Source organism: Quercus robur, chromosome 2 (assembly GCF_932294415.1).
Source record: "Quercus robur chromosome 2, dhQueRobu3.1, whole genome shotgun sequence".
NCBI lineage: Eukaryota > Viridiplantae > Streptophyta > Magnoliopsida > Fagales > Fagaceae > Quercus > Quercus robur.
Window position 1 is genome coordinate 25,469,806 of NC_065535.1, and position 144,179 is coordinate 25,613,984.

Consider the following 144,179-nt stretch of genomic DNA (forward strand, 5'->3'; position numbering starts at 1 on the left):
TATCCAAAAAAAATCAAAATATCATAATCTAAAACTGAACTTAAGAAATGGCTAATGTACTTTTATTTTTGCAGTTCCTAGAAAAACACTACCTTCTCTTGCAATTATGATGAAGTGAGCCATGGGGAATCAACGGAGAATTATTTCAACTCTTTGCTGCTATGTGTCACGACTGTCAAGATTTTTGGTTTAGAAAAAAAGGTTGTTCCACATAAAGGAAGTATTCATTTTAGTGGTAAGGTTTCTACTCAAGAATGCAAAGGTGCTGGAGAAGATGGTTATTAGTGAACCACGGGTTATGAAATATCAGACAGGTGATATGATATATGAAATTCTACAAGTGACTCAAAAGTTATTGAGTTTCCCTATATCCTCTCCGCATGCAATGGTTATGTTCACAAACTTCCCATATCAGAAAAATGATTTGTAGTCATTCCATCCTCTTAGACTATCCAATTCTCATAAATATACAGTAGTCATACATATTAGAGGTATGAATTTGCTTCAGCATTTGTTGTCATGTAGTTATGATTTTTTGGTGATGATATTAAGCTAGACTTTGGATATATTCATGGTTAATGTCAGTTGTTTTGTTGTTTATCAAGCTTTTGGTTTGATTCTAATCATTATGCAGTGTCGAACTTTCATTGACATTGTCAGACATTTCCAATATCCTCCCGTTCTTTTTATTGAATCGCATATTTTCCCAATATGCCTCACTTGTGCAGTGGTGTATCACTAGAACATTGAGCGGCCAAATTAATATATGCAGAGAGGAAACGGAATAGGTTCTATCTTATCTTGAATTGTGGAAAAAAAATTGTTAAATGTCTGAGGAATTCTTCATATTGTGGATGGTCTTTGTACTCACTGGAATCGGGATCAACTGCACTCCCATGATAATATTAGGGACATTTCGATTTTCAAGTTAACAGGATTCGTCACAAGTCATGGACATGTCGTCAACAATTTCCACGTTTTATGGATTACGTCTCCATTCCTGCTTCTGCTACTAGGAAATGTAGTTGTTGCTTCTGCCTTTATATGGTTCTTTCTCCCTCCTCACTCAACTAAACATGCATGTACTATCATATCATATAAATTCACATGTCTCATAAAATCTAAATATGATGGTACATGCAATACATGTATTGCATGTACCATCATAATTGCATGTATTGCATGTACCATCATATTTAGAATTTTTTTTTTTTCCCAGTTTTTAACGCATACATGATTCTGGGAGTTGGGTATGGAATAACTATTTGATTTAAGTTTTGTATTAAGAATGATGATTAAAATCATGAGCTAAAAATTGGGCTGTTATTAATGTTGTGCTTAAAGATATGGGCATTTTGTAGTTGTCAAGTCCTATAAAAAACAGGTAAAAAAGATGAAACAAACTGTTCCATTTGTGACAGTGTTTCTCCAAATGTCAATTAGGCTGTGTGAGTTCTTGGATTCATTTGTTTCCAATTGGGAAATTAGATTCCTAAGAATATGAAGCCTTTGCCTAGCCTTAGTTTTCGTTTACTGCGTCTAGTTGCCAACTGAGTTGAGGAATTAATTAGGGAAGGAAATGATTTTTTTTTTTTTAATATTTAAGCAAACAATAATAAAAGCCAAGTTTTTGTTTTTAGTTTTTATTGGAAACTAGTAGGAAACCCTGGCGATACACCAGAAAATGATTGAAAATGAAATCTAACAAATTCTTGTATTATTTTTATTTTATTTTTTATTGAATGTGATTTTTTTTTTTAAATAATATACTAATTGACAATTATGAAAGATGGAGTATCATTTAATATATAAAAAAAAATATATATATATATATATATATATATATATAATTGAATGCCGCTATCCATAACTATTTGTTTTACCTTTGGAATTTCATAGGTAACTTGAGCTTCTAAGTAAGGTCATACATTTATTTCTAACCTCATAGCATTTGAAGCTCACAATATAAGACTATAAAGAGTCTCTAAGTGCATTCACATTTGGTATTGCAAATGCTATATGTAAGAGAATTTTAGCATTAATGTACCAAACAAGCCCAGCATCAGGACTTGCAAACATCAACTATTGCAAAAAAATTTGCAATAGTGCTACAGTGCAATTCTTCCTTTAGAATTACACTATGGCACTATTCTAAAAATTAAAAAAAACTAATATTTTACTCACTTTATCAATTCCTCTCTCTCTCTCACCGGGTTTTGGGTTTTTGCTTTTATTTGGGTTTTAGGATATATATTTTTATTATATAAATATATTATTTTAATATGTTGTATTGTAAAATAAAAATTAGGATGCTGACAATATTGTAAAATAGTATGGTATAATTGATAAAGTAATTTTTTGAAATGATAAAATAGGATGAGATAAAATTTTAGGATGTGAATGCTCTTACACAAAGTGCGGTTGCTTTTGCAACATGAAGAAACTCTTTGTACTGAAGAAAGTACTTTGGTATTTCGAAAAAAAATAAAAATAAAAAGTACTTTGGTCGTGAAATCGGCCCGTTTACATCTTCACATGGTTGAAGTAATAATAATGGGCCTACTATCTCAGAGGTCCTTTTGACGCGAACCTTTAGTAGTATTGCTGCATTAGCAAAGTCAATATGGAGCAGCGGTGCCCTCTGGCCTTTGTTTGTATGGAGAACTGAGGGACCATTTAAACTGTATTTTTTTTTTTTTATATAATCCATTTAAACTGTATTAGGGGCATTGGCAACCCTCAGCTTTTGCTTCTTTTTTGGTTCCTTGGTCCGTATGTATCTGTACAAGCATACATCATACACACGTGTCTTTGCATTAAATTTAATTTCAAAGGATTCATCTGAAATTATTTGAATTAAACCTCACAAATTAGAAAGGTAGGATAACGCCAAGAGGTTTGTAGGCTTGTAGTTCAACTAGTTCGCACATTTTGATGTTTTTAAAATATTCAAAGTTCAAATCCTCCATTCCCCATTATAATAATTATCAAATTATCAACAACAAAAAAAAAATGATAAAATAACATTGCAACTTTTTTGTGATTAACATAAAAATGAACGACCAATTTAACATGATAAATCACTATTCATGAGAGAATAAAATAAGCTTTGTTGAAGCTCGAGTATCGTTTGCACGAAGAATGCCAATGCAGGAGCACACTCACTAGCAAGATATGCTATGCGGAATTTTGGGTGGGAAGTAAATCAGTAATCCACTTTTTAACATCCTAGATATTATCCCCTGTAATGCATTTAAATAAAGATTGTTCAGGTTTACCCAAAAGAAAAGAAAAAAATACTAAAAAATAGCTATTGATATAAAATATTAAAATATTCACCTTGTCACATAAATTAAACTCACAGCTTCGATAGCTTCACACAATAGAAAATTAGCAAAATTCAAAGCAGTTGAAGGTTTCATCTTGGCTGGGACTTGAGAGAATAATGAGAGACCGTTGTTTGGGTATAATATAGGACAGACCTGACATAAGTGGAAATAATTAACAAATTTAGCAAACAGGTTTTATCACATAGCTGCTTCAAACAAATAGTAAAGCCATGTTATAATAATACATCACCAGCTTTGACAAACCAGACGCAAAGAGTGTTCATTTAAAAACTCAGTTTTATGCTAAACACACCAACAGTAACATCCCCCTACACGAATATGCTAGGTAATAATTACTGCGACCAAAATTGCTGAAACACCCCAGCAATTATTAATCGTTATTAATGATTCACATTTTACTCAGACATTTTACTGAACATTTCAAAGGTGTTTAGTTCACTGTAATTTTCATTACAATAAAATCACATTACCGTAACAATAAAATTATAGTGTTTGGTTTGTTAGTTTGTACGTGCATTACATTGCGGTAATCTAAGATTACCAAAATTTTCACATTATCATAAATCATGGTAATTTGATTACCTTGTTAAATAAGGGTAATCTTACATTACCTATTTTTGAAATTGTCATTTTGCGTGCCAAAATCCCATCTTTTTTCCAAAAAATTGTAAAAATCACTGTTTTGATCATGGCAATAAGAGAAAGCTAACCATGTTGGAACTTTATCCGGATTGGATGTTAGATTACCTTGTTTTCCATGCTTAAGGTCAAAATGACCAAAACTCTCTTGTTGACTAGTTTTTGACCAAGTTGACTAGCGGTCAAACTAAGTAAAAAAAATTCACCCAGATACTGAATTTCAGGATTCATGTGAAGATTAATATTTTTAAGCATTATTTAAAAGTTTGATCAAGTTTTATTGCAATTAGCCTATATTTGACCCCCATTTTTTACCAAAAGAGATCTAATTGTTCAATCAGAATGACTTTTGGCCCATGTTGTAGATAATTTAATTCCCTCCAGTTTGACAGTTCATGGGTCCAAATCAGACTTAAAACAAGCAAGATATCAAAAAAAAAATCAAAAAAGTAATTAGATCGATTTGTTGGGAAATTACCTCAAATTCTAATTGTGAATTGGAAAGCTCATTTTGCTTTCTTTTTGAATAAGGAAAATTTAATTTCATTATTATTAGGTTTCCTTGATGTGGAAGAAAAGGTTATCCCTTAGAGTGGAAGAAAATGTTAATCCTTGCAGTGGAAGGAAAGCCTACTCATTGTCAAAGAAGTAATGTATTCTACGTCTATGAAGAAACATGAATTTAGTTTTATAAATAGACAGTGCTACAAATAATTTGATGGCTTTGCCCTAGGGGCCTTCCTAGTAGGAAGAGGGAAAAAAAATAGAATTAAGTATGAAACCAAGAGAGAAAAATGGATTATCGCTTGAGAGGTAGTGCAAGGAGAGAGATAACATGATTTGGATTTTGTTGACAACATTTTTTGTTAAGCGCACAAATCAAGGAGAATTTGTGAAACTTTGTTTGATGTCATAATGTGAAGAAATAAGAAGAAACCAAAATGAGCATAGTGAGTATATTTGAAAAGAAGAAGAAACCGTATAAAGTGAGCGCAATGAGTGTGTGAGAGCAAAGAAAAATATGAAATTTTCTTCAACCGTGAGATATACACTTGATAGAGGTATTGTAATTGATCTTCTAATAGCAGATTGATTCGAAGTTAGTCATGTGGTTTTTTTCCTTTCAAGGAGAAATAGTTTTCCATGTAAATTTATGTGTACTTATGTGTGATTGATATTTTGGCTTGGTAATTTTGGTGATAATATTTTTGGTGATTGATTAAAACTATTAGTTGATTTTCTTAATTCACAGAAGACTAGAGACATTTTTGGTTTGGTGGAGAAAGGGATAAGAACCCATGTTTGGAAGCAAAGGAGCTACGCTTGGATGAAAAGGAGCTTCCCCCGAAGTTGGCAGTGGTAATGGCAACGAACAAGAGCCACCAACAATGATAGGCATAATGGCGACAAGTAAGAGCCCTCGTCAAAGTTAGAGTCGCCATTAATGATGGGCAAATCTTAGGGTCCATTTGGCTGGAGGAGTGAAAAAGTGGGAGGATAGAAAATTGGTGAGAGGATGGAAAAGTAGGAGGATAGAAATGATTTAGTTTTCCCTCATGTTTTTGGATGGAATGGTGGAAAAACGAAAGGAGTGTAAAACTCTTTTATTTGGTTAAGGAGGAAAGTGAAAGGATAGAAATTGTAGTTTATAACATGTAAAAAATAATTTATTTGTACTCATTAAATAATATAAAAATTAACACGTCATATATATAAACTTATATTATTTTTTTTGTTACTATAGATATTATAATCTAATAAATATATATATGGACATGTTGCTGGGTGGAAACAAAAAAAACTGGGCGACAAAAAAAATCTAGAAAATAGAGAGTAACCAAAACATGGAAAAAAAAGGGTGAGATGAATTACATTTGAGCTAAGGAGAGTGAAGAGGAGATACAAACAAAACAAGACATAAAGGTGTGTAAACTATGTGGGGGAAGTGGGTAGGGGTAGGAGAGATTCTTAAGAAGCATTAAAAATTTGGGAGCAATTTTTCATTGTGTTAGGACTAGAGTTTTCACTCTTTTTTTCTCTCCAATTCGAAAAGATGAATTTCTGGTAGGCAAGGAGAGAAAATGCGTATGCCCCACCAAAAAATTTCTTTTCTTTCTCTCTTTACCAAACAACACTTAAACCATATTTTCTCTCATTTATTTTTCACCTCCCTGTTCCACCTCCAACTAAACATACCCTTAAGCTAGCTCGGTCTAAGAGAGAAAGTTGATGGTATGGGTATTAATGAGACACAATTATGTATGGCAAGTTTTATAATGGCTTAGTTTGTCATGTGATATTAAATTAAAATTTTTAAAAAGTGTACATAAAAATTAAAAACTAAAACACTAAGAAGTGTCCTTATTGCATTAAAAACCTGTACCGTTGTATGTGCGTAAGCTTTATCCAAAGTTTTATATCTAAATTACAATGTAGGATTAGACCGAAAGATCGAAGATAAATGTACGATAACCTATGCGCTTCAGCAAATTCTGATATTGTATCAAATTCTGTTAGGCACATATTTTATGTAATTGGCTAATCTTTTGACAAAATGCACTTTACTTGTAATTGGATAGATCTAGGATGGGTTTAAGATTTCAAGAAACATGTTGTTCAAGTCAAGTGTTAAAGTCATGAAGATCTGACCCAGAAACAAGTGAAGAAAAGCGGTTCATTAAAGCTCGACAGCAATCTCAACAGAAAGACTTCTATCAAGATTTAATGTTGAAACTCGACAGAAGCTTGACACAAGCTGTATCTATCGAAAATTATGAAATCAGAAATTCTAGATCTGATTTTCAGCCAATGCTTATGTATTGTGTAGGGTTTTTTTTCTCACAACCCTAGACCTATATAAAGATTTTTTTAAAGGCCGTCATGCATGCATTGTGTGACTAAAGGCAGAAATTTCTCTAATTCAACATTCTCTCTGAAAAAGTTACTGCGTTTTTACGCCAAGGGTTGTTCAAGCAATGAGGTTCCTAATCTTCATTGCTGATGAAGTAAAGAACTTTGCAGCCAACATCTTCTTCAAGTTGGTGGAGTTAGTCACATACTAGGATCCATGTATCATAACCTTAGTCATATACTAGGATTCGCGCATTGAACGGAGAGATTGCCGCTACAATACAAGTCCAATTGGATATTGGTGTAAAGGTTCAACTGTAGGTTAATATTTCAAGATAGGCCAAAGGGTTTAGTCTTATACTTGTAACCACTTGTGATTGATAATAGTGGATTCTCGAGAATGGTGACCTTAAATTTACTCGGTGGGGTTTTGCCTCAATAGTTTTCTCCATTCATAAACAAATCACCTCTGTCAAATTTATTTTCCATTAAACTTAGTTATCTAGTGATTTGTTTGTACTACCACGCTATTGCATGTAATTTGACTAATTAATTAACTTGGGTAATTAATTAATTTGCAAAGGGTCGATTCATTTTGCCCTATCAAGTGGTATCAAAGCAGACACACTCTGATTAGGTTTAATCATTGTTGTGTAATCCATTGACCCCTGTTTGCCATGGATAAAGGACAGTCTCTTATTATACCTCCTTTATTTGATGACACTAACTATGCATACTGAAAAGTACGCATAAGAGTTTTCATGCAATCTTTAGATGAGAAAGTATGGCAAGCTGTGGAGATTGGTTGGACTAAGCCAAAGGAAGCACCGACTGATTCGGATGATACAAAGATCAAAGCAACAAACTACAACAGCAACGCATTGAATGCCATTTTTAGCGTGGTTACGAATGAGGAATTTAAGAAAATATCCTTGATTGAAACTGCAAAGGAAGCATGGATCATTCTCCAGACAACCTATAAAGGAACTAAGGCTGTTAAAGATTCCAAACTTCAAAGGCTACAAGCTTTGAGGAGATTAAGATGGAGGAAGATGAGTCATTCGATGAGTTTTATGCCAAACTCAAGGACATATCGAACTCAATCTTTAATCTTAAGGAAACTATTCCCGAACCCAAGGTCATAAGAAAGGTGCTAAGGTCTTTGCTTGAAAGATTCCATGCCAAGATCATTGCCATTGAAGAATCAAAGGATATTGACTCTATTCCTTTGACAGAATTTATTGGAAACTTGCAAACCTATGAATTGGGTTTGACTAGACTTGGGAAAGGAACCAAAAGTAAGAGTATGGCACTGAAGGCCAAAAGTAATGAGACTGATGAGTCTTCAGATGATGAAGATTCCAAGATGAAGTCCTACATTACAAGGCAATTCAAGAAGTTCATGAAGAATGTCAATGTGAAAGGTTTTGATAAGAACCGTAAGCAATCCAATTCTTCACAATTCAAAAGTCAAGACAGAGGGAAGAAGGATGCTAAGGATAGCAGTCAGTATACTATTTCTTCCGGACCAAAGTGCTTTGGATGTCAAGGTTTTGGACACATGAAACAAGAATGTCCAACATATCTCAAATTGATTGGGAAAAGTAAGGTTCTTGCTGTTACCTTGAGTGATACTGAGCCTGAGACTAAGTCAAATGATAGTGATGACGAGGGAATCTTGAGTGCTTTCACTGCTACAGTAGATCCTACTGAAGGGATCGTAGAAGTAATGGATGAAAAAGAGGACTTGGTGGAATCTAAGTTTGAGAAAATGGATGAACAAGATGACATCCATACAGCCTATGCAAAATTGTACAAGGTTTTTTAAAAGCATGGGAAACTGTATAGGCTGGCCACCAAGAAGCTGAGAGATGCAGAGCTAGATCGAGAGGAGTTTTCTACCAAGGTTGATGAAGCCAATCAAACCATTGGAGCTTTGCGGTTCGAGAGCAACTTCCTTGCTGAAAGGAAAAAAAAGCTTAAGGCGAAGCTGTTACAAGTCAAAACTCAATTGGAGAGGAATTCTAGTGCAAAACTCGACGAGATGTTGAGTTTTTAGAAAGCTGCTTCTGACAAAACCGGTTTGGGGTAGGATTTCTCTTCTCCTTATATTGCCTCCTCTAGAACAATGAATCTAAAACTGAAACAGCTAGTGATAACATAAATAAAGGCAAATCTATTATAGGAGCACCCTCTAAGGTTGAAAAGAAAGAAACTAGAAACCCTAAGACTAAGGAAAACAACAAAAAGTCTGAACAAAAGAAGCCGCATTTCTATCATCACTGCGAAGTTTCAGGGCATACACATCCAAATTGCTATAAGTGGTTAGCCTCTCAAGAAAGGAATAGCATGCTCTCGTCAGGAAAACAGAATCAGTTTCCATCCTCTCTGGCTCCTCTGGGAGATCTTCTTAAGGCCATTATGTTCCTTTCGAGCCTTAATGGATTCAATTCTTCCCCCTCACCTCAGGATCAAAGGTTCACAAAAAGGAAAGGTCCTTTCTCCAATTCCAAAGTGTGGAAGGAAAAGGGCTCAAAGTAATTCAGTCACTTTTTCTCTCTCTCCCTTTATGTTCTTGCATAACTTGTTTGTTTTGCTTTATAGTTGTTTTTGAGTCAATCTAGTCTTTATGCTTTGTGTGTTTCTTTCCTTCATGTTTTTGTTTTGTTTGTTTTCAGTTTTGTTTTATTTTGTTTTACATAAAAATAAAAATCAAAAATTGAAAAATAAAAAAAAAATTACAAAAACAATGTGTGTTTGTGTATATTGGTACTTGTGTACCTTGGATGGCCATTGAAACAAAATTTCTAAACTTTGTATCTCTTGTAGTTTAGATGAGCATTTTAATGCACAACTAATCAAGTGAGCTTTGTGGCTCGTTTTGGTGATGAGTACGATTAAATAATCTTTTATACTTAATACTCATATCATTGTTTTTGATAGGAAGGACTAGAAAATCCTAAGAGAAATGCATAAATAACCATCTCACCACTAAAATCCGCCAATCATGTACAACATCTGTGTGCTTCAGCATAACAAAATTGTAATGTTTTGGCTTACATAATTGGGTATTTTCTTCTCTCTCTTATATGCTCATGTATGATATGTTCAAAAAGAAAATATGCAAAGAATATAAAAGCAAAAATAATCAAAATGCTTTTAAAAATGGTTGTAAGCATGTTTTTAAGAGATGTGGGAGTTATATGATGTACTTCAAAGGTGATAGTCCCCATCAAACAGTTATGATTGTGTGTGAGTATATTAAATTTTCTCATACCTCAAATCGTCATAATATAAGAAACTTATGCACTCTTGCTATGTTTCACACACAACACGCAAAATTCTTCGTTACTTTTGATACATGTGAAGGTACAATATAATTTGGCCATCATAAGGAATACATGTGTTAATATATGCTCACTAAACTGTCTTAACTTGTTTCTGAAATATAAAATTGGTTAGACTCATTTAGTGTGTGTGTGTGTGTGCGCTTTTGGATCTATGGATGCTATGCTTATATGTTAAGAGATGTCTTGAGAGCTTAACATGTTGATTGGATCTTTAGTTGAGTAACTTGCTTGTTGCATTCATCTTTCTATGTTTTTCCTCCTTGAAAAACTCATTTTCTTCAAGCTTGAGAGCTTCTCGACAGATTCTCTTTCTATTGAGCCTTCTTTCTCTTTTCTCGAGAGATCTCGACAGATTCTCAATCCATCGAGAATTCTGGGTATCTTCTCAATAGATTTTCAATAGCTTCTTCGATCCATTAAACCAAATTTCTGAGCATTCTGTCTGACCGATAGCTTCTCAACAAATCTTCGATCCATCGAGATCACTCGTTTGCCGTTGACAAATCTTCGACAACACCTCGATAGATTAATTTCTGTCAAGATTTAGTGCTCGACAGATTCTCAATACAAACCTCGATCCATCGAGCTTCATTTTCTATATATAGCTGAGGTGCAATTCAGATTTCACTTTCTCTCATATCTCTCGACAAAAATCTCTCTCTCTCTCTCGATCTAATCTTATCTCCCTCACTCAAATCTTCACTCCAATCAAGTTTTCGGCCTAGTTCAAGCCTCATTCTTGCGGTATGACCTCTAAATCTTCTCTTTCTCATACATTTCATGCATTTAAACCTAAGTTTTGGGGTTTTTCAAAAATTTTGGGGTTTTTGAGTTTTTCATGAAATTTTTGGGTTGGGTTTTGTGAAATTGTTGATATATGATCATGCATTGCATTCTCATTGCATTATAACAATGTTTCATGCATATTAGATGTGTGTGCTTGATTATTGTTATGAGTGCTAATAGGTTTGGATTGGGTTTTACCCATGATGTTTTTATTTTGCACGTCACATGTTCATGCATTTTTCATGCATTTTTCATGCATACGTTCTTTCTTTTCTTTCCTATTCTGAACTTGTGTCTCTATATTTCTCTCTTTCTCTCTCTCGGATAGACTGTGTTATGGCACCAAAGAAAGAAAATCCACTCTGGCTTGGAACCCTCTTCGTGGTTCTAGGTCATCCTCTTCTGATCATCTTGTTCCCTTTCATATTTAGTTCCGTGATAAGAATGCCAAGACGAACTTCTTTGAGAACTTCCAGAACCGTGGCGTTCATTCGGAACGCCAAGTCATTCTATCGTACTTCTCCAACATTACTCTACCCGAAGTCATTTAAACTCGAGGATGGGAGTCCCTCTGTGGGAAACCCGAGAAGTGTCTAGTCGTGTTTATTCAGGAGTTTTACTCCAATATGCACGGCATCGATACCTCTGTACCTCGTTTTGTTACGACATTTTGAGGTACACGTATCGTAGTTACTCCGGATCTTATATCCGAGGTACTACACGTTCCTAGGGTAGCGCATCCTGACTACCCTAGCTGTGATCGTTTACGGACTGTGTCCAGAGACAAGCTTATCTCTCACTTTTGTAAGGCTCCTTCTATATGGGGTAGTAAGCTAAACACCCCATGCTTGGGCTTTGCCAAAAGCCCGAGATTCCTTAACATGGTGATAACATTCACTCTCACTCCTTTGTCTCACTATAACTCCATCACTAAGCCTCGTGCTTATTTTCTTCTTTCCTTGATGAAGGATCTTTCCATTAACTTTCCCTTTCACCTCATTACATCTATCATAGATGTGTATCAGGATACCACTACTCGCGAAAAGCTCATCTTTCCTTCGGCTATCATGCGGATCCTTCAGCACTTTCACATTCACATTCCTCTCTCTCCTCTCTTCACCATTATAAGTGTCGTATGCACTGGTTCTGTCCAGCAGAGTGAGGCCCAGCTTCGACCGAAGCGGCCATGAGTGGAGACGACCGATCCTGCAACTTCTGTTGTTCCATCTTCCTTGGCTCCTTCTCCTTCCCCGGTTGGTGGAGAGACCCTGAAGGCCATCGTGGTGCAACCTCAACAGATGGAGGCTGACTTTGGTGGTCGTCTTGACTATCTCACAGATGAGATGTGTCAGATGAACACCCGAGTCAGTCGCATTGCCCACAAACAAGCTTGCATGATTGGCTTTGCTCCTTCACCTTCTTCTTCTCCAAAGGCCTTGGCTGATGATGCTGATAATGATGAGGATGATGCTAGCTCTTCTGGTGATAATGAGATGATGACCTCTCAATGACTTACCCTTTGTCGTTCGTGACAAAAAGGGAGAGTAGTTTTGGTTTTGAGAGTAGTCTTGTACTTAAGGGGAGAGTTAGTATAAGACATTTTTTGTTAGGGGGAGTGTGTATATCTTTTTGAGGGATGTAGTGAGGTTTACATGTACTTTTCTGTTCTTCTTTTTACATTAGCCTTTTGTATACCGATCTTGTGAACATTTATTACATACATTGTATTTTTTTTTTCCATATATATGATGATGATGTATGCTTTTCTTCACCTACCTCTACATATGTTGTTTCTTTTTTCTCTTTATACACACGTTTCTTTATGTACGCAATATTTATTTTTGTTTCACACATGATGCCTTGATGAGTTTTGTTTTAGTGTTTCAAAAAGATAAGTTGTGAAAGTCTATCTTGCCATGAACTCTCTTCTTGCAAAGTTTTTCAAGAGTTTGTAGTAGGGATAGATTTATTTTGTAATACAACAAGTGGCTATAAGTTTAGTGATTTAAGACTTCTCTCATGATTATTTGTTTTGTTATGGTTTTGTCACAAATTTCCAAAGGGAGAGATTGTTAAGGACATATTTTATGTAATTGGCTAATCTTTTGACAAAATGCACTTTACTTGTAATTGGATATGTCACATCCCAAACCCAATATCCGGATTTGTGACCATGACCGGCATGTTAATATCAAGCCTAAACCTGGTATTAACAAGAACCAACTAAACTTTTTCCAAAACTTTTACAAAAGCTTCCCTCTTTCTTAACATCTTTGTTTCTTTACTTAAAAGGTATAACTTTTCACTTGACATTCAAAGCATCTACACTGTACTCAAAGAATAGCATAATTCACCAGTTACTCAAATTCTAAATTTCACAAAATACATCTCTTAATACTTTAAGGTACACAACTTTCTTTAGATCCTAAAATACACAATACTACAAAGCTAAACATCAAATTTCCAATTTGGAATCCATACTTTTAAAACTAAAACCAACTCTTTCCAAAACTCGACTAAGACTCCCTCTGCTTCAAAATAAAACCTATTAACTGAAAAAGTGGAAGAGGTGAGCTACACAGCTAAGTAACAGTAAGATACACAAGAATTTAATAAGAATGCATGTAAATCAAATCATTTCATTTTATAAATATTCAGATAGGAGAACATCTTTTCATTCATAGTATTTTATACTATTCATAATAATAACTTATACACTCTTCATCAGAAAAATAATTGTTCTCCTTTTTCTTATCAGAATAATATTACCAAAACCTTTCGGATTGAACTTCTTTCATTTCTTACAAAGTCACCAAATGTAATATTGATTGTTTAATATCATATACATATATATATATATATATATTCTCATTACAAAATAATAATTTTAACTTAAATCAGATAATTGGTAATTTTGTCTTAAACTAGAAACATCTTAACGAATAAGAAGCTTTTCTTTATAAACTTCTTCTCGTAAAATATTATAACTTTCATAGTCATAAAACTTAACGTTTCATAAAAACAGATATCTGATAAATTTTTAACATAAACTTGTACTTTCATCATAAGCTTTATCTTTACAGAATACTAAAACTTTTTCATCATATTCTTTATTTTTAAAGCACAACAAAATTTCAAAAACTTTTATCTTTAAAGAACAGCTTTTCTTTTCATCAAAAACTTCTTCTTTTCATGAGAGCTTTTAACTTTTCACAATACATTTAAATAAAATCATTCTCTCATGATTAATAACATAATATAGTTGTTTACAAATAACATATTGGTTTGTCCATATCTGATAAGTCTGTACTTATTTGAGAGGCTTCTAGCATCACTGTGTTACGCATCTAGCATTCCCCACAACACTAGGGATTCCCAGGATCACATCATAATACATATCTTCAACCATAGGGGTCAGTTGGCATCCTCCACAAGTTAGCTGTAACCAACAAGGGCGAGTACGGCAGAGCCAGTCCCACTTTTAATGGTCAATCAGATAATATTTTTCATGAAAAGACAGTAATTTAACCCCTACTGGTTGAGTTCAAATCACCAAAGGACATAACCCGAAAACATTTTATACTTATACATCATACTGAAATTCATAGTTTACATAACATTTCATAATAAAAGCATTTCCATTATTTTCTTTAAACATCATGTTCATGAAATTAGTAATAGCATCAATATGCTTAAATTATACATAAGGTTTCAAAAGCTCACGAGCATATCTTTGTATGAAACATGATTATATGTTATATTTCTAATCAAAAACCTTTTAATGCATAATACACTTTAAAATAATCTCATGACTTACCAAATGCTCATATAACTTATCCCTTACCTAAAAGCAGAGAAAGCAAGAGCCTAAAGTCAAAGGAGCTCAGACCTAGGCTGGTAACACCTAAACCAAATATCAAAACTTAGTACTATCAATTATTTCTTATCATAAACTTACACATTTATCTCAAAACCTATATCTTAAAATCAAGAAAATCCTAATCCCACCTCAACAAGGTTCCCACAAACACAAAATACATTCATCAAATAATATGATGTACTAAATCATAGAGAAACCAACATTCTCACACTAATCTGATATCTTTAGAAAAGTCAACTTCATTTCAAAAGGTGCTTTAAGATTAGGGCAATAATGCATGCATATACATGAAATCCTCTAAGCATGGTTATGTAACCATATACATTCATATGGCGGCATATAACACGTTAAACAAGATAGCAACATGAAAAAGCAATAAAATGGTTTAGAACCACTCCTTTAGAGTACTAAACCTTGAATAAAGTTATACAAAATTAATATATGATCTAAACATACCAAAAGATAAGCATATTAATTTATAGCTCATAACATTCATCCCAACTTTAGAATTAAATTCTCAAAGTCAGAGTTATCATTTACTATTTACTGCTCATTTCAGCAATATATGCCTCATTTGTAAAATATAAATGGGCTATCTAATCACATCCAATCTTCATGCAATTTTACAGAGAAACTCCTCTACATATCTAGTAAAGACCATATCAATTTCAGAGCCAAAGTATAAAGTCATGATTTATTAAAAATCATAAAAGACAACATGCTCAAATCTGTCCTGACAGAATTTCATGCAACTTAGAAATTAAATAATTATTTTTATATTAATCCAATGGCTGTGAGACCACTTCCATTAGAACCATACGTGTCTTAGAATTCATAAGAATTACTCCTAGCATCCTAATTCACTGTATACAATTTAATACATAATTTATCATGCGTGAACACAGAATCTGTCACAGAGGCAGCTTTGAAACATTTTCTTGTAAAATCATAAAATGATTGCAAATAGTCTTATTATCATATGGGGATTTTTATACACTCATTAGATATGTTAAAAAACACTTACATATAGTCATTTAACCATTTATAACAAAATTAAATACAACAAAAATCTCAACAGTAACATCAAAAGTACTCATCCTAACTTTTTCTTACTTCCTTAATCATATATAATCATTAATTAGTAAAAACCCTAATCTACCTTCAACAAATCACCAATACAGTTTCAAAACTTCTTAAAACAGCATATATATATATATATATATATATAAACTTACAAGTTCATAATTTCCTAATTTCACAAACCATAAATTTCAACTTTTAACAATCATATTAGAGAACATAGAAGTGAAACTAAAACAAATCATTCCACCATTAAAATACCCATAATAATATGAGGTTTTTATTTACTTACCCACAAATTTTGAAACTGCAATCTTAGGGCTAATCCTTTAATTTCTTTCTTAGAATGAGATATATGATTTCAGTGAGAGTGAGAGAGAGAGAGAGAGAGCTGTTGGTAAGAAAGTGAGAGAGAAGTGCTGCTGATAAGAACAACGAAAGAAGAATAGGAGCTGAACCTTCTGGTGCAGCCAAGAAAAGATAAGGGAGAAATGGATTTTGGGTGGGGCACGTGTAATGCTAAGGGAAAAGGGTTGATGGGTCACCCTTTAAACTTTTTCAAAATTACTTTCCACCCCCCCTTATAAGCTTATATTCTATAAAGACCCAAATTATAAAATAACTTGGCATATAAACTCTTACCTTAAACACTTGATTAAACACCAACAACTATATATCCAATAATTCAACCACTTAATATAATTTTGTACATACTTAGTATATATTATAATACAAATAGCCATTAATTATTCATAATCTTGACAATTCTTATTCAAAGGCATTATAAAATAATATTTTTATTAAATACTCTTCTATTAATTATAGAAAGGAAATGGCTTAAAAATAATAATTAACTACTCAAACATATAATTTAACTATAAAGTTGGGTCGGGGTGTTACAGGGTAGATCTAGGATGGGTTTAAGACTTCAAGAAACACGTTGTTCAAGTCAAGTGTTAAAGCCATGAAGATCTTACCAAGAAACAAGTGAAGAAGAGTTGTTCATTAAAACTCGATAGCAATCTCGACAAAAAGACTTCTATCGAGATTTAATGTTGAAGCTCGACAGAAGCTCGACACAAGCTATATCTGTCGAGAATTATGAAATCAGAAATTCCAGATCTGATTTTCAGCCAATGCTTATGTATTTGTGTAGGGTTTCTTTTCTCACAACCATAGACATATATAAGGATTTTTTTAAAGGCCGTCACGCATGCATTGTATGACCAGAGGCAGAAATTGCTCTAATTCATCATTCTCTCTGAAGAAGTTATTGCGTCTTTATGCCAAGGGTTTTGTAATCAAGGAGCTTCATGATCTTCATTGTTGATGAAGTGAAAAATTTTGCAGCCAATATCTTCTTCAAGTTGGTGGAGTTAGTCACATATTGGGATCCGTGCATCATTGGTTAGTCATGTACTGGGATTTGTGCATTGAACAGAGAGATTACCGCTACAATACAAGTCCAATTAAGTATTGGGGTAAGGGTTCAACTATAGGTTAGTATTTCGGGATATGCCAAAGGGTTTGGTAAGATTCCTTATACTTGTAACCGCTTTTGATTGATAATAGTGGATTCTTAGAAGTGGTGACCTTAAATTCACCTGGTGAGGTTTTGCCTCGGTGGTTTTCCCCATTCATAAACAAATCACTTATATCAAATTTATTTTCCACTGCATTTAGTTATTTGGTGATTTGTTTGTGCTACCACGTCATTGCATGTAATTTACTAATTAATTAACTTGGGTAATTAATTAATTTACAAGGGGTCAATTCATTTTGCCCTGTCAAATTCAACTATCAATTAAGATGAGATTCTCTATTCTCTATGATTAGTGGTGAAAGGATGCCCAACTGATGTTAGACTACTCATTGCCATTTATGAGAGAAGCACTAACAAGAACTTCATCAGAAGTAAGTACTCTTTTGTTCATTATTAATTGAAATCAAACAACCATGCCTCATTCTTTTGAACTCATAACACCGACAGCAATAATAATTTATAATAACAAAGATAGGGTTGGGAATAAACTAAGGGTACGTTTGGTACACTGAATGTAGATTACATTAGGAATAGTAATCTTTATTACTGGGAATAGAAGACATTATAATGGAATAACTATTAATATTCATAAGTTTGGTTGTTACATATGGAAAGCCTGTAAAAGATGATGTATAAGGAAACTTTATATTTTTGGAAATATATTAATTTTAAAACCTGTTATATATACTAAGGAATAGCTATTACATCCATTTTAAAGAGGAATAGCTATTCTTCAATTTAAAGAATAGTTATTCCAATGTAATAACTAATCCATGTAATAAAAATATGCAACCAAATGACCGAATTGCTATTACACATGAATAACTATTCCATTACAGGAGCTATTACAGCATACCAAACGTACCCTAAACTAAGAAAATTAAACTAAAACATAATAATGTATTCGTAAATAAACTTATGAACATGATGCTTGATTTAAATATATATAATATAATATTTTTATATTTATATTTGTCTAAAACTTTACTGATATAGACTTGAAATTGGATTACATAAGTTTGTAAATAGGGGCACATTCGGTAGACTGTAATAAGCACTGTAATGTAATAGTTATTCCTATGGTTTAGCTATTCAATAGTTTGGTTAAATTTTTATTACATGGAATAGTCATTCCTTATAAATAGCTATTCTTTAAAATGAGGAATAGCTATTCCTCTCTAAAAGGGTTGTAATAGCTATTCCTTAGTAGATGTAATAATTTCTAATATTAATATATTTCCAAATAAATAAATTTTTCATATCCACCTAACAATTATGGAAATAAAAAATCATCAAAAAATAACTCATCTCTCTAAAATTTAAAATATATTATTTTCTAGGAAATATATTTGTATGAATGAGATATTTCCTAAAATAGATCATAAGTTTTATTCTAATGTTACAACTCACAACCAAACTAATAAATAGGTCTAGTTATTCCATTACAACACCTTTTATTCCTAGTAATAAAGATTATCATTCCTGTTGTAATCCACATTCAGTGTACCAAACGTACCCTAGATTCCGATAATATCAAATTATTATTTATAGTTTATTAATAATATAAATGATCTATTAGTAATAAAAATTTATAAATTTTTGAATGGGTAAAAAAAAAAAAGTTAGAAACACCCTAAATAGACTTTAAACAAAAATATACATAACTATGAAATCATCGTATGACATGACAGAAAATATTCATGATTATACAATAAATAAAGAAGACAAATGATATACATGAATGACTTGAATCATAATCATGTTGAGTGTCACTATAATAATTGTCACCACATATTTCATTACATTATACTCTCTTAACTTCATACAACTAGCTAGGAGAGAGGGTTGGAAACTCAAAAATGTGTGAGAAGCCGAAAACATTTCAGATACAACTTTATCTTCAGGGAAGCTAATTGAGAGGATATATATTCAATAAGCATGCAATAGAAATAGCAAGATTTAGGATTGAAAACGAAACGCGGCTTATCAGTAAAGCAAAAGCAGGAAGAAAAAAAAAAAAGTAGAAAAGACATAAATTGAAGCCATCTATCCCTACAAAAGCTCAAAAAGGTCAATTGAGAAAAGGCGTGATCACTCACTGATCACAGGTCTATTGTGTGTATGTATGACATGGTTTGCCTCCCTGTATTTTCCTTATTTACCACAATGGTGAATGGTGAATGGTTCACAATTTCCATCAATCTGCATGTCCCTTGTTTGTGCTGGCATCTTGTACAGCATATGGGGCCCCTTGATTCACACTTATGTGAATTTGAGTACATCACACTTGGCCCGCATTTGCAATTTGTCCTCCAACTCCCAATAGTTAATTAACTTCACTCGGCATTTTGGCAAATTCGTTTGTTCCTACATTTATGAACTACCAACCCCACACCCACTTGCCACTTCTCTCTTTCTTCTTTGAGAATTCAAGCAAAAGAAAAAAGTGAAAGGAGGAAGAGATTGAAGGCTAAAAGACCACAATTTTTTTTCTTTGATCACCCCCTTTTTTTTTTGTGCAATACAAATAAGATGCATAATTTTAAAAACTGAATTGAACCGGCCAGTCTGAAAAAAATTCTCAAAACCAGTGAAAATTTGTAACCAAAAGCAAATCTGGTTTTGCCCCCTATCCGATTTTTAAGACCATGATAAGATGTTATCATGTTATATTAAAATTAACACAATTTGTCACTATTATCACACAAAATATGAATATATAAAAGAAAGGCAATTAGGGTATTTTATATTCCTCTCCCCCTCTTTTGTCAAAAGGTCCGAACATGTATACGTTGGCTTCACCGTATACATGATGTGACCATCCATGCAAATCCTATAACAAGAGACACCAAATCGGCCACCACAGAATCCGACAAGGTTAGCAATTAATAATGAATTTTGGGGTATTCCATGTTCTATTGTAACTAACCTTGGGTTGCCTGAGTTATTACTTGTTACTTTCTCTTTTAGTAGAGAAGAGAAGAGAAGAGAAGAGATACATGACATTATGTTATCGAATGCCCTATATAATGAGGGCCCTAATCAATATATATAGGCATAAAGCAAAGGGACACATTTTCACGTTGTTGGACTTACCTAAACACCTGAAGTTCACAAGTCGGCCATTAATTTCGATATGGGCCTACACACCCTCCTAATCGCAATACACGATTCCTCCTTTTCTTCAATAATAGTATATATCTTTGCGCTACTTCCATTTTTCTATCTTCGAACACCCTTTTTGCCCTTTTTGTTTCATCGCACCTTTATGACTCAGAACACACATCCTAAAGACCCGTTCAAGGGCCTCTCAAAAAGGCTTACCTAGTCTCCAATTGAATGAACTAACTACTTGTAGTGTATTCAATTCTATACTAGCCACATGACCCTGCATTTACTTCCACATGTTTCCACATCTCCTCATTGTCTGCAATTATTATATCTATGCTTCTTATCCTTCATATACAAGCCAGCCACAGCACTATCAACGTACCGGATTTTCTATTTATATAATTAAGCATACAATCTTTTTTGTAGTTTGTACCAAACATTACATTACATCTCCTCCTAGAACTTATTATATGCTAAACAAACCCCACCTCACCTTCCCCTTTTCCCTTCTTGTTTAGCTTGTTCTTACTTCTTCATATATTAGCTACTTTGTGTTATGGGTAAAAGACATCTACGTCTAGCGTTATGGTTGCTCTTGATGCTCACAATTATGGTTAGCCAGACTCATGAAGCAAGTCATAGTCAATTTTTCAAGATTAATCCCAAGTCTCAGAACTCACCTCATAATGTTTTTGGGTACTTGCCAAGAGGAAACCCAATCCCACCTTCTGGTCCTTCAAAGCAGCACAACGACATTGGGTTACAAAGCTCTCAGCAATCACCATGAAATAACTTAGCCTTCTACAGATAAATTGATATATCCTTTATATCTTCTATTCATAAAGCTCAAATTGACTGGTAATGATTTCTTCTGTTCTTTAGCTTCATATATTGCACAAAGCTCTTACGTTTGTGGTGAGGTGGTTGGAAATAGTTTTGCCTCCAATTTTTTTTTGAAGAGGCTGATTCTGGATTCGAACCCACAAACTATCAATTTTAGTTTTGTCATATATATATTTTAAGGTGCTGTGATATCTATGTGGCGCTTTCTTCATGGTCCTTCACATGGCCTAGAATTCTTGAAGGAGGAGACAGAGAAAGAGAATTATGCAACATTAAAATTCAAAATGTTGAGGTCTATAAATCCAAACTTCTTTTGCGTGAATGAATTCTGCGTTTCTTTCTTATCAATGAGCACTTGATTCTTAATGTTATTAAAATCATTGATTACATATTTCTATGTTGTATGATTAAAATCAATGAATGTATGCAAACCTAGAAATAATTGATCTATTCTCATAAATTTTGTAGAGATGGTGTGTGAGTGTGACTTCATTTCCTATCTTTTTTCTTTCTTTTTTGATGGAAAAGGTAGAAACTTCATTTCCTATCTTTGATATGACGTGAAGATGATGTTATTAATAATTTTTGTACAGAAAGCTACACACATATTTTACCCCCTGCCTCCCCCAAACTTTAACTTTATTGCTTTTAAGTTCTAACTCTAAAAAACGCGTAACCACGTCCTTATACTCCAAAAGGACAAATTACAATGGAGATTCTCATGGAGTTCAGTGAAGAAATTAGATAAGTTAATAAGGTGTAAATTACAATAGTGTTTTCAAACGTTTAGGGTTTAAACATTTCCTCCCTTAAATAAATACTTTTATTAAATAAATTACGAGAAGAAAACTCTAAAGTATTATAACATTCAATTCAAACAAATAAGTCAATAAATAATATAAATATAAATATATAATTTTTTTCCTTAAATCTTAATACAACCCAAAAAAAAAAAAAAAAAAGGAACTCAACTTAAACATTTAGTTTTGTAACAATTTTTTTCTCGAAAAAAAAAAAGTTTGGTAATAATTTTTTATTTATTTATCTCCACAATTGTAAGAATAGATCTCCGATTGTTTCTAAATGACCCTTTTCCTCTTCCATCGTTTTCCTCCTTTTCTAATTTGTCCCAATGGCAAGAAAAGTTGGATTGTAAAAAAATCACAACAGGGGTTTTGGGTGTAGTGGATTTGTTGTTTGTTTTGGGGACCAGCTTCTTGAAAAATCTTTTTCTTTTCCTCTCTATTTACTTTGCCCATATGTTTTGAAAATTGCCAGGAGCCCAAATATTTTAAACATAGTTATCATAATTGATCCAGAAAAATATTTTTAAGTAGGTATTGTTACACAAAAAAAAAATATATATATATATATATATATATCTTCCATTATTAATATATAATCCAAAAATTACAAAATTTAGTGGGTACGTACAATTGCACCTATGGAGCATAACATTGTTTTACCATTATCATAATCACTTACATATATATCTTCCATTATTAATATATAATCCAAAATTTACAAAATTTAGTGGGTACGTACAATTGCACCTGTGGAGCATAACGTTGTTTTACCATTATCAAGTGTAATATATCACTTACATATTTCAAAATATTTGAACTATTTTGGCTCTTTTGATGTGGGGTTGGGGTCTCCTTGTTTTGTTTCTATTATTAGAGTAGTTTTGTTTCTTCCTTAATAAAATTTCCAAATCCCCCTCAAAAAAAAAAAAAAAAATTTCCAAAAATCGTGGTATTAGAATCCTCCCTACTCTAATCTTTAAAGATTTGCATTGCGCTATCGTGCTCTAAACCACATGTCATTAATTATCAAGTTGACTTTAATAACATTTCATCATGATTGAGAACTCACTAATCACATCTACGTGATATCACAAAAAGGACACTAAAATCTGAAAGTTACATGGCATTGCCAAGTTGGTTATGAAATTTTTTGTTACAACCCAAGGACACACTAACCACATTTGTGCAATACCCCATGATTGACTAGTCATAAGTAGAAAATGAAAAACTTTAATGGATACCCTAAGAATATTGATAGAGGGAATATTTTTAAAAATTTTTTATAAGAAAAGAAAAAAGTAATTATTTTTTTATGGCTTTTTATATTTCCCATCAGGGACGGAGCCAAAACTTTGAGTTAGAGGGGGCCGCTTTACTGTGAGCTGTGTGCAGCGATTTCAATCTCTGACTCTGCTACTTAACTGTTGAGATTTTTTTTTTTTTTTTCTACATGTGTAAGAACAAAATTAATTTTGTTTAGAATTTTTTAAAGGGCAGAGTTATTTATTTTAGATAAAATTAGTTAATTGAGCTTAATTTTTTTTTTTTTTAGTTTTATTGGTAATTTTTGTTGTTGAGCTTTTTTTTTTCTTCTTGTATATTTTGTTTTAGATTTTAGATCTATAAATTTTTTATGGTCACTAAAATGAGGAAAATGCTAGAGCAACAAGTTTTTTTATAAATTACTAATGTGATAAGTGGTTATTGATAAGTAAAAAATATGATGTGAGTAGTGGGCCCATAGGCAAACCAATAAGAATTTGTTACCAAAACAGTTTGTAAAAATGTTATAAAAAAGTTTATGAGTATAGCATTATTCTTAAAAGAATCAATGATATTGTTAAAAGAAAACAAAATGTAATTTTATAGAACAAAATTACTAAAATGAGTACGCATATATATATAATAATTTTTTTTTTTAAATTAGGGGGGGCCATTGCCCCCCTAGTCCAATAGTGGTTCTGTCCATGTTTCCCATGAAAATTGTGTTAAACTTTTCTAAAATAATTTATTAACAATTGTCTTAATAACACCTGTTAATTAGACCCTTAAAAAATTTTGTAATGTGTTATATAAACTAAATCAACCAAATACACGTATGATGTGAGGTATGGCATAGACATGATTAGTGTGTCCTCGAGTTCTAAAACAAAACGGTATTAATTCGAGCCAACTTGATAATTACATGTGAATCAAGATAACTACAGCATAATGCAAGTTCTAACACGTTAAGGAATTGAGTGTGAATAGATTATGGCATCCTGCCAAAGATTTAGAATGCCGAAATATTGTTTTTTTTTATAAATAATTACAACTATAATTATAACCAGTCTTTTTTATGAAATTGAGTAAATATATATGACTAGTGCATTCATTCTTTAGACTTGAACAATCTTTAGGATAAAATAGATGTATTACAATGCTAATTAATACCATATATTATGTACCAAATTTTATATTTTTTAAGGGTTAGATTTAAATTACATTTGATTTAACTTTAAGTAATATCATACCATTCTATTTTTCCATTGAATATGAATTTTGACAAATCCACTATTAAATTATATTTTAATATCATTTATACTTGCAAATTTCAAGCTGATCAAAAATCAATAATTATGTTATTATTCAAATATTAAATTTCAATTCTTTATATTTTTAAAATTATACATAAAAGATGAGTTTATAGATTAAACTGTGAATAACATCTGATTGATATGGAATTTCACATGTATGTAAAGAACAACATATAAAACATGTAAATCAATAGTAGAATTTTCAAAAAAAAAAAAATGAATTTAGAAAAAACCAATTTTAATTGGGTGATGGTACTAACATGTAATACACCAAATACCATAAGAACTCTGCCATTAATCTTTACGAAATTCCATAAGTTCTTTGCTGGGTAGTTGAGCTATTTCAACTCAGGCAATGAAATCAACGCACGAGAAATGGTCAGGCTCAGAGACAAGGCAAATGTCAAAAGGGTTGTTAATATTCGAAAGTGTGGATTTCATTGGGGGAAAATTCAATTAAGCTGCCGTCCAGTAGGTAAGATAGAGAGTCATGAATAGTCTCTTTCCAATATTGTTAGGAATATAGAACGCTCCATTCAAGTCAATACAATTCTAGGTATTAACTAACAATACTGTTTGGTTGTCGGTAGATATAGAAAAGCGAACCATATATTTGCATTTTGCATGCTCTGATACGTTTGAAACTCTAGCATTTTGAGTATTTTGGATGAAATAATCATTCTTAAATTTCAACATTTGGACCTGTAAAATGACTCCAAGTATTAATTTTTTTTTTTTTTTTAAACACTCTGGCCTAGACATATATTGCACCCAATTATGATATTTACCTTCATTACACATTCGTACAGAACTTGAGTCATCCATAATGTGCTTAGTTGACTACAAACTTGTGACCTAATGCATAGCGGTTTTGATACGTAATCATGCATATAACTATTCTTTCTTTTTTTTTCCTTTTTTTTTAAGGTAGTTATCTTATTTCTTTTGAATATATAAATGTTTAGAAATTAATAAGCCAAAAATTCACCATGGAGTAATATACATAGTCATTTTAATGCTTTGATCACGAAAGCCTTATCATTGTTTTGATACTTTTCTTTAATTACGAAAAAAAAATACATTCATTCGTCTATTTGAATATACTACTACAATATTATGCCCACCCAATTATGGATTTTATAAATCGTTTTAAGGAAAAGTGTTGAGTTATAAATGAAACTCAACTTTTACCAATAATTGCCAAATAATTTTAATGCATGTGCTTAATTTATAAACTACTTTAGCTTTCTTTCGTTGATGGTACTATATCATTGAACTAATTCTATTTCAATTGTAGCCACTTTAAATTTTAGTAAAAAGGGATCAAACATACATGCATGCATATATATATATATATATATATATATATATATATATATATATATATGGGTTGGGTTTAAGTTATACTTGATGTAACTTTAAATAATGTTACACCAACTAATAGTTTTTAATTGGATGAAACTTTTGACAAATCCATTATTAGATTACATTATTTTCGTATATTCTCCATACTTGCAAAATTTCAAGGTGATCAAAGATTAATAGTCATGTCATCAATCAATTGTTTAAATTCAAGTTTTTGTAATTTGAAATAATGCATAAAAGATTAATTTATGGATCGAAATGGTAAATTACATTTGATTGGCATGAAATTTGGCATGCATGTTAACAGGGACGGAGCTAAAACTTAGAAAAGTATAAACAAAATTTTTTTTGAAACTCCAAGTAAGCATTTATTTAAAAGAGAAATGTTATGTTCATAATATTTTCACTATATTTTTACAACAAATCGTAAGTGGTAAGTTATTATTGGTTGTTATGAGTGAGAAAAAAAGTAATTTAAGTTGTGAATTCAAATTAGAACCAATAACAACTTACCGCATGTGATTTGTTGTAAAAATGTTGTGGACGTAACACTTCTCAATTTATAAAGTTAAGCTTTTTTTTTTTTTTTTTTACTTTTTTTTTTTTGGGTGTCTTGTGTGTTGTCAAATGTGTGTGGGTGTTCACTTAGACTAGTTAGAATTGGCTTAGGAATTTTTTATTTTATTTTTTGTTTGTGTCTTGCGTGGGTTTGTTTTGGGGTGTTGTTTGGGCTTAAGTTTGTTATTGGTAAATTTTGTTGTTAAGCTTGTTAAATTTATTTCAAATTTTAGATTTTTTATAGCCTTTAAAAAGATCAATAATATTGTTGAGAGGGCAAAGTGCAAATTTATTGAAACAAATTGCTAAAATTAATACACAAACACACACACACACACATATATATATATACACTAAAAAAAAATTGAAAAAATTTAGGGGGGGCCATTGCCCCCCGTAGTCAACTAGTACCATCACTGTATGTTAAGAACATATAGAATATATAATTCAACAATGGAATTTTCAAAATATGAATTCTATAACAAGTTAATGGGTGGTGTAACATTACTTAGAGTACTAGGTGTAACTTGACAATTTTATGGATAAATAAAGTATGTTGGAGTATTTTTTGAGTTTGGCTTACCTCAGTACTTTTTAAAAATGAACTTCTTTTTATTTTAATGAGAAACTGCCACATCATCCACTAACTAAATAAAATGTGGGGATTAAAACTCACTACCACTAATTATTGTATATTTAAAACAAAATGGCATGTCTAGTTAAAAAAGTACTAGAGATAAGTTAAACTCGTACTTTTTTAAGGGAGGCAGCATATAAAAATAAGGGTTTTTTTTACTATTACTAAATTGTTGAGGACTATAAAGAAAATTTTGGAGACATTTTTTAAGGGGATCCCCTCGGTTTCCCGTGGTTCTTCCCATTGGTACCATTATTAACAATATTGTTTGTCTCAACGAAAAAATATTTTGAGGGAAAATATTCTTGAAAAAATAACTTATTTTCTAGTGATATTGTTGTAACTACTAAAATTGAAAATTATCATGAACGCATTCTTTATCATTTGATGGTGGTGGTAGTGGTGTGGCAATGGGATCTTCGTGATGACAAAGGAGGTGGTGTAGTGGTAGTGTAGCGGCAATAGAGTTGGCGGTGGATAGTATTATGGTGTCAGTGTTGATGTTGTTATTAGTGATGGCAACATCAATATTGGTAATTCTGGTAGCGGTGATGATGTTGATAGCATAAATAATTGGAAAGATTGAGGGCATAAGAAATGATGAAAAATGTTTTCTACGCCTTTTGGGTTGTTTTTGGTTGACTTTGAAGCACATTTCTTATTAATTAATATATTTTTTTGTCAAAACAAATACAGTAAAAAGTAGAAATACCAATCAATTAGTACTAAAACAAAATGGTACTTCTTTCGCTCTCACAATTATTAGTCAAGTCCAAAACTCAAGGTGATCCCAATTCCTAACTCCCTCTAGCTTATCCAATGGGGCATATGGCCAGTGGCAGCCAGCCTTTTTTTTTTTTTTTTTTTTAAAGTTTAAATCCCAGACAAATTTTCTTATTTTCTTATTATATTAAAGTGAAAACTGAAAGAAAGTTCAATCAAAAATCCAAATTTGATTTTAATTGCATTCTATTTTTATGCCAAGTGTCCTAATTGTCCTCTAATTTGATGTCAAGTGTCTTTATTTTTTAAATTGGCTTTAATTTTTTTCTAAGTGACATTTATGTCTAATTTTGTGTCAAATATTTTTAATGTAAATATTATATATATATATATATATATATATATTCAATTATAATTATTATACTTAACACTTTGAATTTGTAATACTAATAACATATTTAAAACTATTTTAAGTAACTTATAACCCATTTTGTTTAAGTCCTATTTGAAACCACTTTCAATCCATTTAAAACTAATCCAAATTTTCTTAACAAAACTTATTATTACTTCAAAAATAAAATTTCAGTGAAAATTTTACCACATCCTAAATATCGATTGTTCATATCTTATTTGAAAATATAAACATGAAATAATTTGATTACATCACAATAAAAAAATAAAGTTAAGAAATAAAAAAATATAAATTTTCTCCAAAAATAAAACAACATAGAATGAACAATTAGCATACTCCACCAAAAATATTCTTACAAGGTTTTTTTAAGAGTTGACAAAAATATGAAAATGATCATCAATAATATTCAAATTAGGTAGATATATTAAAATGTATCTAATTAGGTTTATTATTAAATGTCTCCATGTGTCTACATCGAACTACAAGCTAGGTTACATTTAGGGTCCGTTTGGTTAGGAGGATGGAAAAATGAGAGGATAGAAAATAGAAGGAGGATAGAAAAGTTTTTAGTTTCCCTCATTTGTGTTTGGTTGAGAGGGTGGAAAAGTGGAGAGATGGAAAATTTTTTGATTTGGTTGAAAATAAGGTTTGTATAAATTTACCATCATGTCCCTCTTAAATAAAACAAAAAGTAATACATTATACTTTTTTTAAAAATTTGTGTATAGATGAAAGTAGACATTTCAAAAAATAGCATAAGAAATCATCTAAAAGTGTATTCTTATTAAAATTAAAATTAAGAAAAAAAAAAAAAAAAAAAGGAAAAGAAGAAGAACCCACCACCTACAAAACCAAAGAAAGAAAAAAGAAACAAAAACAAAAACAAAATGCCAACGTTACAAAGAAAAAGTCAAAAAATATTTTTTGTCCAAATATTTTTTTCACATTTCATTCCAATTTTCTCTCCAATTTGGAGAGATTGTATTTTGAAGGGGGAGAAGAGAAAACTTGTGGGCTCCACCACTTTTCTCTCCCCCTCCCCCTCCCCCTCTTAACCAAATAGTAAAAAATGCCATTTTTCATCCTATTTTCTTCTTCCTATTTTTCATCCTCTCTGTTTTCACCCCAACTAAACATACCCTTAAGGGGGAAAATTTTCCTATTAACAAGAAAAGGTTGGATATAAATTATATTGACCACGACCAAAGGAAAGGAAACAAAGGTGACATCGCGTTGCTAAAAGGCACACAAACAAAGAAATACAAATAGCCCAAACACCTACCTACCAACAAAACTTGCTACACGAATATTATACTATACCCCACTCCTCCTAAAATTTCTTCAGAGTTGCTGAATTGAAGAGCCAAGTTTATACCAAGTCAATTTCAGCCTGTATAAGAGTAAGTATTTCGAAATGTCGAATCCTATGATCAATAATAATCTAACACACCCGTTTTATGCAGCAGAGCCAAAGGGTGCACATGATACCACCTACTGTTAGATCAGTAATTAGCTTCTATGACCATTCTATGAAACAGGCACACAAGATACTGTCTCCTATCAAATATCAATAAGAAAGTTCAATGACATAACTTTTGAGTCACAACTCTAATATGGTTGAATGTGAAAAAATGGTGATGTGTCATGGGTCCACTTGAAAGTGATAAATAATCATTACAATATACCATTTTAGAATTGTGACAAAAGTTGTGATCATAAAATAAATAGTAAATATCAATTATTCATTCAAGAAGACTAATTTTTGTCCATCTACAAATTGTAACATAGAAGATTACCCTCTTAAAAGTAGCCAAAGTGTTACCTCTTAAAGCTTGCAGCAACTATTTACGTTACTCAGAATTGAGATTGACATATTCACGTTATATTCTGATTAGACTATATTTGAAGTTCTGTTATGTACACCTATGGTAAAAAAAAAGCAAAGGAAAGAATAGTGATCCCTATTCCCTATTTGAAGCAAGAATTCAAAACCGAAATTGGCTAATTGGCCTATACAGTTACCATCCAATATAATATCAACTACAACATCCTCTTGCTTACCAGCAATTTTTTTTTCCCCAAAGGGAAGCATATTTTCATCTTGAATAAATTACAAGACATTCCTATGACGCAATTTAATGCCAAGATTAGCAAATGCTATGTAATATCTAATTATGTTTAGGATATCATTGATCCATTCGCATGATGTCATGAGTCATGTCACATTCTAGTGAAATATAAAAAATAAAAATAAAATAGATGAGTGGTTGGATTATTTTATCAATAATTATGGGATGAGGTAGGAGAAAGTATCTTCGTACATGAGTTCACACCTATGCAACTCACCAACATAGAGCAAGCACATAAGATAATTTTCAACGAAATAGGGGCTCAACAAACAAGTTTGAGTGCTGCTTGCGGCAAATTCCATATTTCCTAATTTTATTTTGTTTTTTCTTATTTTTACCTGCATTATATTGTGTAAATTTAAGAAAATTCTTAAAATCATCCAAATATATTATTTAATCAAATTACATAACTCATTAAATAGGTTAGTAAATAGGTTATGTGACTAAAAATTACGTGTGAATAGTTTTATCAGTGAGTTGAAAGAAAAAACCATTTTTATCTTGATTAACCGACATTCACCTACACAAGGCTAGATTGTTTTTAGCATGCACTTCTACTATTTCAAAACTCGCCTTTCATTCGATAAGCCCCATCATTTGCTGGTGGAAAAAGTATATTATATTTCTGATATATGTAATTTCTGATCCCACATTGTGTTTGACAGGGCACTAATATATTCAATTGGTATCCATCATTCACCATTTTAATATTTTCAGTATTTCCTCAACTTATGCTTAAATGCATTTGAAAAGTTTATATTGCCTTTTTAATCCAAATGACATGACACTGAATAATATTCCATTCATGAGAGAGAGAGAGAGAGAACACAAAATAAGGGTCCACAAAAGGGTTTTTTTTTTTCGTATTTGCATAATAAAAATTATTAAATTATCTATAGGAAACCCCAAAAGCCTTATGTATTGGGTATATCCCTTTTAAAGAGATATCAAATGCAGGAACCTGTATCAAAAAAAAATGCAGGAACCGACATGCACAATGATATAATTAGCATTAGCACACCTGTCTGAGCCTGGTGTGCTAATGCTAATTATATCATTGTGCATAACCATCACCTCTGTCAATTTCAAGAATAGCGCACAAAAGGGCTCCACCAAAACCGAACAGCTGAGGCGAGAAGATATGAGGTAAAAAAAAAAGTGGGTGGGGGAAACAAAGCATAGAACAAAAACTTTCTTTTGCCAAGATTATCTGACAATTGATGATTCTATATACACTACAATACAAGAGATATGTAAAGGCAGATACCCAGAAATTAATTGGACGGAACAAAATGATTCTAAAAAAGAAAAAATAATTTAAAAAAAAATATAGAGGAAGGGCCGAGAAGGAAGGAAAGAAGTACCAAAAAGAAAATGTGTTCACTTCAAAATCATCATAATTACCGATGCAAAATGTGTGAATGGCATTCCCTCCCTCCATCCCTCCCTCCCATTTGCTAAGTTTGGGAAGATGGTGACAGAGCTCCCTCTGATCTGCGTCCAGCATAGCCAGAAACTGATGACTTGTCTGACCCACGAACATTGTACTTCTCATACACCTTTTCACGGTTCTCCGACCACCAAGTCTCAGCTTGGTGCTCTCCAAATCTTCTTCGGCTGCAGATGCATTTACTTTATCAGATTGCAATGATAAAATTACCAAAATGGAAAATTTTACTCGACATCTCAAACGAAAGGAAATGGTAGATCTCATAACCATTATATGCACCATATTTGGGGTTGGGAGATATTAATGCAGAAGAGTCGCCAAAATAAACTCATTCTCAACCACCTAAGGGGAATAATATCGAGACTTTTTGCTAGTGACACTAAGTCTGATATTAACTTATTCTTCTAATACTTGACCACATTAATCCTAATAATAAAGCCCAAATACCTGAAGCGAACTCGTTTGAGATCTCTAGTTCCATCTCGCAGGGCCACAAGAGTTATATATACACCAGGCTCATACTGTTCTATCCGTTCTGCCTCAACTTGATTGCTGTTAACAGGCAGCGCAGAATTTTTAGATCTCATACCATTCTCGCCATCTTGGAAAGACCCAGAATCCTTGCCATCAACTGCCTCTAACACACTGCTGACACTTTGCTGAACCCCTCCACCATTTGGCAGCCTCACATCGGGATTTTCATCAGTCCCATTGGCGGTCATAAGCACCTGGTTTTGGTGGTATATGTTAGTTTCATCAGTTCCAGGCAGATCTCTAGGTGAAGGAGTTGGTCCCTGAGTTCCGTTTATTAAATCAGAGTCAATTCCTGTGGAAGTCAACAAAGAACTGCTGCTTGAATCAGATCTCAAATGGCGCTCTCCATGTGTTTCAGGATAGTGCATTCCATTTGGCTCTAGACCATTTGGTAAGTAAGCAGGCCTCATGCTCTCAGGGTCATAAACACCAGGAGGTAACCTCTCAGCCAGATCTTTAATCTGGAACACAGTGGAAGGATGGTCAATAGAAATAAGTAGTAGTTTTTCCATTTACTTAATAAATAAAAAACCCACTGAAAGGGCTTGGAGATGGGGAAGAAAAGCAGAGATGATCAGGAACATATACTCAGAAATGTTTAGGCTTGCAAAGAAACCTTGTTAACTCATTTTAAAATCCATAGCAGAAGAACAAAATGCTGTTTTAAACCATTTCATCCAAATTCCTTTTCAATTTCATGAAGAGTAATTCAAACTAAACTGAAGGGTTGGTCATGCAAGAACTGCTTTTTCTGATGGGGCGTTTGGATGGCAAGATTTTGGCACGTGGATTTGGATTTGGATTTGGGTGATTAAAATCCAACTACTTTGTTTTGATAGTTTAAAAAGGTCAAGGATTTGGATTTGGATTTGGCCAAATCTACCAAGGATTTTGGAACCTTGAAATCCTTGGATTTGAAATAACATCTAACCCCATGGAATTCTAAATCAAATCCATTGATTTAAAATCCAAATCCAAATCCAAATCCAAATCCAAATTCAAGTATCCAAACACAACCAGAAAATTCAGTTCAATATTACTATGTTACAGGAAAATTCTCTAAGAGTGCATAACGCTCTACCAAAAATACAGCTTATATTGAAGATAAACAAACAAGTATATAAACCAGAAAATAACCTGTGAAGCAAGTGCCTTTATAACTTCTTTTGCAGCCTTGGATTTAGCAGATTCCTCTGCAGCTAGTGCCATAGTTTCTTGAACCTTTTTTGCTGACTTCTGAAGCTCTAGTTCTTGAAGTTCACATCTCTGCCTTAGGCTCTCCACCTAACCAGATTCATAGTCATCAACATAGGCTATTCAAATTAATATTATACAGCTTCAACAACAGAACCCCCACACCCTGTACTCAAAAGATATATAAAATGACAGAGAAACCTGTGGAACTTAACATTACCTGCGCACGTAACTTTAGCACTTCTTGATTCAATAGTTCATTTGTTTTCTTCAAACTATCAGTGATACTTTTGGAGAAGGAAAGTCCCGATGTTGTAGGAATAGGCGTAGCAGAACGAGGGGGGCTAGGTCTCCTTGAGAAAGGAGACACAGACCTAGAACTCACTCCAGATGGCGTGAGAGCTGGTCTGGGAGCTGCTCGTCGCAGGTCAACAGCACTAGACAAAACAACATCTCTCAGCTGCAGCAAAGAAGGTGCTTGAGAGGAGCGAACTAGGGAGAATGTATCAGCCTTCTTTCCTTGCTTGGCTGCTTTGCTATCTAACTGCTTTATTAAATCCATATTAGAAGGCACCGACTTGGACAATCTTATATCAGCTTTATCTAACCTATCCCTGTTTTCACCTGACAGGCGAGGTACAGCATTCTTCCGGTTATTATCTCTAGCTTCTGACACCTTGTTCAACTTTGCATAACAAGCATCACAAACACGATATGGCTTGTTGGGATTAGGAGACAGTGCTGCTCTTAATGCTTTTCTAGAACTGCAAGAATGGCAGTGCACAAGGCCACAATTATAGCAGTTGTGCCTCTTTCTAGTAAACCCAAAAGCCTGTCTACAAGAAGAGCACTGTGACTGCTCAGCACCAGAAACCCATTTATGAAGACATATAGCTGCTGTGTAGTTTGAACCACAAGCAATATATTTTACATGTCTGTCCTTCAAAGCCTCAACCAGAGTCGGTGTTTTTTTATCTTCAACATCTCCATGGCCCAACCTCCCATTAGCACCCTTCCCCCACGTATAAACTTCATTCTTAGAAGTTAATACTGCCACATGATATGCACCACAGGCAATTTCTTCAACAGATTCACCAACAAGCTTGTCCTCCACCGAGCAAGGTAGCTTTCCATCAGAATGGGGATTCCCAAGCTGACCATAAACAGTACTGCCCATTGTAAAAACATGTCCTGATGTGGTCAAGCCAATGGTTAAACTGTGCCCACAAGCAATTTTATGAAAATTGTAATCAATGAGTGCTGGCACACATGTAGGTTTTAGCCGAGCCTCCTTGTCCCCATGACCAAGACGATTTTTATCTCCATCACCCCAAGTAAACAATTTACCAGATGAAAAACTTGCGCTAGACTGTGTCACAATAACCTCCACCACTGCAGCAGTATGCCACACCCCACATGCAACAGCAATTGTCTTCAAACCTGAGAGAGATTCTACTTCTCTTGGGTAAGAAATGCTTTCCCTATCTCCATGGCCCAAGACACCAAATGTTCCATCACCAAATGTAAAGAGCTGTCCTGTTGATGTTACCAAGGCAGTATGCCATGGACCACAAGTAACTGAAGCAACTTGAAGTCCCTCAAGAGGACCAGAGATTCTCTTGGGTATCCAATGACTGACATCAGTGCCATGTCCAAGAAGCCCAGCATTATGCGTACCATCTCCCCATGTATAAAGTTCCCCATTCATTGTAACTGCACAAGTATGGAACTCCCCACAGGCCACAAAATCAACAGTGGTAGCTGTCAAAGATTCAACTAGACGAGGTTGACTAACATCATTTCCAACACCATGGCCAAGCCGTCCTCCAGACTCTTCACCCCATGTAAAAAGTTCACCTTGCCTTGTGACCAGGGCCACATGCCTGACCCCACAGGCTATATAATGTACATCCAAAACTACATTGGACTCTAGTGGCCTGGGGAGAAGCACATCTGCCCTTGGAGTCAAATAACTAGCATTTCTGTCAGCCCCAACCTTGACAACATTATCACAAATAACTTCACCCCATATATACACGTCGCCTAAAGCATCACAATCATCCGGTGCAGAGCCATGACTAGAAGTGCTGGGGGCACTAGAAACACTAACTCGAAAAGCATCCGAACCAGACCCTTTTACTTGCATATTTGTCTCGTCTGATGCATGTGATCTTTCAGAACGCACAGAATTGTCAGGCAGAAAGCTCTTAGGAGAAGTGTTAGTGTTCAAAGTGGCAGAAATCTCAGGTGAGCTAATATCTCGAGAAGCACTAAGTGAACTGTCGCTTGCACTATTTGATGTCAAGTCTCCACTGTCCTGAAAACAATTCAGCAAAAGACATGATATGTAGCTGACCATATAACAGAAAAATTCATATATTATGTTAAGCAACTTAATCGTATCAATAATCATTTGTGTTTGTGATATGAGAAAACACACTACCTAAGCCTTTTAAAAGTTAAGAACCAAGGCAAATCAATCAATATCAATATATATATATATATATATATATATAAGCGGAGACCTCGTGTGGGAGAGTATTAAGTTCTATAAATAAAAAAATAAAAATAAAAAGAATAATTAGGTTTTTAAATTAGAAAATTAATTAAATATTTTCCAATTTACACAAATACTATTACAATATGTTCATATTCTAAATTATATTAATCTTAGAAATTTATATTTTCCCATTTTCTAATGACATGTAAATAAATAAAAGCTTATTCCTCAAATATTATAATACTTAGTGTCCGTTTGGGAACAGCTTATTTAACTGAAACTGAAAACTTTTTGCTTAAAGTACAGTAGATAAAGCTAAAAGATAGCTCAAATAGTACAGTGGGACCCATGAATAGTACCAAAAAATGCAATGAGACTCATGAATAGTACCAAAAATAAGCTAAATGGTAAAAAAAGCTAGTTTTTTAAGTCAATGCCAAACGCACACTTAATAAGTATTATAAATTGGTTGTATAAATAATTACTTAAGCCAAGTGGTAGTTTATCATGGTATTAGAGCGGCTGATCTTGAGTTCAAACCATGTCTCCACTCTACCTTCCATTAACAAGTTAATAATCTCACATGTTTGGCCCCACTTATTAAGGGGGGTCTAGACCAACATATGAGGAGGAGTATTAGAATAATGGTTGAATAATTAAAATCATTCTTTCCTAATAGCTTAAACTTTTGGGATAAGTAAAAGTTTATCATGAAAAACAAAAGCTTGAAATATGTTTTATAGGTCCCAAGACAAAAACTCCCAGATTATTATCCTTCGAAACTACATACCACTAACTATAAAAACAACAGTCTTTGCCCTTACAGAGAAAGAGGGGAAACTCTTAATTAAAAAGGGCTGAGCAAGAAGTTGTTTAATCTAAAGATTAATTCACAGGAATAATGCTCTCACATTTTAACATTGCCCCAATGCAATGGCATACTCTTTATGTTTATGGGATCATACTGCAAAAGGATGGACAAAGTAAATGAAAAACTTAAACATAAGGAGTTCCCAACTAGAAAGACTTACATCAAGGTAGAGGCCTCCATCAGTCCGTCCATCAATTTTGGAGCGCCCACCTTGACCAGAGGATATTAATGTTTTGAGGCCAGCAATCCACACGTCTGCCTCAACTTTATCTTTGCAAATCTGGAAAATGCAACGTATAATAATCGAACTTAAAGTAAAATAGAAGATTTACAGAATTACAATGTAATTTTTGAGTGAACTTCGAAATTTCATCACTGACCAGATCAAGGGACCGCTTTCCGTTGTTATATATAAGAGAAAAGGATAAATAGTCCTTTTCAGGACGCAGATACCGTTGAAAAACAGCCTGGAAGTGAATTAGGAAAACAAATTAGAAGATTTTTATTTAGAAGATTTAAATACTAAAAACTTAGAAGTTTTTTTTTTCTAAGCAAACTTAGAAGTTAATCATGTAGCATATGGTAGATAGCATAATTAAGCATAAGAGTAATATGAAATGGAAACACAGATATCTCACTGTTCTTTGTCCAGGAATAATTCTTGAGACACAAGCTAACTTCAAACTTCTTTCTCCACTACTTGAAATCCAAATTAAAGATGATTCATCCTGACATTTTTAGATGTAACAGTAAGTAGAAAATAAAAGGAATTTAAACAAGCGGAAAAGCTGTGTGTTTCACATGAGCACAATAAGATCACAGATCATGAGATTTGAAAAGCCAACAAAGAAGCAATTAATTCAAATACATACGCTACATGATGAGATTTACATTCATCAGAACAATAAACACAGAGTAATATACATCTCCACTACTTGAGCCACAAGTATTAACAACACTTAAAACTCAGGGCATTATCTATTATCTCATATAATGAAGAGGCATATTTTTAGTTAATCCAACCTGCATCTGATATTAAAGTAAGAATAAAGACATGTCCTTTTAGGACCTATGAGTTTGACCATATTTTGCCCCAACAAACCTAAAATTGCAGTAAACAACACACTCACAAATATTTGTATAAAGCTGAAATATGGCATAGAAAATTGGGAACTGCCCATATGGTACCCTCTGAATTTTTCATCCAATTTATGGCTGGGAAACCAGAAATTTTTTCATATTTTCCAACCGCCCACACACATAGCTAATATAACCTTGTGACCAAACACAACCAACTTAGATAAGACTCTACAAGTGATGATCTGCAAACTGTCACAAACAAGACACTGTATGATAAAAGAAAGTAGTCCCTAGTGGCAACTGAAACAGCTTGATTTTAAGTACAGAATTTTTTTTTTATAAGTACAGAATTACTAACTTCAACTTTGTTAACAAAAGAATTATGTGATAGTTCCGTTAAACCAGCTGTTGAATTATCATAACTATGAGGAATTCAAATCTCCAAGAACCTTATATGAACATAACCAGTGTAACCAAAGGCGAGCCGAGCACTAGCCTAGGGCCCAGGCAAGGCAAGGCGCCTTTAGTGAGGCGCTTGCCTTTAGAGCCTAGGCAAGCAGGGCAATCGCCTTTTTCCATTAAAAAGGCGCTAAGGTGAGAGCCTCAGGTTTTTTTTTTTTTTTTAATTAATAGAAGGTTGTTGTAAAACCTATCATTAGATTATTAATTTTAAAGAAGCATGTTATAAAACCTATTGTTAGATAAATTAATTTACAAGAGTTTGTTGTAAAACTTGTTGTTAGATTAATTAATTTCTAGTAGAAGCTTGTTGTAAAACCTATTGTTAGAATAACTGATAGAGCCTAAGCCATCTTAATCCTATTTTGAAATCATTTGATAGACCTAATTTTTCATGCAACACATTTAAAAACACTTTATGATAATATTTCAACGCACTAGATACATATGATTTAAGTTGTATATGTATAATAAATATATTTAGAATTTGGAGCCTCACTTTACTTGGGCTAGTGCCTTTTTGTCACCTCACGCCTTGGGCAATACAAGGCCTTGGTGCCTTAAGGTTTCCTTTCGCTTTTGACTACCATGACCATAACATCAAGTTATAGAGGGCTAGGAAGCAATAGATTATTGGACACTTATATAGTGAGCCATACCATCTACTCTATGGAAAACTTTGAATCAACGTTCTTGTTATTGAGTCAAATTATACTTGTCTACCTCTGATTGTATTTCAAATGATTTATCTACTTGTAAAGTTTGAAGTTGAGTTCACATGGAGGTTCAAGAGTTCAACCAGTTTCCATGCTTTTAATTAATGTATTTTACAAAAAATTACAGCTGAAGGTATTGTTAACTAATCCTCACTAGCATTGTCTTGTCTTGGAAGAAAAGGTCATTCTCTAAAAAAAAAACCACTACTATTTCTAATTATCAAAAAAAGACCCACTACTATTTCTAAGAAACTAGTAACTAATCATATTCACTACTACCCTAGTAGACCAAGAACTGGGGCACTCGATCTGAGATGTGACACACTCAGTTTCAAAGGCTATGACAAGTTCTTCTTACAATGAGCTCTAGTGAACTCTCCAATTATACTTAAATTTTTAACACTGATAGATGCACAGTTCATACCATTTCATATAAAGATTTTTCAGACCAAATCTCACAGAAAAAGCTCATCATGCCAGTCAAAATTGTACAGCCTCTTTTGTTGACTGAGTAATAGTGACATAATGCCATCAATTTTGACCCTTGCACGCATTTAGATGTGATCAAATTTAAGCTAAAAATTCATCAATTTTGACTGAGTCTTCTAGTGACACCCTATATAAGGATATGGAGCACACAGTGTTACTTGTTCACCGTCATCCATTTAGAGGGAGAGCTTATGAGAAGGAAAATGAGGGAGCAGGCAACAACTTTTTATTGTATAGCTAAAACATAACTTAGATACTTGTCTGTATAAAATATCCTGCGATACATATCACAGTTCCAGCTCTATCGTTAAATATGAGACAGACAATGAGGGTGCAGGTAACAACTTTTTGTTATTTAGCTAAAACATAGCTTAAATACTTGTCCGTATAAAATATCCTATGATACATATCACAGTTACAGCTCTATTGTTAATATTTCCAAAGTGAAGATCCAACAACATCGTCTTTATTAACAAAATTATATAAATTTACTTGAATTATTTTGGACAAATAATGATATTAATTGACTTGATGTTACATCAATTTAGTTGTTTTTTTGGTCAACATCTGAGCACTTTCAAAGTTAGAACAATTTTCTAACCACCAAAATCTTAAAGCGGAGGCTAGAGAAATGAACTTACATTTGACAATCTAAATGGACAAAACTTAGGCTTTCCCTTACGACCATATTTAAGCAGTTGAGCACCCTTCTTCAAAGCAATCAATGCCTGCATGAGGTAAAAGCATACTCAAAACAGTGCAAAAGAAACCTTTGGCATGCAAACTTTGTACACTGAAAATTTTAGGAACAGAGGAATATACAGTGTCTTTCTAAATAATATTAGTAACCACAGATTCTATGAAGTTTCATAGGGAACATAAATCAAAGTACTACCCAATAATTTAAGTTTTTATAGAAACATAAATATAAGTGCACAAATTAGAAAATATGAGCCTGAGGAACATCAAACTTTCTGTTTTCTTTTTTATCTTCTATGCAGCAAGGGATCAACAACATTTGCATCGGCTTGGCAAGTTCTCTTCTTGTTTAAGTTAAATTGAATGCATCAGGAGGGATAATAAGAGCATGGTAAATATTTTGATTTATCATTCAAGCCTTTGAAGGGGGGGAAATAACAATAGTCTTCTCACAATGTGGGACAGTATAATTCCAAACACAAACTCTGCCACTTTTACAGTGAACATTATTTGGAATGGAGTAGTTGCTAGATATCTTCACATGAAGGTTCCTGAGAGACAAATCTTATAACTCACTCTTCCTGAGAATTGAGAAAGGCAGGCAATGATAGAAAAGGGTACTGGTTTTACGATATACCCTGAACAGCTACATTTTATAAAATAATCCCCTGCACTATTCATTTCTACATAATGCAGGTAAAAAGTAACAACTCAACTTCACAACATAAATTTTTATTTAAATTAGAAAATTCTAAACGAGAATTATCTATGAGCGTAAAACAGCATATGCTGCTAACAATCAGCAAAAATATTATTGCAAGCAGCAACAAACTATAATCAAAACAACCTTTGGTTCACAACAAGATCCTTAACATTTTTACTAAAAAGAAATTTTCTGCTTAAATATGCTAGGATAAGCTTGAAAATTGTTTCATCATCTCTGAATTCAGCCTTATGCCACCTTTAATATATCTCAATCCACAAATGATAAATATGAGCCATCCATGCCAGCTCAACCACAGTATCAGAGAAACTTTTACAATTGAGATAATTCACTGCCCATTTTATTTCGGTATCCCAGCTTGCAAGTCTTTTAGCAATAGAACAAAGTGTGAGCAATCTTACCCATATTCAATATGAAAAACTGCATTGATAAAAAAGATGGTCCCTTGATTCCATACATCTTCTACTGACCAGTACAACTCCGGCTAAATTATCTAACCTTCGTAGAAAACTTAGGATATGTTTGGTACACTATAATAGAGCCTATAATGAAATGCTTGTTTATGTGGAATGACTATTCAATCTTTTGGTTGGATATTTAGTACATGGAATAATTATTCATTAGGAATAGCTATAAATTAAAACATATAATAACTTTAGAAATTATTATAGTTCCTAAACTACAAACTATATCCATGTGCATAATAATTATAAAATTATTATGATTCCAAAAAATACATATTTTTCATTTTAATCCTATTTCACAACCATAAATATTAATAGGAATATTTATTCCATTACATCACATTTTATTCCCAGTAATAATTAGATTCAGTGTACCAAATGTGCCCTTATTTTGAAACGCCAACCATGCAATAAACCCATGCTTAGGAAACATCCATATCTAGTTTCCACCAATTCACTCCTAAGGTGAATTTGATAGTGATAAATTACCACTTTTGGGACATTTGGTACTTTATCATGATATTAGAGTAGGTAGTTATTAGTTCGAACTTTGTTTCGAGTTGCCTCCCATTTAAAATTTAAAAATTCCACATGTTGATCTCCACTTATTAAGGAGGACTATGGGCTCACTCCTCATTTCCAAACCGGTTAAGCTTTTGTGACTATCAGTAATTTATCAAATAGCATATACCACATACTGTTTCCAAATTCTAGCTTTACCAATTGAGGTCCTTTCTGGGTGTACAGTTTTCTCTAATATTTGCTAGTTCCTTAAAAAAGAAACCCACTTATATGTGTCCACAATTCCAATATTACAAAAATAAATGAATTAAATAGGCAAAGGTACGAAATTCTGTAAAGACAAAATTGGTCTGCGGTTGCATGCCACAACACTATTATTTGCAAACAAAAATTAGCACTAAATCATAAAATTAAATAAAATGCGCAGTTTGGTTATAACAAGTAGGCAATGGGTTTTTTTTTTTTTTTTTTTTTCAAAGATTATTACATTTTTTGAATCTTAAAATTTTCATTAAGCCTCCGAAAAACTCTACCTAATCTTTCTATCTCATCCCGAAAAATATGGGAATTTAAAGCAAAGCAAAAAAAAAAAATTAAAAACGAAAACAATAAATAAATTTTTTTTTTTTTTTTTAAAAAAAAAAGAAACAGAGAGAGGACCTGGTCGATGTCACGGTGTGCATTCCCGTAGCTAACAAGATCGGCCATTCCATGTGAGAGAATTACGAAAATGCCACCACCACCCTCTCCGATCGCAGTATGGAGCTCCGGTCATCATAGAGAACCCCTGCCTTTTCTTCCGTATAATACCATCAACTCTCCCCACACCTCTGCTCACGCAGATCCAACCCCTTCCTTTCCTTTCCTTTCCTTTCACTCTCTTCCTTCCTCCATTGACATTGACATTCCCTCTTCCCCTTACTCTAAACCACTACTTCAAACTTCAACTTCTTCACCTCTCTTTGCTTCCACTGCTCTCAAGCAATTTTTCACTATCACCGCTTTCTCAAATTCCGCCGGAAAAAACTCGGAGGAAAACCGGACGAACCGGACAGAAGAGACACAGTAGAGAGGGAAAAAAAAAAAAGAGAAAGAGAAATCTCTGAAAAAGAGAAAGAGAGAAGCGAGAGAGAAAATCGAGGAGTCTGTAAAAGTACAAAGAGTCAAAGATGAGGAAAAAAATTTTAAAAAGAAAAAACCAAAAAAGAAAAGAATAATAAAAATACGAATAAAGCGTGAAAACGCCTGAGATTGAAAAGATATATATGAGAGGACATTTTTTTATTTATTTTTTTATACTAAAATATAAATTAAAAAAATATATTACTATTTATTATTAATTAACATTAACGCAAATTAAATTGGAGATTGCTAGTAATAATACTCATTTTTAGAGGAGGTATGCACGTTGCCTTTTGAGAATTACTAGCTATTTTCAAAAAAAAAAAAAGAGAATTACTAGCTACCATTCCAGCCAATTGCAACCGTCCACGTGTATGTATACTATTATATTTATATTGTTTTATTCTTGTTTCATGTAACATATAAGTTTTTTTTTTTTGTTTTTTCATGTAACATATAAGTTAATCAATATTCTTAGATTGTTATTGGAATTACTAAAAGTTTTATTTATTTAAAATATATATATATAAATGGTATCTCTAGAGCATAACGCTTTGGCTCTTCCCAATTTTAGTTACAATCTATATCAAACATTAGTCATACATATAATCTAATGTGAATAGTCCAATATTATTTTATTTTATATTCTTTGTCACAATTGGTATTTACACGTTAACTAAAGTCTGTAGCAAAATAACAAATATAAAGGCATGATCTATGTATTAATTACAAACTATATGATTTCTTAATGATCAAATTTTCAATAAAAAAATGCAAATTACAATATAAATAAATATAATTTGTTTGATAGTCATCTTGGCTCAAATAAATATAATTTGTTTGATAGTCATCTTGGCTCTTTCGATTGTTGCAAGGGAAAAGTAAAAAGGTAAATTTAATTTAGTTACAGTGAACAATTGTTGTCTTGTTGAACAATAGTATTAATACGTGAGTTGTTACCGTTTACCAACGGCATGTCACAAAGTCACGAGTCCCAACTAGTTGAATTTAAAGCGTGTTAATTCTCCAAAAAAAAAAAGGAATATGACTAATTCTAGTAAATGACGAAAATGGGGCTCGTATAAGGATCAGTTGACGTGCGTTGCGAGGAGAAGCGGTGGGTGTCTACTTGGAATTTTTCGCAAACCCAAAGCGACTTTGAATTTTGATTGCTCTATGTTGTTTCAAGGTAAGCTAATGAATATGACTAATTCTAGAAGACACGCTCAATTATCAATTTAATCACTTCTTAATTTGTGCGATCACGAGCGATTGATATTTTCTATCCATATGAATATATTATTTTCCATCGACTACTCTTTATAAGTGACAAAAAGTGATGTTAATAATGAATTTAAATAAGAACTATAATTATGAGTGATGGATATTTTATGTCCATATGAATTTATTATTTTTCATCAATTACTCTATAAATGTGTTCGTAAGTGGCAAAAAATGATGTTAGTAATGAGTTTAAATAAGAATCAATAATAATTTTTCGTTTAAATTTTGTTGTGAAATTATTGTAAAATTGTTGTGGCGCATACCACTATTAAAAAAAAGTGGTAGTGGTTTTGGGTAATTGGAGTGGAGTGGAAAACAGATATTGTGCCGGTTGTGACGCTAAGTGAGAATCAGATTTTGAAGCCAACCGAGGAGAATGTAGGACTTGGGTGAAACCAGTGCGCGACTCTTCTCAAATTAGGCAGCTTTATAAATATATATTGTAGCATAAAATCTAGGGATATCAGTCCGAATCCGAACTATTATTTCGGTTGATCTACATGTCTTATATTGGAATCCTATCCTATTCTTTTGGGCCTTTGGCATCACCAACCAACTCCCCCATCTTTTAGAAGTTATTTCTGTTTGCATGTGCCTACTTGTTTGGAACTTTGTACAAGTTTGACACTTTGATTTGGGATAGACAATAAATCAAAGTTGGTAACGATTTGGACTAAGTCTTATATTGATATTTTCATTGACCTACATAAAAATGAGAGAATCCTACCCAAAAGAAACTGGAAAGATAAGGTGCAAATCATGCATCCATTATAAGTCATTTTGTTTTCTTTCATTTTCGTTGCATAAAAAAAGAAGTTATGTTTCTTCCATTGTTAGGCTTAAAAAATACATACATCATAGCATATTATAAATTTCTAAGCAAGTTCTCTGAAAAACCAGTATGCCACTTGTCAACAAATTCCAAGTTATGCTACAGCCACAAATTGTTGATGTGGCAAATTCTTACTGGTCTATTACTAACATCATTTTTTTACTTACCAATAACCACTCACCATATCAGTAATTTGTAAAATAATTTGTGACTTTGACATTTTCCATAATGAAATGGTTATTAATGTATAATAACTATTCGGGTAATTAGTTTACATCTTTAATAGTTACTCTTTTCTAAAATTGTTGTAATAGTTATTCTTTAATATTTGTAACAGTTTTTAAAATTAATATATTTCAAAAAAATACAAACTTTCTATATGCACCATTTTTTTTACAAAATTTTCATATATAACAACCAAACTTATGAATAGGAATATTGATTCCATTACATATTTTATTCCTAATAATAAAATATTTCTATTCTTAATGTAATCTACATTCAGTGCACTAAACATGCCCAAAATCTCGTACATGTATGAGACAAACTTTGGAGGGAAAAAAAAAAAAAAAAACAAGCGACAAAAAAAAACCGAAAACAAAATTAGTTTCTTTTGAGAATCTCATCTTGGTCTAGGATAAATGACATCCCATGAACATTTTGAAAGCAAAACTAGTGAAATTTTAAAATTAAAAGATCACTAAATAAAAGCAGTTTCTTAAAATATAATATTTTGTTAGAATTATGGTTAAATAATTAAAATCATTATTTTCTAATAATTTAAACTTTTAGAACAATCGATAATTTATCATGGTATTAGAACATGAGATCCTGAGTTCAATCCATGTCTTTACTCTACCTCCCATTTAATAATATTAGAAATTATATATGTTGGGTCCACTTATTAAAGGGGAGTCTAAGTCTACACGTGAGAGAGTCTGTTAAAATTATGATTAAATAATTAAATTCATCATTTTCAAATAAATTAAATATTTTGAAAATCGGTAATTTAGTAGATTTCAAGTACAATTAATTAATATGTTCTATATGAAAAACAAGCATATATAATATATTAAATCGAAGCATTGTGAAAATCCAAAATTGAATCAAAATTTTTTTTTTCTAATTGTAATCTATTTTTGCATCAACCGTCTTAATTTCCTTGATTTTGGTGCTAAGTAAATGATTTATAATACTCAATGTGAAAGTCAATATGAACACCCCACTCACTAAAGTAAAAACACCTCTACTATTGATTTTTTTGTTTATATATGTAACTTGTTTTACAAGTAACTAATATCCACTTAAAATAAACGAATGGTCAAGATCAAAATACAATTGAATTAAGGTTTAGATTTAGATGGATATCGTACCCAAAAAATAAAAGGGTACAATGACCTCCTATTGTAAGGAAAATTATTAAGTACTCCCAGAGTACCATAAATGTGTACTCCCCCCTCTCATATGAATGGTGAGTCTCACCTGAATGGTGAGTCTCACCATAAATTTAATTAGCTAGACAACCATTTATGTGAGATGAGTGAGTACACATTTATAATACTTAGGGAGTACACAATAATTTCTCCTATTGTAACTATTATTAAATATTTATCCACCGAATGTTCCAGCATTTTATAAAAACTTCTCATACTCGTGAAAAACAAGTGAAACTTCCATCATAATATATTTCATTATTTAAAAAATTAGTTCAAAATTATAGATGTAGAAAAAGACCGGTGCTAAAAGTAGTATTAAGTGAGACAAATGAAAAATTACCGTAATAATAAAAAGAAACATGGGTAAGTAATGATAAGTAAATTTGATCGACAAGGGAACAGAAGATTAACAAAAGGGACAAAACCCGCGGATTCATGACTTGTTCTGGAGTCATATCAGAGAGCTTCTTTAAAATGGAGGAGGGTGACATTTATCTATGTACTACTAATTAATTAGGATTAAAGAATGTGATAATTACTTTGCTTTTGTCAAGCCACTTTGAAATAACCATATTAACCCTCAAAATCTAGTAATTTCCCCCCGCCTTTCTTTTTGTTATTTTTATTTGGTAGGTGAACGACCAGGTTTGGTTGATTATGTCTGCGTTTCGATGATGTATTGTAGGACCCATGGTTCGATAAGCTCATATCTATGTCGAATTGCAAGGATATATCGATGTGATTATTCAATCCAAGACTATCTCAATTCTCAAACGCCAATTCCTTAGACTCTTTTTTTTTTTTTTTTTTCTTTTTTTTAACTATCATTTTGACTTTAACTGTATCATATTGAATTTTCAAAACGAGAACATACGCAAATGCAATTAGCTAATCTAGTGAGGTTGGTCAACTCTTTTTATGATGCTTATTTTGTTGATAGTTCATTAGTTACAATGAACAATGATGAAATTTGAACTCTAAATATCTTCATTAAAAATGCTAAAATGTGGCAATGAACTCATTTTATGAAGTATGATGCTGTTCCTAATAAAATAAAAAACTCATTTTATGATGCTTTAGAAAGTCTAAATTGTATGCTGATGGAACATGGGTTAAAGGTCTTGTCCTAAACGTGGCCATATCTTGGATCATTCTTACAAAGTTATAAGCCATTTTGTTAATGATATCATGCTCAATTTAAGTCAATGTCTAAACCAATCTTATTGGGTGTGTAAGAAAAGTATCCTACTTGTGCAAGTTAAGTAACCATAGTTTAGTGTATGATTAGTCTAGAGTTTAGTCTCTTATGAATACCCCATTTTAGGTTCTTTGTAAGTTGTAACCTATAATTTGATATTGTGAAAAGGTAACTCCTTCGTAAACATAGGTCATTGCGTCAAATCACGTAATCTTTGGATTTCAATTGTTGTGGTAATTAGAATTCAAAATAGTAATATTAGAAACATGACTCATTATTTGCAGTTAAATGATTGACAAATTCGCATTTATTGTTTCCCCTTGATTTAACTTACTTGATCACTTATTGCAGGCACTTAGTCGCAAAACCTTAGCAAGTCTCAGACTCTCAGTTGAATACATGAAGGTAATAGGTGTGCAAATAGATTGGCTATTGCAGGAACAATCAACAAGAGGGATAAGTACTTTTTGATACTTGTTCGGCTCTTTTGTTTAAATGTTTTTTGTTGGCATACATTAGACAACGCCCACTCATGTAAGATACTTGTATGCGAAGAGCATTCACATTCAAGTTTGTAAAAATATACCTATTTTATACTCTAAAACACTACTTTATCAATTGTACCAACTCATTTAATAACAAATCCAACATTCAAATTCTTATTTTTACATACAACTTAATAAAAATAATATAAATTACTCAATAAAATAAATACAAAACTACTCATCTCTCTCTCCTCTGAAACTAAGTCGCCACCACCATCACCATCACCACCAACCAAAACTGAAACTATTGCCAACAAACAAAGCAACCACCACAATCAAAAACCACCACCAAAATCACAAATCCATCGGAATTCGCCACAAACCCAAAACAACAAACTCATCCACCACCCACCACAAACTCATTTAAACAAATCACAACCATCGTGACCCAAATTGGAACAACCACATACCCAAACCACAACCATTTCCTCTGGTCCAATGACTAGTCCTCTGCCTAGCCGCCATCTACACCTCTCTCTCTCTCTCTCTCTCTCTCTCTCTCTCTCTCTCTCTCTCTCTCTCTCTCTCTCTCTCTCTCTCTCTCTCTCTCTCTCTCTCTCAAACCAGCAGCAACCACCAAATCCAACAAGCCCACCACTGCCACTTGAACCCTAACCAAAGTTCAAATCGCCACCACCACCGAAACAACCACCGATCTAGCCAAACATCAATCCAAAGCCACCAAACCACACCTAAACACCCACTGATCCACTCAAACATCAATCCAAAGTCACCAAACTGCCACCCAAACACCCACCAATCCAACCAAACTTCAATCCAAAGCAACCAAACCACCACCCAAACACCCACTATCCCACCCAAAATCGAGAGAGAGAGAGAGAGAGAGTTTCAAAGGAATAATAATAATAATAATAATAGCATAAAATTTAAGCCCTTTTCATTTCTGTTTTGCTAAGGAATTGCAACCTTCTCTTTTAAATTTTAATTTTTAACTCCTTTGAGAGAGTTTCAAAGGAATAATAATAATAATAATAATAGCATAAAATTTAAGCCCTTTTCATTTTTGTTTTGCTAAGGAATTGCAACCTTCTCTTTTAAATTTTAATTTTTAACTCCTTTAAGTTGTTATGCGTAAGCTATAACATTTTTTTTTTTTTTTGGCATTATTTGATAGTTACAATGGAGCAAAAAGGAATTGAATTTTAGATATCTCCTTTGGAAACACTAAGAAATGCAAATCAGTTAAACTACAAGGCTCTTGGCAACATAAAATACAAACTTAAGAGAGAGAGAGTTTCAAAGGAATAATAATAATAATAATAATAATAATAGCATAAAATTTAAGCCCTTTTCATTTCCGTTTTGCTAAGGAATTGCAACCTTCTCTTTTAAGTTTTAATTTTTAACTCCTTTAAGTTATGCGTAAGCTATAACATATTTTTTTTTTTTTTTTTTTTGTATTATTTGATAGTTACAATGGAGCAAAAAGGAATTGAATTTTAGATATCTCCTTTGGAAACACTAAGAAATGCAAATCAGTTGAACTACAAGGCTCTTGGCAACATAAAATACAAACTTAAGTGCATCAGACCAATTAATAATTGGCTAATATTGGATTATAATATTTTCATTGGATTTTTCACTTATGGCAATCCTCAATTCCTCACGAAATTGTATTGCAGTGAGAGATTTAAAGATAAGAATTCATTTCAATGTAGTTTATAGTACATTGAATTATTTTTTCTCCTAAATTTATCAAATTCTTTTAATGTATGCTAAAGCATTCTCAAATCGATTCGCAAAAAAAAAAAAAAAAAGCATTCTCAAATTTATTGCAGCATAATCACAAATTCCTATTTCAGTATTTCATCTGACTAACAGAGGATTTACAACAAATACACTGAATTCCGAAGCCATGTCAATCAGGATGCTATATTTCTGTTCGCACTCCATCCTACCTTGTAATATTCAAAGCAATTGGAAAACAATCACCCTAAAGTCATGGTACTATAAATTAATATTCAGTTAGTGACCTAAAAGCAATTTACATGACCCACCCAACAACTTATACTTTCTTAATTGAGTGAAAGTAGGGAAAAATAAAATGATATTAGAGAGAGAGTTTGTTGCTTCCCTGAACATTTTCTTATAAGCCTCAAGTTAGGGCAAAAGGCTATAGTAAAAGAATTTATAATGTTTCCAATCACACCAAAGCATAAATCTTTGCTGCATCAGCATGAGGGTACCCGCGATGCTGGATTTGGTTTTTTGCTGCTTTTTTCTCGATGATTTTTATTTTTTATTTTTAAATTCTTTTTCATTGGATTGCGACTGGATTGGTTGTTGGTCTATATTGATATATTTTCATGTAAATAAAAAATTTTACTAGTTAAGTTAACCGAAACTAAGTGAAAGAGTGTAATTAAAGTATGTGTGTGTTTAGCAATTAGTTTGTTTCTCAAATAATTAATAAATAAATAAATAAATGAAATTCATTCTTCTTTCACGTTGAAAATATATACAAAAACATGTTTTGAAAATTAATTTTTTTACTGGAAGTGTCAAAATACTATTTTGACTCCTATATTTTAGGGTCATTGTTAATTTGATTTTTACATTTTTGTAGCAATCAATTTGGTTCTCGTTATTTTCAACTTGCACCCAATTTGATCTCTAATGTCAAATCACAGCTTTTCTTCCATTTTCTTACACTTTCTTGACAACCAAACACAAAAACACAAATCAAATTTAAAATCTTCAACTCCGGTGGACACACATATCAACTCGGCAACCAAAACAAACCCAAATTTAGACCTAGAATGATTGCAAATTAAAAGTAACAAGACCAAATAATTGCAAATTGAAAATAATAAGTACCATTTTGACAATTAACAAAATATAGGAACCAAAATGACCACAATTTGAAAATAATAAGAACCAAATTGATTACCAAAATATAACGACTGAATTGAAGTGGCCCCAAAATGCAAGGACCAAAAAGAGTATTTTCACCTTATTTTTAAAACCAATTTTTAACTATTTTGAAAATATATTCTAAAAATGATGAATCAACGTACCCAAAACTTTCTTAATATTTCAAGTTGGTATTTTTTATCATAAACAGCACACCACTCACATAGGTGTGAGCAGGGTATGCGAATGTGAGTGGGATCCCCATGAAACAAAATAAAAATTCCTACTTTTTTTTTTTTTTGGTAGAAAAAATTCCTACTTTTCATGGGTTCTAAGTTCTAACTTTCTGTACAGGTATAGCTAACTTTAATAAGTTGATTCATGTAAATTATGTATCTCCCACAAATAAAGAGGGAACAGGTGAAGTTATAACCAAAAAAGAAGAAGGACAAAGTATTAATGTAAGAGTGTTTGTAAGGGTATTTTGGTTGTTGATCCCAAAAGGTCCATGGTTAAAGAATATTCATTGAAATGCATATGGGACTTGGTAGTTAATAATTGGTGGTACTAAATAATAAAACAATTATTACAACAACAACCTGATAACCACCTTGAAAGCCGCCAAGTTGGTATGTGGAAAAGTATAGAAAATCTTGATGGAAGATTATGGCCCAAAAAAAAAAAAAGAAAAAAAAAAAAACTTTATGGAAGAGAAATGAAGCATCAAATGATGAGAAAGATGGTACCAAAATAAAATGATGAGGAAGAGAGAGACAGACTAGTGGAGGGTTCCAAAGGCTAACTTTGCGTACAAGAAGCCAAAATTTTAAGGCGAGGGCCCCGTGATTCGACATAATTACACAACCAATACAGCTTGGTCGGCCTCTTGCTCTAGAGTCTAGACATGGGGGCCATTTTCATTTTAGGTCCCTTGGGCGGGTTAGAAATTTTTATATGGGGCGCCACTACATTAATGTACAGTCTAGACAAGCTCCACACGTATGCAAATATGAGTGTGTGAGAAACATACAAGCTTAATTTTCTAATATTATAGTAAATTATAATTTATAAATACATTACTTACAAAATTATTAACTTTTTGTAGACCCGACTCAGCAAATAAGATACCACCATGGTAATGCCCAAGTAAGAAAGTTATTCTGGTCACCCCTACCTATTCTTTTTTATGATTAAAAAATAAAAAGATAATAAGAACTTATCATCTATATATATATATAAAACCGAAGCTTTTGAAGCTTCCACAATTTTCCACGTCAGCACGCATTAAAAAAATAATAATAAAACAAAAAACAATAAAACCAAAACCAAAAACAAAAACGTCAAAAACCCATTCCCTACCCGACTCTGCCTTTTCTTTCCATGCTTTCCCTTTCACGAATACTCTGCCATCAGCTCCTCCTCAATAACACCCACGGCAAGCCAATCAGACCCACGGCAATTCAACACCCAACCCATCCAGCCTACCTTTCCCGATCCTCTGCCTCTCCCTCTCCACGGCAAGACCCAACAGACACCTTCTTCAGACCACCGATTTGCCACAAACTTCTTCAGACCATCGATTTCGTGGCTTTCCTACACCCAACCCATCCGGCCTACCTTTCCCGATCCACAAACTGACCACCGATTTGCCACAAACTTCTTCAGACCATCGATTTCGTGGCTTTCCTATTGTCTTTAATTAGGTTTTTTTTGTCAATTTAAGGATTTCGTCTTTAATTAGGTTTTTTTTTTTTGTCAATTTAGGGATTTCAATTCCTAACCCCTTTTTCTCTCTATTCTTTTTTGTTGAATTGAGGGAAACACTCATAGAAATTAAAATTCTACAGGTTTTGTAAGAAAGTGGAGATGTATTGAAGAGCCTCCCAACCTTCAAAATCTGACAACAATCCGGTTTTGCTTTACCTTCAGGTTTTGTTTTATTTTGCTATCTAGGTTTTTTAGCACATCTGTATTCGTTTGCTTTATTTCTAACTATTTTAGTGTTCTCTCAATTTGAATTGTAACGTTTGCCTCTGTGATTTTAGTGTAGTTATTATATCAAAGAATGGAGATTGGAGAGCCAAATCTGAATCCCAGCGCTAAAATCAAAGAATCTGCAATTGAAGCCAGCCTTCTTTGAAGAGCAAATTCTAAACCCGAGGTAAGAATTTCAATTGAAAGACTATCTACATATTATTATTTTCAACAATCGTACTTATTTTAGGATAAGTGCTCCGCATATTAGGCCAAGAGCAGCAGCTTTTGTACTTAGGTTTTTTTGAGATTAGCGTGGACTTATGCCTATGTCTTAGCTGTAAAGGATTAGGAGTTAAAGTTTTAATTTTGGAAGCTAATAACCTGTTGTTGATGATTTGATGCTTGTGTTTGTCCTTTCTTCCTTATGATTCTAAGAGTTTGTTTGGCTAATTTACTTTGTTCAAACACAATCTGTATTTTGTAAGTTTCACTCAAGCCATAAATTCAACGTTTTTGTTTCTTTTGCAGGAAAAAAAAAGTTTACATCATTGGTATTGAAATTTTTTTTTTTTTTTTCATCCAACTTAAAATTCATTTAAAAATATGTAATATGCCATTTGATTTTGCATAATGATAGAGGCATTCATTAAGGCTTGCTATTTGTTAAGTCTCTCTCAACCCTCTCTCTGAATCTCTTCCTCAAATTTATAATATCTAATACCATGCCCATCTTGCATAATCATATATAACTGAGTTATATAACTTATATTTTAGACCAAGTTACAATTTCAACAACAAATACTGACATAGGAATTTTATTTGTAGCCTTTTTGTAATTTTCTGTGGCTGAATTCTTTTAAAATAGAGTTCCGAACATGTTTATATCTATAATTATTTATACCTATGAATTGATTTTCTCATGCTCAACCTTTACCACTCCGATGCAAAGAATTATTGTAGTTCTTAGCCAGTATTGATCATATCATTTGAGTTTTGCATTTGCCTTTGTCTCTGTTTTTCTGCTTGCAATATCCCAGCTAAATATGGACATTTTTGTTTCTCTATATTACTGTAGTTCTTAGCATGCATGGATCATTCTTAATCATTTAATGCTTTCATAATTTTCTGCACATTTTGTGTTAGCATCATTAGAGATGCTTTGGTGAGAAAGCATATAAAGTCTTTGGAGGTTATTTTCCTTACTTTGAAAAGAACAATGTTAGTCGAAGATGCATATCAGTTTTTTGATGAATTTATTGCAAGAGAATGGGTGCTCAATGGCACTAAATTAAGTGATCACATTATTTTTTATGGATATGACTACCATCCTTTCACTTCTTTCTTTTCGCATGTGTGTGTGTGAATCATGTTGACAAAATTGTAAACCATGATATTACTAAGAATAATATCCTCCTAGCATGTAGTTGAATCAAAATAAATTAGAGCTTTTTTTCTTTTCATTCTTTCAATTATTGTAAACAAATGTAGGAAATGCGGGTTATTTAAAAAGAGAATTTGTGATTTTGATTATATAACAAAAAGCTTTGAGTTCTGCTTTTGAATCTTTTTTTTTTTTTTTTTAATTCATGCAATTATTGATGCTCGGTTGAATTGTAACTCTATTTAGAATTTTACACATTAATTTTGTTTCAGATTTGTTCACTTCATAGAAATAACATTATCTTATGCTGATTTTGTTTGATGATGTGCAATGTTATAAGATGTCAAAATCCAAGAAAGTCTAAGGTGTTTTTATTTTTCTTTTTCTTTTTTCTGCATAGTAAGAGCACACAACTACGAAAGGCAAAACCTACTCATATGCATTTTAATGAGCAAGACGCTATAGTTGTAAAATGAAATTATAAGATTTTATCAGCTTAATTATAAGATGTAAGGTGAGTTAGGTTGCTTAGATTTTGTGTAAATGTAATATTTACTAGAAATCACTTTTGACGTGTAGGTTTAAAGGAAAGAAATGAGATTTTAGAAGGAGAAAGCTTGGGTCAAAATTGTCTAATTGCAGTTGCTATTGGCTTATGTGTAAATTAAATGTCTAGAAAAAAGATAGATGTGGCAATAGTGTTTATTGAAATTCTTGACGCATTGAATGTTTAGGAGCACGATCTCCAAAAATACAGTAGAGCGAAAATTAGATTCGTGTAGTGAGGTTGATTTACAATTAATATGAAGTTGTATGTTTTTATTGTTGCAAAATTAAATTTGGATTCTGGCTTTGAGCCAAGCTAGGTAAACATACAAGCAGTTGCAATTCTTTGTAGATAGGGTTTTTTTTTTTTTTTTTTTTTTTTTTTTTTTTTTTTTTTTAATGGAAAAATCAACCTCTTCTCAATTCCTTTAGCCTTTTCTTTTACTGTGAGGTTGATTAATTATTTTTTTATTTAACTATCCCGTGCATCGCACGGGTTAGCGACTAGTTTATTTTAACTCTAAGGCAAGATCCATCTATCATTTGTCAACAAGCTATCTATTATTTTGAAGATTACAAGAGCAATGCTCAAAAAACCCAACCCTCTACGACTGAGATATCACATCAGTCATGAGTTAGGACTTCTAATACAAGGGCACGTATGATATACAGAATAGTGATTACGTTAGATATAGTAATTTTTATTACTAAGAATAAAAGATATTATAATAATGAAATAATTATTCTTATTCATAAACTTCGTAGTTAGGTATGAAAAGTTTGTAAAAAGATGATGCATCTGAAGAGTTCGTATCTTTTTAAAATATATATATTAATTATAGAAATTGTTATATATATTAAGGATTGTCTATTACAACCATTTTAAAAATGAATAATTAATCTTGAATTTAAGGAATAACTATTTCTAATATAATAATAACGCAATCAAACAACTAAAAAGTTATTACAAAAGAATAACTATTTTATTATAGGATCTATTATAGTTTACTAAATGTGCCCTAAGTTCAAGTTGCAACGAATCTCTTAGTAATTTTGATACTAGAGTTATTATTATTATTCATCAGAGCATGCAAAACGCATAAAAAATTATAGTGGCCATCAAAATATGATACTTTCTTAAATATACATACATTTTGGTCCCTTTTAATACATCAAGGTACAAATTTTCATATGAGGCTATTACACCAAAAGATACCTTTAAAGATACGAAATAGCTCAAGATGTTTCCATACCAAGATGATAGTCTATGAACACCAAAAGATCCACTAGCTAGGAATTACTTTGCTCCACATTAGCCTTACACTCCTTCCTTTACCTAGTTTGGAATGTAATGAGAAGGGGTGAGTTTTCACTACTCTTTATTTATATATATATATATATATATAAAAAAAAAAAGGATGAATAAATAGAAAAGAGAGCAAAGGAATCACCCAACCCATCTCAATCTTCTGGGTGAAAAACCTAAGGGGGAAGAGAAGAGATAAAAATGGAACCATCCCAATTACAAAGTGTAGCCCAACGGGCCAAGTTGTGGGAAATGAAATTTACATCTCTAGAAACAAAAGAAAAATCCCAATAAAAGAGAGAACAGAGAGCAACTTTAACATTTGAGAGAAAAGATGTAAGGAACCAAGGAGGAGTCGAGTTAATGTTTTGAAAGGCCGCGACAACTCCTTTAGAATCACCTTCAAAGAGAACATATGAGTGCTTGTGGTAGATTGCAAGTTTGATGGCTTGAAAATCAGGTTGTGTTTCTCCAAGAGTTGGATCAGAAGGAGGAAAGAGATTTAAATGAGCAAATAAGACTTTTTCAAATTCATTTCTCCCAATAGCTGCAATGATGGTGGCATGAGGTCTAATAGTAACATCAAAATTTATTTTAATCCAACCGGGTTGAGGAGGAAATGAGCTTTATGATAGTATAGAGTAACAAACATATTTTGGACTACAAGACAATTCAAAACAAGTCAAGATTGAGATGAAGCGCATGAGTGTGAGAGCATGTTCACAATTGAGTACTGCATTCGCATTGGGCAAGGTAAATGGTATATGTTGAGGAATTTTAGCATTAAAGCAAAAAAAACAAGCCAACATCCAATCTTGTATCTGTCTTGTATCCTAAAAAAAATTTAGACTTGTGCTACAGTACCATCACAAATTTGTGATGGTACTATAGCACAATTGTAAAAAGAAATAATATTTTTTTATTCATTCATTCTCCTCCCACTCTCTATCTCACGTCTTAATCTCTGTCTCTCTCTCCGTGTCTCATTTCTAGCTTTTATTTATGTTTTGAAATATGTTATTTTATTGTATAGATATATTAGTTTAATGTGTTATATTGTAAAATAAAAATTAAGATGTTGGGTGTATTGTAAAATGGTATAGTATAATTGATAAAATAGTTTTTTGAGATGATAAAATAGAATAAGATAGAATTTCCAGATGGGAATGCTCTGAAGTACAAACATCAACAAGCTGAAAAATTATAAAATGGTTACTGAAGAAGTAATAACATTAGCGCGGGAAATGGGATGCAGGAAGGTGGTACTAAAAGGTGATGCACTCTACAAGTTCCCATTTTCGAACCTGTGTGAGAAAGATATAAACACAAAAAAAAATGCTGGGGATGAATGCAGAAATATAAGTGGAAATGAATGAAAAATAAGGGGGCATTATTAGTTAAAAAGTATTCTACTAAAATCTTGTGTCCAGAGCTATTTTTTTCCTTTTCCCATCTTTACTTTTTCTTTTCAGCTTTTCTTTTCTGCTCAAAGCATCCTGACATTCACATATATATGAACAATTACGAATTTAGAACATTGCCAACTCCTGAAGAACTCATTCCCATTTCCCATATATTCTAACTAATTATGAACTAGCAGTGACACTTTATAAACAAAAAGAGAGAGAGAGAGAGTGGTGAGGGCCCAAATTGGTATGAGATCAACCTGAAAGGCTGAAACAACTACAGCTTCTTCCTTGCTGTAAACAGGAGCTTTCAATTTTCAAAAGCGAAAAGAAGAAAACAAAAAATGGAATCAATTTATTGAAACTCGTGGTAATTAGCTTGAACCAAAACTAAAACTACTCTTAATTACAGTTCCTTTTACAAATCTATTCCATCATCTTCAGTACTTCAACATGGGCAAAACATATTCGTTTCCCGAATTTCTAGAAGGATGTTACATCAACGTGAACTTTGGGGGACCCCAAGTTTTCTGTGTCTGCATCATTGCTTACGATGTGTTCCACCTTTTTGTTGGGTTTGGTCATTGGACTGGAGCGTGTGATTTTCATGTACTTCACAAACTCAAAGAGCAATACGACTTCCACTTGGTTTTGGTCATAGATTTTTATCATCATGGAAGATTTTAGGACTTCTTTATCACATTATGATATTTGAATAAGTAAAGCTTCTTTGCCAATTACATTCTAAATCTTCTAGAAAAGGAAAAAAAGAGAGTACATTCTAATTAGCTGAACGAGAATGTTATATAGACGTTAAAATTTGGCACGTGACGCACGTCATACATTCTGTTATCTAAGCTTTTTTTACAAATTGATTTTATTGTCTAGGCATTAATAAGAAATAGTCAAAATAATATTTTTTATATTGTTAATGTGATACTAATGAAACTTATTGTTACTTCAATTTGCAAGTTTTTCTCAATAAAATTAGTAATAGTTTTTGCAATAAAATTAGCAATACTATAAATTAGTTTGAAATTTGCTAACGACTGATTAACTTAATGAAATTCTCAGTCCCCTTGAGTCTCAGTTCTCACAGAGGGTTGGGTATTGGCTAACCCCACACCTGACTTGTGGTATGGTAAAATATATTTAATATATTATTTCTATACTTTTCAAATCTTAATATATACTTTACATTGAGCATGACAAGGGTGTTGCAAAATAAATTCGTCACACAAGGAAATGAAGCTAACGGTTCCTACGGGCCCGTCAGCTTCATGTGCATATACAGAGAAGCGACGGCAAAATTCTCGAACGGAGTAGGTGACCGACGGATGTGAAGAGGTCGATGGTGTTAAAGAGATCGACGGGTCCAGCTTGGCTTAACTTGACCCCACAGATATTTATGTAAGGAAATATCTAATATCTCACGATCAAACCTAATCAAAGGAATCCCTACAAAGAAAGGACCCTGCAAAGTACGTGTATTAATGAGGATCTTCCCTACAAGGAAAGATTTTTTCCTCCAAGAAACGAATGTCAGTTCTACACTACTATAAAAACCTTGAAACTCTCACAAATCAAGGTACGCATAATTTACCTTAGCTCTGACATTCTAGAATTGTAAAAGTTCTCTAACTTAACCTTCGGAGGGTATTTGGCCGGTACCACACCGGTGCTCTCTGTAGGGTCTTCTTTGTTTCTATTTCATAGGTTTTGTCTAGAGCACGTGAGGACTACGCAACTCATTGACCATTTTTGGCATCATCAGAGCACATTTCACCTCTCTTAGTTATAAAAAGAAAAAAAAATATTGTAATTTTTGTGCCATTGTAGGTATCCAATTTTGCAATCATCAAAACTAATGCAAGGGAAAAATTGTCAATTTATGACAAAAGAAAAATCATAATTTTAACCAATGGATGAGTAAGTGATTAATTTAAAATGAAATCATAAGTTTTAACAATTAAAACAACACCTCAAGTGCTTAAATTAGATAATTGGATCTCAAGATCAAGCCACATCAATATTTTAACTAGTAATACCTATTCTTGTCGTTAGAGTTAAAATAAATGTTATTATGAGTGATTAGTTATGATTGATTCTCCAAATAATTAATTACATGTGGTAATCTCATTGGTTGCGTATGCTAAGAAATGCACCTCAACATGCGTGGTATAATTCTATTGTATAATTATGTATTTTTTGGATAATTAATTAATTAGTTTAAAAAATAATATTGTTAATTAAAAATTGGAGATGAGGGGTTAAGGAGGCATTGCGATGATGTTGAGGTTAAATGTTGACTTCTAAAAAGAATAAATTATAAGATAACTACTCTAAAAGTAGAGTTCATTTTTTAAAATTAATCATATAGAACTATGGTACATTGCTTTGTTAAAACATTTACAATGTATATATATATATATATATTATAAATAATGTATAATTTTATTCTTAAATTAATCTCTTTGAATAATATTTAAATGGTTATAATAAATTAATAAAAAAAATCAAATATTCGTATTCCAACTATTTTTAGTTTCATTTGATTTAGGATCACTATAATCACATCACATTCGTTTATTGCTCTTAGAATATTATTATTAGAATTCACTATAAACCAAAGTCTGTGTTGTAAGCCTTAAAAAAAAAAAGAAAAAAAAAGTTAAAATCAATTATCTTTTATATTTAAAACAATTTAAAGAATTCCATATATATTCTATATTCTTATTTTGAGATTTTTTTAACATACAAGAAATTTATATAAGTGTGGGTTCCAATTAGCTCAATTGGTAAAGTCTCTGATTGTTATATAAGAGATCTAGGGTTCAATCTCCGCCTACACCAAAAACTGATTGCTTTCTTGGTCTGATGATTACTTTATCATCAGGAGCGGACGCCATAGGTTGAAACTCTATAAAAAAAAAAATTATAAGTCAATTGTTTTTATGCAAATCACATCTCCTATGTTCAATAGTTTATAAACTATGTGAAATATTTTATAAAACACATTATTTAACAATTTGCAAACAATAAAAGTGGTGGTTAAATCAATCCCAAATCATAGAGGTATGTTGAGGTCCAAAATTTCACAAAAAACCCATTCTATGAAAAGTAAAAAAGACCCAATTTGTGCAGCAAGAAGAATCAACATCAAGACCCTATGTATGTTCAGATTTCCAGCAAAAAATGCCATTAAAAAATCCAGCAAAATCCAGTAAAAGAATTGGGCCGGGATACCCAGAGGCTGCCAGAAGCTCGGGATCCTCGGGATGTGCAGCACAACGTGGGATTGAAACAACTCAAGAGGGGTACCATGAAATACAAGAAACGAAGAACAAATATGTCCTACTCAAACACCCAGTGATGCAGCAAAGAACCAAAGAGCTTGGAGAGTGACAATTCATGAAAAAAGGCTAGTACCTCGGGGAACCCAGAATGAAGAACTATAAGGGGAAGTGGCTGGGAAAACCTTCAACCCAGCAGAAATGGATTCTGCCCACTTGGGAAAAATGACATCAAGGAAAGACAACCAACAACTGAGTCTGAAAAGTGAGAAACCTTGAAAGAAGAGAGATTGAAGGTTAGTTGCCCAAGGACGCCCCGGAATGGAAAGTCAGCAAGTGACTTTTAGAGAAATAGCACTAAAAGATGAAAACTATCAGAAATAAGGAAAGAACTAGCCATTAAAGTGGCTGCCATAACAGTGGCTTTGGTACCCAGGGAGCCCAGGGGGAAGAATCAACGGTATCCTGAACTTTAAAATGACACTATAAAAGGGGAAGACAACCAACATTGAAAAGGGGATTTCAGAAATAGGGAATCAGAACAAGAATCGTTGAGAAAACTTTGTCAAAAACTCAAAGAAAGCAGAAAACAGAGCCCAGTATCCTAGAAACAGCCACTATAGAACATACTTGGATTCAAAGAGATTCAAATTTTGCAAGTCTTAGAGGCTTAGATAGCCATCTAATTCTGTAATTTTTGAGCTTATTTGGACCTTGTAACATGTCTTAGTGAGCACATTGTAATCCACAATTAATAAAAATAATGAAATATCTCATATTGATTTGAGGATTTCTAACAATTACTTCGAGTATTTCTTTAATATATTATCTTCCTTTACTGCTTCTTGCTGCTCAATACATATATTCTTGCTTGTTAGTTTTTCCTTTTACATAGCCAAAAGCTGAGTCCTTTTACCGAGGTCCTCACTTCAACTTGGGCCTTGGACACACTTAGCCTCCAAAGAAATATATGCCAAAACATACACACATCAAATATTTCTCTCTCCCACAAAAATCCTTCTCACCTAACCATCTTGGAAGGTAATGCCCAAAAAAAGCCACTCGAACTTGAGTTCCAAATCCCACAAGTCTTGTGCAAAAGCACTAAGCCTGTGAGAATTGGGGCCAAGATCCTCGTGGCTAAATCATTCTCATGAAAGTCATTTACATATATGTGTATGTATTAAAATATATATCCTAATCTAAGAAACTAACAATTATTTGAAGATATGTGTATTGTATAGTTGTTCTTGTGTAGGATCTATAGAGGTAAAGGGAAAAGACAAAACTCCATTGCATAACAAGCATAGAGAAAGATTGTATAGTGCAGAGAATCAATATTCTAGGTTCTTACAGGCCTAATACGCCCTGGGATCCCACGACAGTATGCCCGGGGTACCAAGTGAAGGAATTCTTTTAAATGTTTATACAATAAAATATAAGCCTTAAATATTCTATTTCAATCTCTTTCTCATTGTGAATATTATGAATACTTATTTTACTTATTAAATGGTCATTTTATGACACTAAAACACTTATAATGGTATTTTATTGCTTAGGAGGAATCGCATTTTTGCCTTGAGAAGATTTATGTGATTTGCGCATAACTTGATTCGTAATCAGCCCCCATTTAGCTGCGGTGAATCAAGCCCAGTCCACCAAACTACAACTATTTGGCCCAGGATCCTTGGGCCTGTGTGCTAAAGAAAAAAAGCACTCTCACAAGGTATTATCAACAAATTGAAAACTAATTTTCATAATAAGAAATGAATATAATTTCATCAAAGAAAAAAAGAAGAAAGAAATGAATATAGTTTGGGGAGGTATTATTACTTCAAACTGTATATTGACCTCTCTCTCTCTCTCTCTCTCTCTCTCTCTCTCTCTCTCTCTCTCTCTCTCTCTCTCTCTCTCTCTCTCTCTCTCTCTCTCATTTAATAGGAATATGGATATTGTCTATAGATAAAGGCATTGAAAAAAATTGTGAGGGGCCAAATTCTAATTTTTCTTAAGAATTGCATATAAATAAATCTAAATAAGAGTAACAAATAAAAGTTTTTCAAAATAACTTGTGAGGCAATGGCCATAAGTGTTAGGAGCATTATGTGTTGCTGATGATGGGCATGAGGAATGAGGGTGCTTGGGTAACATTGGGCCAATCACTTGGCTTCATGTTTTCTCAACACACTCATGGCTCCTTATGCCTGGCTAGTGATGCTCCTAAGAGCTCTTTGAGAGGGACTAGCCCAGTCTCCCTACTTGAGTTGGATCGATGAGCAGTGATGAGGGGCAGCATGTGGAGGCACCTTACTCCACATGATGCTCCAAGGCTATGGCAGAGGAGGGCTACAATGGGCAGAGATGGTTTTGATGATGGGCAGCAGCAAGTGGTGCTAACCCTATGTGGTGGTGCATGGCATTGGTGGTTTAGTTATTGGTTCCTTATGTGTGGGCTTGGTGGCTTGAGTGCAAGGTAGAGCTGGGCTGCTGTGATGATTACAAGGCATTAGGCTAGTGTGGGTTGGCTGAATGCATGGATAAGTGCTAGTGGGCTGATGGCAATTACTTTGTGTGCTGCATGTGGGCATGTTGTGTGGGTTGTAGTGCTGATAGGAGACCTTGAGCATGGGTCAAGCCTCTCCAAAACGTGTGGGAACATGGTGTGTGGGCTGCTGGAGGATGGGCAAAGGCCCTATGGTCTGCTGAGACATGAGCTATGCATGTGCAACATGTGCAGTGGTGGCTACTAAGCAATTACTAAGCAATTAATAACTTTCCTGATGATCAAACCTGCTATGTAGGGGCTGGAAATGTGGAGAGCAAGCCAAGACAGCATCAGTTAAAGGTGTCCTAAGTCAGACCACAAGTGGCAGATTATCCAAGACCCAAACAGTTACTAGGCAGTAACTGCCATAGCAGTTAATTTTGTGTATTTAACTCTAAGGCTGTTGGGGGTGTCAACAGCAGAGTGTATTTAGCCTTAGGAAAGTTCTGTGTAATTCTCTAGGCTTGTAAAAGGATTTCCTTTGTACTTGAGATTAAGTAATAAAGGTTGGGGGTGGGTTTCCTGTAAATATTGTGTGTGCAGTGTGCTTAAACGTCCCTAGATAATTTGTTCTAAGTGTTATTGCAATGTGTGTATGGTGTTGGCTAAGACTAAATCAGGGACTTAGGGTCATCATAGGCAGAAAATTTGAGTGAAAAATTGACCCTATGACAATTGGCATCAGAGCCTGGCTACAATGTCTTCGGACACCAAGGCAAGGGTGACTATCTTGGAAAACATACTTGGAGTTCCTACAGAGGGAGAATAACTTTCTGTGTGTGACAGATTGGATGCATTGTCTGCAAAAACTACTATGATACGGAATGAGATTTCTGATCAAAGGGATGTTGTGTTGATTCATGTTGAAGAGTTGGTTGTTGCACTGGATTCTCAAGGCAATGCAGCAAGAGAGACCCAAAGCCAACTTGAGACATAAATTATCTTGATAAAAAGGGCAATGTGTGGCCTGCCTAGGGAGGGGGAAGTGGCCACCAAAGTGAAGGTGCCTGAACTAAAGTCCTTTAATGGTGCTATGAGTGCCAAGGATTTGGAGAATTTCCTTTGGGACAGGGAGCAGTTTTTCAAGGCTGCTAGGGTGTTTGATCAAGAGATGGTAACCAATACTAGCATGTATCTTTCAGGGGATGCCAAATTATGGTGGAGGACCCATATGGAAGATGATGCACATGCTGATAGAGGGAAGATTGACTCATGGGAAGCCTTAAAGAAAGAGTTGAAGGACCAGTTCTTGCCTACCAACACTGCATGGGTTGCAAGAGACTCTTTAAAGAAATTGAAGCAAACTAGTACAGTGAGAGAATATGTCAAGACGTTCAGTTCTTTGATGCTGGATATCAAGAACATGCCAGAGGAAGATTAGCTGTTCAATTTCATGTCTGACTTGTAACCTTAGGCACAGTTGGAGTTAAAGAGGTAGGTAGTGCGTGATTTGCCCTCTGCGATGTTTGCTGCAGATGCCTTAGTGGACTACAAGTTCAATAAGCCTAGTGGGGATGATGAAAAACGTAAGTCCAAGAACAAAGGCAAAGACAAGCAGAAAAAAGATGGCAAGAAAAACAAGAATAAGCAGAAGAAAAATTGGAGTAACAAGAGCAAAGGAGATAGTTCTACCCTTCAACAAAGCAAAGAACAATCCAAGTTGAATGTAGGCTACTTCATATGTAATGGTCTTCATCGAGCAAGAGACTGCCCAAAACGTAAGAAGCTTAATGTAATGGTTGCTGAAGATGAGAAGAGGCAGTCTAATGAAGAAGTTCCCAGCAGGGTGAACCCCTTACAATTGCTGAATGCCCTTAGTGCAGGAGGTAATTCTAAGGGGTTGTCTTATGTGCAAGTGGAGATGAATGGGAATGGGGTTGAAGCAATGCTTGATACTGGTGCTACCCACAATTTTGTTGATGAAAGTATGGTCAAATAGCTTGAATTGAAAGTGAGCAAGTGTCCAAGTAAGATCAAGGTAGTAAACTCTAAAGCAAAATCCGTTTCGGGAATTGGTTTTGGCGTGAGGTTCAAGGTTGGCAAGTGGAGAGGAAAGGTGAATTTCCTGATTATGAAGTTGGATGACTCTGTTGTAATTCTGGGCGATGAATTCTTTGTGGCTGCCAAGGCGGCCTTACTGCCATTCAAAGGTGTGATGCTGATTTTCGATGAGAAGCAGCCATGCTATGTTCTTGCGAAGTGTAAAGCAGGAAATAGCAAGACTAGCAAGGGGAAAGAGCCAATGGTGTCAGCCATGCAAGTTGAGCATGGGCTGAAGAAGAGGGAGATGATTTACATGGCTGCAATGATTGAAGTCAAGCAGGATAAGTTTGTTGAAGTTCCAGATGCTGTTGCTGGACTATTGGAGGAGTTTGTTGATGTGATGCCTCCAAAATTGCCTAAGACCCTTCCACCAAGGCGTGCTGTTGATCACAAGATAGAGTTGGTTCCTAGTTCAAAGCCTCCTTCGAAGGCCCCCTACAGAATGTCCCCTATGGAGTTGGCTGAGACGAGAAAGTAATTGACTGAATAGCTTAATGCAGGCTACATTCAGCCCTCTAAAGCCCCTTACAGTGCCCCTGTTCTGTTCCAAAAGAAGCAGGATGAATCATTGCATATGTGTGTGGACTATAGAGCCTTGAACAAAGTAACGGTGAAGAACAAGTACCCAGTTCCTTTGATTCAAGATTTGTTTGACAGACTGTGCAAAGCCAGTTACTTCACCAAGTTGGACTTGAGATCAGGATATTGGCAAGTGAGGATTGCTGAAGGGGATGAACCAAAGGCAACTTGTGTAACTTGGTATGGTTCTTTTGAATTTTTAGTTATGCCTTTTGGTTTAACAAATGCTCCTGCTACATTCTGCAATTTGATGAATGATGTATTCTATGAGTTTGTAAACCATTTTGTTGTGGTTTACTTTGATGACATATTGGTATATAGTGAGTCCTTAGAGGATCACTTGGAACACCTTAGGAAGATGTTGTCCAAATTAAAGGAACATCAATTGTATGTCAAGAAAGAGAAGTGTGAGTTTGCCCAACAAGAGATTTTGTTTCTAGGGCATAAGGTCAGCAAAGGTCTTATGATGATGGATGAGAGGAAGGTGCAGGCTATCCTTGATTGGCCTCCACCAAGTAAGGTTGCTGAGTTGCGATCTTTCCTTGGGTTGGCTAGCTATTATAGGAAATTTATTCAAGGGTATTCCAGGAAGGTTGCTCCTCTTACAGATTTGCTGAAAAATGACAAGAAATGGTGTGGACAGATGCATGTCAAGAAGCTTTTAAGAAGCTTAAAACTGCTGTGTCGAGTGAGCTGGTGCTGCGTCTGCCAGATTTTGAGTTGCCATTTGAAGTCCATACTGATGCTTCTAACGAATCAATTAGTGGAGTGCTGGTGCAAGAGAAACATCCAGTTGCCAACAAAAGTAGGAAGCTGAATGATGCAGAACAAAAATGTTCAGCATATGAGAAGGAAATGATTGTTGTAGTTCATTGTTTGCTGACTTGGAGGGTGTATCTGCTAGGTCCTAAATTTGTGGTGAGGACCGATAATGTAGCCAATATCTTCTTCAACACACAGAAGAAGCTGTCTCCTAAGCAAGCTAGGTGGCAAGAATTGCTGCAAGAGTATGATTTTGTGTGGGAACGCAGGCATAATCAAGTAGTAGATGCACTTAGCCACAAACAAGTGCAAGAGTATGTTACTGCCTTGACCAGAGTTGAGTAAGATTTTGTGGAAAGGATCAAGGAAAGTTCTAAGCTTGATGCCACTTACTAGAAGTTGGTGCAAGATGTGACTGCAGGCCTAGTGTGTCGCTACTGGCTTAAAGATGGGTTGCTATATGCAAAGGGTGGTAAGCTGTTTGTTCCTAGTAGGAAGATTTGTAGAGAGTTGTTGAAAGAGACTTATGATCCACAATGGGCAAGACATTCGGGTAAGGAAAGAATGTATGCTTTACTGTTCCATTCTTATTATTGGCCTAAGATGGAGTTAGACACTGAGTTGTATGTAAAGACTTGTTTAGTTTGTCAACAAGATAAGGGTTTAACTCAAAGGGAAGCTGGTTTGCTACAACCTCTTCCTATACTGGAAAGTCCATGGATTTTTGTTTCAATGGATTTCATTACTGGTATGCCTAAAGTGAAGGGAATGGGTTCAGTTTTTGTAGTAGTTGATCGATTTTCAAAGTATGCAGTGTTTATGGCTACACCAAGTACTTGCACAGCAGAGTTAGCTGCTAATTTGTTTTACAAAAATGTGGTGAAGTACTTTGGTTTGCCTGAAGATATTGTGAGTGATAGAGACTTTTGTTTCACTGGTCGGTTTTGGACAAATTTGTTTGGGTTGCTGGGTTCACAGTTGAAGTTTTCTACTGCTAATCATCCACAAATAGATGGTCAGACTGAGAGGATCAATGTTGTGTTAGAAGATTACTTAAGGCATTATGTGACTGCAAGTCAGAAAAACTGGTTGGACTAGTTGGATTCAGCGCAATTTGCTTACAATTTGCACAAGTCTTCTTCAACGGGAATAAGTCCAGTCGAGTTGGCAATGGGGTAGCAGCTCCTAACACCTCATGAGATTGTAAAGTAGCATCCAGGGTGCAGGTGTCCTGCAACATATAGATTTGCTATTGCTAAATAAGAGCTGATGCAGGAAGCACAAAACAGTTTGTTGAAAGCATAGCAAAGAATGAAAAAGTATGCTGATAAAGGGAGGAGGCCTCTTGAGTTCTAGGTTGGGGACAAAGAGTTGTTAAAACTAACTCCACAGATTTGGAGAAAGTTTAGAAGTGAGAGTATGCACAAAGGGTTAATTCCAAAGTATGATGGTCCTTTTCGAAATTGTGAAGAGATTTGGTGCTATTGATTACAAGTTGAAATTGCCTGAAAGGTTGCAGAGTCACCCCACAGTTCATGTGACCTTTTTAAAGCCTTATCATGGGGATGAGCAAGACCCTGTAAGGAATGAGGCAAGGCGTGCCCCACCTATTGTTATAGTACAATTTGATCGAGAAGTGGACAAAATTCTTGACAAGAAGGTAACAGGTTATCGAAAGGGTGGAAATATGATAACTTATTATTTAGTGAAGTGGAAAGGGGTAGCTAAAATAGAAGAAAGTTGGGAGAAGGCATTAACTTTATGGCAGTTTGAAAAAGAAGTGAAGGTATTTGAAGATACATTATCAATGAGGATGCCGACTTCTTCTGGTGGGGGTGGTTTGTTAGGAGTATTATGTGTTGCTAATGATGGCATGAGGAGTGAGGGTACTTGGGTAACATTGGGTCAATCACTTGGTTTTATGTTTTCTTAACACACTCATGACTACTTATGCCTGGCTAGTGATGCTCTTAAGGGCTTTTTGAGGGGGACCAGCCCAGTCTCCTTACTCGAGTTGGATCGATGAGCAATGATGAGGGGCAGCATGTGGAAGCACCTTACTCCACATGATGCCCCAAGGCCATGGCAGAGGAGGGTTACAGTGGGCAGAGACGGTTTTGATGATGGGCAGCAGCAGGTGGTGCTGGCCTTATATGGTGATGCATGGCATTGGTGGCTTAGTTGTTGGTTCCTTGTGTGTGGGCTTGGTGGCTTGAGTGCAAGGCAATGCTGGGCTGTTGTGATGATTAAATACTATATGCAAGGCATTGGGCTAGTGTGGGCTGGCTGAATGCATGGACAAGTGCTAGTAGGCTGATGATAGTTACTTTGTGTGCTTCATGTGGGCATGTTGTGTGGGCTGTAGTGTTGATGGGAGACCTTGAGCATAGGCCAAGTCTCTCCAAAACGTGTGAGAACATGGTGTGTGGGCTGTTGGAAGATGGGCAGAGGCCCCATGGTCTGCTGAGACATGGGCTGTGCATGTGCAGCATGTGCAGTGGCGGTTACTAAGCAGTCACCAAGCAGTTCCTGATTTTCCTGATGATCAGACCTACTGTGTAGGGGCTGGAAACTTGGAGAGCAAGCCAAGACAGCATCAGTTGAAGGTGTCCTAAGTCAGACCACAAGTGGCAGATTGTCCAAGACCCAGACAGTTACTAGGTAGTAACTGCCATAACAGTTAATTTTGTGTATTTAACCCTAAGACTGTTGGAGGTGTCAACAGCAGAGTGTATTTGGCCTTAGGAAAGTTTTGTGTAATTCTCTAGGCTTGTAAAAGGGTTTCCTTTGTACTTAAGATTAAGTAATAAAGGTTGGGGGTGAGTTTCCTGTAAATATTGTATGTGCTGTATGCTTAAACGTTTCTAGATAATTTGTTCTAAGTTTTATTGCAGTGTATGTATGGTGTTGGCTGGGACTAAGTCAAGGACTTATGGCCATCACAAGCAGAAAATTTGAGTAAAAAATTGACCTTGTGACAACAAGTCATTTGACTTTGTTATTGTAAATCTTCTTACCCTAATTATTGATGTATCAAAAAAAAAAAAAAAAAAAAAAAAAAAAAAGAAAGAAGGGGGTTACGTATACCTAACTGTTATCCAATCAGTTTTGATGATATATATAATAAAAAAAAAAGGGGAAAAAATCAATGTCACATGCTTCCCTCAAAACGACATCGTTCTAGTAGTTATTATCCACCACAAGTCAACAACCCAACCTCCAATTTCATTTTTCATTGATTCGAAATCCCTCAGCCTCAGGTGTAAAAAAGAAGCAGAACAATTCACTGATTCAGAATTTGATAATGGATACCAGAATATCCACGACCACCTCCAATGACTATCCAAACCCACACCCAGATTTCACTTCTCTCTTCACCAACCTCACCACCACACTCATCTCTCACCCCAAACCCAAAACCCACCATCTCTCTTTCGCATCCATTTCCTTAAAACCCACAGCAAGACCCCCAAAACCCCAAACCCAAATCCTCAAAACCCTCTCCGTCCTCGAACGCGCCTTCATAGGCGCAGCCGGTGGAGGCATTGCTGGCGCCTTCACCTACGTATGTCTTCACCCACTCGACACAATCAAAACCAAACTCCAAACCAAAGGCGCTTCTGACGTTTACGCAAACACCTTCGATGCAGTCATCAAAACCTTCCAATCCAAAGGCATTTTGGGATTCTACAGCGGCGTTTCCGCTGTAATTGTTGGTTCAACCGCTTCTTCGGCGGTTTATTTCGGTACTTGTGAGTTTGGGAAGTCGTTGTTGTCGAAATTCGACAACTTCCCTACGGTTCTCATTCCCCCAACTGCTGGGGCAATGGGAAATATCTTGTCTTCAGCGATTATGGTCCCTAAAGAGTTGATCACGCAGCGAATGCAAGCTGGCGCGGTGAAAGGGCGGTCGTGGCAAGTTTTGTTGAGTATTTTGGAGAAGGATGGTGTGTTGGGTTTGTACGCAGGTTACTCTGCCACATTGTTGAGGAATTTGCCTGCTGGGGTTTTGAGTTATTCGTCTTTCGAGTACTTGAAAGCTGCGGTGTTGAGGAACACCAATAAGCCTTATTTGGAGCCTATTCAGAGTGTGTGTTGTGGTGCATTGGCTGGTGCTATATCTGCTTCGATCACTACGCCGCTTGATGTGGTGAAGACTAGATTGATGACTCAGGTTCATGGGGAGGCTGTGAATAAAGTTGCAGCAGTTGCGTATAGTGGGGTGGTTGCCACTGTGAAGCAGATATTGAAGGAGGAAGGGTGGGTTGGGTTCACTAGAGGAATGGGGCCAAGGGTTGTTCACAGTGCGTGTTTTTCGGCATTGGGGTACTTTGCCTTCGAGACTGCTAGGCTTGCAGTGTTGCAGCAGTATCTCAAAAGGAAGGAGAAGGAATTCTCTGTTGCTTAATTTTATTGGGTTCTGTCAATGTTCATTGTCAAGTGACATCTCATAAAATTGGAACCACACAGACAAGATTAACATAGCATTGGCCCCTAATGTCCCATATCGATGTGTCAATTGCCTCCTAATAAGTTTATGGTGATGTCTCTTTACCTTTGAATTCCTTTTTTTACAAAATTTTATCTTAGAAAGTTTATTAATAGCTGATCTTTACTTGTGCATTTTGTATTCATTTCACATAAAATGGCACTTCAATAGTTTTCTGATTCCTTCTTACGGTCCCAATTTTTTGTATTCTTATTTTAGACTTAGATACAGTGTTGGTCCCTAATGATTAGCATGAGTGATTTTAGTCCCTATTAAATTTTAAAGCGATCTCTTTTATTCCCTTAAGATGACATGGCTCGACTGAAAAAATGGCATGCCATTACTTCATAAGGACTAACAGCCAATAATTTTGTGTTTGTTTTTAGGGACAAAAAGTGATCAATTTAAGTTTGTTAGGGACTAAAAGTGATCGCCTCAAACTTCAATGACTAAAATCACTCATGAGCTAAACTTTAGGAACTAACAGGACATTTTGGCCATTATTTTATTTTAATGCTATTAGTTGCTAGTAGACACTAGACAGCAAGGTTCATGTGACGAAATACAAAGAAATTTCTATGCCGCAGTAGCATGGAAAATAAGTGGTTATACACATTGAATTTCTATCACCATAGATCCTATAATGTATCTCAATAAACTATGATTCCTAGTTGGAGGCATGTTAGTTTGACTAATTAAAACAAATTTAACTTGTCAAAGGAATGACAGAAAAAAATTGATGTTTGTTTACATAATATATGGTAAACCCGATGTTACCTAATTCTGGTTTGATCCATCTCCTGTGGTTGGTTCTTATTCTCCTCTAACAGCTAATTTTAGTGGAAGCTACAACTGATTGTTTCCTTTATCTGTAATTGTATCTGCTATGATGACTAGGATTCCAGAGGTGGGGGGATCTTGGCAAAGGGATTTCTATTTCTATGTAGTTTAGAGGAGTAACAGCTTTTTCTTTGAAGATATTTTGCACCTACATTATGGAGATCTTTAGGTTATATGTAGTTTGGGATTCACTACTGGAAAATGATTTTGTGTAGCTTGGAGATTGGATTGTGTACGTTCCTTTACCACATTAAAATCTTCCCATAAAACTATTTGGGGATGATATGTGCTCTACGTAATGATATCTTGTACTGGTAATGTCTTTAAGAGTTGGATATATATTGAACTAGAGATTCTTTTTTATCCTTTGTTCTAATAGAATATATGTGATGATTGAATTGAGAAGCTGTACTCACTACACACTCTAGTTTGATGTGAATTTACATTTAAAGAGTAGAATAGTCATTGAATTTGTTTCTGGCCCTTGAAAATGTGTAATTTCTAGGAGTTCCATGGTTCATATACAATAAAGGTGTATGGTTTATACGTGCTTGTCTTGTAGAAGATTCTGCTCTTTCAAGAGAGGGACAATAAGTACCTCTTTACTCTCCAGAAACAAGAAAACTCATTGTGATTTGTACCTTCTTTGTGTATTGCAAGCATTCTGCTTATTTTTGTAAGAAAGCATACAACCTAGAGAATGAGTACTATGGGTTCTTTTCCTATGGAAAGTAAGGTCAGGTGCTCTACTTATGTTGGTAATAAAGAATAATATTGTTTAAATAGAAAGGATTTCTTAGTATGAGAACAGAAAAGAGTTATTTTGGGAATAAAATCTCTCTCTCTTAACAATTGTTTGAGAGCTTTGTATCGTATATATAGTCATTTCATTTGATCTGCATAACAGAAAGATTACAGAAGAATATTTGAAATACATTCAAGATTTTTTTCTGATAGGAGATTTATCCTAATTTTTAATATGAGATTGAGTTCTATCTTGAGTCGAAGAGATGAGAAGAAGATTTTTCTATATCTGTAACAGGCTTGGTTTGGGAATTGAAGTCTGTATTAACCAGCTGGTACAAAACTGCAGATATAGTTTTGTTTATTTCTCATTCTTCTAATTATCATATTTTTCACTTTTGAGGGAGGGGGATGGTGTTAGGCATGTGTACAGCTTTGTAGTAAATAATGAACACCATAGTGTTTTTGACAGAAGATCTGAAATTACTGCACACTTATTCAGTATGGAGTTTAAATATGAGGTGATGTCAATCCAGAGCACACAACTACCTGCAGCTCTAATACTTGTTCCGCATTTATTTTTAATTGTTATGATAACATTTTCTATAATATCATGCTACATTGTTCATCATGTAGCATGATATGTTTATTTCTGGAGTGATGGTCTAGGCATTCTTTGTGTGAGCAATATGAATGACTTGTGGATGTGATATCTGTTAGGTAAACTTATTTGTATGGCTTGGGAAGTGTTAAGGACTGGGACTTCATACTCGCATGACTTGTTCTGATATTTCGTGCATGAAAAGCTCAATATGGTTTACCCAAAAAAAAAGGTTCAAATTGGATGTAATTTTTTCCGGATATTACCTGGCTTTATGAGGTCAAGAAGAAATTGTTTTCATTTTTTGATCAAATCAAACAAAATTAAAGAATTATCCTGAAACGATCCATAGTATGAGTACAAGATTCAATTCCTTCTGGTGAAAAATCATTCTGCTGCTTTAAGACTGCTAGAAAGAGATAACAATGGAGACCATATACAACCAATGGTAGATTTCTGCAAGTGGCCAAATTTCTTACAAAAAGGAATGTCAATCTAGAAGGTGGCACGTACATTACGAAAGCAATAAAGGGTTCCGAATGACAGATTTGGGGGACATTAGGGCTCGGTTAGAGTTAACAGAAATCAATAAAAATTCAATATTTGACTGTCAATTCACGAAATTCTTCGATTGGATTGGATGCTCATTCAACATGGATGAGCTTCGAGCACTGAAGTTTTGGGCCTCCAAGTGCAACGCTTTAATAAAACATGATTTTATAGGTTTTCTTGGACCAAAATAAAAAACTGAATTTTCTTCCAAAGTTAGTACCAACAAAATATGATATCAATAATGTTAATTCTCACACCCGAGAAATTATACCGTTTTCATGGTGGACTACGTCACTTGTCTACCATTCCACTAAAAAATTCCCACTTGTTTAAAATTACTAAGTCAGTAATCAGTTTCTGTTTAAAAATTTTTTTTCTGACTTAGCAATTTTAAACAGGTGGGAATCTTTTATTGGGATGGTAGATCACATCACTCATCTACCAGGAAAACTTTATAATTTCTCCCCTCTCCCAACCCCTTTTTTTAAGTGAAAGCTAATGCCTAGTTGCCTACGACATAACACAATGCTTAAGTGGGAGAACTCATTTGTCAATGGGCATTAATTAACAAAAGGCTTTTGTTAATGAGTGCTATTATGTACCTGCTAAGAGGCTTGAAAAATGTTCCGTCTATATTAAGAAATAATAAAAACTAATAAAAATATGTACTTTAAATTAAAAAGTGGCTCGACTTTCTATAAAAAGTCAATATGTCTCTTATATCACTCTTACACACCCAATATTATCATCGGTCATTAAGTTGGGTTTCATCCCTTATAATGTATCCCTTGTGCTCTAAATACCTTTTCTGTACACCATTTTCATAATTTATTAAGGTGTAAATTAATATTTTATTTTTAAGTATGTTACTGCAATGATAGATTGTTTAGCAATAGTCCGGTAATCCCATATAAAAGTGACGAAAAAAAAAAGGGTTATGAAATTATGTGCCTAAGTATACTTTATTTGCTTAGCTACCAGCTAGAACTTAGAACCAAATAAACTGACTTCCCCCATTAGAATAAGTGAATAACCATCAAAATCTCTCTCTTAACTTGATCAGGACCATCCAAAAACTATGATTGACTTAACTGTCTATACCAATCAGAGGGTATTATCTATGCCTATGGCCTCCCCAATCACTTTTTCTTTCTTTCTTGATTTACCTATTCGGTATGTTTTCCCTCCCAATTCTCTCGTTCTGCCTCAGAAATGTAAACAAATTGTTGAACTTCCAAGAGTTGCAACACTGACTGACTGACTGCCTCTCAATCAAATATGCAATATCAAGTTAACAAACAGGCAAGAAAATCTAACTCCCTCAGTATTTCTCTGCTTTATTCTCTGTTTCTCTCGTTAGTAATCTCTACCCAGAATTCAACAACACCTTCTTGTTTACTACACCAGAATGCGTTCGTCTTCTCTTTTACTCTTCTGGGTCCATTTCTTTCTCTTCTTTAACTTCAATTTTCTCTCACTTTCTACCCCTTTCTTGCCTACCAAGAATGTCACTCTCTTTGGCGATGCCTACTTCAGAAACAATGCCATTAGTCTCACCCAAGAAATCAGTTGTCTCTCTTCTTCTTCTTCTTCTTCTGATACTCATATTGGTGTTGGAAGAGCTTTCTATGTGTACCCAATTCGCTTTCTTGATTCAGAAACCAACGCAACCGCTTCTTTCTCATGCCACTTCTCCTTCTCCATCATGCCTTCTCCATTCTGTCCCTCTGGAGATGGGATTGCCTTTCTGATAACAGACAATGCCAAATCTTTCAGTCCCTCTCGCGGCTATATGGGTCTTCCAGAGACAGAGCAGGACTCAGATGAGCAAGACTCTTTTTTTGCAGTGGAGTTCGATACAAGTTATGATCCTTCACTTGGTGACATGAATGGAAATCATGTTGGTATCGATGTCAACACCATTATCTCTCTCAGCTCGGTTGATGTGGTTTCGAGGGGGATTGATTTGAAAAGTGGGAGGCAGATTACAGCTTGGATTGAGTACAGAGATGACATGAAAATGATCCGGGTGTGGCTCGACTACTCACAGATTAGGCCTCCAAGTCCTATTCTTGTTACACAGATTGACCTCTCCAACCAATTCAAGGAGTTCATGCATGTTGGATTCTCTGCTTCTAATGGCCAGGGCTCTTCAATTCATGTTGTTGATCATTGGCAATTCAAAACTTTCGGGTTTCTCCCCTCAGTGATTCCAATGGATGCAGTTGAAGAGGGGGACTGTTTCATGTGCTTTACAGAGGAACCAAGCATGGTAAGTGAAAGCAGCCTTATTGATGATCATGCAAGAAGAAAGAAGCTAGAAGAGCTAGCCTTTGGATTGGGAGGATTAGCTGCATTTGTTGTCTCCCTAGTTGCAATTGTCGCTGTCATCTGTTTCTTCTCTATAAAGAGGAGGAGAAATAATATCAGAAGCAAAGAAGGTCTAACTTGTAGAGTCCAAACGAATAGATTACCAGCAAAGTTGTCACTTGCTGAGATAAAAGCAGCTACAATGGGGTTTAATCGAAACAGAATTGTTGGGGAAGGGGCATCGGCTAAGGTTTATAAAGGATCCCTTCCATCCGGGGGAGAGGTGGCTGTTAAAAGGTTTGAGAGGGCCAATGGGATTGAATCTGTACGCAATCCTTTCACCAATGAATTTGCAACAATGGTGGGTTGCTTAAGGCACAAGAATTTGGTTCAGCTTCAAGGATGGTGCTGTGAGGGAAGTGAACTTCTCCTCGTTTATGAGTACTTACCCCATGGAAGCCTCAACAAAGTTTTGCACAATCATTCGAGTTCAATGATTATCCTTTCTTGGCAGCAAAGACTTAACATAGTTCTGGGTGTTGCATCTGCTCTGACTTATCTTCATGAGGAATGTGAGAGGCAAATTATTCATAGAGATGTCAAGTCTTGCAACATAATGCTTGATGCAGATTTCAATGCCAAACTTGGAGATTTTGGTTTAGCAGAAGTCTATGAGCATAGTTCTAATACAAGGGATGCAACTATGCCTGCAGGTACTATGGGATATCTCGCTCCTGAGTATGTCTATTCTGGGGTCCTGACTAAGAAAATTGATGTTTACAGCTTTGGTGTTGTGGTGTTAGAGGTGGCAACAGGAAGAAAGCCTGTTGATGATGATGGAGCACTGGTTGTTGATTGGGTTTGGAACATGTGGGAAAAAGGGAAACTAATTGAGGCTGCTGATCCGAGGTTGATGAAGAAGTTTAATGTGGTGGAGATGGAGAGAATGCTAATGGTGGGACTTTCCTGTGTGCACCCAGACCATGAGAAGAGGCCACCAGTGAAGGAAGTTGCAAGGATTCTTAGAGGTGAAGCACCACTTCCATTGTTACCAGCGTGTAAACCAAGAATTAGGATTAGACCTGTTTTTCCTGAGGATGCTTCAGCTGGAGATCGTCCCAGCCTTGATGATCTACCATGGATGACCCCTAGGAGCCATTTTAGCTAGGACTAGCTTATAAAAATGCCATGTGACCAAAAATTTAAGCGTATGATTTTGTTGTTGGTACATACAAGCTTGGAGCTTGTTTTAATCCTGAGGAATTCTTTAGTCAGTACATTCCAGATTTGAGTCAATGGCTCATTAGATATTTTTTAGAAAACCCATTTGGATTATTGTGTATGCTTAGATATCAAAGAGAACTGAAAGCTATCTCTATTGTGTTCTTATTATGATTTTTTATGACCCCATTTCCTTTCTTTTCTTTTCTTTTCTTTGTGATTATCGTGATAGGTTTAGCTTACTTCGCATTTGTAAAACTTCCTTCCGTATTCTTTGTTGATTTCTCTGTTTTCAGCAACTAGTCCATCGTAGGTGGTGACTTTGTGATTTCAGATGCTTTGGAGAAGATGGGACGAAGTTCCTATTTACATGTAGCATCCAAGTAGCCTAAGGGATTTAGCAATTGTAGGCTGAAGTTAAATTTGTTGTCACAAGACCTAAAAGCTGAATGTCTCAGGTGATCTAATTCATTCGTGGTATTTTTGTGATCGCCTCAGATTTTTAGAACAATTGGTCTGCACATGATTGCATATAATTAAATAAATTGTAGAGCAGACTGCCTTATGCAGATTACATACTTTTAAAAAGTTTGTAGGTGAAGGTCATACTTCATAAAAACATCAGAATTGAAGTTAAATTGTTGTCACAAAACCTAAAAGCTGATTGTCTTTGGTAATATAATTCATTAATGGTACTTTTGTGATCATCTTGGATTTTGAGAACAATTGGTCTGCACAAACTTGCATATCAATTTGAAGAGCAGACTGCGTTAAACAGATTATACACTGTTGGCATGTTATTCACTTATTTGATCAATAAAATTTTGATTGCTTGTGCAGTTGCGTTTCAAAATTCCAGTCGAGTTTTCAAAGTATGCTATTACTTGAAGTCTTGAGCAGCTATTCACCTTCTACAGCAGCATCAATGAGCTTCTGCAGCATAAAATATTTCCTTTGTGCTAATCTGAGTGTTATTCAACCTCCCCACTATTGATATGCTACAGTATACGATTGCCTCAGACTCAACTTTCTTGATAGAGCTCTCTTACTCCCTCAGGAACTCTTGCACCTTGAAGTAAGCACGTGCGGTATCTTGCAGCAGAAACCAATGCTGTAGAATCAATAATTTTAACTTGGGGAAATCTCAACTTTTCAATAAACCTCATTCAAGACTCAAGGTGTGGTGTTTCCTTTGACATTTAATCAATTGGGAGAAATAAATGCCATTCAGTTAGGCGGAGGCTTCTACATTATCAAAATCATTTATGCTCCATTTTGATAGGCTTCCCATAATTGATTTCTTATTAAGACAGTTCTGTCCTAGAAAAAATAATAGGCAGTAGGAACAATGTTAGTCCCATGTATATGCTGATCATACACACAAGGTGTTCCTTTTTTTTTCTAGAGATTTGTACTTGCACTCTCTTTTCATATTGACTTACGCGCACATATAAAGTATTCTCATTAATTTTCAGCATAAACAACATGAATATGTAGTAGGATACCTTAGTTCTAACTTCTGAGTCTTATAAATTGTAAGATTATGGCTGCATTGACTCCTAGTTCGTGGGTTATCTATAGCTGTCTATGACACCTTGCAGTATGTGCTGCCCTCAAATATAGCCATGGTGTTTCTGGACTTCATTTCTTTGGTTGCTGTTTAGTAGATGATTTTTAAGCCGGGCCTGACTCAGGCCTGTTCCCTAATTGCACTGATTATGTTATTATATACTATATAGCATATTTAGCACATGTAAAATCCTTGATTGAGCTAAAATCATGGGTAATTAATGTGTTCTTGATTTTTGTCTCAACGATGGATAAAGCCAGGATTTAAACTATGGGGGTCAAATTATAAACATTTTGTTTTATTGAAATTCAAACTAGAATATATTTAATGTTAACAAATTATTGACAAAAGAGAAGTACAAAATAATTGTTTCGTAATACATTACAACTTATTCTAAAAAAAGGGAAATCCAGGTTATTTTAAATCACAAAATGATCTATGATTTTTTTTTTTTTTGAGAGAGTTTTAATTTATGGCATTTGTAAGGACACGATTTGTAACGACCCGTAACAGTGTTGGGTTCGCACGTAAAAAGGCCCAAACAATATCATTTGTAGAGCGTGGGTTTGAAAGGCTAGGCCTCAGTCACAAGACGGTGGTTTTCCGTGGTGGTCATACATAATTAAAGAGTGTTCGCCCTAGGAGTCTTTCTCCTGAAGGCGGGTTGGGAGGCTCTGGTTTTTGGCCATTTTTCCCAGCCCCTGCTTTGGATTGCTTACTTTTCCTTTTATACTAGCATGTGTTCCTTATCTTTCGTCCACGTGTAGGATCGACTTTTCCAAGACTGATACTTGTCCCATCAGCCCATATCCAGAGTGGTTGGGGGTGGTTGTAAAAGCTGGAGAGTATGACTCTGTCAGGTGCAGAGTATTGAATGGCAGTAAGGGCAGCTTTCCCTGGTCGTTTATACTTTCCAGCGTATCTTTCTCTATTGACCTATATATTTTGTACTTGTATTACCGAGCCTAGGCTATAACCTTCCTCGGCTCGGGCCTTGGGCCCCAGTGAATAAATGGGCCAGGGCCACAAATTATTGGGCCCCACAGCATTTGTTCCTAATAATAGCTCTTTATTATCAGAGCAGGACATCAATCAATTTTTGGTATAGGCGAGGATTGAACCTCAGATTTCTTATACAACCATTAGAGACTTTATCAATTAAGCTAATTGGAACCCACAATCTATGATTTATTATGTACTAAAGTTTGTAGCTATATCCATTTTAATGGCCAAATCAAAAATAAAAATCTCCAAATTAATCAATTACAGGATTTGATCCTAATTGAGTAATTATGTTGATTCAATTACAATTCGAATACACATACATATAGTATTATATACATACTCAAACGTTTCAACATTTTCTTATCTTAAAATTCTATTGAGCCAAAAATTACGAAGAATATATAGGTGAGTGTGGGGAAGAGCAAACAAAAACAAGAAAAAAAATGGTATATATTTATATAGAAAATGTTACAGCTATTACCAAAAATAAAATAAATATAAAAACGTTAGAAATTAACATAGAAATCATTGTAATTAACGCCATTTCAATACATAATAAATAAATATTTTAATTACTTTTTTGTAATTGATGAGTGGTGACCCATCAATTTGTAATAGTTACTAACATCGCTCTATGTATATATAAATAGTGGCCATGCACAATCAAAACATATTTTCATTAGAACAAAGTTTGGTTACAACTCTCACTAAAAAAAAAAAACATAATTACATATTTTGAAAATCTAATCGTTAAATTACATGTTTTTTATATTTTAAAACACATGTCAAATTTCATACCAGTCGAATATTATTTACTATTCGATCCATAAACTTATTTTTTATGTAAAATTTTAGACTACAAATAATTGAAATTTTAATATTTTATTGATGATATAACTATTGATCTTTGCTCATTTGAAAATTTTGCAATTATGCAGGATATAATTGAAAATTTAATCCAATTGTGGATTTATCAAAATTCATATCTAATAAAAAAAATATTAAATGGAGTTATAACTACTCCTATTAACTACAACCAAGTTTGTAGCCAAACTTGTCCTTAGTCTTCACCTAGTTTCATCCCTAGTCTAATCAAAGGTCTCCATAGGTCAAATGTACAATCTATATATTTGGGCATTCCTTTATAGCTTACTGTATAAACAATACTGAGATTTGGGTTTGTGAGAGTGTCTTCAAACTATTGTTGGAGATCAACTACAAGAGATGAATTTGGGTTTGCCTTGTGTAGCGATGTGGTGAGATTGTAGCTGTTGGAGGAGCTAGCCCAAGCGAGATCATAGTCGTTGGAGAAGAATTTATTTTGAGTGGTGGTAATGGATTTGAGTTTGTTTGTGTTCTATGGGGGTGAATATGGTTTAAGTGGTGGTGTTGGACTATTGGGTTGCTGGTAATTGAAGTTTGGTGGTAGTGGTGAATCAAACTATGGCATCGGCACGTTTGATATGCTGTAATGGTTATTACAATGTAATTGGAATTAGTATTACAATGAATGTAAGAAGTTGTGTAATAATGATTCTTATTCATAGTGTTTGGTGAAGATACTAGAATAGAATCCTAAAATATCATATTTTAGTCACATTTTTCTAAAATATCCTTTCTTTTTGTGGGGGGTTTTCTAGGCATTTTATTATGTATATATGATTATTATGTTGTTCAGAATTAATATATTAGTACTTCAATGAAATTTGTTTGAAGATAAGTTAAAGCAAATGAATTAAAAATTCTTTTTTCTAATGAATTAAATATATACTATTAGGAACCTAAAGGTTCTTAATAGGGATGAGTATGAATTGTAGGGAAATTGATTTAATTTGAGGTAGTCACCCTCTATATAGAAATAGATAGATTAAGAAAGAGAGAGAGAGAGAGAGAGATGCACTAATGCACTAAAAAATTGGTTATTCTTCAATTGATATCTAATGTTGAATTACAATCATGTATTTATAGAGATTAGCTCTAATGTCATTTGCCCACATGGCTCAAGATAATTGGCGAGTTAATTCAACATGTACTCTATGAATTAAGTCATGTGTTAAATAAGCTACATGTGCTCAAATCCTAAGGGGTTGTTTGGATCCCAAAAATCTATAACTCCTCACTCATTACTCAAATATCATCACTTTTCACTCATTTCCCATCACTCAAAATATCCCAAAAATCACCTACCCTTGTTTGGCACCTTTAACCCAGTCATGGTTTTCAATTACAAAAACCCCAAAGCGAGGGCCCCACTATCTGACCTACCATTGATAACTGTGGTAGGTGTTTTGTTTAATTGGGTCATTAGAGCCATTGGTAGCACAGTGTTGGCACATGGAGTTTGAAAACTGAGGTGACATTGTCTGACCGTGGGCCCCAATACTTGCTAAAAATTACACAAAATGCCATCGTTACTCATGTCTCTGTTTTCAGAAACTCCAAAAACTTGATTCCAAATTCACTCTCATCACTCAAAATCTAGAGAATTGAGTGATGGATATATCACTGAGTTAGGACATCCAAACAAGCATTGGCATGTGGGGTCCATTGATTTTGGGTTATGGGTGATGGGTGATGGAAATCAAGAAATCCAAACAACCCCTAACTAACTCATCCTAATCCTAATCTCAACCAACTAACTAACTATCTAACTAAAGGGATTACAACAATTATTTCATATTCCTAATATATATATAGTATACAATTTCACACAATTATAAAATAGAAAACTATTGAATATGATTTCTCATTTTCAAAAATATAATACTACAATTAAAAAAAAAAAAAAAAAAAAAAGCCATCAAGCATTATTTCAGTGGGGTCTTTTTAGATCATTATGTTATCTTGGAATAAAGAACTAACTTCATTGTGCGGTGGTGGTAAAACAAAAGGATTAAAGGAGAATAAACAAGAAAAACTAACATAGGGGATAAATGAAGAAAACAACAATGTTCGTGCCTTTGCTTTCCTATCTCACTTAAAGGTGGTGGACAAGTGACGTGGTCCACCATTTCACCAAAAAACTCACACCTGTTTAAAATTTCTGAGATAGAAATTTTTTTTAACAGAAACTGATTACTGACTCAGCAATTTTAAACAAGTGGAAGTCTTTTAGTGGAATGGTGGACAAGTAACGTGGTAGACAAGTAACGTGGTCTACCAGATGACTATATAATTTCTCCACTTAAGGGTGAGTTTGGTTAATTTTTTGATATTATTCATTTTGAAAAATTTGTGATTTTAAAAAGTATGATATAAAATTGGATTTTTATTTATTTATTCTTTATTTTATAAATTTAAATATTTGATAAAAGCCGTTAAAAAATGTTTTTTTGAAAAAACTAAATGTTTAGCTGAAACTTATGAAATTGAGGTGTAAATTACTATAATGGACAAAACATATATATATAAGATGGTTTCACCTTCTTATCAATAATAATAATTTTATTAAAAAAATTAATCATAAGGATAATTGTTTTTTATACTAATAATGATAATTCGTATTTCAATAATTGGTTTTTTTTTATTACTATTAATGAATAGTATACATTATTATAAAAGTGGTTCTAAGACTATAAATTATTTCACGACTTTTTTATTACAACTCTGACGTGACAGATTATGATTGGTTATCTATCACTTACACATAGACTTACTATATTTTTTTATCGCTCACACTTTGTCGCATCACAGTTAGTGGTGGAGCTAGAATTTTTTTTTTTAGGGGTGCCAAGCTATATATATAATTAAATTCAAAGAATAACACACACACACACACATACATACATATATATATATATATATATATATTATTGCTTATACATGAAATGTTTAATTTTGATTTAACATATGATATTTTCTTACGTAAACAAAAATATTTACATAAAATAAATATTTATATTTTTGTAAAAAAAAAAGGGTAAGCCTTGACATGTCTAAAAATATTCAAGTAAATTTAATAAAAATAAAATATAATTCAATCATGTGTGGTATACATTAAATACACTTTAATTTAATGAGCTATGTATGACATAAGAGTAATTAGAGGGAATGAAAAATACATTAGTCAACAATATAAAAGCATTACATGTTTTTTGGTAAAAATCTAGGGGACCATTAATGAAATTTATGTCCAAAATTATTTATTTTTACCAAAAATACAAGAGGGAGAAAGGATTTTTGAAAATCCAAGATCCCCTCCCTCCAACCCTTATCATAATTGTAGCAAAAAGTTGTGAAATAATTTGCGTTCTGGTTTTTTTTTTTTTTTTTTTTTTTTTTTTTTTTTTTTTTTAATTATAAATGATTATCATGTATATTTTATAAATACTAGTGTGGGGGTCCTATTTTTCAAAAAATGAATGCAACCACACATTCTCTATTCACCCATCGCCACATATTACCATGAGCATCTACAACACACTTTTCTCTATAAAAGGGAGAGAAAGCATTTGGAAAAGGGGCTAGTTTGCTCTCACTCTCTCTCCCTATCTTTCTCTCTTTGATTCTCCAAAGGATCTTACCAGTTCAGGGACACTTTTGGGGAATCCTCTTAGGGACACCCCACACTTACCCGAGAAACCATTTTAAGTGCTCTGTTACTCTCCCGAGGAACCCTCACAGGTATTCTCAAGGAACCCTTTCAGGTGCTCCACACTCTTCCAAAGAGCCCTCTTAGGGACACTCTTGAGGAACTATCTCAGGTGTTCCATTACTCTTTCGAGGAACTATCTCATGGACACTCTCGAGGAACCATCTCAAGTACTCCACTACTCTCTTGAGGAACTACCTCAAGTACTTCACTGCTCTTCCAAGGAACCCTCTTAGGGACACTTTCAAGGAACCCTCTCAGAGACACTCTCGTGTAACCATCCTGGGTTCCTTTACTCTCTCGAGGAACTGTCTCAGGTGTTCCATTACTCTTCCAAGGAACCATCTCATGTATATACTCTTCCGAGGAACCCTTTCAGGTACTCTTTGACCCTTTCGAGCATCTTCTCCCAAGGATGCTCACCCCAAACTCTTGTGGTATCTAGCTTTAGCAAAGCTTCTTTCGATTAACAAATCTATTGTAGGAAAGTCAATTGAATCATATTTGGACCCAATGCAATTAGTGTGTGTGTATTATAATTAATAAACAAAAAATACTTAGCTTTCTCCATTTGGAGTGAGAAGTGAGAACTTTTGAGAATTCTCTCTCTGTCAAAGGAGAGCATTCAAGTGCGAGAGAGGCAAAGATGCCAACAAGGTTTTAGGTAGCAATAGTGAGGTGGCAAGATTAAGAAGAATCCGACAAGGTTGAGGTGCAAGACCAGTTCGACTAGGTTAAAGTCAGTGAGATTTAGACAATTCCGACAAAGCATGAGGTGTGGCGAGTCCAACAAGGTGAGTTTGGTCACCAGCAACACTGATTTTCTAAGAATGGGTTGTATTCTGAGTATGAGTTGTGTTGTGTTGATTTTCTAAGGATGGGTTGTGTTGTGTTCTTAGGGAAAAAGGGTAAAATTATATAAAGTTTCCAACGGTAGCCATTGGGTTTTTGTTGCATTTTTGCATTGTTCCTTTGAGAGTCAAATGCAAAATTGTGATTTTTTGTTGTGAAATGATAGAAATAGATAAAACAAAGTAAGAAGAAAACAAGAAATATATATTGATAAACTCTTGTATTCAAGTGGTCATCCACAATTCTTTTGATATCTCTTAGATGTGTACAATAACAGTAAAGCAATCCCACATATATATATAGGACCTTAGAATGCTTGTAGAGTTTATGGGATAAGGTTGTAATAATGAGTATAATTATGGATATACATCTCCCCTATAGGCTTTACACATCCCAAATAACTTTTTCATTGCCCAAACGTTACACATTCCAATTAGACTTTATTTCTAACAATTTTTCACATTTTTAGGTCAAAAAAGCATCCAAAATCCTTACCAAACGCAAAAAATTATGAAAATGCACCTATGTTTTTTTTTTCTCCTTAAAAGCCAAATCAAACTTGCACTTAGTTGCCCACATCTATCTCTCTTCCACCTCTATTTATAACTAGAGGTTCAATTGAATTGGAAATAGTTTAAGTATGAAACTTCCTTGCTCAAAGATAATGGCAAACATTTATTGCCAATGGAATCATCCATTTCAACTACAAAGAGAAATCCAATTTTTGGCTTGTATGTCGGAAGTGGTTGTTCCTTACCTTTTGACAATGCATGCAAGTCAACAGTAACGTTAGTGTTAGTTTACTTGTCTTTATAAGTTTAACTTTTAGTTGTTATGTACAATTTTTTTTTTTAATTTTACTTTTTTATTATACAAGAATATTTTAGCATGTTTTCAAAAAAAAAAAAAAATTAAGCAAAAAGTTGACTAGTGATGTCAAGGGCCCATTTGATAGTAGCTTTCAAGTACTGTTTGTTCAAAATGATGTAAAAATTGTGATTTAAAAAATGTTGTAAAAATACGTATTTAACTTTAAACTTTAAAGTACTCATAATGCAAAAAAATATGTTTGGTATCATGTTTCAATCAACATATTTTAAAATGTGAAAAAATATAATTGTGCGTTTAGTATGGTATGTATTTTTTTTTCAAAGTGGTAACTTTATGATATGTACAATTAGTGGAGGTGAAGAGAGAGATGAAGAAATCTGAAAATGAAGAGAGAAGGAATGTGAAAGAGAAGGGAGAAAAAGAAAGAAAAAGATAAGGTGTGTACTTGAGAGAGAGAGAGAGAGAGTTATGTTAAGTCTTATCAAGTGGGTCCCACACTTTTCTAAATATTTACAAAAGTGCTTTTGAGCAATGTTATTTTAAAATTGAAAACCAGCAGGAGGAGTTCTCTAAATTTGGTATTCAAATATCCTAAAATGAGAAACGTAACTCAAACATTCAATCATTTACCAAACGCGTTGTTTGTATTGGAGCTTACAATTGTTTGAACTACCTTACCAAACAGGCTACCAACCACTCAAGCAATTCTAAAAAAAAAAAAAGTCAATTTTCAAAATATGTTTTCTGTGAAACCAACCAGATAAACAAAGAAACAAACTCTTGGGAAGCTTTTTAAGTTTTGAAAAAAAAAAACAAAACAAAAAACATTCTTTAAAGATAGTTTTCCACATTTTTTAGTGTTTGGTAGCACAAAAAAAACCTGGTCATTATAGAAAATTATCTTTGATCAACGGAAAATCCTAATAAAAATAAGGTTTATTTTCTATAGGTTGTTTTCCAAAAAATTTTTTGGAAAACAATCTCTCTCACACACGTTGCATCTCCTATAAATATTATCTTCGTTTATAGCCGTGGGAAACATAATTTTTTGGCACCTTCTCTCTCTCATGGTAAGTTTTCTCACTTTTTCTCTCTTCACTTCGCTTTTTCTCTCCTCACACCCTCATTGTCACTAACTCTGATTTCTCATCTTCCCATAGATCTCTCTCTCTAACTGTCTATCTTCTCTCTTTTCTCCATGTTTCTCTTCCCCTCTGTAACACAATTCTCTGATTAGATTTTTTTTTTCCTTCATTGATCGATCAATAGCTCCGATTTGCAAAGGAGAACAAATTTGTAGCGGTAATTATTTCATTATTCTCTACCAAAATCCCAACTCTTTGCTTTGAATTTCAAGCTCGATTTTCTTTTTTCTCTAAGAAATTTTCTATTTGATAGATTTCAGGCAGAAGTTACTTCTTTTTCGTACATAAAGTGCAAAAAAATAAAAAATAAAAAGAAGAAAGAATTAATGAAGTAAAAGATGAAAATTTCAAACATAGTACCTAAATTGCTCTAAATTGCTTTTATATGGGACAATCTTTACTCTGAACTAATAATATTGTTATATAATAAATGATAATTGTTTAGGAGAATTGCATTTGTTGGCAAATATTTTTTTTTTGTTGGCAGATACTATGTAGTGATGATATATTATACAATACATTATGTAAATACATAATTTAGAGTAATATTGAAGACTTGTGGTTGACCATAATAGACAATTAGTATACCAACAAAAAGAGTAGACAATTAATAATTATTGTTATTTATACTTATTGATATGTGTGTGTGTACGTACGTTACTGTCTATATATATAAGCAAGACGAGTGGTAGAGATTATGAAAATTTGACAAGTAATTAATTTTGATTGTATCTATTATCAAAATTTTAGTATGAAAACTAAATTCATTCTTAGTTTTTTATTTATAATGATTATATTAGTTTATATAATATACATGTTTTAAATTATACAAGAAGTATTTTAAAATAATTGCATACCAAATACCAAAAAACATTCTCAAACTCGTTTTCAAGATCGTTACTAAACATTGAAAAATGATACAATTTTCTAAAAAAAGCTTTTTGAAAAATGAACAGTTTTTCCAAAAACATTAATGCCTGCAACATACAGCAATATACTTCACTTAAACAAAATAAAAAGAAGTTAATTAAACCCTGTAGTTTGGCGGCAATGACATGAATAAAATCCCACGCTCAGTCCTTACGCGCCTCCACGCTCCCGTAAAATACTCGAACAGCAGTCCAACTCAGATCCATCACTATCCATTTTCAAGTATCCCCGGCCCCTATGGATTCGGCCCCCTACGCGCCTCAACTCCCATATCTCTAGTAGTGTAATTTTCTTTATTTCTCTCTCTTAGGGTTTCTGTTCTGTCCTCTGAGAGATTTCGACATATGGTGAAGCATCTATTTCCGCGACCTTAAAAATATCTCTTCCCATCGCTCTGTCGCTGCTGCTTAGCTTTGTCACTTTCCCGAGAATATTCCCGGATTTTATGGTGGTCCCTTCTCATTCTCTCCACTATGGTTAGTTACTTAGTGTTTATTTATTTATTTATTTTTTATAACGTCTGATTTGATTTTTCCCTTTCTTTCTTTTTGTTTTGTAATGGGTTTATTAGAAATAATTAACATTGATAGTTTGTTATGTTTGGCAGTTTCAGATTCTATGCCTTTACATGTGTTGTATGTGCAGCAGAAAACATGTGCCATTCTCAAAGCAAATATTTTTCTTTTTTTATTTTCTTAAGCATGTCCTGTACTTGTTCTCAGTATTGCATAAGAAACTTACTTTACCTGCAAACCTTCTTTATCTTGTGTTTTTATATTTGGGGCTTTGTGGCAGAGCTTCAACATAGGCATGTCAATTAGAGAACTTTTGCTGCATCGTTATCGTCACTAGTCTCTATGAAGTCATTAATGTTGTATATATAGGTTGTAATAATGATATTTGAGTTTGGAGAATATTGTTTTATAAAGTTTATAAAATGAAAATTCAAGTTCTGGAATTTTCTAAGTGAAATTCAAAATTCAGTATTTTCGATCAATTGAAGTCTTTCCTCGATCGATCGAATTGATGAGTAAAATTTTTCTGGAGTATCGATGCTGGATTCCTGTTCGGTCGATCGAAAAGAGCATTCGATCGATAAAAAGGAACTCTCGATTGATCGAGACTCGTAAAATTGAATTTTCCGTAGAATTTTCGGTAACTATTTGAACGTTTGAAAATGTTTCAAGTATTGTAAATGGTTTTATGAAATATTTTAACTCTCCATACGTGCCTTTTGGTGAAATATAACCCCTATAGGTATAAATAGAGGTTTATGTTCACTTAAAAAAAAAATCATCTCCCCAAAATAGTAAGTTACAAAGAAACATAAGAAATCTTGTAGTCATTCTTCAGAATTGCTATCTGTAGAACCCAACAATTTGGTTGTATCCTAAGGACAAGTTTGTGATAACCCTTTAGCAACAATAGTGTAGGGGCAAATATTGTCTAAGAAAAACGATATTGTGCCTTTAAGTTATCTATTTTCTGTTTGTCTTTTGTATAAACAGTGTTCTTCTATCATTACTTTGTGTAATATCCCCTACAATTAATGCAACTTTTGCTGGTGCATCTATGAAATATGGATTTTGATTTTTTTGTTCTCTCTAAATTTCAGACTTGGTGTCCATTTGGCTTGAGATTATAAGTTTTTTTTTTTTTTTTTTGGTTAACTTTTAGTTTTTATGTATAATTTTTTATAACTTCACTTTTTCTCATTTTTCTGAAGTATTAAGTATACTTTACCACACTTTCAGCAAACAATTTTCAGCAAAAAGCTAGATAAGATGTTCCAATACAGACACTTGTTATGTCTTTGTTTGCTTGAAATTTTTCATTGAAGGAAAACATCAAACTCATGTTCTCATTGATTAAAAAAAAAAAAAAAAAAACACATGAGTTTAGTGCAAACCTTTTGGTTTCACAAAAAAAAAAAACCTAAAAGGACCTTGTACAGTGGAATTCAATAACCAAGCTGCTTCCCAAGTCTGCTTCAAGACCCTGCAATGATCTCCATGTGCCTCCTTTGCTTGTTGATATGCAGAAACTGCAATGCAGTTTGTCTATAGTCCCATGCCAAGTCCTAGGGTTTGGTGATAGAACCCAAGGGCAAGAGAGATCCTAAGGATGAGAGAGAGGATGACGACTAGGGTTTTTTTTTTTTTAGTGAATAGATGTGTGCCTCACTGTCTCGTTGTTAGTGTGTTGGTGTTTTTCCAGAATAGTACTCTTGAATACTGCAACCTAAAACCCTAGGACTAGGTTTCTCCTAAATTGGTTGCCCACATGAGCTTGTCCAAAGCCCAAATGCCAACATCCTCCCACTCGCCCGTAATAGGCAGGCCACTCTAAGCAGAATTATCTCTTATTTGCTTCCATCCACTTTTCCTATGCGTACAAGGGGAAATGGTCCTCGACTAGCCTAACCTGCAGCTTGGGACACTACAGCGAAGCTCCATCAAATCTAGCATAGTGTAACCCTTAAAGAAACTGTCTTGTTCTGCCCTAGAGATATCTGATCACATCAAATTGAGTGTCCTCAAATCCCTCATGTCTTATGAAAAACTCAGAACCACACTCAAAACCACCAAAAATCACTTTGTCATGTACCCCACAATCATGTCCTAGACTCCTCAATCAAGTGAGACCAAAAATTTATCTAACTGGGACGAAGGCGAATTGTGATTATTCAACCAAGTAAAAGAACCTCCTTTCAAAAGCAAATCCAGCATAGCTTGTTTTAATATAAATGCAGAAAAATCTTAAACCTTACGTTGTTTTTGGTCCCCCTTCCTTTCACTTGGTAAACGGAAAATGTTAATACTCTCCCTATTGCACTAGGGTATGCTCCACCAACTATAAATTCATGTTTGCTCCTCCTAGAGCTACCTTCTAGTTGCATTTATTAACTCCTAAGTAAGCCCATTCAAAGCCATCTTTTGTGCTTAAAAATTTACAAGAAATAGAATACTCAGCTACTACCTCTTCAACAATTTTAACAACCTTTTTGTCCCACCTTAACAGATACCATCAGATCGAAAGGATCAAAAGTCTATTTAGGTCTAGGTTAAATTAGGATAAGTGTTATGAGTTTGTGAGTTAGGGTTGATAGGGTTTCAATCTAGGGTTTCAGGTATAAGTGGATCTGATAATGGTGGATCTGTTTGAGGGAGTCCAACCTCCAAGAAAGGAGAAAACATTGAATTTGGGAGAGAGAGAATAAGAGAGAGCACAAAATGCTTCACTAAGTCTTACATGGGAGCTTATATACATTGCCAAACTCAATTGCGATTGGTTGGGCATTTCTAGCATGTGCCAAAGATGTGTAATTATATTTTAACATGTGTTAAATGAGCCCATAGACTACCTATATAAAAAAGAGAGCCCATAAACTGACTTTTACAGAGTAGGATTATCTACTAATTCATGTATGTGCTAGAATTATCTCTCTAATTAAATTTTACAAATGTGCTCAATTAAATTTAACACTTGAATTAGCTTTAATCTGAGCTCTAACTTGACCACTCAAGGTGCTGACATGTGCATGCTAGCTGGATGAAGTTTCCCTTGAAAAATGGGCCCCATTGAGCAAGCCAGTGCTGATTTCGACACTTATGATGCAAAAGGAATTGTCAATCGGCAGTTGCACTCTAGGGTGTCCCCACCAACTTGTTTTGGCACAATTCCCTTTCCTTTAGAACACCATGCCCACGAGGTGAGGGAACCTTTGCTGCATCTGGTGGAGAACTTCCCAAGTAGCTTCTTTTTGGAGGCCTTGCCACTTGACACATACTATGGTGATAGATCGATTCCGCAACTTCTTACTCCTTTGTTGCAAATCTCTCTTGGGTTTTGGGGAAAACTCACCATCTTGATCAATAGGAGGTAAATGGGTGAAGGGGCAATGTTTTTCCCAAGCTTGCGCTTGCATACTTCGGTGTAGGATGAATATGAGAATCTTGAGGCAGTTCCAATTTGTAAGCCCATCCTTTGGATGATTTTGAAAGGTCCAAAGAATCGAGCAGATAACTTCAAATGGTTGCAAAGGCCCATAGATTTTTGGATGTACGATTGCAACTCAAAAGGTCTGAATCCCCTAATTCAAATTCCTTCTCAGTTCGCTCCTTGTAGGCTTGGGACTTCATCTTCTTTTGAGCTACTGTGAGATTATGCTTTAAGGTAGCGAAGATTTGATTTTGAGTTTTCAAATGATCCTCCTGCTCTTTTACCTTTTTAGTGCCCAAAATATAGTCCATGAGCCTTGGGGGTGGAACCTTATACAATGCTTTGAATGGTGTCATCTTTGTGGTGGTGGGGTAATAGGTGTTGTACCAATATGTGGCTAAGGGCAGCCACTCCAACCATATTTTTGGTCTTTCACAAGCATAAGGTCATAAGTAATGCATAAGACTTTTATTCACGATTTTTCTTTGGCCATTCATATGTGGGTTGTAGGTGGTTGACATGGCCAATTGGGTTCCTTGGAGTTCAGACTACTCACTCCAAAAATTTCTGGTGAAGACTTGTATTTCTGATTAAAGCGTAGAGAGAAATCTCTAATAATTTCTCACTTCGCTCTTCTTGAGGGGCAACCACTCTCTTCGTAACTTCCTACGTAAAACTCTCATCTTTCTCCTTTAAAGTGGATTGAACATCCATCAAGAAGAGTTTGCGTGTTTTACCTTCATGCTCGACATGCCATTTGTTGTCCCAATTATAGCATATCCCCTTCCATTGTATCTCCTCCATTTGCACTTGAGAGATTCTTTGCAAGGGCATCTTCGTTTTCGGGTCCACCTTGATGTCATTCTTGGTAGGTTCTCCAAGAATGGAAGGCCTTCTGATTTCTTGTGTGGCTTTAAATCTTTTCTTGATGGCCAACATGTACTTCTCTTGAATTTTTTGAGACCAAATGTGGCATTGAGATGAATGGGGGTTCAACATCCTTACCAGAAGTCAAATTTCATCTTGCAAGCTAGTTAGAAGTAACTTAGCTTGTGTCTCCTTGAAAGACCCTTGATGCTGTTGGAGAGAGCTTTGAATTGAGCTTTCTAATGTGGCAATGTCAAGGTTTGCTTTAATTGTGCAAGTGCCTCCACTGGGTCGTCATGGGCTGTTGTCCTAAAACGAAAGTGTAAGGCTCTAATGAAAGCTTCCCAAGTTGCAAATAATCTGGACTCCTCCCCATCTTGATACCAATTTTAGTGCCTCCTCTTCCATGTGGAAGGAAGCTATTTGGACCTATTGATGGTTTGAAGTGTTGTCAAACTTGAAAAATTGATTTGCTCTGTTGATCTAACATGAGGGGTCTTTGCCTTTGAATCTTGGAAAGTCTACCTAAATCGGTTTTGGGAAACCAAGTGCATATTCCTCTTGGGAAGCAGCAAGTACCTCTGGTCTTTGTACTCCTTGATCCCTCATGAGGGTTGCCAAGGACTCCTTGATGTAATCTAGGTCAGACAATGAAACATGGCATTTAAAAATCCAATGGTCTTAAAAAAAATCCCCACGTAATCACACAATCAAATAAATGCCACATTTCTCATATCTGACTAAAATTGGGGGGAATCGAAGGATTTTTAAATGGGAGGGGATCTTATCTCTTGATCTAAATATTAGGATGTTCCTTTGGCAAGGAACTTGATTTTAGGTTTGCTTATATTTCACAAGGGAATAAATTCAGGTTGTAATGATGCAGTCATTGGAGTGGGTTTGGGGCATTGGAATGTATATGTACATATTTAAAATTTGTTACTTATCCATAGATGTATAATGATTATTTCATAGATATATGATAAGCATGCTCCAATTGCTGTGTATTTTTGTTGTTGCAGGTGACTATTTGTCAAAAGTGTGGTGACAGAGGCTTCTCTGTGGCATTGATCTACTGTGACAGATGTTCGGTTTATGCTCAACATCGGTATGATTTATTTGCAGTGTCTCTGTGTGTGTTGGTTTGCATTTTTGGCCATGTGTGCGCGTTCATGAGTACACCTAGATACAATTGTTCAAAAAAATAAAAATAAATAAGAGTATGGCAGTATACTAGCATATTTAGTGCCTGTTTGGTATAGCTTATTTTTCAGGTTTGAAAAAGGGATTGTTTGAAAAAGTTGTACCTAAAGAAAGTGAAGTTTAAAAAAGCTGTACTTGTTTCTCAAAAAAAAAACTGCACTTTAAAAAGTCTGGTCTGGAAATGTGTTACCAAATGAGCACTTAAGACTATCAGACAAAATGGCTGATGCTGATTGTTTGACTTGTTTCAAATGCTTTGAAAAGTTTATTTGCGTGAAATTTTTAAGTTAAAAGGAACAAATTATTTCGTATTATGGTTGTAATTTTCTACTCAAATTGGGCTGTTGTGACTCTTGCCTTTTTTTTTTCCCTCAGCTATTGCTTGGATGTGCTGCCTGCAACTTTTGATGAATATGTTATTGGTTTTGTGCGGATTGTGAACCAAAGATTCAAAAGCTGTCTACTATCATCAATAACAATGCTCTCCCATCTGGAATAAGTCATTCTGTAAATTTGAAAAATGTGCAAGCGACCCAATCTAGAATAAGATTACAGAAGAATCTCGAAAGATTGAAGAAAAAGGTTAAAAAGACAAAGAATAAGAAGAAAAGAAAGGACATCACTGGCTCTGTGGCTAAAATGGGTAAACAAATATGTAAAAAAAGCCCTTCCCTTCAACTCAATAAGATGCATTCTGGTGATATCTTTGAAAAAGACAAGAAGCTTGGACAGGAGTTGCGAGTGATAGTGACAGATGGTGCCAATTACAATTATGAAGTCGAACTGGGACTGCATCTGAAAGATGGGCCCAACTTGGTTGAAGAGGCTGTATCTGTTGCTCTTCGATGCAATGAGACACTTGAGAATTGTGAAGGTCAGAAGGTTGGACAAGAGTTGGGACTGCATCTGAAAGATGGGACCAACTTGGTTGAAGAGGCCCTATCTTGTCACCCTTCTCTTCAATGCAATGAGATGCTTAAGAATTGTGAAGAAGGTCAGAAGGCTGGACAAGAGTTGGGGCTGCATCTGAAAGATGGGACCAACTTGCTTGAAGAGGCAATATCTGTTAACCCTTCTCTTCGATGCAGTGAGAAGCTTGAGAATTGTGAAGAAGGTCAGAAGGTTGGACAAGAGCTGGGACTGCATCTGAAAGATGAGAGCATCTTGGTCGAAGAGGCCGTATCTGTTAATCCTTCTCTTCGATGCAATGAGAAGCTTGAGAGTTGTGAAGATCAGAAGGTTGGACAAGAGTCGGGACTTCAGCTGAAAGATGAGACCAACTTGGTTGAAGAGGCTGTATCTGTTAACCCTTCTCTTCGATGCAATGAGACACTTGAGAATTGTGAAGAAGGTCAGAAGGTTGGACAAGAATTGGGACTACATCTGAAAGATGGGACCAACTTGGTTGAAGAGGCTGTATCTGTTAACCCTTCTCCTCGCTGCAATCAGAGGCTTGAGAACTGTGAAGAAGGTCAGAAGCCTGGACACAAATTCATTGTGGATCTGAAAGATGAGACCAAGTTTGTTAAAGAGGCTGAATATGTTAAAACCTCTCAAATAGCTACTACCAGTAACCCTTCCAATACCTTAGAACAAAAATGTTACATTACTGCACAGCCTATCATTGATCCTATCTGGAGGTACTCCTTCCCCCCATGAATTTAAAGTTGCTCATCTGATGCAGCATTTAAACTTGTGCATTACTTTATCCTTTCGACAGGGGAAGTTTATGTATCCGCAACAGAAGTTCTGGAGCTGTTGGCCTTGGAGCTCATTTGTCTTGCTTGGCATGCTATAAAGTGTGCGAGGAGGCAAAACTAATGCCGGAGTTGCTATATGCTGAACTGTTTCGTAGGTCAGATGTGTGGCCAAAAGGTTTTGAGAAGCAGGGCCCATCCGACCAGAGTATTGCTCTTTATTTCTTTCCAAAGAATGAAAGGTGATGGTTTCAATAATGTTTCATGAGCTTCCTCTCACTTTAGGTTCTTCTAAATGTTAATGTTACATTGTTACAGTGATGGAAAGGCTTTTGGGAGCCTGGTGGATAGCATGATTAGCCAAGACCTTGCCATGAGATCCATGGTGCAAAATGCAGAACTTTTGGTTTTCGCTTCTACCGTACTTCCTGCGCAATATAGGAGTGAGCCCACTTGTCTTTATTTGCTTAAAAAGCTATCTCGACCCTTTTATTAAACATCAATTTATCTCATTTTTCTGCAGAAAGTTAAACTATTTCTTGAATTATTTTATTTGCAGCATTTCAGTCGAAGTTTTATTTGTGGGGGGTGTTTAGGAGAAAGCAAGTGTCACATGTAACAAATACATTTGTCCCTGAAGTGGAGAAAACCCGTACAAATGCCTTAACCTGGGATAGGCGGCCGAGTTCTACAAGTCTTTTAAGTAGCAGTGATAGCCATGGTTCTGATTCACTGTATTCTTTTTGTGCTTCAGTGTTTTGATTTCGTTCATTAGAATCTGTATAGTTTTTGTTTCTCTCTGTCTCTCCCTGCAACAGGGCCATGATATGGAGTAGAAATTTGAATTTGCATTCTAGAGATAAATCCATGGAGTGTCCTAATCCTTTGGGCAGCAACTTTCAGACACGAAAAGAGAGAGAGAAGAGGGGGGAGGGAGGGTGTTGAACTAGCTCTAAATATAAATAGAAGAATCCCGAATTAGCAACTATCCACAAGTGTCAATTCATTCAAGGCAAGAGAGCAACAATTGTTTTGTTTTCACATGTTAGTTAAAATAGGTTATTGGGAATAGGCTTTCATCTCTACATGCGTTTTTTATAGCAAATAAAGAATCTATAGTTGATGGTCAAGGTAGTGTAATTAATACTTGAGCGAATATTATTAAATGTGCTAACCTTGGTATGGAAGTTACTCATGAATGTAACGCTCATAATTTACCTCTAGACTTGGCTTTACAATAAATAAGAAAGGAGCAATAATTATTTTCTTTTTTTAATTGGTTAATTCTCCAAAACTCAAATAACTGGGGAGATTAAATTTAGATCAATTTTCCTGAATAATTCAGAATAATAGGTTTTTTTTTTTAATAAAAAAAAAATCCAACTTAGGTTGGAACCTTAGTTAAACTTTCAGTTAACTTTTAAGTTGCTTTCTCTCCCTCTACTCATGTCTATGATGAATTGTGAATATACAAGTCATTACTTATTATCATTTAAAAGGACTAGTGTTATCAACCCCAAGAGTTAGTTGTATTATCACAGTTAACTAAAGACGATTGAACTGAAATTTTTTCTCTTTAGAAATCTACCCCAAGGTATTCACTATTCAATGGACAATGGGGCTCATTATGTATTAGATACAGTTCAGACATAGTCTTTTTTATTGGTAAAAATAGCATTTTTAATCCTAAGAAAGAAACGCATTTGTCCTTATAAAGTAAAAATCAGCAGCAGTTCTATAGCAGATGTCTCCATTTCACCTCGTTCACTAATTGTAATAGACTGTAGATACTTTAGAATCCAGACTGATTCTCTCAAATATCAATTCCTGGAAAACAGAATTCAACAGTAAATTATCAAAATTTGATTCCTTGATAGACAGGTTAGAGAGTTGCTTGCCACAAAAGTTCCATTAAATTTTAATATCCAATGGAAAATTCAATTCCCAAACAAAGTAAGAGGAAAATATGTCCTGAATAAAGTAATTCATTAAAGTGTCGTGAATACAAATGAAAAGAATCTGCTGAGAATAATTCTCTCCTTTTTTGGGCCCAGAAATTCTCCATTATTGTTATAACAGTCCAAAATTCATAAGAGGGAAAAAGAATCTCATTGTTCATTTTTGGAACTTCTTTTCCAGTGAATAGTATCGCCAGCCAAACCTTCTAAACCAAGATAGAATAGCACCAAGATGTATTATCTGGTTAAACCTTAAACATAGGTTTACTGTAGTTAATACTTTTTTAAACAGATAACCTACAGGGGAAAGAGTTAACAAACGGCCTGAGTTCTTGGATAACTGTACTGCATGACTGGTACACACCAATAACGAAAGACGCCTAGCATAAAGTACTCACCTGAAATGTCTTGTTACCAGATGGCTAAGCTGATGAAATCCCAAAACGACTTTGAAGATTATTAATTGCTTTCTCACAGGATTCTGAAAGCTCAGCGATTGATGTTTTGCATGCTGAAAAATTCAAATAAAAACAAAGAATGCATCCAAAAGGAATCAGATAATGGTTTATAAACTGCTGACACAAATTCAAATGGTAGCCCAAGTTAGTATTCACATTATCATTATGCTTCGTATTTATGACTTTTAACACACCTAAAGTCATACAGTAATGCTGTCTTGTAGTAATTTTCTCATTAATGTCAGTTTGAATAAGAAGAATAATGCATGTCTTCAATCTCATCCAAAAATACATGGTAATTGGTAACGATATAGGATGATGTATCCAAAAGTCCATCTAGAGTCCATAAAAAAGAGTTCTATTTGCAGTTAACACATGCACAAGTACATGAACATGTGCAAACTTGCATATCCTCATGCATAGTTCCAGATTAAATATTACATATATAAAAGTATATATAATGACATGTTATTTAAAATTCTAATTGATGTGACACAGTATACATTGTTATATAGAAGAAATACAATCTATCCATGAAATACACTCATCTCCATTTCACTAGGATCCTAATTCTCATAAGGATATATGATCATTAGATCCAACCTCCAAGTTTGGAATACGCTAATCATAAATAGGATGTAAATGGGTCATAAACTGTTGTGCAGTTTCTCTGCTCAAGTGCATCAGCCATGACCACTATTATTCGTAACTCATAAAGTATCACAAAGCAATATCCAGATGTCATTAACGACAATAAGGCATATGCAATTCACAAGTTCTTTTCCTTCAAAGTATCATTAAATCTAGATACATAACTTTTTTCTCGACTACTGAGTTGATAGGTTATGATATAATAAGAGTGATGCCAGTGGCGATCCCATGTGAAAGTTGATGTTACACTAATCACAATCTACCATCCCACATGTTGTGAAATTTCTTATGTTTGTAGCATTGTTGTAAAACCAAGATATAGAAACATACCACGAGATGCACTGGCTTGTGCATCTGCCTTGAACTCTGCATACGAAGCCTGAAAAATACTATCATTAGCTTACACACTTTGTGGAATTACTTAAGCACACAAGAAAAACTCAACTTGTGTTTGTGACAAAGGAAACGTTTACCTGCATTGCTTCCCGACTTTCGCTAATCCGTTCAGACATTTTCTTGTATTCCTTCTCTGCTTCATCCATCGCTTGTTGGCATGCTTGGGTCTGTATCTATTAAATTTAAAATTAAAAAAGAGAGAGAGAGAGAGAACCAAATAATTAGCCAAGAAAAACCTTGCTAACACAGCAGTTTACACAAAGGAGAATAGAAATACTCTTCAACTATTAGTGAAAGCGGTTCATGAAAACCTGTGGAAGCTTGAGAAACGGTAAAAGCATAAGATACAAATCGAACAATACAAATTTCAAAAAAACTAAACCTTAGTCAAACCATAATTACACTTAAAATTTTGTTGAATCACTCATAATTTGAGATGATTCGTTTGCTATAAGCAAAAATTGAAGAACAATATTGAAGTTACTGAAGCCTGTCTAGGCTATTAGCACTGTCTTCTAAAGTAGTTGAGAAACTCTAATGGAATCTTCTAATTCAAATCTCTCTCTCTCTCTCATGCCAAAGAAATTAGAGATTTGATTAGCATAACTAGAGGATTTGAAAATAGAATTTCGGCAAACAAAGTCAAATTTCGTATGAGATTATTTTGAACAGAACAGATCGACAATCAACAGGTGAAAGAAACAGGTAAGTATAAAAATCAGAAATCATCGAATATCCAAAACTTTTTCTTCAATTTTATTTATTTATTTATTTATTATATATACAGGAATCTGTTTGGCAGATGAGAAAGCGAAAGAAAAGAAGAGAAGAAAGAATTGATTCGGACCTTGAAGCGCTTGTGGAGGCGAGAGTGGGAAGCCTGGAGATCCTTGATGATCTCAGAGTGTGAGTGTTCGATGTGGCGCTTGAGATGGTCGAGGCGCGAAGAGGCGAGGTCTTTGAGATCGGAGATGGTGCCTAGGGTTTTCACTGCGGCGATAGTAGGTTGCGACTTGTCGGCATTCTTGTTCTTTGAGGTGGAGACCGTACTCTTCTTCTTCTTGTCGCTGATGATGGTGAACAATGGCGATTTCGGAGACTCGTTTAGAGAAGAAGAAGGAAAATCCGCCATTTCTGTTGGCGTTTCCAGAAGTGAGGACTTGCGGTTCACTTTCTTCTTCATATCTCTCTCTCTCTCTCTTCAAAATTTTGGAGCAGAGTTTGTATGTTTGGAATTCAGTGAATGAAGAGTGAGTGTGAGTTTGAGCGGGTAATTTTTATTTTCAAATTGGAAAAATGCTAAGCTAGAGTCTGTTATTCGGTGGGTTTCTCACATTGGTCGGTTTGGGTCCATGGATTGGCTTTAGATATTTTATACCTTTTGTAAAAATAAATTGGGTTTTTAATTTTTATGGACTATCTAAGATTCTAAGTTATTTCTTCAATTCTCATCGTATGACTAAATTATATTTTAAATTTTGTAAAATCATCAAAAAATTGTTAGCAGCTCAACCTCTATCAATTTTAATAAGGGTTTCCAATAATGAATAGTTATGAAGCGGGGTTGCTATGTGTGGACCCATCCTAGTCTTGAGCCTAATAGTATGTCATAAGCCCTTTTAGACAAATTCATAGACCAGGGCATAGAAAGGAATTGTCACATGGTTATAGATCTAAAAACCACTTGAATCACATTTGCAAAGGAATTAGTTTGTTCTAAATCTAGAATTAAGGTATGTTATTAGAAAGGTATTAGGAACCTAGCATCACCCAACCATGTAGTTGGCATTCACTTTTATTATTGAACTATATCTAGATGGGCCTCACTAAGGAAGCCTACCTAAAAACACACAAAACTTTATCCTTAAAACCCTACTTGCAAAAGATAGCAATTCACTAATTTGTGATTAATATTATTTAATATTTTGATACGACGGACACGTTTCTTAATTGTTGCATATTGCTCATTTATTTAATATTGTTTTGTAAGATTTATATAGTAAAATTTATAATCTCTTTAGTATTACTGTCAAGTATCCATCTCTCTTCCTTCTCAAAAAAAAAAAAAAAAAAAAGAAGGTATCCATCTCTCTTGCTGAGTTTCTAAAGACATGAACTAAATAAATAAATAAAGAGCTAAACTATATCTGGAATTCAAGTGCCAAGGTTCAGAAATCTTCACGGCATCGTATTTATGGCCCAAGGAACGAGATTTATGCTGGCAAGAATGGTGGGTTTATAAGCTTATTTTGCGTTTTAAGTACTAGGGCTCTTTGAATTGCAAGGTGTTTTACATCATCCTTACCCAAAGCATTAGGCAAACACTCTTTCCATGGATCTCTTAAACATAGTGAAGAGTCTTTTGGAGATTAGTCCCTCGTACCAAGTTACGTGCTTAATAAAAGCTTGTTGGATCAAATTTTTATCCAACTTCGTTCCAGACTGGCCTTGTCCACATCTTGATACATGTTGATTGAGTTATGAATAAGTTCTTTTGGTTGTGAGGCATATGCTATTGATGGCTCCTAACTAACTTTTGGTTGCTTATTTCATGAAATTTAATGTTTTTCAGGAGAAGCAGCCCCAGAGACAATGACCATAATAAGGGGAGGGAAAGAGTAGCCGTGAATCTAATGTGAAAAAAATTTTGTTGGCCATAATAATAGCATAAGAGCAATGTAGCATTGTTAATTGGATAAGGGAAATATTAGGCTTGTAAGTTGTAATTGATCAACCTTCGTTTCGTCAATTTAGTTGATCAGATTTGGTTGGTGATGTATGAAGAATTAGGATCCGTTTTGATTGAACTTATTTTTGCTGAAACTGAAAACTGAAAACATTGTAACAAAATAATTTTAAAATATGTGAATAGTACCGTAGACCTATTTTTAATTTTTTTTTTTTAATAAAGTGACTGTGAGTCTCATGAACAATACGTGAACAAATCTGCTACAGTGCTGCTATAGTTGTGAACAGTAAATTGTCTCCCTAAAACACGTGAAAGAAAAAAAATAAATAAATAACGCAGACGCCCAATCCAAACCCAAACCGCACCTCTGTGTAGTCTGACCCCATGACATGTGTTTGGTGCCTTTGGACCTAGGTTTAATAATGGTTTGTTTTGTGCAAGTCTGTGTACTCAGGGTGGCCAACCAATTTGGAGGCCTAAGGCAATATATTTAAATGGGTCTTTTTGTTATCACTTAAATAATATTTAACTAATATTTAATATTATAATTTCTTTATAACAAAAATCTACTCCTTTTATTTTGTAATATGCTCTTTTTCTTGGAAAAATGCAAAAGTTATAACAAATTTTACTAAAAAAAACTTTCAAATGATGTAGAAATGAATACAATTAGTAACACTTCAAGAAGACAATAAACGAGTATTTGAATGAATGGTGTTAAGAATATTATAAATTTTATAACATGAGACTTACAAAAATGTATCATTAATCACAAAAAATAATTCAAGAATGCATTTAATAGGTTATTGACGTCTACATATTATATTAATTGTCACATTAATTTGTAAACTTTTCAAGTAAAATTAATAATACTTCTAGCATTTTCCTATCTAAATTATTTCTTTCGATTAGTGACACATATATTTATAAGGGAAAATGCTAGAGATACAAATTCTTTTACAAAAAACTTTTACAAATTGATGATGTGATGAATAATTATAAATAAATAAAAAAGTGATGTTATCGGTGGACCCAGATGAGAACAAGTAAGAAGTTGACCACAACAGCAATTTGTAAAAATGTTGTAAAATAGTTTGTAAAACTATAGCATTGCTTTATTTATAAGACCCATGTATCTAAAGTTGTATTATCTCTAGTATTACTCAATACTTTGAAACTTCTTAAAAGTAGAAGAAAATTATAAAACTAAATTTTTTTTTCCTATATCTCTAAATTTTTTTTTTTTTTAGATATATCAAATTTTGCCTCAAAATTTGGGACCTTTCTCTGGTAGGGGTAGGGGGCCTAGGCCTAAGACCGCCCTGTGTACTGATATGCATTATTAACAGTTTAGACCGCCCTGTGTACTGATATGCATTATTAAGAGTTTAAATTATGTTCGGATATAGTGTAAAACTCACAGATTACACCCTCCAATGGGAGAACGCCAAAACATCAATTTATTAAAAAAAAATCATTACAACTTCTCTCACCCACACTCCCTTTCACAGACCACCGGCAACTGCAACTGTTGCCACACTGCCACTCCGTTCTCTCCTAAGTCCTAAACCTTAAAGCACCGCCTGTGCACATCTCATTAAAAAAAATTGACATCACTTATGATGTCAAGTACTTAGGAAAATATTACTCTCTTTAATTAAACATCCAATCATATAATCAGCGTGACCGAAATATCCAGATAATGTCCACATTTGTTTCCTTCTTCTTCATTTATATATATATATATATATATATATATTTTTTTTTTTTTTTTTGGCGTGGATATCTTTCACAAACACAATTCTCAGTTCAGGATTGTGGTGGGAGATGAGACGAAGTCAGTTAACAGAGCAGGGAAATTAAAGCAGATGTGATCTTGTTGAGTTGGTTTCATTTTTTATGAATCTGTATTGTTTCAGCCACTTGTAAATTGCTAGAACCATCTAGAAGTTCTCGATCTTTGTGCAATGATAGCTTCTCACTAATGCGTTTTATATGATCAACTAGGAGGTATGCTTCGAAAATAGTGTTAAAAATATATAAGGAGAGGTTTACCAAAAAATTGAGATTATTCTAGAAATGGGATTTCAAATTTTCAAGAGCAAAATCTTCATTCCTAGGGTCCTAGGAAGTTAAACCCTTCTTTTATTTTTTTATTTATTTTTTATAAATAATCTGAAAAGCTTTATTGAAAGAAACTCAAAGCAAAGAAGCAAACATCTCAGGAGCTACATCCTGCCTAATGATATCAACAAAAATAGAAGGCCCTATACATGGATCTATCTCACCTACATGGGAATTATGTAAGGACAAGACTGCCGAAACATGGGCTGCTTGGTTTGTCAGCTCTATTAACCCAGCAAAAGGAGCACTCTGAAAAGCAATTAGAGACAGAGACAACCTCTTCTAAGTAGTTCTTGATCCTCCAAGGTCTATCTCTAGACCGCAGGGAGATAGCATCAAACATGTTTTAGAGTCACCTTCCAACACAGCCTTAGGAAATTCATTCTCCATTGCCAATTGAACAGCCCACAACAGGGCTTCGGCTTCAGCTTGGAGAGGGATGATGGTATTAATCTTTTTAGAGCCAGCTAAAACCACCATCCCTCTCCAATCTCTCAACACAACAGAAATGGAAGAGAAATTAATCCCAATAGCTGCATCACAATTAAACTTAAACCAATCCCATCTAGGAGCAGAACCTTAAACATGAGTCTGCGGACACACATATCAAACAAGTCTATTATAGATCATTGATTTGATATTTTTTCTTGCAAGACCCAAGGGGCCAACCCCAAAAGGTTGAATGCTCTGTTGAATTATGCAAGCATGATTGGGGGCTAAGGAAATTTGACCCTGTCTGAACCTCTGGCAATCTACATTGATTACAATGCAACCCTCTTTTATTTATTGTTGTTATTCATGTTATTTTCCTATTTCCAAATTGACTCAAGGTTTAACTTGGTGTAATAGTGCAGAAGATCAAACAAAACTAAACCTCAAAACTGTCTAAAATAAAAATCTTAAGATTGAATACACAGCCCCAAGACAACTACAATGAATAGCATTAGCAAAGCAAAGATGCTTCCCCAACATGAAATAACTTATTTTAAAGATTACTAAAATCACAATCCTTCATTCCAACATTGTGTCATTAATGAAAGTCGGGAATTAATTAAAAAAGAAACTGTGTTGAAATCTACTAAAACCAAATTTATGTCTTCCTTGTACATTCACTAACGTCTCAACTTTCAATCCTCCCTCCCACCAATCATCAGATGATAAACAGCTAGTAACTGCAAATAGCTACGTGCAAAAAGAATGCAAATGAGTAAATTAGATAACATTACTACCTTGCATTCCAGTTGTCAACAAATATTGTGCCAACTTGATAATTGTGGCATGTGGTACTTGTCACGCAGCTTAGCACCATCACAGTGGAATATTTCCCATGCATATTTATAAATCAGAACGCATTAATCTATTAAGGCATCATTGCTGGCTTGATTACTACCATGAAGATCTGGGAGGTCAGAACTAACGGAGAACTTGATCCATCTCTCTCTCCACATACTTGAGACAGGGCTGCATCACAAGGCCAATTTCCACATCTCTCTCTCTCCACATACTTACAAGAAATACCTTGAGTGTAGAAAGAGCCAACACAATGCAGATCAATATGGTTGGCGGAATACACATAAGAATGGCTCCAATTGTTCCCACGGGTATCTTGTAAGGCCGAGATGCAAATGGATGTTTTACTCGTAACCATACAAATGCTAGGAATTCCAAAATCATTCCGAAACAGTACAAGAAATTTTTCTGCTGCTACAATCTCTTGGAAGCTCAGCCATGACAGCAAGAGCTCACCAATGGCTGAGAATAGAATCCCTATTAGAGGAGTTTCATAACGAGACTTCTTGCCAAAGAACTCATGTAGCATCCCTCGTTCCGCCATGCCCAAAAGTTGGAAAGAGTCACTGCTCATCTCAACTACATACATCCCCATATTCGACATTGCTGAAGCACCTTGGATCCACCATCTCAACCAAACTCCCCCAATAATTTTAGCAATATCCGAGAAATACCTAACGGTCCACAACTCACGGTTGACTGGAACAGCACCAGTACCAATTAAAAGAGGGAAGAAATTCCAAGAACTACCAATATCAAAGCATAAAGTAGAGCCTTTGGAAAGTGTTCTCTTTGGGTTGTCCACCTCACCAGCAAGGGTGCTTTATTGCGTCCCAATAATTTAGATTCCAAAATAAAGTGTTTAAATACAAATTCCAATCCACATTATGTCGATTTACCTCTAACCATCTAGAAGGCTCCAGCTTTGGAATTGCCACAAGCCCCATAACTATGAAAGGAAGAATTGAGAAAATTCCTAAAAGAACAGCAACCCATCCAACAATGGTCAATCCCCTATAGTTCATGTAAGTGAGGATAACAGTCAAAGCTAACACGGCTAGGATTCTCGATAAACCACCACCTAAAGCTGGGATTGCCGACTTTAAATAATCAAGAAACAAAACTAGGTAGAGCGCGTTATCAATAACCCCACTTAGCCATTTCATCCAACCTTGCTGAAACCCCCAATAAGGACCTAATGCAGTCGAAACCCAAACCACATAACCACCATTCTCGGGGAACATGGTACCCATCTCAGCAGTTATTAATGCCTCAGGAACACTCCATATGAAGGGGAAAACCAAGAAGGGCTAAAAGAGGACCAGCAGCACCCACAATATCCTCAATCCCAAATGGCCCCCCAGAAACCTCATAGAAGATGAGGAACACAAGAGGCAAAATTGAAACTTTTTTGAACTTATCTACCCTAGGAAGAGGTACTGCACCGACACATATTCATCACCACTATAGTCTCCCATTGCAATAGATGCTTGCCTATTTGATGTATTCCTCAATTTCTGCATGCATCATCATGTTCTCAATAAATTAAACATTGGGATTTCTCTCTGATATAAGAATTTTCTTTTTATTTAAAAATTGTTCCCTACTCCATATAAAAAATAACGCTAATCCGAGAGCTTTTGCAGTTGATTTTAAGCCAATCAACTAGAGGCACTCCATAAAAGATATTCGATGACATAGGAAGCATCAAGGAGTTCCAAAAACACTTGGCTTTGGGGCAATCTCTTAAAGCATGGACAATGGTCTCTTAAAACTCTGTGTGTGTGTTTTAAATAAAAAGAAAATTCTTATATCAGAGAGAAATCCCAATGTTTAATTTATTAAGAACATGATGATGCATGTAGAAATTGAGGAATACATCAAATAGGCAAACATCTATTGCAATGGGAGACTATAGTGGTGATGAATATGTGTCAGTTGGTGCAGTACCTCTTCCTAGGGTAGAAGTTCAAAAAAGTTTCAATTCTACCTCTTGTGTTCCTCATCTTCTATGAGGTTTCTGGGGGGCCATTTGGGATTGAGGATACTGTGGGTGCTACTGGTCCTCTTTTAGCCTTTATCGGCTTCTTGGTTTTCCCCTTCATATGGAGTGTTCCTGAGGCATTAATAACTGCTGAGATGGGTACCATGTTCCCCGAGAATGGTGGTTATGTGGTTTGGGTTTCGGCTGCATTAGGTCCTTATTGGGGGTTTCAGCAAGGTTGGATGAAATGGCTAAGTGGGGTTATTGATAACGCGCTCTACCCAGTTTTGTTTCTTGATTATTTAAAGTCGGCAAGCCCAACTTTAGGTGGTGGTTTACCGAGAATCCTAGCCGTGTTAGCTTTGACTGTTATCCTCACTTACATGAACTATAGGGGATTGACCATTGTTGGATGGGTTGCTGTTCTTTTAGGAATTTTCTCAATTCTTCCTTTCATAGTTATGGGGCTTGTGGCAATTCCAAAGCTGGAGCCTTCTAGATGGTTAGAGGTAAATCGACATAATGTGGATTGGAATTTGTATTTAAACACTTTATTTTGGAATCTAAATTATTGGGACGCAATAAAGCACCCTTGCTGGTGAGGTGGACAACCCAAAGAGAACACTTCCAAAGGCTCTGCTTTATGCTTTGATATTGGTAGTTCTTGGATATTTCTTCCCTCTTTTAATTGGTACTGGTGCTGTTCCAGTCAACCGTGAGTTGTGGACCGTTAGGTATTTCTCGGATATTGCTAAAATTATAGGGGGAGTTTGGTTGAGATGGTGGATCCAAGGTGCTTCAGCAATGTCGAATATGGGGATGTATGTAGCTGAGATGAGCAGTGACTCTTTCCAACTTTTGGGTATGGCGGAACGAGGGATGCTACATGAGTTCTTTGGCAAGAGGTCTTGTTATGGAACTCCTCTAATAGGGTTTCTATTCTCAGCCATTGGTGAGCTCTTGCTGTCATGGCTGAGCTTCCAAGAGATTGTAGCAGCAGAAAAATTTCTTGTACTGTTTCGGAATGATTTTGGAATTCCTAGCATTTGTATGGTTACGAGTAAAACATCCATTTGCATCTCGGCCTTACAAGATACCCGTGGGAACAATTGGAGCCATTCTTATGTGTATTCCACCAACCATATTGATCTGCATTGTGTTGGCTCTTTCTACACTCAAGGTATTTCTTGTAAGTATGTGGAGAGAGAGATGTGGAAATTGGCCTATAAAACATCTATTTGATGGTTGTGCTAGACATGGTTCAACATATTTTATAAAGGTGTACCTGTAAAACATATTTAACAATTTTTTTTTAAACCTAGAAGCAGACAGGTTTTCATACAAAGAGATTCCAAGTTTATATAGATTCTAAGCTAACCTTCAAATAATGAAGACACCACATCATTTTTTCTACCCACTTAGTTCTTAATTTGTACCTTTGTGGTTCTCTTTGTTTATTTCTTTGTTTTTTATTTTTGGCAACTGAGTTTTTGTCATTAAGTAGGACATATAGAATATGGGTAGATTGTGGTGATTATTTTAAAAATTTATTGTCAAATAATCCTTAATCCAAAATCAAATTATTCACTTAAAATAATAAAAACTTTCTTACCCGTAGCTATGTTAATTTTTTTCACTCGTGTTAGTTAGCCAAGATTGACATAAGCAACAATAAAGAAAACACAATGAGACCAACCAATCCTTGAGAACCAAACAACACTGATTACTTAGCATATAACAGGGGGAAAAAATGAACGCAAGCTAAGTATATGCAAGTGCTTTTATAATCTTTTCCAAATTTAACTGTTTCTAATCCCCAAGAAAATACAGAACAAACAAATATGATTAATAGATTGCCAAGTCGGAAATAAAATTTATAAATTTTCTTTCAAGCATTTATCAAGCACTATGGATTCAAACACTTTAATAGACTCCTGGGGATCTTTGCAATGCGAATCCTACAAAAATTTGGCCTCAATTGACGTTTTGAAGGTCAGCCAATCCATACAGGTACATGGGTCTGTGCTTCAATTGCACAGGCGTGGAGAAGCTTTTTCTTAAAAAAAAATTTATTAAGCTTCTTCCTCATTGATCATTCTAAACAAAACCAGATTACTTATCAAATTGTCTTTTACTTAAGGTCTATAGTACGAAATTTAACAAATTTTCTTAATCACATCCCCATGTAACATATTTATATCACTTACCCAAAGACCAAGTCATAAATTACAGAAACGGTGTTGGTCAGTAAAAATCTCAACCAGCAAACAATTCAAATATTAAAAAATATAAATAAAAATAAAAATAAATAAATAAATAAAAATAAAAAAACCAGCATCTAGTCTGATTATCAAAAACACATTACCAAACAACATCAAAGAATGAATAAACAGAGTAATGGTATTTTGTACCTCTTTGATACAGAAGAAGGGTTTGATAAATTAGGGGCCGATGGTTTTCCTCCTTGGGTTTAGTCCTGCCAACTGCAACGGTTAAAGTTGAAGTTTCAATCTCCCTGAGTCTGAGTACCCTCAAACATTGTAAACCACAAACTTAGCACCCCAAGTAAAATAAAAGATAAAAATGAAAGATAGAAATAGAGAGGGAGAGAGAGTCAGCAATATTTATTTACATGCAGACATTGATGAAGGAGTTGTTGTCCATGAGCTTGTAGAGGAAGAGTCGATCCATCAATATATAGCCAATCAACCTTTAACACTTTTTTTGGCTGTAATTGAGGGAAGAGAAAGGAAAAGAAATGAGTAAATGCAAAAGAAGGGAAGAGAAATTTATATATTGATGAAAAGGGCAGCTGAAAGAGTTAAATTTTTGCTGGAAGAACTGAAGAGTTAAGAGAGAAAGAAGTGAACTGTTTTTTGCTGAAAGGAATTAAGTTCTGAACTTAAATGCTGCAAAGAACTTATATAGAGTGCCCCATGGCAGGACCTCATGCACTCCCGCATAAGGTAGGCTTATATATATATATATATATTGATGATTATTTAAGGGTAATATTTAAACAAATTGCATAACTTATTGATAGAAGTAGTATATATATATATATATATATATTTTTTTTTTTTTTGAGAAACAAAGTTGTATATTTATATGGTTACTCTAGTCCTAGCAACAATCTAAATTTACATGAGTTTAAATAATTTAATGTGGGTGATTTTTAGAGTTAGACGCGCAAAATTTAACCAAACTTTAGCAATGTTTATATCTTAAACATTATTATTTTATTCAACCCCAATTATTTTAGTCTCACAAAACATAGAGAAAGAATAAAAACAAAAAAGAATAGGGATAGAATAAAAAAAAATTTAAATAAAGTGGTAACTGGTTAGGAGAATAAAATATTCAATATAGAGTATATTGATAAAGTAGTTATATAAAATAGATAAAATAGTTTTTTTTTTTTTTTGGCATTTATGAATGCGAATGCTGAATACATACATGAGATGTCTCACTAAGATAAAAGAGATCAAAACAACAAACATATAAAATTTAACCAAACTTTAGCAATGTTTACATCTTAAACATTATTATTTTATTTCACCTCAATTGTTTTGATCTCACAAAATATAAAGAAAGAATTAAAAAAAAAAAGAAAAAAGAAGAGAATAGAGATAGAATAAATTTTTTATTATAAATAAAGTGGTAACTGGTAAGAGAATAAAATATTAAATGTAGGGTATATTAATAAAATAGTTATGCAAAATAGATAAAATAGATTTTTTTTTTTTTTTTTTTGGCATTTATGAATGTGAATACAGAATAACTATTTGAGATGCCTCATACTTGTGACTTGTCAGATAAAAGAGATCAAAATAACAAAACAAACAAAAGTGTAAAATTTGGAGTTCCAAAATGGAGCAATTTTTAGATGTCCCACTCCCACACTTGTGAGATGAAGAGATATAAAAACAACACACTAAAATGTGAAAATGGGTGCTCCCAAAATTAAAATAGACAAAAACGTATCTACCATTAGGGGCGTACACAGATTGGTTCGGTTGGTTTTGGAGAGGTTTTTTGCACCATGCCTATAGGGTGCGGTTTCACCCTATGCTTGACCGCACCTCACTTTTGCAAGGTAAGAACCGGTCTACACAAGGTGCGGTTAAGCTTGGCAGCTCGATGCGGTTTGTTCGGTTATATGGGCTGGACTTTATAAAATTACTATTCTAAGTAACCTTTAACTAAAACACAGAGTCATACACTAATTTTAATAACATATTAGTAACAAAAACCAACACACAGCTTACTCAGTGCTAAAATCACAACAAGATAATCAACTAAAACCATAATAGCATGATATAATAAGCTAAAATCAAAACAGTATAGTCAATCAATAGCATGATATAATAAACTAAAATCACAATAGTATAATCAATCAATAGGATGATCAACAAATAAATCTACAATCTTTGAACCCTTCAAACAAAATCAAACTGCATAGAAAAAAAAAATCAAACATTAGTGAACTCAAAAAAATATTATAAATAGTATTAGAAAATACCCAGGAACTCTTTAAGCCTTTGAGATTTAGTCCTTTACTAGGCTGAAGCTGAATCTCTTAAATTACCCCTGAAATTACAAGAAAATAACGCAAAAAAAAAAAAACAAAAATTAGAATCAACAAGAAACATTCAGTGAATTCAAAATAAAACCAAAAAAATTAGGGGTTAGAGTTACCAAAGACAGAACTATATAGTAGCAGAGCCACGGTGGAGAACGGAGATGATAAGGAGACTGACTGAGAGGAAATTCTTTCTTTGTGAGAGAGAGACTGAGAATCAGAGACGAGTCTTGATGAGAGTGTGAGACTGAGAGCTTGTGTTCTTAAAGCGTAGAAGGTTAGGTCATAGGTGGGACTGGGAGCCTAAGACTGAGAATTTGAGAGGGAAAAACTACTGTTTGCTCGGCGGGATTAGGGTGTGGAAAAAAATTATGTGACTGAGGGCAAAAGATTAGAGAAAAATGGTTAGATGGGAGCCTGGCCCTGTTTGGTTTTCTCATCACTCATTTCTCACTTCTCATTACCCAATTCTCTTAACTCAAACTCAATTTTCATAACTCATTTCTCTAACTCTATTTTTTCACCCACTCAAACTAAAACTTGTTTGGCTTCATATCTTGACCTCTATAACTCGAAATTTTGCACAAAGTGGTGAGACCCATTTACTGTGTTGGGTCAGAACGGTAGTTGCCTACCCGCGTTGTCTCTTCTCTTTCATTTCTTACTTTCTTTCTTTCCATTTCCATATGGATTTTCCAGAAAAACTCAAACTCACCATCAAAACAAAGAAACCCACCAACAATGTCTGAAATAAATAAATAAAACAAAGAAACCCAAAAAAAAGCTCCTGCCTCCTCCCACAATTTGTACCAACTCCATCAAACCCACTTCCTCACAAACACTAAAAGCTTAGAGCATACATAAACCCCAGTGCCTCACATGTCACCTGAGACATACACACCATCCTGTATAGAACATACATAAACTCCACACGCACAAACCCATTTCTGTACATTTGTGGATGTACCCCAAAACCCAAAACAAAAACATTTTCTTTAGAAACCCCAAACCCAAATCAAATTCCATTTTGAAACAAACACCAAAACCCAGAACAAAAAAAATTTCTTTAGAAATACCAAACCCAAATTAAACTCCATTTTTCAATCACCAAACCCAAATCAAACAACAAACCAAAATCAAGCCCAGATTTTGATCTTTTCTTTCGGCCCACCGCTGGTGAGTGGTGGCGATGATGAGCAGGTGTGAGCAGCTTTGGAGGGCCGGTGTGCAGCTGTGGTGTGCTTTTGAAGAGAAGAAAAAAAAAAATGAGAATGGAGAGTTCGAAAAAAAAAAAAAAAAGATGAGAATGAAGAGCACGGTAACAGAGGAGAGAGGAGAAAATATCCGTTGGGGAGAGTAATGGCCAATCTGACATGATGTGGGTCCCATGTTTGCTTATAATTACAAAAATACCACCCTAAAGAATAGTCTCACACTTTGGACCCATGACACTGCATTATTTGGATCCATATCCCGTGCATTACCTCAAATACCAGCCAAGCAATTAATCCAATGGCTTAAACCTTTGACACCTCACCAAATAACAAAAAGACTATTTTACCCTTAAAAAATTTCACAGCTCGCCCACTGTTTCTGGTAAAAGTCTGAGAAACCAGACAGAAAATCAAAATTTTATTTTTTCTATCTGTCTCTTCCCTGCGCAGCTGCCGTCTCTGTCTCTCTTTCAACCCATTCTCTGCCTCTCCTTCAATCCATTGTCACAGCAGCCCCAGCTCATACCCAAACACTGAAACTTAGCATTTGAAACCAAACCCCCAAACACTCACACTCCCTCTTTCTCGTATGTGAAGCTGTCCCAAGTCCCAACTCTCATGTAGTGAAGGTCCATCCCCAACATAGAAGAAGATCGAGCAAGACAAGAACAGAACACAGAAAGACAGAAGTCAGAAGAACAACCTCAAATTCCTCTGCTTCTTTCCACCATGCACGCTTCATTCTCGATCTAGGACTCGCCCTTTCCACAAGGTGAGTTCATCAACTCAAATACCAGTTTTTGTTTTCTTCTTCTTCTTTGAATGGCATACTCTTTATTCTTTTCCTTAATGAGCTGCCTTTCTAATCTTGCCCAAGATATGTATTAGTTATTTCTTATACCCAAAAGAAAATCACCATTTTTTTTTTTTTTGGCTAAATTTCCCTATCCATTGGAATATTTAGGCAAAACATAATTTGAGTTGAAAAAAGTTACTTTTTGATACCAGGGTTTATTGTAACTATCCACCATAAACTATAGGATTATTTGTAATGTCCATCCTAAACTATAAATTTTTGTGATCAATATATATTCAATACCCAGATTAGAGATCAGTTTACCAGTCAAAATTAGTGTTGAATTTACCAAATTAGTGGGCTGGTTTATGTGATAGTGTGCTCTAACGTATCAAAATTAATTTGTAATGTCCACCCAAGTGGGCCTTTACTAAATTTTGCATTTTAATACTGATATTAGATATTGGGGTGGGCAATGCAAGTTAATCTTGAATTAAGGTGTTGTTGATATTGCAAAAACAATAGTGGGTTAGGGTGGAAATTGTAAATGAGTCAATGACCATGTAGGTTAGTGTCAATACTCAATAGCTACATTGAACCCTTAATACCAGAATTGCTTAGCTTCCAATTAGCCCTGAAATGACCCCCTTTAAGTCTTATAAGATTTTTAGACGATTTTAGTAATTCTGTTTGTCCCACCAGTAGAGGTCTACTCATGATTGAAACCTTATTTTGTCATATAATTCAGGTAATTGAAAAATGGATTGTTGTTTCTTTTTTTAATTTTGCATATTTTCAATAATAACTAAATCAAAATCTTATCATTTATGACTTTATTCTCTCTCAAAGATCAATGAATACAAATCATCCTTAATAACTTTACTGATGTCTTTTACATTCTAATTTGAAGTATCACTTCGGTCTTTAGGATTCCATGGTCGATTGAGTTCTCAACTTAGGTTCATTATTTGTGCATTCCAATTGTTTGATAAATTGTCCTAACGATTATGTGATATGTGCTTTCTGTTCAATCTGGTGGGGTTGTTGCTGGTAGATGCCGGAGTCTACGCTAATCCTTGTCTCTGATCCAATTTGGCTTTAAATGGCTTTGTTTTGTATTATTAGTCTTGTTGTTATGTAAGCTAGCAATCTTTGTTAGGTTGTCCTTGATGGACTGTGAGTTTCAAGGTAGCTTTACTCTGCTAGATGTAATATGTTTGTTCATCAGTAAAATATCTGAATAACCAAAACAATTCTTGTAAACATACTCTTTTGTGCCATTTGGATGAATTATACACAAAAATTTCTAGATAGAAAATGGTAATAGGCAGTAGAAGAACCTTGTCAAGTGAAATTTCTGATAAAATGTTACCAAAAGACTTAATTTTTCCAAATGAAGAACCTTGCCTATGTGTATGGCTAAAGGAATAGAATATTAAAACTGTGAAAACCACTTAATACACTAGCATACTGGCTTCCCATATATACGCACACACTCAATAAAACATTAGTTATGTAAGGTGGAATGAAGATATGTGAGTAGAGACTATGAAGTTAACCCTGGTATTTTTTACGCCTTTGACTAACGATCAATTGAGATTTGATTAAACAATCTTATTTGGTTATGTAAAACTTTTCAGGTTTGGCAGAAATACACTAGAGGTTTTAGCTATAATTTAAATGCACATTAGGATAATTTAGTACATCTAATACTAAGCTTGCTATATGATTTATTGATGTTTTACATTTTTTTTTCTTGATTATTTCTTTCAAAAATATTAGAAATGATTCATTAATTATTTCTTTCAAATATTTCATTTGTTTTTTGTTTTTTTTTTACATTTGTGTTATGTGTAATTGCTTTCTTGTAGATGTCCTGTACAAGTAATGCATTAGGTCAGGAAGGACATTTGCAAGTGTTGCATTTGCAAGCTCCGGCCACAAAAATTGATGGTGCAAGAGATCCTCGACTCAAAGAAGTGTTGCAAGTGGAGAGAATAGGTGGCCCACAATATCGAGCAATTTTTTTAGTTTAGAATCATGTTTTTTAAACTTTGGCTAAGTGCTCTAATGATTGTTCATATGCCAATTAGTTTGGCAATGATGTACTAGTGATTTGTGTGAGATGTATTCATGAGCAGATTATGATCCTCATTTTGTTATTAAAAAAAATAAAAAATTCAGCACCTATGTGCAATTTATACAAATTATAATTCTCGTTTTATCATTAAAGAAACATGTGCGCCTATGTGTAATTTATTTTTGTAAATTTGTGTTTTGTTAACATCAATGAAAAAAAATAAAAAATTCTACGCAGTAAATAGCTTCTCAAAAAAAGAAAAAAGAAATAGTTTGTGGACAAATGATCACAAACAAGGTCCGCATTGCATATCCTTCAATTCATATGCAAATTTGAGTTAGTTTTTTTATATATAAACATAATTATATTACAAACAAGTAGTCATTACATATATGAAAACTATAACATATCCTTGCACCTCTCATAATATATTTAACACTTAATTATCATCACATAATTGTTACATCATTGACATTGAACACTTAACTGAGCAAGATACAATTTTGAGTACACTTTGTGCATTTGAACATATAAACCATAGGCACAATTGTTGTCTTCGCTCTAATTGGCATTTCTTCCAGTTTGATGTTTCCCCTAGTACAATTCAAACATTTGAACATATAACCATCATATTAAGTACATTGGCTGGCATTTCTCCTCAAGTCCAAGGTCTTTTCCATCTTTCTTTGCAACTCCAATTATTTTAGAGTATATTGAAGTCTTACATTTCCAATCGGATGTCAAGGTTGCAAGTTGCAACTTACAACTTGTAACACATTTTTGATCCCTTACATCTGTTTGAGAAAATTAAAAAAGAAATTAGATAAAACTAGATGTGAAGGCCATAAAGTCATTAGAAATACAATGAGAGAAGTCATTAGCAGGCATGTAGATTTCATTCAATTTTTCATCAGGTCTAACATTTTAACCCCATTTTACTATTTTACTATTTTAACCCCATTTTTAAGTTTTAGGTAAGGGTATTTTTGACTATAAAAAAAGTAATAACTAACTTTCTTTTGTCAATTTACTATTTTAACCACATTTTTAAATTGTTAGTTAATTAATTTAAAAGTATTTTTTATAGTAAAATAAACAATAACTAACTTTCTAAATCCTCTTAATATATACAGATATAAAAAAGAAAATTTTTAGTTACACTGAAAGTTTTATTACAATAATATTTTGTATTAACAAGTAATGAATGTTAGGATGATGCTTAATGTGCTAACAATAAAATAATTTAGTAAAAATTAGGTAGGTAGAATAAAATAAATTCAAATCTATTAAAATAACTTGATAGTATTTAAAGGTTTATTACAAAAATGTTAATAGTATGATAGCCTATTTATGACAACCACGAAGGAATTTGAAAATGAAAAAATAAATAAATAAAAGCATCAATTTAATAAGGCAATTGAATTTCTTTTTATATATTTTTTCAAATACAAATAAATTTGAAAAAAGAGAGCCCTGAAGTCTTTGATATGAAATGAACAATCACTTGTCAAACATTTCTCTCTCTCTCTCTAGAATTTTGTCTCTACAAATTTCACAACACCGAAAAGTAATAATTTCATTTGAATTTCCAGAAGCTCCACTGAAAAAAGGAAAAAGAAAAGAAGACTGACTAAAGCAACTTAAAGCATGTAGGGATGGAAGAGAAAAAAATAAAAGAAAATTTGGAACAAATCTTTCCTTCATTTTGGACAAAAATACCCCATTGCAACGTTCTTTTCTTTCTTTTTGGTTTAGTCATCTTCTCTCCCTTTGTCTTTTGCCCTTTTTTTTTTTTTCACATTCGTCTTCTTCTTTCTTACTAATTTTTTTGTTTTTTGTTTTGGTTCATCCTTTTTTTTTTTCTTATCTATTTTGGGTTCTTGTTCTTTTTCTTTGATTCATTTTTTTTAATACAAACTTCATTTTTCATCTTCTCTCCTTTTTGTCTTTTGTCCTTTTTTTTTTTTCTCATTCATCTTCTTCTTTCTTATTAATTTTTTTTGTTTTTTGTTTTGGTTCATCTTTTTGTTATGTCTTTTCAAATTTTTAATCCAAATAGGTTTTTTTTTTTTTTTTTTTTCCTTATCTATTTTGGGTTCTTGCTCTTTTCCTTTGATTCGTTTTTTAATACAAACTTCATTTTTCATCCTCCTATTTTTTTTATCAATCAAGCAAAAGAGTTTTCCATCACTCACTTTTCTATAACTTAATATATCAACAAAAAAAGTTGAATCTTATAAATGGCGTCCTAAGGACACATATTAAAGAATACTAAATTCTTAATTATGAGATGTAATACAAATTTTTTGGAAAAGAAAATATAGCTTTTTTAATCTTGTGTTTTTTTTAGATATTTACCTATAGATTGAATTTATCTTTATTTTTTGGAAAAAAAATATAGTTTTTTTAAATCTTGTGTTTTTATTAGATATTTACCTATAGATTGATTTTTATCTTTTATACAATTTTTGAGTGAGAATGAGAGTAACTTGGGAAAGATGAATATGAGTTGAACAACCTATTAGTTTCACGTTTTGGCTATAATAATTGATTGGTATGTCAAACTTTTTCAATATAAGAAAATTTTGAGAGAAGAGAACTGTCGCATCGTGAGCTGTCAGTCAATATCAAAATCAATTAATGATAAGGAAGATACGCCCAAATCTTTTATGACATTCGACATCGCATCTTGCGGGCCTATTTTTAAAATGGTTGTAGGGAGTCAAATTGTAATCCCCCAACAATCACTCCCTCACAATGACACTCTCACAATGACACTCCCGCAACTCAAACCCTTGACATTGGCTTTAATACCATTTGTCGAATTGGGAGCTATACCACTACACCTCAAAATTAATTAGTGATGAGAAAGACACCCAAATCTTGTATGGCATTCGACATCGCGCCTCACAAGTTTGTTTTTAGAGTAATTGTAGGAAATCGAATTATGATCCTCCAACAAAAACATATTAATATCTCAACCCAATAATAGATACGCAAAAAGATGAAAAATGAAGTGGGAATCTATCTGAACCAAAGGAAATTAAACATTGAAAATGATCATGTTAATGTTGAGGAAGCTAGCTGGCTTGTACTAGACCAAATAAGAAAAATAAGTTGTAGTGAGGGAAGAAGACTAGGGATCCTGAGGGAAGAAGACTAGGGACCCTGAGGCTAATTAAAATAGTACGAAAGGAACTCCTACAGAAACTAAGGTTATGGTCTACTCACGCGTGGGCTGCAGGCAATCCACAAACTCGGAGGGCTAAATGTTGAGGTCTAAAAAGTCACAATGTTGTACCAAGGCCCAAAATGGCATAGAGAATTGAACTCCATAAAAATAAGATACTTGAGCTTGCAATAAAGAAAAAGATAGTAGGCCCAAATCCATTAAGGGTTTTAAGGAGGAACCTAAACCCACTAATGGGTAACCCTTAGAACTCATGAAACGAAGGGAAGAAGAAAAGCCCAGCCCGCCAAGATCAGAAAATCGCTAGGAAGCCTAGCGATAAGAACTGGTTTAGGATACCTGGGGACTGCCAGGAGCTCAGGATCCTCGGGACGTGTAGCAAAGCCAGGGTTGGATTACGACAGTTTAAAGGGGTTACCAAGAAACAGGAGGAACGAGAATAAATATGTCCCTATCAGCCACCCAATGATGCAGAAAGGAATCAGAAGGCTTGGGATCCAACAATTCATAAACAAGGGGTTAATACCTCGGGGAACCCAGAAAGAAGAACCATGAAGGGAAATGGTTGGGAAACTTTTAACCTGGTAGGAAAGAATCATCTCACTTGGGAAAAATGACAAAGGGAAAGGCAACCAAAGGCTGAGTCTAAAAAAGTAAGGTTTTAGAAGTCTTGAAGGAAAAAGGACCAAGGGTCAACTCTTTAAGGACACCCCAGAACGGAAAGTCAGCAAGAGATTTTTGGGAAAGAAACACCTAAAGAAGAAAATTATGAGAAATGAGGAAGGGACCAGCCATCAATGTTACTGGCACAACATTGGTTCTGGTACCCAGGGGAGCAAATGGGGGGAATCAGTGGTACCCCGAGAACCCTAAGTTGACACTATAAAAAGGGGAAGCAGCCAACAATGAAGGGCATTCAACAATAGTGAATTAAAGTAAAATCATTGAGAAAACTCTTTCATAATTCAAAAAAATAGAGAAAAGAAAGAGAAATACCAATCGGTATCCTCAAATAGCCACTAGAGAACACGTTTGGATTCAATGGAATTCAAATTTTGCAAGTCTTAAAGGCCTAAAGTGCCATCTAAGTCTATAATTTTGAACTTATTTGGACCTTGTAACACGTCCTAGTAAGCATAATGTATTACACAATTAAGAAAGTAATGGAATATTTCACATTGTCTTAAGGACCCCTAACGTTTTATTTTGTGTCTTTCTTTACCACATTGCCCCTTTACTATTTCTTGATGTTCAATGCATATATTTCTTGTTTGCTAGCATGTGTGTTGTAGGATTTGTGTTATGTGCATCGTCTGGTTTGTAATTAGCCCATTTAGTTGCGGTGAACCAAGCCCAATCCCTTAAAATAACAAGTAAAAGGCCCAGGGTCCTCGTTTCTACTTGGGCCTAGGCACCATCCTAAAAGGACCCACACAACAATATACATAGATATTTTATATCCTTTCTTACAGTAACTAAGTGAAAATTGCTCCAAGCCAGGTTTGGAGCTAAGTTGGTTTAATCAACAAGGCTATATTTTTTTCCCTTTTGGTTGTAAATTTTAGAATTGCAACTAAGGTTGTGTTTGGTTCGCGTAAAAGCATTTCTGGAAAATATTCCATTTTCCGAAAATGCTATTTTCCGGAAAGGAAAACGTTTTCATGTGTTTGGCTGTCACAAAATTCGTTTTACGGAAAATTAATTTCGGTGTTTGGTTCATTCAAACATTTTTACAAAAAATGCATCAAATCCGGCAAAAGAAACAAAATGCAACAAAAGAAAATGAATCAATTCCACAATCATTCACAAAAGAAACAAAACCCAGCAAAAAAATTCATCAAATCCGGTCAAATTGAGATTGCGCGGCGAAGGAGAAGATGAGATCGCGTGGTGAAGGCGACATCGAGCAGAGGTGAGGTCGGTGCGATCGTCCGACGAGCGGCGCAATCGACGATCGCGATCGCGCCGCTCGTCGATTGACGAGCGCGCTCGTCGGACGCGCACCGCTTGTCGATCGCGCCGCTCGTTGATCGATGAGCGGCGCGATCGTCTGACGAGCGCGCTCGTCGATCGCAATTGTCGATCGCGCCGCTCGTCGGCGCGGTGCGATCGTCGGACGAGTGGCGCGATCGTCGGCTTTCTCTTCTCTCTCTCTCTCTCTCTCTTTTTCTGAAAATGATTTGAAGTGAAAATGAGGGTGGAAAATTATTTCCGGGTCAAAGGTGAAAATATTGGTCAACCGGAAGTCATTTTCCGGAAAATATCATTTTCCGTGACAGCCAAACATGCGGGTTTGGGGGAAAATGATTTCCTGAAATCATTTTCCCCCAAAATAAATGCACCCTAAACTATAGTAATGGACAGAAAAATATCCAAGCCCACGGCCAAATGGATTACTTTCATTTATTTATATATTTATTTTTTAAAGCCACATCCCTTCGTGTCTACTATCTAGTGTCAAATTTAAAAGCGTCAGGGTCTTTGTTTTTAATTTTCAAATTTCTTGTTGAGGACCAAAATTTCACAAGAAAACCCATTTCATGAAAAGTAAGGAAAGACCATAGGCCTTAACAAAAGAAGACCCAATTCATGAAGTTAAGAAGGACCATGAAGGCCCAAAATCCCAAAAAGAAGGAAAAAGAAAGGAATAATAATAATAATAATAATAATGATAATAATAAAGAAAAGAGAAGATGATCTCGGTTAGGCTAGAGGAAGGATCCAGGTCAGGCTAGAGGATATGCAGCAAGAAAAAGGATCCCAATTAGACCAAAGGATATGCAGCAAGATGTATGTTCATATTTCCAACAAAAGCTATTAAAAAATCCAGCAAAACCAGATATTATCTTTGTAACCCATGGTCCAAACTCATGGGATTCCGAGTGGATAGTAAGGGAGAAATGGTTCGGTTGGTAGGGGAGTGATTTCTGGTGAAAGGAGGATCTCAAGGGTTTCCCTTGGTTCATATATTTGCTTGGAATATATGAACCAATAGAAAACTCAGTTCCCCCATGTGCATGACACCTCCCCACAATTTCCTCTCAATTGTCATTTTCAACTAAAGTTGTCATCAAGTACATTAAGCAACCCACTCACTGTTTTGACTTTTCAAGAAGGAATCTTTCATTTATAGCTAAAGTCAAATGCCCCTTTTGAGTTATAATTGTCTAAATAAGCTAAACTTCTGCCCAATGCACCTTTTCAGGTTCCAGAGGACATGGTTTTACCCAGCAAACTTGGGACGTCCTCACTTGGGGTACCAGACCATGTCCACTATAAAAGGAACACTAAGGCATAGCAGCAGGGGGGAGAAAAATGGGGATTTAGAGGGATAGTTTAGAGGTTCAAAAAATATATTCTTAGTACTTTAATAGCCCAACAAGGAAGAGAAAGAAAGAAACAAAATAAGAGAGCCAAGGTGAAGGAATTTGTCCCATATCCTTGAGATCATTCAAAATATTACTTAGCCTCCAAAAAAACATATGCCAAAGCATGCACACATTAGATATCACTTTCTCCCACAAAAATCCTCCTCACTTAACTATCTTGGAAGGCAATGCCCAAGCAAAAACACTTGGACTTGAGTTCCAAATTCCACAAATCTTGTGCAAAAGTACCAAGTCTGTGAGAATTGGGGCTAGGATCCTCGTGACTGAATCATTCTCATGAAATTCATATACATATATGTATATGTATGAAAATGTATATCCTAATCTAAGAAACTAACAATTATTATATATGTATTGTATAGTGTGTTCTTATGCAGGACCTATAGAGATAAAGAGAAATGACAAAACTCTATTACATAATAAGCACGGAGAAAGATCGTATAGTTCAAAGAATCAACATTCTGAGTTCTTACAAGCCTAGTACCCCTAGAGACCACGACATCACGTTCGGGGTACCATGATATTATGCTCGAGGTACCAAGTGAATGAATTCTTTTAAATGTTTACACAATAAAAGATAAGCCTCAAATACTCTATTTCAATCTCCTTCTTATTGTAAATATTATGAATACTTATTTTACTTATTTCGTAAGAGTAAATGGTCATTTTATGACACTAAAAAACTTATAATGGTATTTTATTGCTTAGGAGGAATCGCATTTTTGCCTTGAGGAGATTTATGTGACTTGCGCACAACTTGGTTCGTAACCAGCCCCCATTTAACTGCGATGAACCAAGCCCAGTCCACCAAACAACAAGTAAAGAGCTCAGGATCCTTGTTTCTACTTGGGCCTAGGTACTATTCAAAAAAAGACCCTCACAGTTCTTTTCTTTAAATTAAGGTGTTTATATCAACTTCTATTAAGAATTGAGTATTTTAAGTTTTTCATTCTAATTTTTTTAATTAAAATTTTTAATTAATGATTGAAAAATATTTTCTCAAGTTTTTTATAATTTTTTTTTAAAAAAAAGTTGATAAAAATAACTTAAGTGAATTGTAAGGACACGATTCGTAACGAACCGTAACAGTGTTGGGTTCGCACGAAAAAAGGCCCAACCAATATCATTTGTAGAGCGTGGGTTTGAAAGGTTAGGCCTCAGTCACCAGACGGTGGGTTTCTCGTGGTGTTCATACATGATTAAGTCGTTTTCGCCCTAGGAGTCTTTCTCCTGGAGGCGGGCTGAGAGGCTCTGGTTTTTGGCCATTTTTCCCAGCCCCTTGTCTGGATTGCTTACTTTTACTTTTATACTAGCCTGTGTTCATTATCCTTCGTCCACGTGTAGGATCGACATTCCAAGACTGATACTTGTCCCATCAGCTCATACCCAGAGTGGTTGGGAGTGGTTGTAAAAGCTGGAGAGTATGGCTCTGTCAGGTGCAGAGTATTGAATGGCAGTAAGGGCAGCTTTCCCTGGTCGTTATACTTCCCAGCGTACCCTTTTCTATTGACGCAGATATTTTAGATTTTTTTCCAAGCTGTTTCTATGTCGTTTTTGTCCTTCCTTCCTATGAGACCTCGGACATACCGAGGACTGAATTGTCCTCGGTTGTGTCCCAAGGCTATTTTGTACTTGTATTACCGATCCTAGGCTATAGCCCTTCTCGGCTCGGGCCTTAGACCCTAATGAATAAATGGGCCAGGGCCACAAACTATTGGGCCCCATAATAGCCCCTCAAAATCCTGCTGTCCGACCTCTTGGTTGGAGATGAGGATTTTGGTAACGCCAAGCCTTTATTATGGCTCGTCTAACTCTGTCTTTCATTAATGCTGGTGTCTCTTCATCTACCCAGGAAACATACCAGACTACAAGACATTCCTATGAATTCATTCACAATGCGTCCCCGCCGTTTGATTATTCGAAACACGCCTTTAATGACTTCCATTTACGAGACTATTTAAATTCGACGGTTTGTTGACGATGTGGGGAAGTGGAACCGGTACATTCTCGTTTACAGATTTTCTCGGAAATTTGGACAGATTAAATACCCTCCGTTTTGCCCTTCCTATAAGAAGAAAAGCAGGAGGCTATTTCTCTTGTACAGAGACCCTTTTCATCCTTCTGAAATCTGAAACCCTTAGCCTCCTTCAGAGTTTACTTTACTCGCTAGTTACACCTTACATTGTGATACGTTCGAAATAGGAGTAAGTAATGAAGGAACCATACCCCTCCCAGAAACATCATATTCTTATGAAGCTCAAAATGGCTCGGTCAGGGCAGGGATGGCGGAGACTCAAGATCCTTCTTATCTTCCTTTCAGCCAAAATCCGAAGCAGGGGCTCGTCACGCCAAACTTTCGGCGCGACTGAGCTGGGGTCACCCATTATCAGTACCAGCCGCTCTCTCATGAGCATAGCTAACATGGCACCAGCGTGTTAGGAGTCAGGACTGACGCAGGGACTAAGTGCCCCTGCTTCTTCCTCTCTTCGTTCACTGGTGCCTCCTTTTGCCTCTCTTTCTTCTTCTTTCCACCACCAGATCCATCCTGGTACTTTTCCTTCTTCCTCTTCTTCTCCTCCTTCTTTCTCTTCCTCTCCTCCTTCTTCTTCTGAAGAAGGTCATCCTCTCAATATGAGCGCTACTGGGGCAGAGTTTGGAAGGATTTCGGAGACGAGTTTAAAAAGACATCTGACTGTTTATTTGTCATATTGTTGTTTGTTTGGTTTTTTTTTTTTTTTTTTTTTTTTTTTTTTTTTTTTTTGTAATCCATCTTCTGTATAGGCTTGTTTAAGCCCTTCTTTGTACGTTGTAATACCTCTTTATATTAATAAAAGTCGTTATTACTTTATTTCACATGTTCTATCTCTTTATTTCTGAAATGGTTACATCGTGAATAGACATACTATTTTGTAAATTCTTTTTATTTTTACACCTTGACCGACGTCTAAGACTGAAATCTCAGTTAATAAAAAGATCTTATTCTGTGTTTATTGAAACTACCCGACTTAATAATACTGAATCGAACAAATGATACTTAGGGCTGAAACCCATATTAAAAAGAAAAAGATAGGATATTATGATGAGCTTATTGGGGCGGTCTGGCACAATACTGCCGACCTGAGAGCACAATACTTAGGGCCGAAATCCCTTATCAAGGAAAAAGGCACTATTATGAACTTACAAGTGCTGTTCGGCACAATAATACCGACTTGAACAAATGATACTTAGGATCAAAACTCTTGCTAAGGAAAAGATATTATCATGAATTTAATAGAGTTGTCTGGCACAATAATGCTGACCTGAGAAAACAACACTTACCCCAAAATAGCCGAGATGACAACTGAATGCTCGGTACGGTGTTGGAGGTAATCATCCGAAGACATATAACCCAAAAATGTACAGCCCCTCCAGGTTGCTGAGTAATAGGATGTTTCACCATCTTCCTAACAACTTTCATAGCTTTAACCTTTTTCTGGTATTTGAGCCGAGGATTGAGCAACTTAAAATTTTTATTTAGTAGCCGACCTTTCCATAGGTTTGAGTCCGAGGACCAAGCAATACCTTAGTTCTGTCAAAAACTCGATTTTGATAAGTAGTTGGTTTCCCTATAGGTTTGAGTCTGAGGACCATGCAATACCTTGGTTCTGTCCAAAACTTGATTTTGATAAGTAGTTGGTTTCCCCATAGGTTTGAGTCCGAGGACCGTGCAATACCTTGGTTCTGTCCAAAACTTGATTTTGATAAGTAGTTGGTTTCCCCATAGGTTTGAGTCCGAGGACCATGTAATACCTTGGTTCTGTCCAAAACTTGATTTTGATAAGTAGTTGGTTTCCCCATAGGTTTGAGTCCGAAAACCATGCAATACCTTGGTTCTGTCCAAAACTTGATAGATATTGATAAGTAGTTGGTTTCCCCATAGGTTTGAGTCCGAGGACCATGCAATACCTTGATTCTGTCCAAAACTTGATTTTGATAAGTAGTTGGTTTCCCCATAGGTTTGAGTCCGAGGACCATGCAATACATTGGTTCTGTCCAAAACTTGATTTTGATAAGTAGTTGGTTTCCCCATAGGTTTGAGTTCGAGGACCATGCAATACCTTGGTTCTGTCCAAAACTTGATTTTGATAAGTAATTGGTTTCCCTATAGGCTTGAGTCCGAGGACCATGCAATACCTTGGTTCTGTCCAAAACTCAGTTTTCTCATCTAAGTAGTTGGTTTCCCCATAGGTTTGAGTCCGAGGACCATGCAATACCTTGGTTCTGTCCAAAACTCAGTTTTCTCATCTAAGTAGTTGGTTTCCCCATAGGTTTGAGTCCTAGGACCATGCAATACCTTGGTTCTGTCCAAAACTCAGTTTTCTCATCTAAGTAGTTGGTTTCCCCATAGATTTGAGTCCGAGGACCATGCAATACCTTGGTTCTGTCCAAAACTCAGTTTTCTCATCTAAGTAGTTGGTTTCCCCATAGGTTTGAGTTCGAGGACCATGCAATACCTTGGTTCTGTCCAAAACTCAGTTTTTGGCATGGGGCCTTGGCTTTAGGGGAATTAGCTCCCCGGCCAAGCCCCTAGAACCATCCATGCGATTGACGTTACAAAGCGTAGCCCCTAGTCAAGAATCATAGCCCCTAGTGGAACTTTACGCTAGAACACTATAACCGGCTGTTAGAAATGACAAGGGAACTGTCTCGACCTATCGCCTATGCCAAGACACAAGCCTTTCCCACAGACGGCGCCAATTGTAAGGACACGATTCGTAACGAATCGTAACAGTGTTGGGTTCGCACGTAAAAAGGCCCAAACAATATCATTTGTAGAGCGTGGGTTTGAAAGGCTAGGCTTCAGTCACCAGACGGTGGGTTTCTCGTGGTGTTCGTGCATGATTAAGTCATTTTCGCCCTAAGAGTCTTTCTCCTGGAGGCGGGCTGGGAGGCTCTGGTTTTTGGCCATTTTTCCCAGCCCCTTGTCTGGATTGCTTACTTTTACTTTTATACTAGCATGTGTTCATTATCCTTCCTCCACGTGTAGGATCGGCATTCCAAGACTGATACTTGTCCCATCAGCCCATACCCAGAGTGGTCGGGGGTGGTTGTAAAAGCTGGAGAGTATGGCTCTATCAGGTGCAGAGTATTGAATGGCAGTAAGGGCAGCTTTCCCTGATCGTTATACTTCCCAGCGTACCCTTTTCTATTGACGCAGATATTTTAGATTTTTTTCCAAGCTATTTCTATGTCATTTTTGTCCTTCCTTCCTGTGAGACCTCGGACATGCCAAGGATTGAATTGTCCTCGGCTGTGTCCCAAGGCTATTTTGTACTTGTATTACCGATCCTGAGCTATAACCCTTCTCGGCTCGGGCCTTAGACCCCAATGAATAAATGGGCCAGGGCCACAAACTATTGGGCCCCACATGGATAAATTTAAAACTTAAAGGATTGAAAAGAATAAATGCAAAATTAAAGAGATAAAATAAATTTTGTTAAAATTTAAAGAGTATGTTTTACATTTTAACCAAAGATCTTCAAAACTTAATCGAGTCAAAGAGTTTTTAAAGTTTAACTATCACTTTTTAGTGTTTTAAAATTTTTAAAGTTTAAATGAAAATATTTAGAATTTAAATTCATCATCTTCTATTTTAACATTTTCTTAGGAAAAAAAAACAAAAAACAACAACAACAACTACTACTTCAATCATATTTCTCACTTTTACCACCCCATTTTTAAATAAAAATGAATATTAATAAATATCATCATCATTCGTCGTAGGCCGCATGGGGCCACATATCACCACACGAATTGTAAACAAAGAACGGTTGAAAACAGACGGTGGAGACTTTAGAATAGCATCCACCAACCCTACCCAACTTCTCTCGCATTTTCTGATCATTTCTCTATTTGGCGTTTGACTTAAAACTCAAACACTTCTCACACGCACTAAAACCTAAACCTTGGTGAAATATAGAACTTCAGATCTATCTCTTGGATTTAGTGGCAAATACAGTGATGGCAGCATATATAGATCAAGGGAAGAGAGGTGTTATTTTTAAAACAATTAACAAAACAAAAACAAAAATCTTCTATGAACAGAAAACCCAAAGGAAAGAATGACACATAATTACACAGAATAAAATAGAGAGAGAGAGAGAGAGAGAGATGGAATGCATACCTAATTATCAATATTATTATTATGTGTCAATTCACAAGTGTCAATTCATTCAAGGCAAGAGAGCAACAATTGTTTTGTTTTCACACGTTAGCTAAAATAGGTTGTTGGGAATAGGCTTTCATCTTTATATGCGTTTGTTATAGACTTATAGCAAATAAAGAATTTGTAGTTGATGGTCAAGGTAGTGTAATTAATACTTGAGAGAATATTATTAAATGTGCTAACCTTGGTATGGGAGTTACTCATGAATGTAATGCTCATAATTTACCTTTAGACTTGGCTTTACAATAAATAAGAAAGGAGCAATAATTATCTTCTTGTATCAATTGGTTAATTCTCCAAAACTCAAATAACTGGGGAGATGAAATTTAGATAAATTTGCCTGAATAATTCAGAATAATAGATTTTTTTTAATAAAAAAATCAAACTTAGGTAGGAACCTTACTTAAACTTTCCGTTAACTTTTAAGTTGCTTCTCTCTCTCTCTCTCTCTCTCTCTCTCTCATGTCTGCGATGAATTGTGAATATACAAGTTATTACTCATTATCATTTAAAAGGACTAGTATTATCACCCCTAAGAGTTAGTTGTATTATAATAGTCAACTAAAGACGATTGAACTGAAATTTTTTCTCTTTAGAAATCTGAGCCCATGGTATTCACTATTCAATGGACAATAGGGCTCACTATGTAGGTGAAATCGGCCATTTACCATTTTTCACAGAAATTATTAGCAACATACCACTATTTGCAAAATAAGTAGCAATATACCACTTTTTTTGAAACTCGAGTTCAGGAAACTCGAGTTTATTGTGTAAATCAAGTTTCATAAAAAAACTTGTGCTAACGTGGTAAATGCTCTCTTTTGTATTTCTATGGTACTCGAGCTTACCTTGTATGGAACTCGAGTTTCCCAAGCTCGAGTTCCTAATTCCTTCTTCTTTTTTCTTTTCTTTTTTTTTTCTTCGATAAACAACAAATAAACATAAACATAAAAATAACTAATTTTTTTCATTTATTTCTCATAAAAATTGTGAACAATTTTTTAAATCTGTTTCTCATAAAAATTATTCACTATTTTCTGCATAAATTATTTCTAACATTCTGCATAAAAATATTTATGTTTAACATTATTTAAAAAATTGTTCACTATTTTTTTGCATAAATTATTCTCTATTTACTGCATATGTTTGTGCGCTCAAATGAAAAAAATTACTTATTTTTATGTTAAATTTATTTGTTGATTATCGAGGGGGAAAAAAAAAAAGAATAAGGAACTCGAGCTTGTCAAACTCGAGTACCATAAAAGTACAAAAGAGAGCATTTACCACATTAGCACAAGTTTTTTTTTTTTTTTTTTTTTAATGAAACTCGAGTATTTAAAACTCGATTTACACAACAAATTCAAGTTTCATGAACTTGAGTTTCAAAAAGTTGTATATTGCTACTTATTTTGCAAACAATGGTATGTTGCTAATAATTTCTGCCAAAAGTGATAAATGGCCAATTTGGCCTCATTATGTATCAGATACAGTTCAGAAATAGCCTTTTTTATTGGTAAAAATAGCATTTTTAATCCTATTAAGAAAGAAACGCATTTGTCCTCATGAAGTAAAAATCAACAGCGGTTCTATAGCAGATGTCTCCATTTCACCTCATTCGCTAATTGTAATAGACTGTAGATCCTCTAGAATCTAGATTGATTCTCTCAAATATCAATTCCTGGAAAACAGAATTCAACAGTAAATTATCAAAATTTGATTCCTTGTTAGACAGGTAAGAGAGTTGCTTGCCACAAAAGTTCCATTAAATTTTAATATCCAATGGAAAATTCAATTCCCACACAAAGTATGAGGAATTTATGTCCTGAATAAAGTAATTCATTAAAGTGTCGTGAATACAAATGAACAAAATCTGCTGAGAATAATTCTCTCCTTTTTTTTGGCCCAGAAATTCTCCATTAATGTTATAACAGTCCAAAATTCATAAGAGGGAAAAAGAATGTCATTTTTCATTTTTGGAATTTCTTTTCCAGTGAATAGTATCGTCAGCCAAAACTTCTAAACCAAGATAGAATAGCACCAAGATGTATTATCTACAGGGAGATGTATTAAACCTTAAACATAGGTTTACTGTAGTTAATAATTTTTTAAACAGATAACCTACAGGGGAAAGAGTTAATAAAAGGCCTGAGTTCTTGGATAACTGTACTGCATGACTGGTACACACCAATAATGAAAGACGCCAAGCATAAAGTACTCAACTGAACTGTCTTGTTACCAGATGGCTAAGCTGATGGAATCCCAAAACGACTTTGAAGATTATTAATTGCTTTCTCACAGTATTCTGAAAGCTCAGTGATTGATGTTTTGCATGCTGAAAAATTCAAATATAAACAAAGAATGCATCCAAAAGGAATCAGATAATAGTTTATAAACTGCTGACACAAATTCAAATGGCAGCCCAAGTTAGCATTCACATTATCATTATGCCTCATATTTATGACTTTAACATACCTAAAGTATAGTAATGCTGTCTTGTAGTAATTTTCTCATTACTGTCAGTTTGAATCAGAAGAATAATGCATGTCTTCAATCTCATCCAAAAATACATGGTAATTGGTAACGATATAGGATGATGTATCCAAAAGTCCATCCAGAGTCTATAAAAAAGAGTTCTATTTGCAGTTAACACATGCACAAGTACATGAACATGTGCAAACTTGCATATCCTCATGCATAGTTCCGGATTAAATATTACATATATAAAAGTGTATATAATGACATGTTATTTAAAATTCTAATTGATGTGACGCTGTATACATTGTTATATAGAAGAAATACAATCTATCCACGAAATACACTCATATCCACCAAATACACTCATCTCCATTTCACTAGGATCCTAATTCTCATAGGGATATATGATCATTAGATCCAACCTCCAAGTTTGGAATACGCTAATCATAAATAGGATGTAAATGGGTCATAAACTGTTGTGCAGTTTCTCTGCTCCAGTGCATCAGCCATGACCACTATTATTCGTGACTTGTATAGCATCACAAAGCAATATCCAGTTGTCATTAACGACAATAAGGCATATGCAATTCACAAGTTCTTTTCCTTCAAAGTATCAATAAATCTAGATACATAACTTTTTTCTCGACTACTGAGTTGATAGGTTGTGGTATAATAAGAGTGATGCCAGTGGCAATCCCATGTGAAAGTTGATGTTACACTGATCACAATCTACCATACCACGTGTTGTGAAATTTCTTATGTTTGTAGCATTGTTGTAAAACTGAGATGTAGAAACATACCACGAGATGCGCTGGCTTGTGCATCTGCCTTGAACTCTGCATATGAAGCCTGAAAAATACTATCATTAGCTTACACACTTTGTGGAATTACTAAAGCACACAAGAAAAACTCAACTTGTGTTTGTGACAAAGGAAACGTTTACCTGCATTGCTTCCCGACTTTGGCTGATCCGTTCAGACATTTTCTTGTATTCCTTCTCTGCTTCATCCATCGCTTGTTGGCATGCTTGAGTCTGAATCTATTAAATTAGAAGAAAAAAAAAAAAAAAAAAAAAAAAGAGAGAGAGAGAGAGAGAACCAAATAATTAGCCAAGAAAAACCTTGCTAACACAGCAGTTTACACAAAGGAGAATAGAAATACTCTTCAACTATTAGTGAAAGCGGTTCATGAAAACCTGTGGAAGCTTGAGAAACGGTAAAAGCATAAGATACAAATCGAACAATACGAATTTCAAAAAAACTAAACCTTAGTCAAACCATAATTACACTTAAAATTTTGTTGAATCACTCATAATTTGAGATGATTCGTTTGCTGTAAGCAAAAATTGAAGAACAATATTGAAGTTACTGAAGCCTGTCTAGGCTATTAGCACTGTCTTCTAAAGTAGTTGAGAAACTCTAATGGAATCTTCTAATTCAAATCTCTCTCTCTCTCTCTCTCTCTCTCATGCCAAAGAAATTAGAGATTTGATTAGCATAACTATAGGATTTGAAAATAGAATTTCGGCAAACAAAGTCAAATTTGTATGAGATTATTTTGAACAGAACAGATCGACAATCAATAGGTGAAAGAAACAGGTAAGTATAAAAATCAGAAATCATCGAATATCCAAAACTTTTTCTTCAATTTTTTTTATTTATTTTTTTTATATATATACAGGAATCTGTTTGGCAGATGAGAAAGCGAAAGAAAAGAAGAGAAGAAAGAATTGATTCGGACCTTGAAGCGCTTGTGGAGGCGAGAGTGGGAAGCCTGGAGATCCTTGATGATCTCAGAGTGAGAGTGTTCGATGTGGCGCTTGAGATGGTCGAGGCGCGAAGAGGCGAGGTCTTTGAGATCGGAGATGGTGCCTAGGGTTTTCACAGCGGCGATAGTAGGCTGCGACTTGTCGGCATTCTTGTTCTTTGAGGTGGAGACCGTACTCTTCTTCTTCTTCTTGTCGCTGATGATGGTGAACAATGGCGATTTCGGAGACTCGTTTGGAGAAGGAAAATCCGCCATTTCTGTTGGCGTTTCCAGAAGTGAGGACTTGCGGTTCACTTTCTTCTTCATATCTCTCTCTCTCTCTCTTCAAAATTTTGGAGCAGAGTTTGTATGTTTGGAATTCAGTGAATGAAGAGTGAGTGTGAGTTTGAGCGGGTAATTTTTATTTTCAAATTGGAAAAATGTTAGCATCCAAAATCTCATCCCACCCTATTTTACTATCTTAAAAAGTTACTTTATCAATTATTACGTACCATTTTTCAATTCACCCATCATCCTAAAACTCTATTTTTTTCCCAAATTATTTTAATATTCTTTTTTTACTTTTTTTTTTTTCTCTCTCTCTCTCTTTTCCTTTTCCTCTCTCTGGCACAAGAACAGTTAAGAAAAAAAAAAAAAAACAACCAGCAAGGCCACCACCGTTAAACCACCGTCAAACCAAAACCAAATTAAACCCACAAAGATGTTGTACAAGCCAAAGAAGAATCAAACCGCCGCCAACAAAGGCGGTAACAGGTTGTTGATTAGCATAACCATGTTAAGGAGTGCCGGTCCGATCCGATTTGTGGTGAGTGAGGATGAGCTTGTCGCTGCGGTCATTGACACCACCCTCAAATCCTACACCCGTAAGGGTCGGCTTCCAGTTCTCAGATCCAATCTCAATGATTTTTTCCTCTACTGCCCAAATGTTGGACCTGAAGGTAAATCTCTTTTTTCCAAACCCATCTGATATTCATTGATTTTCGATTTATTGTTGTTGTTTGTTTGTTTCCTAAGATCAAAAATCGAAAACCCATTTCAGTTTTGATCAACACAAAAACCCACAAATCCATAGCAACCCCATTAGAATCCATAACAAACCCATCGGAATCCATAGCAAACTGATCTGAGATAGAGAGGAAGGAAGTGCTGAGATTGTATGGGTTTCGGGTTTAAAGAGGAGAGAGTAGAACGAAGTAGAGAGAAAGTGAAATGAAATGAGAGAGAGAGGAGAGAGAAGAAGCATCAGACAAATAAAAAACTAATTTTTATTATACAATACTAGCAAGATTGTAAATTTTTTTTGCAATGGTATGATTTTGCAACTTTGGTTGTTGGGGGTTTTCAAGGCTTAGATGCTAAATACTAGTGGCATATGACATTTGCAAGTCCCATTGCTGATGCTCAAGAGCATCAGCATCCGAAAATGCTGTCTCATCCCATCTTACCATTCTAAAAAGCTACTTTATCAATTATACCATACTATTTTACAACACACCTAACATCCCAAAATTCTATTTTTTCCCATTTTATTTAAATATTCTATTTTACTCTTTTTTTACTATTTCTCTCTCTCTCTCTCTCTCTCTCTCTCTCTCTTCCTTTTTGTTTATCTCCCTCAACCTCTGGCACAAGAACAGATAAGGAAAAAAAAAAAAAAAAGCAAGGTCTCTCTGGGTCTAAAACATCACCACCATCGTAACCCCCACGGCAAAACCACACCATAAGCCCCACAGGAAAACCACCACATCAGCCACCTGCGGATCTAAACAAACCCAATTAGCACCCACAGCATGCCACGGAAAGATTAGCTCCATTGCGAAGGCTCTGCACGCCACTGAGAGATTGGCTCGTGTCGCTCCAAGCACCGGCAATTTATAAGAACTCAACGGCAGCGACGGACCGAAATCCACGTTTGGTTTTTGGACCTTGCATCGGAGACTCGACACAGGAGATTTCCACACAGACGCTGTGCTCACCATCCCGATTTTCTTGGCTGAGTTTGTATCTGAGAAAGTGTGAGCTCCAATTTGGCGTGAGCTCCAATCTAGTGCATGATGCTCAATGCCATGTAGTCTCTGAGAAAGTGTGATAGAGCAGAAGGAGAAAGAGAGGAAAGAGAGTGAGAGACAAAGAGAGATGAGAGAGAAAAGTACGAATAAAATATTAATATTATTTTTGACATAGTGCTACAGTGCCATCTTACATGTAAGATGGCACTATAGCATTATGCCAAAAAAATTTGCACTTTCTCACTGTTAGCCTTCCAGTTGCTGAGCATATTTTGAGCCTAAATGCCAAATGCTGCTTACATTTGACATTTCCAAGGCCGGTTGGAAATGCTCTAAGAGCATTCCTTGGCAATTGTAAATGGTATATGTACAGAAAATTTAGCATAAAGGTACAAAAAGGGTCCAACAGCCGGATTTGTAAAATCTTATATTTGCAAATTTTTTTACAATTGTGCTACAGTACCATTCTAAATATAGGATGGCACTGTAACACTTTAGTAAAAATTATAATATTTTTTAATTGATAAAGTGGAAGAGAGATGGGGGAGAAGAAAGAGAGAGAGAGAGTTGTATTGAAATATATTATATTATTTTTGTGGGTAATATATATTATTTTAATGAGTAGAATAGAAAAATAAAAGTTGAGATGTTGGTTGTGTTGTAAAATGGTATGGTATAATTGATAAAATAACTTTTTGGGATGGTAAAATAGAATATGATGGAAGTTGCGGATGCGGATGCAAATGCTCTAAGCTAGAGTCTATTATTCGGTGGGTTTCTCATATAGGTCAGTTTGGGTCCATGGATTGGCTTTAAATATTTTATTCCTTGTAAAAGCAATTTGAGTTTTTAATTTTTAAGGACTATTTAAGTTATTTCTTCTCTCTTCTCTGTCTCTCTCTCAAATAAAAAGTTATTTCTTTAATTCTCATTGTATTACTAAATTATATTTTAAATTTTGCAAATTCATCAAAAAATTGTTAGTGGCTCAACCTCTATCGGTTTTAAAAAGGGTTTCCAATAATGAATAGTTTATGAAGCGAGATCAGGTTGTTATGTGTGGACCCATCCTATGCATGAGCCTAATAGTATGTCATAAGCCCTTTTAGATGAACTTGCGGGCCAAGGCAGAGAAAGGAATTGTTGCATGGTTATAGATCTAGAAACCCCTTGAATCTCATTTGCAAAGGAATTAGTTTGTTCTAAATCTAGAATTAGTTTGCATTGTAATAAGTGTTTGTTGCAATAGTTTTGAGTTTAATGCAATTAAAAATTTTGTTGCAACAAGTGTTTGTTGCAATAGTTTTGAGTTTATTGCAATAACCTATTGATCATTGTGGCATGAGGATTCCTGTAAAATATGGAAAGTCAGAACTAACGGAGAACGTGATCTATCATTTTTTTTCTCCATATACTTAAGACATGGTTGCATCACAAGTCCAATCATCACAATGTAAATACTTACAAGTACTACCTTGCGTGTAGAAAAAGCCAACACAATGCATATATAGTAGGATGTTTTACTCGTAAACATACAAATGTTACGAGCTCCAAAATTATTCCAAAACAGTACAAGAAATTCTCTACTGCTACAATCTATTGAAAACTCAGAACAAAAGGTTATTGAAACAGTGTTTTTTTTTTTTTTTTTTTTTTTTTTTTTTTTTGCAATAATCTATTGCCACAAACGTTATTGCAATAGTGTGCAACGAAAATTTTCATTGTAATAGGTGTTTGTTGCAATAGTTTTGAGTTTATTGCAATAACCTATTGTTCATTGTGGCATGAGAATTCCTGTAAAATATGGGAAGTTAGAACTAATGGAGAATGTGATCTATCATTTTTTTTCTCCATGTACTTTAGACATGGCTGCATCACAAGTCCAATCATCACAATGTAAATACTTACAAGTAATACCTTGCGTGTAGAAAAAGCCAACACAATGCATATCTAGTGGGATGTTTTACTCATAAACATACAAATGTTACAAACTCCAAAATTGTTCCAAAACAATATAAGAAATTCTCTGCTGCTACAATATATTGAAAGCTTAGAACAACAAGAGCACCCTAGAAGCTGAGATTAAAATCCCCGATAGAAGAGTTCCATAACGATACCTCTTGCGAAAGAATTTAGGTAGCATCCCTCATTCCACCATACCCAAATTTTGGAAAGAATCACTTCTTATCTCAGCTAGAAACATCCCCATATTCTACATTCTTGATGTGCCATGGATCCACAATCTCAACGAATCTCCCTGAAGAATTTTAGGGATATTTGAGTAATAACCCTTAATTCACAACTCATAGTTCACTAGAACATAACCAGTACCAATCAAATTATAAGAAATACCTAAGAACTACCAATATCAAAGTATAAAAGCAAAGCCTTTAGAAGAGTTCTCTTTGAGTTGCCCACTTCACTAGTATGTGTGCTTATTGAGTCCTAATAATTTAGATTTCAAAATAAATTTTTCAGATTCAAATTCCAATCCACATTATGTAAATTCACCCTAACCATCTGGAAGGCTCCAACTTTAGATATACCACAATTCCCATAACTACAGAAGGAAGAAGTAAGGAAGTTCATAAAAGAACAAGTCATCCCATAATAGTTATTTCCCTATAGTTTATGTAAGTAAGAACAATAGTCAAATCTAATAGGGCTAAGTTTCTTGGTAAACCATCACCTAAAGTCAGGAATATCGACTTCAAATAATCAAGAAAAGAGGTAGAAATGAAACCTTTCTTAAATTTATCTACCCTAGGGATAGGTACTTCACCAACTGACACATTTTCATCACCACTAGAGTCTCCCATTGCACCAGATGCTTGCCTATTTGTTGTGCTCCTCAATATTTGCATGCATCATCATGTTCTCACCACAATAAATAGCTTTTTTTGCAATAAACTCAAAACTATTATAATAAACACTTATTGCAACAACAAAAAAAAAAATTTATTACACACTCATGCAATTTCCTCTTAGTGTTGCTTTTTGTTACAATAACCTATTGCCATAAACTTTATTGCAATAGTTTGCAATGAAATATTTTCGTTGTAATAAGATTTTATTGCAATAATTTTGAAGTTATTGCAATAAAAAAATTCGTTGTAATAAACTTTTTTTTTTCTTTTAATAGTTTGATCATGCAAATTGCATGAGTTTAGGTGGTGTAACATGAATTTGGATGTTGTTGTGGAGACCTACAGTTGTTCTAAGCTTGTATATGAAGCAATTAGATTGAAAAAATAATTGCAAAATAAGGCCTACTTATTTTGTAATCTAATGCAACTGTTTTTTGTCAATTATATTGCAATCTCATGACAATAGGTCATTGTTTCATGATAATTATTGCAATATATTTCAAAAAAAATAACAAAAAAAATTTGGGTCAAGTTATTGCAATGATATTTTTGTTGTAATTGTTTATTGCTTCTTATTTTTCATAGTAATAGTTTGCAAAATAATTGTTATTAAGTTATTGTAATGATATTTTCATTGTAATAGGCTATTACTTTAAGATTTCCATTGTAATAAAATGTAAAAATAATTGGTATTCATTTATTGCTGCAATTTCTTCATTTTAAGTTATTGCAACAATTTTCCTATGAATATCTGTCAATTGGAGTAGTATTAAGAAAATTTTAGTTCTGTCTTTTATGTTCCTCATATTCTATGATGTTTTGGGATGCTCATTTGGGTCGAGTACACTGTTGGTCCTCTTTTAACCCTTCTCGACTTCTTGGTCTTCCCATTCATATGGAGTGTTTTTGAAGCATTAATAATTGCTAAGATAAATACTATATTCCCTGAGAATGGTGGTTATCTGATTTGGGTTTCCACTGCATTAGGTCATTATTGGGGTTTCAACAAGGTTGGATGAAATGGCTAAATAGAGTTATTGATAAGTCTACCCCTTTTCTATTTCTTGATTATTTGAATTTAGCATAGGTAATGGTTTATCGAGAATCCTAGTCATGTTAACATTAACTATAGTCATCACTTACATGAACTAGGGGATTAACCATTGTGAAATATTTTATCAATTATTTATAATCTATTGCAATAAGATTTGTGCAGTAATAGCTTATTATTACAAGATATTTAAAGCAGTAAATAATTAATTGCAACAACATATATATTATTGTATCAAAATTTCGTTCAAATATTTGGAGTGAATTGATAAAGTAAGAACAACAGTCAAATCTAATAGGGCTAAGTTTCTTGGTAAACCATCACCTAAAGTCAGGAATATCGACTTCAAATAATCAAGAAAAGAGGTAGAATTGAAACTTTCTTAAATTTATCTACCCTAGGAAGAGGTATTTCATCAACTGACACATTTTCATCACTACTAGAGTCTCCCATTGCACTAGATGCTTGCTTATTTTATTGTGCTCCTTAATATTTGCATGCATCATCATGTTCTCACAACAATAAATAGCTTTTTGCAATAAACTCAAAACTATTATAATAAACACTTATTGCAACAAAAAAAAAAAAAATTATTACAAACTCATGCAATTTCCTCTTAGTGTTGCTTTTTGTTACAATAATCTATTGCCATAAACTTTATTGCAATAGTTTGCAACGAAGTATTTTCGTTGCAATAAGTTTTTATTGCAATAATTTTGAATTTATTGTAATAAAAAAATTTGTTGTAATAAACTTTTTTTTTTCCTTTTAATAGTTCAATGATCGAACTTCGATCATGCAAATTGCATGAGTTTAGGTGGTGTAACATGAATTTGAGTATTGGTGTGGAGACCTACAGTTGTTCTAAGCTTGAATATGAAGCAATTAAATTGAAAAATAATTGCAAAATAAAGCCTACTTATTTTGTAATCTAATGCAACTATTTTTTTTCAATTATATTGCAATCTCATGGCAATAGGTCATTGCTTCATGATACTTATTGCAATATATTTCAAAAAAAGTAACAAAAAAAAATTTGGGTCAAGTTATTGCAATGATATTTTTGTTGTAATTGTTTATTGCTTCTTATTTTTCATGGTAATAGTTTGCAAAATAATTGTTATTAAGTTATTGTAATGATATTTTCATTGTAATAGGCTATTACTTTAAGATTTTCATTGTAATAAAATGTAAAAATAATTGGTATTCATTTATTACTACAATTTCTTCATTTTAAGTTATTGAAACAATTTTCCTATGAATATGTGTTAGTTGGAGCAGTATTAAGATAATTTTAGTTCTATCTTTTGTGTTCCTCATATTCTATGATGTTTTGGGGTGTTCATTTGGGTCAAGTACACTGTTGGTCCCCTTTTAGTTATTCTTGACTTCTTGGTCTTCTCATTCATATGGAGTGTTCTTGAAGCATTAATAATTGCTAAGATGAATACTATATTACTTGAAAATGGTGGTTATGTGATTTGGGTTTCAACTGCATCGGGTCCTTATTGGGGGTTTCAACAAGGTTGGATGAAATGGCTAGATGGAGTTATTGATAACGTGTCTACCCCTGTTCTATTTCTTGATTATTTGAATTTGGCTTAGGTAGTGGTTGATCGAGAATCCTAGTCGTGTTAGCATTGACTATAGTCATCACTTACATGAACTATAGGTGATTAACCACTTTGAAATATTTTGTCAATTATTTACAATATATTATAATAAGATTTGTGGAGTAATTGCTTATTATTACAAGATATTTAAAGCTGTAAATAATTTATTGCAACAACATATATATTATTGTATCAAAATTTCATTAAAATATTTGGATTTTATTTCAACAAAAATTTTTGTTGCACAAAACTATTACCTCAAAATTTATTACAACAACTTGCATCAACTATTGCAATTGTGGTTACACGATTTTCCTGGCCCAACTCGTGTTGATTAGGCCCTGGCCCAAAGCGCAACCCACAATAATTATTTGTAGAGGATGGGTCAAAGAACTTGGCCTCAGTGAACTTGTTCGGTCTTATGCATGGGCAGTATGGTTTGCAAAAGGAAAATAGAAAAACACCAGGATGGATCTTTTTCAAGTCTGATTTTATTTCTTTTTTTGTTTCTGATACAGTTCTCTCCCGTCCCCTTCTTTGAGGGACTCCACTACATTATATATTTTTCTTCTTTTCATCCCAGCCTTACACCTGTTAATCATCCAAGCATCCACTCGAGCACCTGTCCCATCAGACGCCCTCATCAGACCCTTTGTGAGTTGCAGAGGCCAAGGCGGTACTGTTCAGGAGTCTTTTCCTCATTAATGCGGCCAAGAGGGTGGTTGGGGCGCAATTAATGTGGTGGTAGCCTTCCGTGAGATATTTTGAATTTAATTCGTTTTATATGTTGGGAAGACGAGCTGAAATGGTTGGGGCAAGTTTCTCGTCTGGGCTTCGCGATGTCCGAGGAGGAGTTACTCCTCGGACAGGTTTCCTTGACGCTATTGGGGTTAAATAGCGCTTCATATGAGGCTTTTCGTTGGACAGGACGCTCCTCGGACGGGCCTGAGCTTGGAATAGCCCATCATTTTTGGGCCGGGCCCCACAATAGCCCCTCAAAACTCCGGTTTTTACCTCCCTCCGAGGGGAAAGGCGGGGTTTTGATGTTTGTGAGTGGAGGGAAATAAGGAGATCGTGGGGCGCGCGTGCGGACCGTTACTTTTGACGCGCTACAATTTACGAGACGTGGCCATTAACTTCTGGAGGCGTTATGTTCCCTTCATCCAACGGCTTGGCGTGGATCGAACGGCCATCGTTTCTTCCCGTATTTCTAGGCGGGGATGATCTTTTCTCTCTCCTCCCGGCTATATAAGACGCCAGAGGGGTTCAGTTCCTTCTTTCATCTGCATTTCGCAAACCTCAAAAGACTCCAGAGAACTCCATCGAATCCCAGAGATATACGAACACTTGCGTCCGTTACGCCGCCGTAGCCGTTCTTGTGAAGCGCTTCGTCCAAGAGAGATTCTCAGGCGTCCCCTTGAGCGTTTTGTGAAGGTACCAGTACATTTCGCCTTTCTCTCCGTTTCAATTCCCTCCTCGGACTCTACTTTTCTTTTCAGTCTTTACTTTCATTTCCTCAGTTCAGTTCAGATGGGTAGATTCGAAAAATTAGTAAAAACCCCTGCCGCTATGGAAGCCTTTAGGGCTAAATACCACATTCCCCCGAGAGTTGGGCTGCGGCACTGTCCTCTTGAAGGAATATTGACCGATAGAGTTGAGGGAGAAGTCGTTATCCCCATGATTGCTTTCATAGAGGGAGGGATGACACTTCCCATGCGCAGGATCACAAGGGAATACCTGTTCAACCATAGGTTGACGCCGTATCAGTGTGCCCCAAATATGTTCAAGATACTAGGCTGTGTAGATGTCTTAAACGAGCGGATGAATCTAGGCCTCACTTGGCACGATGTGGCTTATTTGTACGAATGTCACCGCCTCAGGGATGATGAGTATTATCTTAAATCCCGGAACGAGGACGTTAGGTTGATCTCTTGTCTTCCAGTTTCCAATAAGACCGTGAAGAATGACTTCCTCATTGCTTCTGGGGAGTGGTTCGACGGTATTCACTGTCCAACTCGGGCAGGAAACCCAGGTGCGGCGCTTTTAGGATTGATCCTTTTTGGGGAAAGGATTTAGTGTTGAGGGGTTATTTTTTCTGGCTTTCTTTGTAATTGGAAAATTTCATGATCTGACCTCACTTTTCTTGGTTTGTTTGCAGACAAAAGTCACGTTGCTCCTCGGATAAGACTTGTGAACGTGCCAGCGCTGAACTATCTTCTCAGGTCGGAGATTTACGTTACCGGGGACGGACAGTTGCGTGCGGCCCATCTGGTTTTGGGCTATCAACCTCTGAGCAGCGCTTTCCAGGCAATCGGTCACGCTATAAGGGCTGGCAGCCCGAGGCTGGCCAGAATTGACGTGTCCCGGGACGGATTCCTAGCTGACCACGATTTGTCACTAGTTGTGTTGCCAGGTGTCAAAAATCCCTACTTAGCGGAGCAGTTACCTCCGGTAAACGAGCCTGGTGCTGCTGTTTTGGTTGAAGAAGAGGCTGAATCATCTCGTCTTTCCCTTGAAGAGGAGATAGATAAG

At 34.6% G+C, this 144,179-nt stretch overlaps 6 protein-coding genes, 3 long non-coding RNA genes and 3 pseudogenes across 13 annotated transcripts; 6 read left to right on the top strand and 6 right to left on the bottom strand.

Moving 5' to 3' along the window:
• Positions 1–13,316: 13,316 nt before the first annotated feature.
• On the bottom strand, positions 13,317–16,438 carry LOC126713040 (uncharacterized). The gene is made up of 2 exons (XR_007651251.1): positions 16,228–16,438; positions 13,317–14,879 (listed from the first exon to the last, which is right to left on the bottom strand). It is a non-coding gene; the product is annotated as an uncharacterized LOC126713040 (long non-coding RNA).
• Positions 16,439–31,817: 15,379 nt separating this feature from the next.
• LOC126713041 (PH, RCC1 and FYVE domains-containing protein 1) lies at positions 31,818–43,520 on the bottom strand. The gene is made up of 9 exons (XM_050412684.1): positions 43,001–43,520; positions 40,573–40,659; positions 37,826–37,915; positions 37,568–37,654; positions 37,348–37,467; positions 34,037–36,133; positions 33,760–33,906; positions 32,536–33,083; positions 31,818–32,255 (listed from the first exon to the last, which is right to left on the bottom strand). The coding sequence occupies exons 1-9, from the start codon at positions 43,046–43,048 to the stop codon at positions 32,096–32,098; spliced, it is 3,384 nt and encodes a 1,127-aa protein (XP_050268641.1). The 5' UTR covers positions 43,049–43,520; the 3' UTR covers positions 31,818–32,095.
• A 9,333-nt stretch (positions 43,521–52,853) lies between these two features.
• LOC126713042 (uncharacterized) lies at positions 52,854–55,769 on the top strand. Its single transcript, XR_007651252.1, has 4 exons — positions 52,854–53,334; positions 53,448–53,560; positions 53,677–53,792; positions 55,569–55,769. It is a non-coding gene; the product is annotated as an uncharacterized LOC126713042 (long non-coding RNA).
• Positions 55,770–70,683: 14,914 nt separating this feature from the next.
• LOC126713043 (protein MITOFERRINLIKE 1, chloroplastic) lies at positions 70,684–72,140 on the top strand. The gene has a single exon (XM_050412685.1). It carries the CDS (start codon positions 70,774–70,776, stop codon positions 71,875–71,877), a length of 1,104 nt encoding a protein of 367 aa, XP_050268642.1. The 5' UTR covers positions 70,684–70,773; the 3' UTR covers positions 71,878–72,140.
• Positions 72,141–75,877: 3,737 nt separating this feature from the next.
• LOC126713044 (L-type lectin-domain containing receptor kinase S.6) lies at positions 75,878–78,409 on the top strand. Its single transcript, XM_050412686.1, has one exon. The coding sequence runs from the start codon at positions 76,104–76,106 to the stop codon at positions 78,171–78,173; it is 2,070 nt and encodes a 689-aa protein (XP_050268643.1). The 5' UTR covers positions 75,878–76,103; the 3' UTR covers positions 78,174–78,409.
• A 17,392-nt stretch (positions 78,410–95,801) lies between these two features.
• Positions 95,802–97,989, top strand: LOC126713045 (uncharacterized). 2 transcript variants are annotated; one of them, XM_050412688.1, is made up of 5 exons: positions 95,802–96,156; positions 96,277–96,802; positions 96,883–97,101; positions 97,178–97,302; positions 97,419–97,989. In XM_050412688.1, exons 1-5 carry the CDS (start codon positions 95,802–95,804, stop codon positions 97,619–97,621), a joined length of 1,428 nt encoding a protein of 475 aa, XP_050268645.1. In that variant the 3' UTR covers positions 97,622–97,989. The 2 variants fall into 2 exon arrangements, with proteins under 2 accessions (XP_050268645.1, XP_050268644.1); XM_050412687.1 differs by having other exon boundaries at positions 95,802–96,802.
• A 474-nt stretch (positions 97,990–98,463) lies between these two features.
• LOC126713047 (uncharacterized) lies at positions 98,464–101,746 on the bottom strand. 2 transcript variants are annotated; one of them, XM_050412690.1, is made up of 5 exons: positions 101,170–101,723; positions 100,400–100,495; positions 100,257–100,305; positions 99,216–99,328; positions 98,464–98,686 (listed from the first exon to the last, which is right to left on the bottom strand). In XM_050412690.1, the coding sequence occupies exons 1-4, from the start codon at positions 101,503–101,505 to the stop codon at positions 99,240–99,242; spliced, it is 570 nt and encodes a 189-aa protein (XP_050268647.1). In that variant the 5' UTR covers positions 101,506–101,723; the 3' UTR covers positions 98,464–98,686; positions 99,216–99,239. The 2 variants fall into 2 exon arrangements, with proteins under 2 accessions (XP_050268647.1, XP_050268648.1); XM_050412691.1 differs by lacking the exon at positions 98,464–98,686 and adding an exon at positions 98,827–99,114 and having other exon boundaries at positions 101,170–101,746.
• Positions 98,464–134,493, bottom strand: LOC126713048 (uncharacterized). 3 transcript variants are annotated; one of them, XR_007651255.1, is made up of 6 exons: positions 134,081–134,493; positions 133,284–133,379; positions 133,141–133,189; positions 132,086–132,197; positions 131,476–131,543; positions 98,464–98,618 (listed from the first exon to the last, which is right to left on the bottom strand). XR_007651255.1 is itself a non-coding variant. In XM_050412692.1 (5 exons), exons 1-4 carry the CDS (start codon positions 134,411–134,413, stop codon positions 132,109–132,111), a joined length of 567 nt encoding a protein of 188 aa, XP_050268649.1. In that variant the 5' UTR covers positions 134,414–134,493; the 3' UTR covers positions 131,164–131,543; positions 132,086–132,108. The 3 variants fall into 3 exon arrangements, 2 of the variants coding, with proteins under 2 accessions (XP_050268649.1, XP_050268650.1); XM_050412692.1 differs by lacking the exon at positions 98,464–98,618 and having other exon boundaries at positions 131,164–131,543; XM_050412693.1 differs by lacking the exons at positions 98,464–98,618; positions 131,476–131,543 and having other exon boundaries at positions 131,607–132,197.
• Positions 106,057–107,678, bottom strand: LOC126696664 (probable polyamine transporter At1g31830; annotated as a pseudogene).
• On the top strand, positions 108,179–109,700 carry LOC126696674 (probable polyamine transporter At1g31830; annotated as a pseudogene).
• LOC126713049 (uncharacterized) lies at positions 114,609–117,208 on the top strand. The gene is made up of 2 exons (XR_007651256.1): positions 114,609–114,977; positions 116,873–117,208. It is a non-coding gene; the product is annotated as an uncharacterized LOC126713049 (long non-coding RNA).
• Positions 134,494–138,020: 3,527 nt separating the features above from the next.
• LOC126696681 (probable polyamine transporter At1g31830) lies at positions 138,021–138,935 on the bottom strand (annotated as a pseudogene).
• Positions 138,936–144,179: the final 5,244 nt, after the last annotated feature.

Excerpts from the sequence above, each read along its gene's own strand:
- LOC126713041 (XM_050412684.1), bottom strand. The coding sequence starts at position 43,048 with ATGGCCGATCTTGTTAGCTACGGGAATGCACACCGTGACATCGACCAG. Across the intron at positions 37,655-37,825 it reads TTATTCCTGGACAAAGAACA|GCTGTTTTTCAACGGTATCT; the intron begins GTGAGATATCTG and ends ATTCACTTCCAG. Across the intron at positions 37,468-37,567 it reads GAAAGCGGTCCCTTGATCTG|ATTTGCAAAGATAAAGTTGA; the intron begins GTCAGTGATGAA and ends TGCATTTTCCAG.
- LOC126713043 (XM_050412685.1), top strand. The coding sequence starts at position 70,774 with ATGGATACCAGAATATCCACGACCACCTCCAATGACTATCCAAACCCA.
- LOC126713044 (XM_050412686.1), top strand. The coding sequence starts at position 76,104 with ATGCGTTCGTCTTCTCTTTTACTCTTCTGGGTCCATTTCTTTCTCTTC.
- LOC126713045 (XM_050412687.1), top strand. The coding sequence starts at position 95,802 with ATGGGTAAACAAATATGTAAAAAAAGCCCTTCCCTTCAACTCAATAAG. Across the intron at positions 97,102-97,177 it reads TTCTTTCCAAAGAATGAAAG|TGATGGAAAGGCTTTTGGGA; the intron begins GTGATGGTTTCA and ends ACATTGTTACAG. Across the intron at positions 97,303-97,418 it reads ACTTCCTGCGCAATATAGGA|CATTTCAGTCGAAGTTTTAT; the intron begins GTGAGCCCACTT and ends TTTTATTTGCAG.
- LOC126713047 (XM_050412690.1), bottom strand. The coding sequence starts at position 101,505 with ATGAAGAAGAAAGTGAACCGCAAGTCCTCACTTCTGGAAACGCCAACA. Across the intron at positions 100,496-101,169 it reads GCCTCCACAAGCGCTTCAAG|ATACAGACCCAAGCATGCCA; the intron begins GTCCGAATCAAT and ends TAAATTTAATAG. Across the intron at positions 99,329-100,256 it reads ACAAGCCAGTGCATCTCGTG|CATGCAAAACATCAATCGCT; the intron begins GTATGTTTCTAT and ends TGAATTTTTCAG.
- LOC126713048 (XM_050412692.1), bottom strand. The coding sequence starts at position 134,413 with ATGAAGAAGAAAGTGAACCGCAAGTCCTCACTTCTGGAAACGCCAACA. Across the intron at positions 133,190-133,283 it reads AAAGTCGGGAAGCAATGCAG|GCTTCATATGCAGAGTTCAA; the intron begins GTAAACGTTTCC and ends AGTATTTTTCAG. Across the intron at positions 132,198-133,140 it reads ACAAGCCAGCGCATCTCGTG|CATGCAAAACATCAATCACT; the intron begins GTATGTTTCTAC and ends TGAATTTTTCAG.